The 144179-nt window shown below is 53.6% G+C and overlaps 2 protein-coding genes across 2 annotated transcripts in view; both read left to right on the top strand.

Moving 5' to 3' along the window:
* RRP1B (ribosomal RNA processing 1B) overlaps positions 1 to 3748 on the top strand; it is a 71969-nt gene extending 68221 nt beyond the window's left edge. Inside the window, exons 12-14 of the mRNA XM_068266435.1 lie at positions 2916 to 3080; positions 3226 to 3292; positions 3524 to 3748. Of these exons, the coding sequence (XP_068122536.1) occupies positions 2916 to 3080; positions 3226 to 3292; positions 3524 to 3666 (375 nt within the window). The 3' untranslated portion in view covers positions 3667 to 3748. The remainder of the gene's footprint in view (positions 1 to 2915; positions 3081 to 3225; positions 3293 to 3523) is intronic.
* Positions 3749 to 25376: 21628 nt separating this feature from the next.
* On the top strand, positions 25377 to 141246 carry PDXK (pyridoxal kinase). Its single transcript, XM_068271038.1, has 11 exons — positions 25377 to 25559; positions 47940 to 47994; positions 49956 to 50060; positions 55718 to 55801; positions 67088 to 67134; positions 75764 to 75849; positions 82320 to 82365; positions 87029 to 87140; positions 87678 to 87814; positions 103848 to 103914; positions 139251 to 141246. The coding sequence occupies exons 1-11, from the start codon at positions 25401 to 25403 to the stop codon at positions 139361 to 139363; spliced, it is 1011 nt and encodes a 336-aa protein (XP_068127139.1). The 5' UTR covers positions 25377 to 25400; the 3' UTR covers positions 139364 to 141246.
* Positions 141247 to 144179: the final 2933 nt, after the last annotated feature.

Here is a 144179-nt window from a genome sequence, read left to right as displayed (position 1 = left end):
TCTCTGTAAAATAACTAAGCATTTTACAATTACAAAAGTACCTAAAAGTAAATGAAAAAGTGCTGTCAGTATTACTCGGAGTATTTTCTAGTGGGCTGCTGGTTTAAAGGGTATTTTATGACAAGGTATGAAAATATCACCCAGGAGAAAACTCAGGAGAAAAAAGTGAATTGCATATGGGCCCTGCTGTCTAGTGCAGCTCCCTGGTGTCTAGGGCCCTCCCTTCCCTGTGCAGCTCCCTGGTGTCTAGGGCCCTCCCTTCCCTGTGCAGCTCTCTGGTGTCTAGTGCCCCCCTTCCCTGTGCAGCTCCCTGGTGTCTAGGGCCCTCCCTTCCCTGTGCAGCTCTCTGATGTCTAGGGCCCTCCCTTCCCTGTGCAGCTCCCTGGTGTCTAGGGCCCTCCCTTCCCTGTGCAGCTCCCTGGTGTCTAGGGCCCTCCCTTCCCTGTGCAGCTCTCTGGTGTCTAGTGCCCCCCTTCCCTGTGCAGCTCTCTGGTGTCTAGGGCCCTCCCTTCCCTGTGCAGCTCCCTGGTGTCTAGTGCACCCCCCTTCCCTGTGCAGTTCCCTGGTGTCTAGTGCTTCCCCCCTCCTTCCCTGTGCAGTTCCCTGGTGTCTAGTGCTCCCCCCTCCTTCCCTGTGCAGTTCCCTGGTGTCTAGTGCTCCCCCCCTCCTTCCCTGTGCAGTTCCCTGGTGTCTAGTGCTCCCCCCTCCTTCCCTGTGCAGTTCCCTGGTGTCTAGTGCTCCCCCCTCCTTCCCTGTGCAGTTCCCTGATGTCTAGTGCTCCCCCCCTCCTTCCCTGTGCAGTTCCCTGGTGTCTAGTGCTCCCCCCTCCTTCCCTGTGCAGTTCCCTGGTGTCTAGTGCTCCCCCCCCTCTCCTTCCCTGTGCAGTTCCCTGGTGTCTAGTGCTCCCCCCCCCTCCTTCCCTGTGCAGTTCTGTCTAGTGCACCGCAGGTGTGACAAGGAATGTCAGTGTACTGATGATGGGGACACGGCAGTGGTGACAAGGAGTGTCAGTGTACTGATGGGGACACTATAGGGGTGGCTAGTGTCTGTGTACTGATGGGGACACGGCAGGGGTGACAAGCAGTGTCAGAGTACTGATGGGGACACGGCAGGGGACACAGAGGACCACAGTTTCTCTGGCCATAGTGACAAGGAGTGTCAGTGTACTGATGATGGGGACACGGCAGGGGGGACAAGGATTCTCAGTGTATTGATGATGGGGACACGGCAGGGGTGACAAGCAGTGTCAGAGCACTAAAATAAAAAACAAGTGTCAGCGCCAAGGCAGAAGGCGACCGCAGCCGAGAAGGACAATGTCCAAAAGTCCACACAAGCAATGAATATATAAAGTCAGCGCAGGTCTATAGTAATACAGCTTTCATCATTTTTTGGTATACAGGATCTTCGAACAAAAGGGTAAAGAAGCAAGGCTTACCAGATTCCAACAACCCACATTATAAGGTTGTAAACGAGTTTGATAGGTGGTCCGCAGAACTTTCAAATAGTGTCGTTTCACCAGCGATGTTGCACACTACAGATTCCTCCGGAATATAGTAGATATCCTGAGATCGCAGAGACTCACCAAAGGGGAGTCCAGTAGGATAGTGACATGAAAGAGATGTACGGCACATCTAAGTGTAAACCGTCTTTATTACATAACAAGTAAAACAATTAAAAACAAGGATAAAGGAAAACTCACATACGGGGCCCGTGCACTGGGAACCCCGAAAAAGTAGCGCGCATAAAATGGTCAATAGAAGACCTCAAAATGGTGCCGCCTGTCGCCCTCCCGACCGGTTTCGCAAGATTGCGAAACCGGTCGGGAAGGCGACAGGCGGCACCATTTTATTTGAGGTCTTCTATTGACCATTTTATGTGCGCTACTTTTTCGGGGTTCCCAGTGCACGGGCCCCGTATGTGAGTTTTCCTTTATCCTTGTTTTTAATTGTTTTACTTGTTATGTAATAAAGACGGTTTACACTTAGATGTGCCGTACATCTCTTTCATGTCACTATCCTACTGGACTCCCCTTTGGTGAGTCTCTGCGATCTCAGGATATCTACTATATTCCGGAGGAATCTGTAGTGTGCAACATCGCTGGTGAAACGACACCATTTGAAAGTTCTGCGGACCATCTATCAAACTCGTTTACAACCTTATAATGTGGGTTGTTGGAATCTGGTAAGCCTTGCTTCTTTACCCTTTTGTTCGAAGATCCTGTATACCAAAAAATGATGAAAGCTGTATTACTATAGACCTGCGCTGACTTTATATATTCAGTGTCAGAGTACTGATGGGGACACGGCAGGGGTGACAAGGAGTGCCAGTGTACTGATGGGGACACAGCAGGGGTGACAAGGAGTGTCAGTGTACTGATGATGGGGACACGGCAGGGGGGACAAGGAGTGCCAGTGTACTGATGGGGACACAGCAGGGGTGACAAGGAGTGTCAGTGTACTGATGATGGGGACATGGCAGGGGTGACAAGGAGTGTCAGTGTACTGATGATGGGGACACGGCAGGGGTGACAAGGAGTGTCAGTGTACTGATGATGGGGACACGGCAGGGGTGACAAGGAGTGTCAGTGTACTGATGATGGGGACACGGCAGGGGTGACAAGGAGTGTCAGTGTACTGATGATGGGGACACGGCAGGGGTGACAAGGAGTGTCAGTGTACTGATGATGGGCACATGGCAGGGGACACAGAGGACCAGTTTCTGTGGCCATAGTGAGCTCTCTGGTGAAGCACATGGGATCCCCAACCAATCAGCTTCTCTTCTGTCAGTGATGTCACCAGAGAAAGGAGTCATCTGTGAAACGTGTGGGCTTCTCTCCTCTGTCCAAAGTATAAAGGGGAAGATACATTAACCACCGCCAGTGAGTCCTCTGATAATTCTTCCTCTTCTCCTTCCAGCAGGTGGCCAGTATTAAACCAGCACAAGTGACGCCAGCAGCTGCTCTTCCTCAGACCCCGTCGCTGAAGACAAGGAAGACCACCGCTCAGGACTTTGTCACATTCCAGAAGTCTGAGGCCCCCAAACCATTATACGTGAAAAGCTCAAAGACTAGAGGAAGGCAGGTAAAGCGGAGGGGGAGGAGCCCCAGGCCGGTGAGAAAATCTGCAGGGATGCTGGGTGCCAGTGGGGGTGGAGCATCTGATGGGTGGATCCAGTGTAGGGTGGAGCTCTGTATTGAGGTGACTTTACATTTTTTCCTCTTAACAGATTAACAAAAAGCTGAACGGCCAATCAAAGAAAGTGACTTTCAGCCTGAATAAGAACATGACGACAGGTAAGTGGGCAGAGCTGCACAGATTGCCCCGCCTTTGTAAAAACGTTTGTGTGACCTGGGGGGATAAGTGGGGGAGATGGGGTAATCGGGAGAACTGGGGGGATGCTGGGATAATGAGGGAGATGGGGTAATCGGGGGAGATGCTGGGATAATGAGGGAGATGGGGTAAGTGGGGGAGATGCTGGGATAATTGAGGGACGTTGATGAAATGTCGTTTGTAATGTTTTGCAGAGTTTAAGCGGACGGATCGGAGTCTCTTGGTCAGTCCAGCCGGTTCTTCCAGAATCCCCTTCAATCCAGAGCAGCAGCCGGCACATGGCGTCCTGAAATCACCGACCAGCAGTCCCAGACCGCGGGCATCAGACTTTTTCTAACGCTGCTGGACTCTTCATGTAGCGGGTGGGGAGGTTCCCATGTCTGATCTGTATGGACATCAATAAATGCTTTGTGTCTGGATTGTGCCGAGCATTTACTATAAGCTTCTCAATCTGTAACTAATTCTATTACCGGAACACCCCACAGCTGTGTCTGCCGGAACCACTGGGTCTTCAGATCTGTCTGTACCTGTCTCTGCCGGGACCGCGGAGCTGTCTCTGCCGGGACCACCGGGGACCCCGGAGCTGTCTCTGCTGGAACCACCAGGCCCCCCCAGAGCTGTCTCTGCCGGAACCACCAGGCCCCTCCAGAGCTGTCTCTGCCGGAACCACCAGGCCCCCCCAGAGCTGTCTCTGCCGGAACCACCAGGCCCCCCCAGAATTGTCCCTGCCAGAACCACCAAGCCTCCCAGAGCTGTCTCTACTGGAATCACTGGGGAACCCGGAGCTGTGTCTGCAGCTGCAAGGACTGCTGGGGTAGAGGTAGGGATGGTGGTGGGGCTCTGGACACGGTAGAGGTAGGGATGGTGGAGGCGGGGCACTGGACACGGTAGAGGTAGGGATGGTGGTGGGGCTCTGGACACGGTAGAGGTAGGGATGGTGGAGGCGGGGCTCTGGACACGGTAGAGGTAGGGATGGTGGAGGCGGGGCTCTGGACACGGTAGAGGTAGGGATGGTGGAGGCGGGGCTCTGGACACAGTATAGGTAGGGATGGTGGAGGTGGGGCTCTGGACACGGTAGAGGTAGGGATGGTGGAGGCAGGGTTCTGGGCACGGTAGAGGTAGGGATGGTGGAGGCGGGGCTCTGGACACGGTAGAGGTAGGGATGGAGGAGGCAGGGCTCTGGACACGGTAGAGGTAGGGATGGTGGAGGTGGGGCTCTGGACACGGTAGAGGTCAAGGACAAGGCATCAGCCTTAACGTTTCTACTACCAGAAGTGTAAGTAATTACAAAACTGAATCTGGAAAAGAACAGTGACCACCGGGCCTGTCGGGGAGTGAGTCTCTTAGCATTCTCTATGTACTCCAAGTTTTGTGATCTGTGTAAACTGTAATAACATGTTCTGCTCCCTCTAACCAATGTCGCCATTCCTCAAAGGCTAACTTGATGGCCAGGAGTTCTCGGTTGCCTATATCGTAGTTTCTCTCCGCTGGGGAAAACCTACGGGAGAAGTAGGCGCATGGATGAAGCTTACCCTGCAAACCGGAACGCTGAGACAGCACAGCCCCCACCCCCACCTCAGAGGCATCAACCTCTATTATGAACGGGAAGGTGACATCGACGTGTCTCAGAATAGGAGCAGAACAGAACAGTTTCTTTAGGGTATCAAAAGCCGTAAGAGCTTCCTCGGACCAGTGGTGAGTATCAGCCCCTTTCTTAGTGAGACTAGTGAGGGGCGCAACCACTGTAGAGTACCCCTTAATAAATCTCCTGTAGTAATTCGCAAAACCCAGGAATCTCTGGAGGGCCTTCAGACCTACAGGCTGTGGCCAGTCCAGTACAGCAGAGACTTTCCCAGGGTCCATAGAGAGGCCCGAGGTAGATATTACATACCCAAAAAAAGCAACAGAGTTTACCTCAAAAATCCACTTTTCCAGTTTGGCGTACAATTGATTCTGTCTTAGTCTTTCCAGCATATACTTGACATGTCTCCGATGTTCGGCAAGATTGGCTGAAAAGACTAGTATATCATCAAGATATACTAATGCAAATTTACCCAAAATTGGTCTGAACACCTCGTTAATTAGCTCCTGGAAGACGGCTGGGGCGTTGCATAACTCGAAGGGCATCACTAAGTACTCGTAATGCCCATCGGGTGTATTAAAGGCCGTCTTCCACTCGTCACCATCCCTGATACGCACCAGGTTGTATGCACCCCTTAAATCCAACTTCGAGAAAATTTTAGCGTTGGTGATCTGGGAAAACAAATCGTCAATCGGAGGCAATGGGTAATGATTTTTCACAGTGATATTATTTAGGCCCCGATAGTCTATGCAGGGACTGAGGCCTCCATCTTTATTCTTAACAAAAAAGAACCCAGCGCCCGCAGGTGACCGAGAGGGGCGGATATAACCCTTAGCTAAATTTTCTTTGATATACTCCTGCATTGCCAACTTCTCTGGCCCGGACAGGTTATAAAGGTGACCCCTAGGAGGCATACAACCAGATCTGAAATCAATTGGACAATCAAAGGGACCGTGAGGGGGTAGTCTGTCTGCTGATTTGGGACAGAAAACATCAGCATAATCTTTATAGTGCTCTGGCAATCCTTCCACCTGAATTCTGGTGTTACCCATGGTTACCTTTGCCAAACAATGATAACAGCGGGTAGACCAGCTCGTTAGCTCACCAGAGGCCCAATCAATCTGAGGGGCGTGAAGTCGTAACCATGGCAGACCAAGGACAATGGTGGAAGTTGCCATCCGTAACACAAAAAAACTGCAGACTCTCTATGTAAAACCCCTATAGTGACCCCCAACTCCGGGGTCTGAGACAGAGGGTATTTACTCTGCAGAGGAGAGTCATCCACCGCAGTAACTAACACCTTGTGACTTAATGGGACAACAGGAATTCCCAACTTTCTAGCAAAATCATAGTCAATAAAATTGGCAGCCGAGCCGGAGTCCAGGAAGGCCTCAGTAGAAACTGTCTGGTCCTCCCAGGAGATGGTGCATGGGAGGAGCAAGCGATCGTCTTTGAGAGGTAAATTCTGCGCACCTAGGGTGTTACCTCTGACCACTCCTAGGCGGCAGCGTTTCCCGACTTTTTGGGACAGTTCTGTGCTTTATGACCCTCCTCTGCACAGTATAAGCAGAGCTGCTCAGTCTTTCTACGAGTCTGCTCGACCCGGGACAATTTTGACCGACCAATCTGCATGGGTTCAGGGGGAGGTGACGTAGGTGGTGTGGAAGCATAGGAAACGTATCTCACACTACTCCTACCCCGACTTTGTCTCTGGTACCGTAGGCGACAGTCTACTCTGATTGCTAGAGAAATGGCTTCATCAATAGTTTTAGGTTCAGGATATGCTAAAATCAGATTAGACACTGCATCTGATAATCCTGACAAAAAACAATCCAACAATGCAAATGAGCCCCATCTAGCTGACACTGCCCACTTCCTGAACTCCGCTGCATAAGTTTCTACCAAATCTTTGCCTTGCCGCAACATCTTGAGCTTCCGCTCAGCGGTCGAGGCAAAGTCCGGATCATCGTAAATGATGGCCATAGCTTTGAAAAATTCCTTCACAGAGATCAGGGCCCCATCCCCTGGCGGAAGACCATATGCCCAGGTCTGGAATTTCCCAGTCAACAGTGTCTTAAAGGTAATTCTCTGGGCCACAGTACCTGAAGTATTAGGTCTCAACTCAAAGTAAGATAACACTCGATTTTTAAAGTTTCGAAAGTCAGATCTATAACCAGAAAACTTCTCAGGCACAGGCATACGTAAGTCTGTAACAAGAGGGGATCGCACTGTTAGTTAACAGTCGTCTGAAGGGCTTGTATAGACCCAGACAAAGCATTAATCTGGGTCTGATGACTATCCAGCACGCTGATGCAATTCTCCACCGAGGTGGTGAGTGTAAGCAGACTGTCAAGTGCGTCCATATAGTTTTGGTCTGCCGTTCTGTAACGATCGGTGTCAACACGCAGAGAGAATCTGATTATTGGTGGGCTGCAGACTCACCAATAATGCAGATATACACCGGATTATGAATGATCTGCAGAATCACTAATAATCTAGGTATGTCTAACCTCTGGACACCTGAGGAGTGAGTGTACAGTATAACAATAACAATTTGAGAGAGAACTGCCAGAAGAACTGGAGGCGGTAAGAAGGAAATTCACCCCTGGCTGTGGGTCAATTTCCTTAAGGCAAAGGATCCCTAGGAGGGGGACCTAGGCCTGGTTGCAGGAAGCCCTGCTGCTAATATGAACAGAGTTGCCCTATCTGGATGTGAGATCCTATCTCTCCACACCCTAGTGGCAGGATAAGGAAGTACAAGTATACAGTGCTAGTCTTGGGTGTGTGGTCCGTAGTTACAACACCCTGGAACTAGTCTAATACATAACATAGCTTTGAGAGAGTTCCCTAAGCTTGGGTGTGAGGTCCGTAGTCACAACACCCTGGAACTGGTCTAAAGCATAACTGTAACGATCGGTGTAACACAGAGAGGATCTGATTACCGGTGATCTGCAGTATCACCGAGAATGCAGATATATACCCGATTATTGATGATCTGCAGTATCACCGAGAATCAGATATATTCCTAACCTCTGGACACCTGAGTGATAAGAGTGTTTGGTGCAACAGTAATACTTCGAGAACTGCACCTGAGGAGCAGGTGCACGGCAGTAAAGGATACTGCTAGAGATCAGATTCCTTCCACAGGTCTGATGCTCCCCAAGGGGCGGAGCCAGGCTGAGAGTGGGAAGGACAGAGCGTGAGTGACACCAATGAGAGAGTGTCACTGACAGGTCTGTGAACTATCTCCTAACAGGAGAGATAGTTCTCGAGGTCGGCAAGCCAGGTCGTTAACACACGGACAGAGACAGGAGACAGATGCAGAAACCTGGGACTAGCAGAGTTTGGCAACAGGGTATCAGAATGACAAAGGTACAAAATCAGAGATCAGAAGAATGGTCAGGAAAGTAGAAGGTCATAACAAATAATCAACAATGTCTAAGCTTGAGTGTGAGCTCCAAGATTCTCACACTCCAGCAACTAGACTAGATAATGACAATGATACAGATGGTACAGAATTCCATTCCTAGACTAAGGTGTGAATTCCTTGGCCATCAACACCTTGGAAACTGGTCTAGATAACAATACAGATAATAACAGAATTCCTAGGCTAAGATGTGAGCTCCGTGATCATCAACACCTACGAAACTGTCTAATAAACACAGATACTGGCAAGGTCTGAGTGCTACCACGTAGTGATCGTAACGCCAGACACCAGATGAAAGACCAGCACCCAGTATATATACCTTAGCGCTCTCCAGCGCCACCCCTAAGTGCTGGACCAATGAAAGTACTTGGATTTGTCAGCTGACCCCCTTCTGACTGCCATAAAGTCCCTGCTTCTCTGCGCGCGCGTCCTCCTGAACCAGTGTGGACTATCAGTCCCAGCCACACCAGTCATGTCTTGCAATGTCTCTGCTGTGTTGGATGCGGAATCCGCTGCACCCCTGTCTGTGCGTGCGGCATTTTCTCCGCATTCCGCATTGCATGGAGGAACAGGCCCATGCGCCAACTTGCCGCACTGGACGCGGAAACCGCCGCCCCGCTGTTAGAGCATGCGGCGGTTTCTCCGCGCTCCGACTGCGCATCAGCTGTCAAATTGAACGCGGAGTCAGCCGCCACATTCTGAGTATTGGCGGCGGCTTTTCCGCGTTTTCTCACAGGAGGAGGAGTGGTACCCACATGGACTGCTGGCTTAAGCAGGGACACATGAAATGATCTTACGCCACGCATGCTGGCAGGGAGATCAATGGCATAAGTAACATTGTTGATCTTCCTGACCACAGAAAAAGGGCCCACAAACCTGGGACCTAACTTGGCCGAGGGTTGTTTCAGGGTTAAATGATGTGTGGAGACCCAAACCAGGTCTCATGGTCGGCACTTCCACTCCAAGGATCGTTTCTTGTCAGCTTGCCCTTTCTGATTTTGAAAAGCCTTTTCCAAATTGCTTTTCACGATCCCCCAAATGGCTTTGAACGATTTTTGCCAAGTCTCCACAGCTGGAAACGGAGTGGAGGCTACTGGCAATGGGGAAAACTTGGGCAACTTTCCTGTGACCACCTGAAACGGAGAGAACCCAGAGAAAGAGCTTTTCAAATTATTGTGTGCAAATTCTGCATATGGCAAGAACTTGACCCAATCAGTTTGCGCTTCTGCAACATAACACCTCAAAAACCGTTCCAATGACTGATTAACCCTCTCCGTCTGACCATTGGTCTGTGGGTGGTAGCCCGACGAAAATGACAGTTCCATGCCCATTTGATGGCAAAATGCCCTCCAAAACCTAGAGACAAATTGGACTCCCCGATCTGACACTGTTTTCCGGAATGCCATGAAGTCGGAAAACATGGACGATGAAAAGATCGACCAACTCCTGGGCCGAGGGGAGTCCTTTCAAGGGCACAAAATGGGCCATTTTACTGAAACGGTCGACTACCACCCAAATGACTGACATGCCTTCAGACCTAGGAAGCTCACCCACAAAATCCATGGACAGATGGGTCCATGGTTCACTCGGGGTGGGCAAAGGCTGCAACGTTCCCACCGGTGCCAGACAGGAGGGTTTGCTTTTTGCACACACTGCACACTCTCTGACATACTCCTTGCAGTCCGTTGCCAACGAAGGCCACCAAGCACATCTAGCAACAAAGTCTTGCGTTCTGGAGGCCCCTGGGTGCCCAGAATTCTTGTGTGAGTGAAACATCTGCAAAATCTGGAGACGAAAGGGCAGTGGCACAAACATAACCCCTTCAGGCTTTCCCTCAGGGACATCCTGTTGGAAGGGACCTAAAGTCTCCGTCCAGTCTTTCCAGGTTTCTGTGGCTCCCAGTACTACCCTCTGTGGAACAATGGTTTCAGGTTCTGAGGGCTGTGCTGTCTCCGGCTCAAAACATCTGGACAAGGCATCCGCCTTAATGTTTTTACTACCTGGAGTGTACGTAATTACAAATCTAAATCTCGAGAAAAACAGTGACCACCGAGCCTGACGGGGACTCAATCTCTTAGCCCCCTCAATGCACTCCAAATTTTTGTGATCAGTGTAGACTGTAATCGTATGTTCTGCTCCTTCTAACCAATGATGCCATTCTTCAAAGGCCAACTTAATGGCTAGAAGCTCCCTGTTGCCTATATCGTAGTTTTTCTCTGCTGGAGAAAACCTCCGAGAGAAATAGGCCCACGGGTGCAATCTTCCCTGCAACCCAGAGCGTTGAGACAGCACAGCCCCTACCCCAACTTCTGAGGCGTCAACCTCTACAATGAAAGGATAAGAGGTGTCTACGTGTCTCAATATGGGTGCAGAGCAAAACAGTTCTTTCAAAGTGGAGAAAGCGGCCAGAGCTTCAGGGGACCAATGGTTGGTATCTGCCCCCTTCTTCGTGAGACTGGTGAGGGGTGCTATGACTGTAGAGTACCCCTTTATGAACCTTCTATAGTAATTCGCAAACCCTAGAAATCTCTGAAGAGATTTGAGTCCTACTGGTTGAGGCCATTCCAAGACAGCAGAGACTTTGGCGGGATCCATAGAAAGGCCCGAGGTGGAAATTATGTATCCCAAAAAAGCGACAGATGTCACCTCAAAAATGCATTTCTCCAACTTAGCATAAAGCCTGTTTTGCCTGAGCTTGTGTAACACGAATCTGACATGATCCCTGTGCTCAGAGAGATTGTCTGAGAATATCAATATATCGTCCAGGTATATTAGGACAAATTTATCCAACACCTCCCGGAAAACCTCATTAATGAGTTCCTGGAAGACGGCCGGAGCGTTACACAACCCGAAGGGCATCACCAGATACTCGTAATGCCCGTCGGGTGTGTTAAAGGCCGTCTTCCATTCATCGCCCTCTCTGATCCGCACCAGATTGTATGCACCTCGCAAATCTAGTTTTGAAAAAATCTTAGCATTGGTGACTTGAGTGAATAAATCATCTATCAAAGGTAACGGATAACGATTTTTAACTGTGATTTTATTCAGTCCCCGGTAATCAATGCATGGCCGAAGGCCTCCTTCCTTTTTTTTAACAAAAAAAAACCCCACTCCAGCAGGCGACTGGGAAGGACGAATGAACCCCTTAGTTTTCACGGATGTACTCTTGCATGGCCACCTTTTCTGGCCCAGACAAATTGTAGAGATGACCTCTAGGGGGGCATACAACCTGATCCGAGATCAATCGGGCAATCAAAAGGGCGATGTGGAGGTAATTTATCGGCAGCTTTAGGACAAAACACGTCCGAAAACTCCGCATATTGTTCCGGAACCCCCTCCACATGAATCCTGGTCTGGCCTAAGGTAACCTTCACCAAACAATGACGAAAACAGTGGGCTGACCAGCTCGTTAGCTGACCGGTAGCCCAATTTATCTGAGGGGAGTGAAGGTGCAACCACGGCATGCCAAGGATGATTGTGGAGGTTGTCATACGTAATACAAAAAACTGCAACTTTTCTTTATGCAGCACCACTATAGTGACTTCCACCTCTGGTGTCTGAGACAGAGGACGGTTATGTTGCAGGGGGGAATCATCCACTGCCGTAACCTGTAGAAGTGGTTTTACCGGGGTGAGCGGAATACCTAACCTCTTAGCAAATTCGTAATCCATAAAATTAGCCGCTGAGCCTGAATCAATAAAGGCCTCAGAGGCTTCAGATCTATCCCCCATCTGATCATATAAGGAAGGAGTAACCGATTATCCTCTAGGGGTAAGTGCTGTACGCCTAGGGTATTACCCCAACTACTCCTATGCATTGGCGTTTCCCGACTTTTTAGGGCAATTTCGTACTCTATGACCCCCCTCTGCACAATAAAGACACAACTGTTCAGAAATCCTGCGTCTCCGCTCCATCTGAGACAGTTTTGACCGACCAATCTGCATTGGCTCAGGTGGAGGTGAAACGGGAGGAGGTGAAGTCACAGGAGGCGCAGCGTAAGACACTATCTTAACGTTGTTTCTACCTCGAGTCTGCCATTGATAACGTAATCTACGATCAATCTTGATTGCCGATGAAATAGCCTCATCGATTGTTTTGGGTTCGGGCTGACTTAACATGAGATCAGAGACTTCATCTGACAACCCTGATAAGAAACAGTCTAAGAGTGCATAGGTGCCCCATCTGGCTGAAACTGACCACCTCCTAAATTCGGCAGCATATTCCTCGACCGGACTCTTGCCTTGAGGCAACAACTTGAGCTTCCGCTCAGCAGTCGAGGCAATGTCTGGATCGTCGTAAATTACTGCCATAGCCTTAAAGAATTCATCCACAGAGGTTAGAGCTATATCCCCAGCGGGTAAATTGTATGCCCAGGTCTGGGAATCGCCTGATAGCAAAGTTTTAATGAACGTGACCCTTTGGGTCATGGTTCCTGAAGATCTAGATCTCAACTCAAAGTATGACAACACTCTATTCCTAAAATTCCGAAAGTCAGATCTGTGACCAGAAAACTTTTCAGGTACAGGCATGCGTATGTCTGTGCTAGGAGGGGATCGCACCTCGTCCACTGCCGTCTGAAGGGTTCGTAAAGAACCGGACAAAGCGTCAATCATAGCTTTGTGATTACCCAGCACTTGGTTGATAGAGTCCACCGAAGTGGAAAGTGCGCCCAGACGGTCAGTGTGTGCATCCATTTGCATTTTTGGATCTGGCGTTCTGTAACGATCGGTGTAACACAGACAGGATCTGATTACTGGTGATCTGCAGTATCACCGAGAATGCAGATATATACCCGATTATTGATGATCTGCAGTATCACCGAGAATCAGATATATTCCTAACCTCTGGACACCTGAGTGATAAGAGTGTTTGGTGCAACAGTAATACTTCGAGAACTGCACCTGAGGAGCAGGTACACGGCAGTAAAGGATACTGCTAGAGATCAGATTCCTTCCACAGGTCTGATGCTCCCCAAGGGGCGGAGCCAGGCTGAGAGTGGGAAGGACAGAGCGTGAGTGACACCAATGAGAGAGTGTCACTGACAGATCTGTGAACTATCTCGTAACAGGAGAGATAATTCTCGAGGTCGGCAAGCCAGGTCGTAAACACACGGACAGATACAGTACAGCGACAGGAGACAGATGCAGGATCCTAGGACTAGCAGAATTCAGCAACAAGGTATCAGAAATACGAAGGTACAGAATCAGAGATCAGAAGAATGGTCAGGAAGGCAGAGGGTCATAACAGATAATCAACAATGCTTAGGCTTGAGTGTGAGCTCCAAGATTCTCACACTCCAGGAACTAGACTAGATAATAACAATGATACAGATGGTACAGAATTCCTAGACTAAGGTGTGAGTTCCTTGGCCATCAACACCTTGGAAACTGGTCTAGATATAAATACAGATAATAACAAAATTCCTAGGCTAAGGTGTGAGCTCCGTGATCATCAACACCTATGAAACTGTCTAATAAACACAGATACTGACAAGGTCTGAGTGCTACCACATAGTGATTGCAACGCCAGACACCAAATGAATGACCAGCACCCAGTATATATACCTTAGCGCTCTCCAGCGCCACCCCTAAGTGCTGGACCAATGAAAGTACTTGGATTTGTCAGCTGACCGGCTTGGTCAGCTGACCCCCTTCTGACTGCCATAAAGTCCCTGCCTCTGCGCGCGCGCGTCCTCCTGAACCAGTGTGGACTATCAGTCCCAGCCACACCAGTCATGTCTTGCAATGTCTCTGCTGTGTTGGATGCGGAATCCGCCGCACCCCTGTCTGTGCGTGCAGCGTTTTCTCCGCATTGCATGGAGGAACAGGCCCATGCGCGCAACTTGCCGTACTGGACGCGGAAACCGCCGCCCCGCTGTTAGAGCATGTGGCAGTTTCTCCGCGCTCCGACTGCGCATCAGCTGTCAAATTGAACGCGGAGTCAGCCGCCACATTCTGAGTATTGGCGGCGGCTTTTCCGCGTTTTCTCACAATAACATAGAACTGACACAGTATCCTAGTCTTGGGTGTGAGGTCCGTAGTCACAACACCCCGGAACTGGTCTAAAGCGTAACATAGAACTGACACAGTATCCTAGTCTTGGGTGTGAGGTCCGTAGTCACAACACCCTGGAACTGGTCTAAAGCATAACATAGAACTGACACAGTATCCTAGTCTTGGGTGTGAGGTCCGTAGTCACAACACCCTGGAACTGGTCTAAAGCATAACATAGAATAACATAACATGAGAAGGTAATCTAGCTCAGTGTGGTTTCCCAGGTCCGTCCTGGTTCAACCACACTGTAGGATCTGACTGAGGTTGCAACAGCAGACAATGTGAGACTGAGGGACGAGTGGTTATATAGTACAGTGCTGGCCAGCACCGCCCAGTCCCTTCCAGCCAATCCGCATACTCCCTTGGATCAGCTGACTAGCGGAGTCAGCTGATCCCTCTGTGCTTCCCATAAAGCTTCTGTCTTGCTGCGTGCGCGTATTCCTCAGCCTGTGTGCACAGGAAGGTTGTATCACATCAGAGACATGTCGCCGCGCGTAAACCGCCGGACTGGACGCGGAAACAGCCGCCACGCCGTCAGAGCACGCGGCGGCCATTCCGCAATCCTTCACACAGATCAAAAATGTTTGCTGCAAAAGGGCAGCACGGATCTGTTTGCGTTCAGAATTTCCAGGATCACGGACCGCAGGTCCATTCTGCAAACAGGCCTGGGTGTGGATCTAGCCTAAGTTCATTTGATGTTCAGATCATTGATATTGAATTGATACAGAAATTCCTGGCACAATCTCCTGTGGACCCTGCCACAAAATGAACAGGTTCTGGCAGGAACGGTACCACCCCAACGTATGGGGACGATACCGTTCCATCGACTCCCCCCAGACCAACTCCCTCTACCACATACCCAGGAATAGATTCGCCACTGAAGGGGCACACATGATGCCCATGGCTGCTCCTCGGGTTTGAAAATAGTATTGATGATAAAAAAGAAAAAAAAATGGTCAAAATAAAATGTAAAAGTTCCAAAATGAATTGATTCTTCATTGCATCCTCTCTACTTCCCAAGGAGCACAGGCCATACCACTATGGCTGACTATCCAGCAGAGGGCACTCTCATACTGGGCACACATACAGAGCAGCAACACCAGCACTTACCACCAGGGGGGCGGGGCCATACCACTATGGCTGACTATCCAGCAGAGGGCACTCATACTGGGTGCACATACAGAGCAGCAACCCCAGCACTTACCACCATAAAGCCTCACTGAGCCAGGGGGGTGAGGCCATACCACTATGGCTGACTATCCAGCAGAGGGCGCTCTCATACTGGCTGCATATGCAGAGCAGCAACCCCAGCACTTACCACCATAAAGCCTCACTGAGCCAGGGGGGCGAGGCCATACCACTATGGCTGACTATCCAGCAGAGGGCACTCTCATACTGGGTGCACATACAGAGCAGCAGCCCCAGCACTTACCACAATAAAGCCTCACTGAGCCAGGGGGGCGAGGCTATACCACTATGGCTGACTATCCAGCAGAGGGCACTCTCATACTGGGTGCATATACAGAGCAGCAGTCCCAACACTTACCACCATAAAGCCTCACTGAGCCAGGGAGCCAAGGCCATACCACTATGGCTGACTATCCAGCAGAGGGCACTCTCATACTGGGCACATATACAGAGCAGCAACCCCAGCACTTACCACCATAAAGCCTCACTGAGCCAGGGGGGCGAGGCCATACCACTATGACTTACTATCCAGCAGAGGGCACTCTCATACTGGGCGCATATACAGAGCAGCAACCCCAGCACTTACCACCATAAAGCCTCACTGAGCCAGGGGGGCGAGGCCATACCACTATCGCTGACTATCCAGCAGAAGGCGCTCTCATACTGGGTGCACATACAGAGCACAAGCCCCCGCACTTACCACCATAAAGCCTCGCTGAGCCAGGGGGGCGAGGCCATACCACTATGGCTGACTATCCAGCAGAGGGCACTCTCATACTGGGCACACATACAGAGCAGAAGCCCCCGCACTTACCACCATAAAGCCTCACTGAGCCAGGGGGCCGAGGCCATACCACTATGGCTGACTATCCAGCAGAGGGCGCTCTCATACTGGGTGCACATACAGAGCAGTAGCCCCAGCACTTACCACCATAAAGCCTCACTGAGCCAGGGGGGCGAGGCCATACCACTATGGCTGACTATCCAGCAGAGGGCACTCTCATACTGGGTGCACATACAGAGCAGTAGCCCCAGCACTTACCACCATAAAGCCTCACTGAGCCAGGGGGGCGAGGCCATACCACTATGGCTGACTATCCAGCAGAGGGCGCTCTCATACTGGGCGCATATACAGAGCAGCAACCCCAGCACTTACCACCATAAAGCCTCACTGAGCCAGGGGAGCGAGGCCATACCACTATGGCTGACTATCCAGCAGAGGGCGCTCTCATACTGGGTACACATACAGAGCAGCAGCCCCAGCACTTACCACCATAAAGCCTCACTGAGCCAGGGGGGCGAGGCCATACCACTATGGCTGACTATCCAGCAGAGGGTGCTCTCATACAGGGCGCATATACAGAGCAGCAGCCCCAGCACTTACCACCATAAAGCCTCACTGAGCCAGGGGGGCGAGGCCATACCACTATGACTGACTATCCAGCAGAGGGCGCTCTCATACTGGGCGCATATACAGAGCAGCAGCCCCAGCACTTACCACCCTAAAGCCTCACTGAGCCAGGGGGGCGAGGCCATACCACTATGGCTGACTATCCAGCAGAGGGCGCTCTCATACTGGGCGCATATACGGAGCAGCAGCCCCAGCACTTACCACCATAAAGCCTCACTGAGCCAGAGGGACGAGGCCATACCACTATGGCTGACTATCCAGCAGAGGGCGCTCTCATACTGGGCACACATACAGAGCAGCAACCCCAGCACTTACCACCATAAAGCCTCACTGAGCCAGGGGGGCGAGGCCATACCACTATGGCTGACTATCCAGCAGAGGGCACTCTCATACTGGGTGCATATACAGAGCAGCAGCCCCAGCACTTACCACCATAAAGCCTCACTGAGCCAGGGGGGGTGAGGCCATACCACTATGGCTGACTATCCAGCAGAGGGCGCTCTCATACTGGGCACACATACAGAGCAGCAGCCCCAGCACTTACCACCATAAAGCCTCACTGAGCCAGGGGGGCGAGGCTATACCACTATGGCTGACTATCCAGCAGAGGCCACTCTCATACTGGGTGCACATACAGAGCAGCAGCCCCAGCACTTACCACCATAAAGCCTCACTGAGCCAGGGGAGCGAGGCCATACCACTATGGCTGACTATCCAGCAGAGGGCGCTCTCATACTGGGCAAATATACAGAGCAGCTGACCCGGCACTTACCACCATAAAGCCTCACTGAGCCATGGTGCCAAGGCAATACCACTATGGCTGACTATCCAGCAGAGGGCGCTCTCATACTGGGCACATATACAGAGCAGCAATCCCAGCACTTACCACCATAAAGCCTCACTGAGCCAGGGGGGCGAGGCCATACCACTATGGCTGACTATCCAGCAGAGGGCGCTCTCATACTGGGTGCATATACAGAGCAGCAGCCCCAGCACTTACCACCATAAAGCCTCACTGAGCCAGGTGGGCGAGGCCATACCACTATGGCTGACTATCCAGCAGAGGGCGCTCTCATACTGGGTGCACATACAGAGCAGCAGCCCCAGCACTTACCACCATAAAGCCTCACTGAGCCAGGGGGGTGAGGCTATACCACTATGGCTGACTATCCAGCAGAGGGCGCTCTCATACTGGGCGCATATACAGAGCAGCAGTCCCAGCACTTACTACCATAAAGCCTCACTGAGCCAGGGGGGCGAGGCCATACCACTATGGCTGACTATCCAGCAGAGGGCGCTCTCATACTGGGTGCATATACAGAGCAGCAACCCCAGAACTTACCACCATAAAGCCTCACTGAGCCAGGGGGGCGAGGCCATACCACTATGGCTGACTATCCAGCAGAGGGTGCTCTCATACTGGGCGCATATACAGAGCAGCAGCCCCAGCACTTACCACCATAAAGCCTCACTGAGCCAGGGGGGGCGAGGCCATACCACTATGACTGACTATCCAGCAGAGGATGCTCTCATACTGGGCACACATACAGAGCAGCAGCCCCAGCACTTACCACCATAAAGCCTCACTGAGCCAGGGGGGCGAGGCCATACCACTATGGCTGACTATCCAGCAGAGGGCGCTCTCATACTGGGCACACATACAGAGCAGCAGCCCCAGCACTTACCACCATATAGCCTCACTGAGCCAGGGGGGCGAGGCCATACCACTATGGCTGACTATCCAGCAGAGGGCGCTCTCATACTGGGCGCATATACAGAGCAGCAGCCCCGGCACTTACCACCATAAAACCTCACTGAGCCAGGATGGCGAGGCCATACCACTATAGCTGACTATCCAGCAGAGGGTGCTCTCATACTCAGCACACATACAGAGCAGCAGCCCCAGCACTTACCACCATAAAGCCTCACTGAGCCAGGGGGGCGAGGCCATACCACTATGGCTGACTATCCAGCAGAGGGCGCTCTGATACTGGGCGCATATACAGAGCAGCAGCCCCAGCACTTACCACCATAAAGCCTCACTGAGCCAGGGGGGCGAGGCCATACCACTATGGCTGACTATCCAGCAGAGGGCGCTCTCATACTGGGCACACATACAGAGCAGCAACCCCAGCACTTACCACCATAAAGCCTCACTAAGCCAGGGGGGCGAGGCCATACCACTATGGCTGACTATCCAGCAGAGGGCGCTCTCATACTGGGCGCATATACAGAGCAGCAACCCCAGCACTTACTACCATACAGCCTCACTGAGCCAGGGGGGCGGGGCCATACTACTATGGCTGACTATCCAGCAGAGGGCACTCTCATACTGGGCACACATACAGAGCAGCAGCCCCAGCACTTACCACCATAAAGCCTCACTGAGCCAGGGGGGCGAGGCCATACCACTATGGCTGACTATCCAGCAGAGGGCACTCTCATACTGGGCGCATATACAGAGCAGCAACCCCAGCACTTACTACCATACAGCCTCACTGAGCCAGGGGGGCGGGGCCATACTACTATGGCTGACTATCCAGCAGAGGGCACTCTCATACTGGGCACACATACAGAGCAGCAACACCAGCACTTACCACCAGGGGGGCGAGGCCATACCACTATGGCTGACTATCCAGCAGAGGGCACTCATACTGGGTGCACATACAGAGCAGCAACCCCAGCACTTACCACCATAAAGCCTCACTGAGCCAGAGGGGCGAGGTCATACCACTATGGCTGACTATCCAGCAGAGGGTGCTCTCATACTGGGCGCATATACAGAGCAGCAGCCCCAGCACTTACCACCATAAAGCCTCACTGAGCCAGGGGGGCGAGGCCATACCACTATGGCTGACTATCCAGCAGAGGGCGCTCTCATACTGGGCACACATACAGAGCAGCAACCCCAGCACTTACCACCATAAAGCCTCACTAAGCCAGGGGGGCGAGGCCATACCACTATGGCTGACTATCCAGCAGAGGGCGCTCTCATACTGGGCGCATATACAGAGCAGCAACCCCAGCACTTACTACCATACAGCCTCACTGAGCCAGGGGGGCGGGGCCATACTACTATGGCTGACTATCCAGCAGAGGGCACTCTCATACTGGGCACACATACAGAGCAGCAACACCAGCACTTACCACCAGGGGGGCGAGGCCATACCACTATGGCTGACTATCCAGCAGAGGGCACTCTCATACTGGGCACACATACAGAGCAGCAACACCAGCACTTACCACCAGGGGGGCGAGGCCATACCACTATGGCTGACTATCCAGCAGAGGGCACTCATACTGGGTGCACATACAGAGCAGCAACCCCAGCACTTACCACCATAAAGCCTCACTGAGCCAGGGGGGTGAGGCCATACCACTATGGCTGACTATCCAGCAGAGGGTGCTCTCATACTGGGTGCATATACAGAGCAGCAGCCCCAGCATTTACCACAATAAAGCCTCACTGAGCCAGGGGGGCGAGGCCATACCACTATGGCTGACTATCCAGCAGAGGGCGCTCTCATACTGGGCGCATATACAGAGCAGCAGCCCCAGCACTTACCACCATAAAGCCTCACTGAGCCAGGGGGGCGAGGCCATACCACTATGGCTGACTATCCAGCAGAGGGCACTCTCATACTGGGTGCATATACAGAGCAGCAGCCCCAGCATTTACCACAATAAAGCCTCACTGAGCCAGGGGGGCGAGGCCATACCACTATGGCTGACTATCCAATCACTACAGAGGGAGTACACAACGGCTCCATATCTGGAGAGGCTACACCACCACACAGACCCTGATCCTGTACCGCCTGAGGGCCCACAGTTTGGAGATAGAGACAGGGCGGCACAGACAGACATGGAAGCCCCGGGAGGAGAGACTGTGCAGACAATGTGACCAAGGGGTCCTGGAGGATGAGGCCCACTTCCTGCTACACTGCAGCAAATACGCACCTGTAAAGACCGCCCACTTCCAGAGACTCTCCGCCCACAGCCTGGAGATAGAGACAGGGCGCCACAGACAGACATGGAAGCCCTGGGAGGAGAGACTGTGCAGGCAATGTGACCAGGGGATCCTGGAGGATGAGGCCCACTTCCTGCTACACTGCAGCAAATACGCACCTGTGAGGACCGCCCACTTCCAGAGACTCTCCGCCCACAGCCTGGAGATAGAGACATGGCGGCACAGACAGACATGGAAGCCCCGGGAGGAGAGACTGTGCAGACAATGTGACCAGGGGGTCCTGGAGGATGAGGCCCACTTCCTGCTACACTGCAGCAAATATACACCTGTGAGAACCGCCCACTTCCAGAGACTCTCCGCCCACAGCCTGGAGATAGAGACAGGGCGCCACAGACAGACATGGAAGTCCCGGGAGGAGAGACTGTGCAGACAATGTGACCAGGGGATCCTGGAGGATGAGGCCCACTTCCTGCTACACTGCAGCAAATACGCACCTGTGAGGACCGCCCACTTCCAGAGACTCTCCGCCCACAGCCTGGAGATAGAGACATGGCGGCACAGACAGACATGGAAGTCCCGGGAGGAGAGACTGTGCAGACAATGCGACCAGGAGGTCTTGGAGGATGAGGCCCACTTCCTGCTACACTGCAGCAAATACGCACCTGTGAGGACCGCCCACTTCCAGAGACTCTCCGCCCACAGCCTGGAGATAGAGACAGGGCGCCACAGACATGGAAGCCCCGGGAGGAGAGACTGTGCAGACAATGTGACCAGGGGGTCCTGGAGGATGAGGCCCACTTCCTGCTACACTGCAGCAAATATACACCTGTGAGGACCGCCCACTTCCAGAGACTCTCCGCCCACAGCCTGGAGATAGAGACAGGGCGACACAGACAGACATGGAAGCCCCGGGAGGAGAGACTGTGCAGATCATGCGACCAGGGGGTCCTGGAGGATGAGGCCCACTTCCTGCTACACTGCAGCAAATATACACCTGTGAGGACCGCCCACTTCCAGAGACTCTCCGCCCACAGCCTGGAGATAGAGACAGGGCGCCACAGACAGACATGGAAGCCCCGGGAGGAGAGACTGTGCAGACAATGCGACCAGAGGGTCCTGGAGGATGAGGCTCACTTCCTGCTACACTGCAGCAAATATACACCTGTGAGGACCGCCCACTTCCAAAGACTCTCCGCCCACAGCCTGGAGATAGAGACAGGGTAGCACAGACAGACATGGAAGCCCCGGGAGGAGAGACTGTGCAGACAATGCGACCAGAGGGTCCTGGAGGATGAGGCTCACTTCCTGCTACACTGCAGCAAATATACACCTGTGAGGACCGCCCACTTCCAAAGACTCTCCGCCCACAGCCTGGAGATAGAGACAGGGTAGCACAGACAGACATGGAAGCCCCGGGAGGAGAGACTGTGCAGACAATGTGACCAGGGGGTCTTGGAGGATGAGGCCCACTTCCTGCTACACTGCAGCAAATACGCACCTGTGAGGACCACCCACTTCCAGAGACTCTCCGCCCACAGCCTGGAGATAGAGACAGGGCGACACAGACAGACATGGAAGCCCCGGGAGGAGAGACTGTGCAGGCAATGTGACCAGGAGGTCTTGGAGGATGAGGCCCACTTCCTGCTACACTGCAGCAAATACGCACCTGTGAGGACCACCCACTTCCAGAGACTCTCCGCCCACAGCCTGGAGATAGAGACAGGGCGACACAGACAGACATGGAAGCCCCGGGAGGAGAGACTGTGCAGGCAATGTGACGAGGAGGTCTTGGAGGATGAGGCCCACTTCCTGCTACACTGCAGCAAATACGCACCTGTGAGGACCGCCCACTTCCAGAGACTCCGCCCACATCCAGGATTTTACCTCCACAGATGAGGAGAGGAAACTCTACATCCTACTGGGGGAGGAGGAAACAACCGTGCAAATAGCTGCCCGATATGTCACAGCCTGCCACCAACTGAGAGGAACATGATACCACATGGACTGTATTCCCCCCCAATACCCCCCTATGGACTGTATATCCCAGTCCCCCATGCTGTCCCTTACACCCTCCACACACCTGTGGACTATATACCCCCCCATACTGCCCCTTACATCCTCCACACACACTCATTGTAGCTCTGCCCACATCCTGCACCTCCTTGCTCTGCCCAGACCCTGCTTCTGCAGTCTGACCACCCCGGCCATCCTCCTCACTGTGCTCTTCTCTGCCCACAGCCTGCCACCAACTGAGAGGAACATGATACCACATGGACTGTATTCTCCCCCCCCAATACCCCCCTGTGGACTGTATACCCCCCTATCCTCCCCCATGGGCTGCATATCCCTATACTGCCCCTTACATCCTCCCCCATGGGCTGCATATCCCTATACTGCCCCTTACATCCTCCCCCATGGGCTGCATATCCCTATACTGCCCCTTACATCCTCCCCCATGGGCTGCATATCCCATACTGCCCCTTACATCCTCCCCCATGGGCTGCATATCCCATACTGCCCCTTACATCCTCCCCCATGGGCTGCATATCCCATACTGCCCCTTACATCCTCCACACACCTATGGACTGTATACCCCCCTATACTGCCCCTTACATCCTCCCCCATGGGCTGCATATCCCTATACTGCCCCTTACATCCTCCACACACCTATGGACTGTATACCCCCCTATACTGCCCCTTACATCCTCCCCCATGGGCTGCATATCCCATACTGCCCCTTACATCCTCCCCCATGGGCTGCATATCCCTATACTGCCCCTTACATCCTCCACACACCTATGGACTGTATACCCCCCTATACTGCCCCTTACATCCTCCCCCATGGGCTGCATATCCCATACTGCCCCTTACATCCTCCCCCATGGGCTGCATATCCCTATACTGCCCCTTACATCCTCCACACACCTATGGACTGTATACCCCCCTATACTGCCCCTTACATCCTCCCCCATGGGCTGCATATCCCATACTGCCCCTTACATCCTCCCCCATGGGCTGCATATCCCTATACTGCCCCTTACATCCTCCCCCATGGGCTGCATATCCCTATACTGCCCGTTACATCCTCCACACACCTATGGACTGTATACCCCCCTATACTGCCCCTTACATCCTCCCCCATGGGCTGCATATCCCTATACTGCCCCTTACATCCTCCACACACCTATGGACTGTATACCCCCCTATACTGCCCCTTACATCCTCCCCCATGGGCTGCATATCCCTATACTGCCCCTTACATCCTCCCCCATGGGCTGCATATCCCTATACTGCCCCTTACATCCTCCCCCATGGGCTGCATATCCCATACTGCCCCTTACATCCTCCCCCATGGGCTGCATATCCCATACTGCCCCTTACATCCTCCCCCATGGGCTGCATATCCCATACTGCCCCTTACATCCTCCCCCATGGGCTGCATATCCCTATACTGCCCCTTACATCCTCCACACACCTATGGACTGTATACCCCCCTATACTGCCCCTTACATCCTCCCCCATGGGCTGCATATCCCTATACTGCCCCTTACATCCTCCACACACCTATGGACTGTATACCCCCCTATACTGCCCCTTACATCCTCCCCCATGGGCTGCATATCCCATACTGCCCCTTACACCCTCCCCCATGGGCTGCATATCCCTATACTGCCCCTTACATCCTCCACACACCTATGGACTGTATACCCCCCTATACTGCCCCTTACATCCTCCCCCATGGGCTGCATATCCCATACTGCCCCTTACACCCTCCCCCATGGGCTGCATATCCCTATACTGCCCCTTACATCCTCCACACACCTATGGACTGTATACCCCCCTATACTGCCCCTTACATCCTCCCCCATGGGCTGCATATCCCTATACTGCCCCTTACATCCTCCACACACCTATGGACTGTATACCCCCCTATACTGCCCCTTACATCCTCCCCCATGGGCTGCATATCCCATACTGCCCCTTACACCCTCCCCCATGGGCTGCATATCCCTATACTGCCCCTTACATCCTCCCCCATGGGCTGCATATCCCATACTGCCCCTTACACCCTCCCCCATGGGCTGCATATCCCTATACTGCCCCTTACATCCTCCCCCATGGGCTGCATATCCCTATACTGCCCCTTACATCCTCCCCCATGGGCTGCATATCCCTATACTGCCCCTTACACCCTCCACACCCCCTATAAAGCTGAACGTATTTGCTGCTACACCAGCTCTGTCACCTCTCCAGGCTTGGCACGGTCACTATGGAGACGGACACGCCCCTCACAGGGCGGGCTCTGCTAGTCCTCTCCTCTGATCACAGCAGGGTAGACACGCCCTCTCCCCACAAGCCCCGCCTTGCATCTACCCACACGTAGTTTGGCGAGTGACGCTTGTACACGCCCCCGGATGGGAGGGGCTGCCGGCTAGGCGTGAGATGACGCGGGGTGTCACGTGCGGCTGTGCATGGAGCTCCGCCCCCCCGGCTCGCGGCGTGATGGAGAGTCCCGAGGATGCCCTCTGCCGCGTGCTGTCCATCCAGAGTCACGTGGTGCGGGGCTATGTGGGCAACAAGGCGGCCGCCTTCCCCCTGCAGGTGCCCGGGAGGGGGCGGGGAAAGGGGGAGGGGCACTGACACTTAGGGGTGACAGGGGAGGTGACACTGATATTGGGGTGACAGGAGGGGGAGGGGTGACACTGATATTGGGGTGACTGCGGGAGAGGAATGAGTGACAGGAGAGGTGACACTGACATTGGGGTGACAGGAGGGGGAGGGGTGACACTGATATTGGGGTGACAGCAGGAGGGGAATGAGTGACAGGAGGGGTGACACTGATATTGGGGTGACAGCAGGAGGGGAATGAGTGACAGGAGAGGTGACACTGATATTGGGGTGACAGCGGGAGAGGAATGAGTGACAGGAGAGGTGACACTGATATTGGGGTGACAGCGGGAGAGGAATGAGTGACAGGAGAGGTGACACTGATATTGGGGTGACAGCAGGAGAGGAATGAGTGACAGGAGAGGTGACACTGATATTGGGGTGACAGCAGGAGAGGAATGAGTGACAGGAGAGGTGACACTGATATTGGGGTGACAGCAGGAGAGGACTGAGTGACAGGAGAGGTGACACTGATATTGGGGTGACAGCGGGAGAGGAATGAGTGACAGGAGAGGTGACACTGATATTGGGGTGACAGCGGGAGAGGAATGAGTGACAGGAGAGGTGACACTGACATTGGGGTGACAGGAGGGGGAGGGGTGACACTGATATTGGGGTGACAGCAGGAGGGGGAGGAGTGACAGGAGAGGTGACACTGATATTGGGGTGACAGCAGGAGAGGAATGAGTGACAGGAGAGGTGACACTGATATTGGGGTGACAGCAGGAGGGGGAGGAGTGACAGGAGAGGTGACACTGATATTGGGGTGACAGCGGGAGAGGAATGAGTGACAGGAGAGGTGACACTGATATTGGGGTGACAGCGGGAGAGGAATGAGTGACAGGAGAGGTGACACTGATATTGGGGTGACAGCGGGAGAGGAATGAGTGACAGGAGAGGTGACACTAATATTGGGGTGACAGCGGGAGAGGAATGAGTGACAGGAGAGGTGACACTGATATTGGGGTGACAGCGGGAGAGGAATGAGTGACAGGAGAGGTGACACTGATATTGGGGTGACAGCAGGAGGGGAATGAGTGACAGGAGAGGTGACACTGATATTGGGGTGACAGCAGGAGAGGAATGAGTGACAGGAGAGGTGACACTGATATTGGGGTGACAGCAGGAGGGGAATGAGTGACAGGAGAGGTGACACTGATATTGGGGTGACAGCGGGAGAGGAATGAGTGACAGGAGAGGTGACACTAATATTGGGGTGACAGCGGGAGAGGAATGAGTGACAGGAGAGGTGACACTGATATTGGGGTGACAGCGGGAGAGGAATGAGTGACAGGAGAGGTGACACTGCTATTGGGGGTGACAGCAGGAGAGGAATGAGTGACAGGAGAGGTGACACTGACATTGGGGTGACAGGAGGGGGAGGGGTGACACTGATATTGGGGTGACAGCAGGAGAGGAATGAGTGACAGGAGAGGTGACACTGATATTGGGGTGACAGCAGGAGGGGAATGAGTGACAGGAGAGGTGACACTGCTATTGGGGGTGACAGCAGGAGGGGAATGAGTGACAGGAGGGGTGACACTGATATTGGGGTGACAGCAGGAGGGGAATGAGTGACAGGAGGGGTGACACTGATATTGGGGTGACAGGAGGGGGAGGGGTGACACTGATATTGGGGTGACAGCAGGAGAGGAATGAGTGACAGGAGAGGTGACACTGATATTGGGGTGACAGCAGGAGAGGAATGAGTGACAGGAGAGGTGACACTGATATTGGGGTGACAGCAGGAGAGGAATGAGTGACAGGAGAGGTGACACTGATATTGGGGTGACAGCAGGAGAGGAATGAGTGACAGGAGAGGTGACACTGATATTGGGGTGACAGCAGGAGGGGGAGGAGTGACAGGAGAGGTGACACTGATATTGGGGTGACAGCAGGAGGGGAATGAGTGACAGGAGAGGTGACACTGATATTGGGGTGACAGCAGGAGAGGAATGAGTGACAGGAGAGGTGACACTGATATTGGGGTGACAGCAGGAGGGGAATGAGTGACAGGAGAGGTGACACTGATATTGGGGTGACAGCGGGAGGGGAATGAGTGACAGGAGAGGTGACACTGATATTGGGGTGACAGCGGGAGAGGAATGAGTGACAGGAGGGGTGACACTGATATTGGGGTGACAGCAGGAGGGGAATGAGTGACAGGAGGGGTGACACTGATATTGGGGTGACAGGAGGGGGAGGGGTGACACTGATATCGGGGTGACAGCAGGAGAGGAATGAGTGACAGGAGAGGTGACACTGATATTGGGGTGACAGCAGGAGAGGAATGAGTGACAGGAGAGGTGACACTGATATTGGGGGTGACAGCAGGAGGGGAATGAGTGACAGGAGGGGTGACACTGATATTGGGGTGACAGGAGGGGGAGGGGTGACACTGATATTGGGGTGACAGCAGGAGGGGAATGAGTGACAGGAGAGGTGACACTGATATTGGGGGTGACAGCAGGAGGGGAATGAGTGACAGGAGGGGTGACACTGATATTGGGGTGACAGGAGGGGGAGAGGTGACACTGATATTGGGGTGACAGCAGGAGATGAATGAGTGACAGGAGAGGTGACACTGATATTGGGGGTGACAGCAGGAGGGGAATGAGTGACAGGAGGGGTGACACTGATATTGGGGGTGACAGCAGGAGGGGAATGAGTGACAGGAGGGGTGACACTGATATTGGGGTGACAGGAGGGGGAGGGGTGACACTGATATTGGGGGTGACAGCAGGAGATGAATGAGTGACAGGAGCGGTGACACTGATATTGGGGGTGACAGCAGGAGGGGAATGAGTGACAGGAGGGGTGACACTGATATTGGGGTGACAGGAGGGGGAGAGGTGACACTGATATTGGGGTGACAGCAGGAGGGGAATGAGTGACAGGAGAGGTGACACTGATATTGGGGTGACAGCAGGAGAGGAATGAGTGACAGGAGAGGTGACACTGATATTGGGGTGACAGCAGGAGAGGAATGAGTGACAGGAGAGGTGACACTGATATTGGGGTGACAGCAGGAGAGAAATGAGTGACAGGAGAGGTGACACTGATATTGGGGTGACAGCAGGAGGGGAATGAGTGACAGGAGAGGTGACACTGATATTGGGGTGACAGCAGGAGAGGAATGAGTGACAGGAGAGGTGACACTGATATTGGGGTGACAGCAGGAGAGGAATGAGTGACAGGAGAGGTGACACTGATATTGGGGTGACAGCAGGAGAGGAATGAGTGACAGGAGAGGTGACACTGATATTGGGGTGACAGCAGGAGGGGAATGAGTGACAGGAGAAGTGACACTGATATTGGGGTGACAGCAGGAGAGGAATGAGTGACAGGTGAGGTGACACTGATATTGGGGTGACAGCAGGAGAGGAATGAGTGACAGGAGAGGTGACACTGATATTGGGGTGACAGCAGGAGAGGAATGAGTGACAGGAGAGGTGACACTGATATTGGGGTGACAGCAGGAGAGGAATGAGTGACAGGAGAGGTGACACTGATATTGGGGTGACAGCAGGAGGGGAATGAGTGACAGGAGAGGTGACACTGATATTGGGGTGACAGCAGGAGGGGAATGAGTGACAGGAGAGGTGACACTGATATTGGGGGTGACAGCAGGAGATGAATGAGTGACAGGAGAGGTGACACTGATATTGGGGTGACAGCAGGAGAGGAATGAGTGACAGGAGAGGTGACACTGATATTGGGGTGACAGCAGGAGATGAATGAGTGACAGGAGAGGTGACACTGATATTGGGGTGACAGCAGGAGAGGAATGAGTGACATGAGAGGTGACACTGATATTGGGGTGACAGCAGGAGGGGAATGAGTGACAGGAGAGGTGACACTGATATTGGGGTGACAGCAGGAGGGGAATGAGTGACAGGAGAGGTGACACTGATATTGGGGTGACAGCAGGAGGGGAATGAGTGACAGGAGAGGTGACACTGATATTGGGGTGACAGCAGGAGGGGAATGAGTGACAGGAGAGGTGACACTGATATTGGGGTGACAGCAGGAGGGGAATGAGTGACAGGAGAGGTGACACTGATATTGGGGTGACAGCAGGAGAGGAATGAGTGACAGGAGAGGTGACACTGATATTGGGGTGACAGCAGGAGGGGAATGAGTGACAGGAGAGGTGACACTGATATTGGGGTGACAGCAGGAGGGGAATGAGTGACAGGAGAGGTGACACTGATATTGGGGTGACAGCAGGAGAGGAATGAGTGACAGGAGAGGTGACACTGATATTGGGGTGACAGCAGGAGGGGAATGAGTGACAGGAGAGGTGACACTGATATTGGGGTGACAGCAGGAGGGGAATGAGTGACAGGAGAGGTGACACTGATATTGGGGTGACAGCAGGAGAGGAATGAGTGACAGGAGAGGTGACACTGATATTGGGGTGACAGCAGGAGAGGAATGAGTGACAGGAGAGGTGACACTGATATTGGGGTGACAGCAGGAGGGGAATGAGTGACAGGAGAGGTGACACTGATATTGGGGTGACAGCAGGAGGGGAATGAGTGACAGGAGAGGTGACACTGATATTGGGGTGACAGCGGGAGAGGAATGAGTGACAGGAGAGGTGACACTGATATTGGGGTGACAGCAGGAGAGGAATGAGTGACAGGAGAGGTGACACTGATATTGGGGTGACAGCAGGAGAGGAATGAGTGACAGGAGAGGTGACACTGATATTGGGGTGACAGCAGGAGAGGACTGAGTGACAGGAGAGGTGACACTGATATTGGGGTGACAGCGGGAGAGGACTGAGTGACAGGAGAGGTGACACTGATATTGGGGTGACAGCAGGAGAGGACTGAGTGACAGGAGAGGTGACACTGATATTGGGGTGACAGCGGGAGGGGAATGAGTGACAGGAGAGGTGACACTGATATTGGGGTGACAGCAGGAGAGGACTGAGTGACAGGAGAGGTGACACTGATATTGGGGTGACAGCAGGAGAGGAATGAGTGACAGGAGAGGTGACACTGATATTGGGGTGACAGCGGGAGAGGACTGAGTGACAGGAGAGGTGACACTGATATTGGGGTGACAGCAGGAGAGGACTGAGTGACAGGAGAGGTGACACTGATATTGGGGTGACAGCGGGAGAGGACTGAGTGACAGGAGAGGTGACACTGATATTGGGGTGACAGCAGGAGAGGACTGAGTGACAGGAGAGGTGACACTGATATTGGGGTGACAGCAGGAGAGGAATGAGTGACAGGAGAGGTGACACTGATATTGGGGTGACAGCAGGAGAGGAATGAGTGACAGGAGAGGTGACACTGATATTGGGGTGACAGCAGGAGGGGGAGGAGTGACAGGAGAGGTGACACTGATATTGGGGTGACAGCAGGAGAGGAATGAGTGACAGGAGAGGTGACACTGATATTGGGGTGACAGCGGGAGAGGAATGAGTGACAGGAGAGGTGACACTGATATTGGGGTGACAGCAGGAGAGGAATGAGTGACAGGAGAGGTGACACTGATATTGGGGTGACAGCGGGAGGGGAATGAGTGACAGGAGAGGTGACACTGATATTGGGGTGACAGCAGGAGAGGACTGAGTGACAGGAGAGGTGACACTGATATTGGGGTGACAGCGGGAGGGGAATGAGTGACAGGAGAGGTGACACTGATATTGGGGTGACAGCAGGAGAGGAATGAGTGACAGGAGAGGTGACACTGATATTGGGGTGTCAGGAGGAGGGGAATGAGTGACAGGAAAGGTGACACTGATATTGGGGTGACAGCAGGAGGGGAATGAGTGACAGGAGAGGTGACACTGATATTGGGGTGACAGCAGGAGAGGAATGAGTGACAGAGGAGGTGACACTGATATTGGGGTGACAGCAGGAGAGGAATGAGTGACAGGAGAGGTGACACTGATATTGGGGTGACAACAGGAGGGGAATGAGTGACAGGAGAGGTGACACTGATATTGGGGTGACAGCGGGAGGGGAATGAGTGACAGGAGAGGTGACACTGATATTAGGGTGACAGCGGGAGGGGAATGAGTGACAGGAGAGGTGACACTGATATTGGGGTGACAGCGGGAGGGGACTGAGTGACAGGAGAGGTGACACTGATATTGGGGTGACAGCAGGAGAGGACTGAGTGACAGGAGAAGTGACACTGATATTGGGGTGACAGCAGGAGGGGAATGAGTGACAGGAGAAGTGACACTGATATTGGGGTGACAGCAGGAGAGGAATGAGTGACAGGAGAGGTGACACTGATATTGGGGTGACAGCGGGAGAGGAATGAGTGACAGGAGAGGTGACACTGATATTGGGGTGACAGCAGGAGGGGAATGAGTGACAGGAGAGGTGACACTGATATTGGGGTGACAACAGGAGGGGAATGAGTGACAGGAGAGGTGACACTGATATTGGGGTGACAGCGGGAGGGGAATGAGTGACAGGAGAGGTGACACTGATATTAGGGTGACAGCGGGAGGGGAATGAGTGACAGGAGAGGTGACACTGATATTGGGGTGACAGCGGGAGGGGACTGAGTGACAGGAGAGGTGACACTGATATTGGGGTGACAGCAGGAGAGGAATGAGTGACAGGAGAGGTGACACTGATATTGGGGTGACAACAGGAGGGGAATGAGTGACAGGAGAGGTGACACTGATATTGGGGTGACAGCGGGAGGGGAATGAGTGACAGGAGAGGTGACACTGATATTAGGGTGACAGCGGGAGGGGAATGAGTGACAGGAGAGGTGACACTGATATTGGGGTGACAGCGGGAGGGGACTGAGTGACAGGAGAGGTGACACTGATATTGGGGTGACAGCAGGAGAGGACTGAGTGACAGGAGAAGTGACACTGATATTGGGGTGACAGCAGGAGGGGAATGAGTGACAGGAGAAGTGACACTGATATTGGGGTGACAGCAGGAGAGGAATGAGTGACAGGAGAGGTGACACTGATATTGGGGTGACAGCGGGAGAGGAATGAGTGACAGGAGAGGTGACACTGATATTGGGGTGACAGCAGGAGGGGAATGAGTGACAGGAGAGGTGACACTGATATTGGGGTGACAACAGGAGGGGAATGAGTGACAGGAGAGGTGACACTGATATTGGGGTGACAGCAGGAGGGGACTGAGTGACAGGAGAGGTGACACTGATATTGGGGTGACAACAGGAGGGGAATGAGTGACAGGAGAGGTGACACTGATATTGGGGTGACAGCGGGAGGGGAATGAGTGACAGGAGAGGTGACACTGATATTAGGGTGACAGCGGGAGGGGAATGAGTGACAGGAGAGGTGACACTGATATTGGGGTGACAGCGGGAGGGGACTGAGTGACAGGAGAGGTGACACTGATATTGGGGTGACAGCAGGAGAGGACTGAGTGACAGGAGAGGTGACACTGATATTGGGGTGACAACAGGAGGGGAATGAGTGACAGGAGAGGTGACACTGATATTGGGGTGACAGCGGGAGGGGAATGAGTGACAGGAGAGGTGACACTGATATTGGGGTGACAGCGGGAGGGGACTGAGTGACAGGAGAGGTGACACTGATATTGGGGTGACAGCAGGAGAGGACTGAGTGACAGGAGAGGTGACACTGATATTGGGGTGACAACAGGAGGGGAATGAGTGACAGGAGAGGTGACACTGATATTGGGGTGACAGCGGGAGGGGACTGAGTGACAGGAGAGGTGACACTGATATTGGGGTGACAGCAGGAGAGGACTGAGTGACAGGAGAGGTGACACTGATATTGGGGTGACAACAGGAGGGGAATGAGTGACAGGAGAGGTGACACTGATATTGGGGTGACAGCGGGAGGGGAATGAGTGACAGGAGAGGTGACACTGATATTAGGGTGACAGCAGGAGAGGACTGAGTGACAGGAGAGGTGACACTGATATTGGGGTGACAGCAGGAGAGGAATGAGTGACAGGAGAGGTGACACTGATATTGGGGTGACAGCGGGAGAGGAATGAGTGACAGGAGAGGTGACACAGATATTGGGGTGACAGGAGAGGTGACACTGATATTGGGGTGACAGCAGGAGGGGGAGGAGTGACAGGAGAGGTGACACTGATATTGGGGTGACAGCGGGAGGGGAATGAGTGACAGGAGAGGTGACACTGATATTGGGGTGACAGCGGGAGGGGAATGAGTGACAGGAGAGGTGACACTGATATTGGGGTGACAGCAGGAGAGGAATGAGTGACAGGAGAGGTGACACTGATATTGGGGTGACAGCAGGAGGGGAATGAGTGACAGGAGAGGTGACACTGATATTGGGGTGACAGCGGGAGGGGAATGAGTGACAGGAGAGGTGACACTGATATTGGGGTGACAGCAGGAGAGGAATGAGTGACAGGAGAGGTGACACTGATATTGGGGTGACAGCAGGAGAGGAATGAGTGACAGGAGAGGTGACACTGATATTGGGGTGACAGCAGGAGGGGAATGAGTGACAGGAGAGGTGACACTGATATTGGGGTGACAGCAGGAGGGGGAGGAGTGACAGGAGAGGTGACACTGATATTGGGGGTGACAGCAGGAGGGGAATGAGTGACAGGAGAGGTGACACTGATATTGGGGTGACAGCGGGAGGGGAATGAGTGACAGGAGAGGTGACACTGATATTGGGGTGACAGCGGGAGAGGAATGAGTGACAGGAGAGGTGACACTGATATTGGGGTGACAGCAGGAGGGGAATGAGTGACAGGAGAGGTGACACTGATATTGGGGTGACAGCAGGAGGGGGAGGAGTGACAGGAGAGGTGACACTGATATTGGGGTGACAGCAGGAGGGGAATGAGTGACAGGAGAGGTGACACTGATATTGGGGTGCCAGCAGGAGAGGAATGAGTGACAGGAGAGGTGACACTGATATTGGGGTGACAGCAGGAGAGGAATGAGTGACAGGAGAGGTGACACTGATATTGGGGTGACAGCAGGAGAGGAATGAGTGACAGGAGAGGTGACACTGATATTGGGGTGACAGCAGGAGGGGAATGAGTGACAGGAGAGGTGACACTGATATTGGGGTGACAGCGGGAGAGGAATGAGTGACAGGAGAGGTGACACTGATATTGGGGTGACAGCAGGAGAGGAATGAGTGACAGGAGAGGTGACACTGATATTGGGGTGACAGCAGGAGGGGAATGAGTGACAGGAGAGGTGACACTGATATTGGGGTGACAGCAGGAGAGGAATGAGTGACATGAGAGGTGACACTGATATTGGGGTGACAGCAGGAGAGGAATGAGTGACAGGAGAGGTGAGACTGATATTGGGGTGACAGCAGGAGAGGAATGAGTGACAGGAGAGGTGACACTGATATTGGGGTGACAGCAGGAGGGGAATGAGTGACAGGAGAGGTGACACTGATATTGGGGTGACAGCAGGAGGGGAATGAGTGACAGGAGAGGTGACACTGATATTGGGGTGACAGGAGAGGAATGAGTGACAGGAGAGGTGACACTGATATTGGGGTGACAGCAGGAGGGGAATGAGTGACAGGAGAGGTGACACTGATATTGGGGTGACAGGAGAGGAATGAGTGACAGGAGAGGTGACACTGATATTGGGGTGACAGCAGGAGAGGAATGAGTGACAGGAGAGGTGACACTGATATTGGGGTGACAGCAGGAGGGGAATGAGTGACAGGAGAGGTGACACTGATATTGGGGTGACAGCAGGAGAGGAATGAGTGACAAGAGAGGTGACACTGATATTGGGGTGACAGCAGGAGGGGAATGAGTGACAGGAGAGGTTACACTGATATTGGGGTGACAGCAGGAGAGGAATGAGTGACAGGAGAGGTGACACTGATATTGGGGTGACAGCAGAAGATGAATGAGTGACAGGAGAGGTGACACTGATATTGGGGTGACAGCAGGAGAGGAATGAGTGACAGGAGAGGTGACACTGATATTGGGGTGACAGCAGGAGAGGAATGAGTGACAGGAGAGGTGACACTGATATTGGGGTGACAGCAGGAGGGGGAGGAGTGACAGGAGAGGTGACACTGATATTGGGGTGACAGCGGGAGAGGAATGAGTGACAGGAGAGGTGACACTGATATTGGGGTGACAGCGGGAGAGAGATGAGTGACAGGAGAGGTGACACTGATATTGGGGTGACAGCAGGAGAGGAATGAGTGACAAGAGAGGTGACACTGATATTGGGGTGACAGCAGGAGGGGAATGAGTGACAGGAGAGGTGACACTGATATTGGGGTGACAGCGGGAGAGGAATGAGTGACAGGAGAGGTGACACTGATATTGGGGTGACAGCAGGAGGGGAATGAGTGACAGGAGAGGTGACACTGATATTGGGGTGACAGCAGGAGAGGAATGAGTGACAGGAGAGGTGACACTGATATTAGGGTGACAGCAGGAGGGGAATGAGTGACAGGGGAGGTGACACTGATATTGGGGTGACAGCAGGAGGGGGAGGAGTGACAGGAGAGGTGACACTGATATTGGGGTGACAGCGGGAGAGGAATGAGTGACAGGAGAGGTGACACTGATATTGGGGTGACAGCAGGAGGGGGAGGGGTGACAGGGGAGGTGACACTGATATTGGGGTGACAGCAGGAGGGGGAGGGGTGACAGGGGAGGTGACACTGATATTGGGGTGACAGCAGGAGAGGAATGAGTGACAGGAGAGGTGACACTGATATTGGGGTGACAGCGGGAGAGGAATGAGTGACAGGAGAGGTGACACTGATATTAGGGTGACAGCAGGAGAGGAATGAGTGACAGGAGAGGTGACACTGATATTGGGGTGACAGCAGGAGGGGAATGAGTGACAGGAGAGGTGACACTGATATTGGGGTGACAGCGGGAGAGGAATGAGTGACAGGAGAGGTGACACTGATATTGGGGTGACAGCAGGAGAGGAATGAGTGACAGGAGAGGTGACACTGATATTGGGGTGACAGCAGGAGGGGAATGAGTGACAGGAGAGGTGACATTGATATTGGGGTGACAGGAGAGGAATGAGTGACAGGAGAGGTGACACTGATATTGGGGTGACAGCAGGAGGGGAATGAGTGACAGGAGAGGTGACACTGATATTGGGGTGCCAGCAGGAGAGGAATGAGTGACAGGGGAGGTGACACTGATATTGGGGTGACAGCAGGAGAGGAATGAGTGACAAGAGAGGTGACACTGATATTGGGGTGACAGCAGGAGGGGAATGAGTGACAGGAGAGGTTACACTGATATTGGGGTGACAGCAGGAGAGGAATGAGTGACAGGAGAGGTGACACTGATATTGGGGTGACAGCAGGAGATGAATGAGTGACAGGAGAGGTGACACTGATATTGGGGTGACAGCAGGAGAGGAATGAGTGACAGGAGAGGTGACACTGATATTGGGGTGACAGCAGGAGAGGAATGAGTGACAGGAGAGGTGACACTGATATTGGGGTGACAGCAGGAGGGGGAGGAGTGACAGGAGAGGTGACACTGATATTGGGGTGACAGCGGGAGAGGAATGAGTGACAGGAGAGGTGACACTGATATTGGGGTGACAGCGGGAGAGAGATGAGTGACAGGAGAGGTGACACTGATATTGGGGTGACAGCAGGAGAGGAATGAGTGACAAGAGAGGTGACACTGATATTGGGGTGACAGCAGGAGAGGAATGAGTGACAAGAGAGGTGACACTGATATTGGGGTGCCAGCAGGAGAGGAATGAGTGACAGGAGAGGTGACACTGATATTGGGGTGACAGCAGGAGGGGAATGAGTGACAGGAGAGGTGACACTGATATTGGGGTGCCAGCAGGAGAGGAATGAGTGACAGGGGAGGTGACACTGATATTGGGGTGACAGCAGGAGAGGAATGAGTGACAAGAGAGGTGACACTGATATTGGGGTGACAGCAGGAGGGGAATGAGTGACAGGAGAGGTGACACTGATATTGGGGTGACAGCGGGAGAGGAATGAGTGACAGGAGAGGTGACACTGATATTGGGGTGACAGCAGGAGGGGAATGAGTGACAGGAGAGGTGACACTGATATTGGGGTGACAGCAGGAGAGGAATGAGTGACAGGAGAGGTGACACTGATATTAAGGTGACAGCAGGAGGGGAATGAGTGACTGGGGAGGTGACACTGATATTGGGGTGACAGCAGGAGGGGGAGGAGTGACAGGAGAGGTGACACTGATATTGGGGTGACAGCGGGAGAGGAATGAGTGACAGGAGAGGTGACACTGATATTGGGGTGACAGCAGGAGGGGGAGGGGTGACAGGGGAGGTGACACTGATATTGGGGTGACAGCAGGAGGGGGAGGGGTGACAGGGGAGGTGACACTGATATTGGGGTGACAGCAGGAGAGGAATGAGTGACAGGAGAGGTGACACTGATATTGGGGTGACAGCGGGAGAGGAATGAGTGACAGGAGAGGTGACACTGATATTGGGGTGACAGCGGGAGAGGAATGAGTGACAGGAGAGGTGACACTGATATTGGGGTGACAGCAGGAGAGGAATGAGTGACAGGAGAGGTGACACTGATATTGGGGTGACAGCAGGAGGGGAATGAGTGACAGGAGAGGTGACACTGATATTGGGGTGACAGCAGGAGGGGAATGAGTGACAGGAGAGGTGACACTGATATTGGGGTGACAGCAGGAGAGGAATGAGTGACAGGAGAGGTGACACTGATATTGGGGTGACAGCAGGAGGGGAATGAGTGACAGGAGAGGTGACACTGATATTGGGGTGACAGCAGGAGAGGAATGAGTGACAGGAGAGGTGACACTGCTATTGGGGTGACAACAGGAGGGGAATGAGTGACAGGAGAGGTGACACTGATATTGGGGTGACAGCAGGAGGGGAATGAGTGACAGGAGAGGTGACACTGATATTGGGGTGACAGCAGGAGAGGAATGAGTGACAGGAGAGGTGACACTGATATTGGGGTGACAGCAGGAGAGGAATGAGTGACAGGAGAGGTGACACTGATATTGGGGTGACAGCAGGAGAGGAATGAGTGACAGGAGAGGTGACACTGATATTGGGGTGACAGCAGGAGATGAATGAGTGACAGGAGAGGTGACACTGATATTGGGGTGACAGCGGGAGGGGAATGAGTGACAGGAGAGGTGACACTGATATTGGGGTGACAGCAGGAGGGGGAGGAGTGACAGGAGAGGTGACACTGATATTGGGGTGACAGCAGGAGGGGAATGAGTGACAGGAGAGGTGACACTGATATTGGGGTGACAGCGGGAGGGGAATGAGTGACAGGAGAGGTGACACTGATATTGGGGTGACAGCGGGAGAGGAATGAGTGACAGGAGAGGTGACACTGATATTGGGGTGACAGCAGGAGAGGAATGAGTGACAGGAGAGGTGACACTGATATTGGGGTGACAGCAGGAGGGGAATGAGTGACAGGAGAGGTGACACTGATATTGGGGTGACAGCAGGAGAGGAATGAGTGACAGGAGAGGTGACACTGATATTGGGGTGACAGCAGGAGGGGGAGGAGTGACAGGAGAGGTGACACTGATATTGGGGTGACAGCGGGAGAGGAATGAGTGACAGGAGAGGTGACACTGATATTTGGGTGACAGCGGGAGAGGAATGAGTGACAGGAGAGGTGACACTGATATTGGGGTGACAGCAGGAGAGGAATGAGTGACAGGAGAGGTGACACTGATATTGGGGTGACAGCAGGAGGGGAATGAGTGACAGGAGAGGTGACACTGATATTGGGGTGACAGCAGGAGGGGAATGAGTGACAGGAGAGGTGACACTGATATTGAGGTGACAGCAGGAGAGGAATGAGTGACAGGAGAGGTGACACTGATATTGGGGTGACAGCAGGAGAGGAATGAGTGACAGGAGAGGTGACACTGATATTGGGGTGACAGCAGGAGGGGGAGGAGTGACAGGAGAGGTGACACTGATATTGGGGTGACAGCGGGAGGGGAATGAGTGACAGGAGAGGTGACACTGATATTGGGGTGACAGCGGGAGAGGAATGAGTGACAGGAGAGGTGACACTGATATTGGGGTGACAGCAGTAGAGGAATGAGTGACAGGAGAGGTGACACTGATATTGGGGTGACAGCAGGAGATGAATGAGTGACAGGAGAGGTGACACTGATATTGGGGTGACAGCGGGAGGGGAATGAGTGACAGGAGAGGTGACACTGATATTGGGGTGACAGCAGGAGGGGGAGGAGTGACAGGAGAGGTGACACTGATATTGGGGTGACAGCAGGAGGGGAATGAGTGACAGGAGAGGTGACACTGATATTGGGGTGACAGCGGGAGGGGAATGAGTGACAGGAGAGGTGACACTGATATTGGGGTGACAGCGGGAGAGGAATGAGTGACAGGAGAGGTGACACTGATATTGGGGTGACAGCAGGAGAGGAATGAGTGACAGGAGAGGTGACACTGATATTGGGGTGACAGCAGGAGGGGAATGAGTGACAGGAGAGGTGACACTGATATTGGGGTGACAGCAGGAGAGGAATGAGTGACAGGAGAGGTGACACTGATATTGGGGTGACAGCAGGAGGGGGAGGAGTGACAGGAGAGGTGACACTGATATTGGGGTGACAGCGGGAGAGGAATGAGTGACAGGAGAGGTGACACTGATATTGGGGTGACAGCGGGAGAGGAATGAGTGACAGGAGAGGTGACACTGATATTGGGGTGACAGCAGGAGAGGAATGAGTGACAGGAGAGGTGACACTGATATTGGGGTGACAGCAGGAGGGGAATGAGTGACAGGAGAGGTGACACTGATATTGGGGTGACAGCAGGAGAGGAATGAGTGACAGGAGAGGTGACACTGATATTGGGGTGACAGCAGGAGAGGAATGAGTGACAGGAGAGGTGACACTGATATTGGGGTGACAGCAGGAGAGGAATGAGTGACAGGAGAGGTGACACTGATATTGGGGTGACAGCAGGAGGGGAATGAGTGACAGGAGAGGTGACACTGATATTGGGGTGACAGCAGGAGAGGAATGAGTGACAGGAGAGGTGACACTGATATTGGGGTGACAGCAGGAGAGGAATGAGTGACAGGAGAGGTGACACTGATATTGGGGTGACAGCAGGAGGGGGAGGAGTGACAGGAGAGGTGACACTGATATTGGGGTGACAGCGGGAGGGGAATGAGTGACAGGAGAGGTGACACTGATATTGGGGTGACAGCGGGAGAGGAATGAGTGACAGGAGAGGTGACACTGATATTGGGGTGACAGCAGGAGAGGAATGAGTGACAGGAGAGGTGACACTGATATTGGGGTGACAGCAGGAGGGGAATGAGTGACAGGAGAAGTGACACTGATATTGGGGTGACAGCAGGAGAGGAATGAGTGACAGGAGAGGTGACACTGATATTGGGGTGACAGCAGGAGGGGGAGGAGTGACAGGAGAGGTGACACTGATATTGGGGTGACAGCAGGAGAGGAATGAGTGACAGGAGAGGTGACACTGATATTGGGGTGACAGCAGGAGGGGAATGAGTGACAGGAGAGGTGACACTGATATTGGGGTGACAGCAGGAGAGGAATGAGTGACAGGAGAGGTGACACTGATATTGGGGTGACAGCAGGAGGGGAATGAGTGACAGGAGAGGTGACACTGATATTGGGGTGACAGCAGGAGGGGAATGAGTGACAGGAGAGGTGACACTGATATTGGGGTGACAGCAGGAGGGGAATGAGTGACAGGAGAGGTGACACTGATATTGGGGTGACAGCAGGAGGGGAATGAGTGACAGGAGAGGTGACACTGATATTGGGGTGACAGCAGGAGAGGAATGAGTGACAAGAGAGGTGACACTGATATTGGGGTGACAGCAGGAGGGGAATGAGTGACAGGAGAGGTGACACTGATATTGGGGTGACAGCGGGAGGGGAATGAGTGACAGGAGAGGTGACACTGATATTGGGGTGACAGCAGGAGGGGAATGAGTGACAGGAGAGGTGACACTGATATTGGGGTGACAGCGGGAGGGGAATGAGTGACAGGAGAGGTGACACTGATATTGGGGTGACAGCAGGAGAGGAATGAGTGACAGGAGGGGTGACACTGATATTGGGGTGACAGGAGAGGAATGAGTGACAGGAGAGGTGACACTGATATTGGGGTGACAGGAGAGGAATGAGTGACAGGAGAGGTGACACTGATATTGGGGTGACAGCAGGAGGGGAATGAGTGACAGGAGAGGTGACACTGATATTGGGGTGACAGCAGGAGGGGAATGAGTGACAGGAGAGGTGACACTGATATTGGGGTGACAGCAGGAGGGGAATGAGTGACAGGAGAGGTGACACTGATATTGGGGTGACAGCAGGAGAGGAATGAGTGACAAGAGAGGTGACACTGATATTGGGGTGACAGCAGGAGGGGAATGAGTGACAGGAGAGGTGACACTGATATTGGGGTGACAGCAGGAGAGGAATGAGTGACAGGAGAGGTGACACTGATATTGGGGTGACAGCAGGAGGGGGAGGAGTGACAGGAGAGGTGACACTGATATTGGGGTGACAGCGGAGAGGAATGAGTGACAGGAGAGGTGACACTGATATTGGGGTGACAGCGGGAGAGGAATGAGTGACAGGAGAGGTGACACTGATATTGGGGTGACAGCAGGAGAGGAATGAGTGACAGGAGAGGTGACACTGATATTGGGGTGACAGCAGGAGGGGAATGAGTGACAGGAGAGGTGACACTGATATTGGGGTGACAGCAGGAGGGGAATGAGTGACAGGAGAGGTGACACTGATATTGGGGTGACAGCAGGAGAGGAATGAGTGACAGGAGAGGTGACACTGATATTGGGGTGACAGCAGGAGAGGAATGAGTGACAGGAGAGGTGACACTGATATTGGGGTGACAGCAGGAGGGGGAGGAGTGACAGGAGAGGTGACACTGATATTGGGGTGACAGCGGGAGGGGAATGAGTGACAGGAGAGGTGACACTGATATTGGGGTGACAGCGGGAGAGGAATGAGTGACAGGAGAGGTGACACTGATATTGGGGTGACAGCAGGAGAGGAATGAGTGACAGGAGAGGTGACACTGATATTGGGGTGACAGCAGGAGATGAATGAGTGACAGGAGAGGTGACACTGATATTGGGGTGACAGCGGGAGGGGAATGAGTGACAGGAGAGGTGACACTGATATTGGGGTGACAGCAGGAGGGGGAGGAGTGACAGGAGAGGTGACACTGATATTGGGGTGACAGCAGGAGGGGAATGAGTGACAGGAGAGGTGACACTGATATTGGGGTGACAGCGGGAGGGGAATGAGTGACAGGAGAGGTGACACTGATATTGGGGTGACAGCGGGAGAGGAATGAGTGACAGGAGAGGTGACACTGATATTGGGGTGACAGCAGGAGAGGAATGAGTGACAGGAGAGGTGACACTGATATTGGGGTGACAGCAGGAGGGGAATGAGTGACAGGAGAGGTGACACTGATATTGGGGTGACAGCAGGAGAGGAATGAGTGACAGGAGAGGTGACACTGATATTGGGGTGACAGCAGGAGGGGGAGGAGTGACAGGAGAGGTGACACTGATATTGGGGTGACAGCGGGAGAGGAATGAGTGACAGGAGAGGTGACACTGATATTGGGGTGACAGCGGGAGAGGAATGAGTGACAGGAGAGGTGACACTGATATTGGGGTGACAGCAGGAGAGGAATGAGTGACAGGAGAGGTGACACTGATATTGGGGTGACAGCAGGAGGGGAATGAGTGACAGGAGAGGTGACACTGATATTGGGGTGACAGCAGGAGAGGAATGAGTGACAGGAGAGGTGACACTGATATTGGGGTGACAGCAGGAGAGGAATGAGTGACAGGAGAGGTGACACTGATATTGGGGTGACAGCAGGAGAGGAATGAGTGACAGGAGAGGTGACACTGATATTGGGGTGACAGCAGGAGGGGAATGAGTGACAGGAGAGGTGACACTGATATTGGGGTGACAGCAGGAGAGGAATGAGTGACAGGAGAGGTGACACTGATATTGGGGTGACAGCAGGAGAGGAATGAGTGACAGGAGAGGTGACACTGATATTGGGGTGACAGCAGGAGGGGGAGGAGTGACAGGAGAGGTGACACTGATATTGGGGTGACAGCGGGAGGGGAATGAGTGACAGGAGAGGTGACACTGATATTGGGGTGACAGCGGGAGAGGAATGAGTGACAGGAGAGGTGACACTGATATTGGGGTGACAGCAGGAGAGGAATGAGTGACAGGAGAGGTGACACTGATATTGGGGTGACAGCAGGAGGGGAATGAGTGACAGGAGAGGTGACACTGATATTGGGGTGACAGCAGGAGAGGAATGAGTGACAGGAGAGGTGACACTGATATTGGGGTGACAGCAGGAGGGGGAGGAGTGACAGGAGAGGTGACACTGATATTGGGGTGACAGCGGGAGAGGAATGAGTGACAGGAGAGGTGACACTGATATTGGGGTGACAGCGGGAGAGGAATGAGTGACAGGAGAGGTGACACTGATATTGGGGTGACAGCAGGAGAGGAATGAGTGACAGGAGAGGTGACACTGATATTGGGGTGACAGCAGGAGGGGAATGAGTGACAGGAGAGGTGACACTGATATTGGGGTGACAGCAGGAGAGGAATGAGTGACAGGAGAGGTGACACTGATATTGGGGTGACAGCAGGAGGGGAATGAGTGACAGGAGAGGTGACACTGATATTGGGGTGACAGCAGGAGGGGAATGAGTGACAGGAGAGGTGACACTGATATTGGGGTGACAGCAGGAGGGGAATGAGTGACAGGAGAGGTGACACTGATATTGGGGTGACAGCAGGAGGGGAATGAGTGACAGGAGAGGTGACACTGATATTGGGGTGACAGCAGGAGAGGAATGAGTGACAAGAGAGGTGACACTGATATTGGGGTGACAGCAGGAGGGGAATGAGTGACAGGAGAGGTGACACTGATATTGGGGTGACAGCGGGAGGGGAATGAGTGACAGGAGAGGTGACACTGATATTGGGGTGACAGCAGGAGGGGAATGAGTGACAGGAGAGGTGACACTGATATTGGGGTGACAGCGGGAGGGGAATGAGTGACAGGAGAGGTGACACTGATATTGGGGTGACAGCAGGAGAGGAATGAGTGACAGGAGGGGTGACACTGATATTGGGGTGACAGGAGAGGAATGAGTGACAGGAGAGGTGACACTGATATTGGGGTGACAGGAGAGGAATGAGTGACAGGAGAGGTGACACTGATATTGGGGTGACAGCGGGAGAGGAATGAGTGACAGGAGAGGTGACACTGATATTGGGGTGACAGCAGGAGAGGAATGAGTGACAGGAGAGGTGACACTGATATTGGGGTGACAGCAGGAGAGGAATGAGTGACAGGAGAGGTGACACTGATATTGGGGTGACAGCAGGAGAGGAATGAGTGACAAGAGAGGTGACACTGATATTGGGGTGACAGCAGGAGAGGAATGAGTGACAGGAGAGGTGACACTGATATTGGGGTGACAGCAGGAGAGGAATGAGTGACAGGAGAGGTGACACTGATATTGGGGTGACAGCAGGAGGGGAATGAGTGACTTGAGAGGTGACACTGATATTGGGGTGACAGCAGGAGAGGAATGAGTGACAAGAGAGGTGACACTGATATTGGGGTGACAGCAGGAGGGGAATGAGTGACAGGAGAGGTGACACTGATATTGGGGTGACAGGAGAGGAATGAGTGACAGGAGAGGTGACACTGATATTGGGGTGACAGCAGGAGGGGAATGAGTGACAGGAGAGGTGACACTGATATTGGGGTGACAGCAGGAGGGGAATGAGTGACAGGAGAGGTGACACTGATATTGGGGTGACAGCGGGAGGGGAATGAGTGACAGGGGAGGTGACACTGATATTGGGGTGACAGCAGGAGGGGAATGAGTGACAGGAGAGGTGACACTGATATTGGGGTGACAGCAGGAAGGGAATGAGTGACAGGAGAGGTGACACTGATATTGGGGTGACAGGAGAGGAATGAGTGACAGGAGAGGTGACACTGATATTGGGGTGACAGCAGGAGAGGAATGAGTGACAAGAGAGGTGACACTGATATTGGGGTGACAGCAGGAGGGGAATGAGTGACAGGAGAGGTGACACTGATATTGGGGTGACAGCGGGAGGGGAATGAGTGACAGGAGAGGTGACACTGATATTGGGGTGACAGCAGGAGGGGAATGAGTGACAGGAGAGGTGACATTGATATTGGGGTGACAGGAGAGGAATGAGTGACAGGAGAGGTGACACTGATATTGGGGTGACAGCAGGAGGGGAATGAGTGACAGGAGAGGTGACACTGCTATTGGGGTGACAACAGGAGGGGAATGAGTGACAGGAGAGGTGACACTGATATTGGGGTGACAGCAGGAGGGGAATGAGTGACAGGAGAGGTGACACTGATATTGGGGTGACAGCGGGAGGGGAATGAGTGACAGGAGAGGTGACACTGATATTGGGGTGACAGCAGGAGGGGAATGAGTGACAGGAGAGGTTACACTGATATTGGGGTGACAGCAGGAAGGGAATGAGTGACAGGAGAGGTGACACTGATATTGGGGTGACAGGAGAGGAATGAGTGACAGGAGAGGTGACACTGATATTGGGGTGACAGCAGGAGAGGAATGAGTGACAAGAGAGGTGACACTGATATTGGGGTGACAGCAGGAGGGGAATGAGTGACAGGAGAGGTGACACTGATATTGGGGTGACAGCGGGAGAGGTGACACTGATATTGGGGTGACAGCAGGAGGGGAATGAGTGACAGGAGAGGTGACACTGATATTGGGGTGACAGGAGAGGAATGAGTGACAGGAGAGGTGACACTGATATTGGGGTGACAGCAGGAGGGGAATGAGTGACAGGAGAGGTGACACTGCTATTGGGGTGACAACAGGAGGGGAATGAGTGACAGGAGAGGTGACACTGATATTGGGGTGACAGCAGGAGAGGAATGAGTGACAGGAGAGGTGACACTGATATTGGGGTGACAGCAGGAGAGGAATGAGTGACAGGAGAGGTGACACTGATATTGGGGTGACAGCAGGAGAGGAATGAGTGACAAGAGAGGTGACACTGATATTGGGGTGACAGCAGGAGAGGAATGAGTGACAGGAGAGGTGACACTGATATTGGGGTGACAGCAGGAGAGGAATGAGTGACAGGAGAGGTGACACTGATATTGGGATGACAGCAGGAGGGGAATGAGTGACAGGAGAGGTGACACTGATATTGGGGTGACAGCAGGAGAGGAATGAGTGACAAGAGAGGTGACACTGATATTGGGGTGACAGCAGGAGGGGAATGAGTGACAGGAGAGGTGACACTGATATTGGGGTGACAGGAGAGGAATGAGTGACAGGAGAGGTGACACTGATATTGGGGTGACAGCAGGAGGGGAATGAGTGACAGGAGAGGTGACACTGATATTGGGGTGACAGCAGGAGAGGAATGAGTGACAGGAGAGGTGACACTGATATTGGGGGTGACAGCAGGAGGGGAATGAGTGACAGGAGAGGTGACACTGCTATTGGGGTGACAACAGGAGGGGAATGAGTGACAGGAGAGGTGACACTGATATTGGGGTGACAGCAGGAGAGGAATGAGTGACAGGAGAGGTGACACTGATATTGGGGTGACAGCGGGAGAGGAATGAGTGACAGGAGAGGTGACACTGATATTGGGGTGACAGCGGGAGAGGAATGAGTGACAGGAGAGGTGACACTGATAGTGGGGTGACAGCAGGAGGGGAATGAGTGACAGGAGAGGTGACACTGATATTGGGGTGACAGCAGGAGAGGAATGAGTGACAGGAGAGGTGACACTGATATTGGGGTGACAGCAGGAGGGGAATGAGTGACAGGAGAGGTGACACTGATATTGGGGTGACAGCAGGAGAGGAATGAGTGACAAGAGAGGTGACACTGATATTGGGGTGACAGCAGGAGAGGAATGAGTGACAGGAGAGGTGACACTGATATTGGGGTGACAGCAGGAGAGGAATGAGTGACAGGAGAGGTGACACTGATATTGGGGTGACAGCAGGAGGGGAATGAGTGACAGGAGAGGTGACACTGATATTGGGGTGACAGCAGGAGGGGAATGAGTGACAGGAGAGGTGACACTGCTATTGGGGTGACAACAGGAGGGGAATGAGTGACAGGAGAGGTGACACTGATATTGGGGAGGAGTGACAATGACATAGTGGTGCCCATTGGATGGAATGGTGCAATAATTGTTCTTCTCTCTCCGGCAGCTTTTAGGATTTGAGGTGGACTCTCTGAATTCTGTCCAGTTCTCCAATCACACTGGTGAGCCCCAACACTGTGACACTGCATTGCCCCTCCCCTTACTCCAGTCCGTGCACTGCCCCTCCCCTTACTCCTGTCCGTGCACTGCCCCTCCCCTTACTCCTGTCCGTGCACCGCCCCTCCCCTTACTCCTGTCCGTGCATCGCCCCTCCCCTTACTCCTGACCATGCACTGCCCCTCCCCTTACTCCTGTCCATGCACCGCACCTCTCCTTACTCCTGTCCATGCACCACCCCTCCCCTTACTCCAGTCTGTGCATCGCCCCTCCCCTTACTCCTGTCCGTGCACCGCCCCTCCCCTTACTCCTGTCCATGCACTGACCCTCCCCTTACTCCTGTCCGTGCATCGCCCTTCCCCTTACTCCTTTCCGTGCACTGCCCCTCCCCTTACTCCAGTCTGTGCATCGCCCCTTCCCTTTACTCCTGTCCGCACACCGCCCCTCCCCTTACTCCTGTCCATACACTGCCCCTCCCCTTACTCCTGTCCGTACACCGCCCCTCCCCTTACTCCTGTCCGTGCACCGCCCCTCCCCTTACTCCTGTCCGTGCACCGCCCCTCCCCTTACTCCTGTCCGTGCACCGCCCCTCCCCTTACTCCTGTCCGTGCATCGCCCCTTCCCTTTACTCCTGTCCGTACACCGCCCCTCCCCTTACTCCTGTCCGTACACCGCCCCTCCCCTTACTCCTGTCCGTGCACCGCCCCTCCCCTTACTCCTGTCCGTGCACCGCCCCTCCCCTTACTCCTGTCCGTGCATCGCCCCTCCCCTTACTCCTGTCCGTGCACCGCCCCTCCTCTTACTCCTATCCATGCACTGACCCTCCCCTTACTCCTGTCCGTGCACCGCACCTCTCCTTACTCCTGTCCATACACCGCCCCTCCCCTTACTCCTGTCCGTGCATCGCCCTTCCCCTTACTCCTTTCCGTGCACTGCCCCTCCCCTTACTCCAGTCCGTGCATCGCCCCTCCCCTTACTCCTGTCCGTACACCGCCCCTCCCCTTACTCCTGTCCATACACCGCCCCTCCCCTTACTCCTGTCCGTGCACCGCCCCTCCCCTTACTCCTGTCCATGCACCGCCCCTCTCCTTACTCCTGTCCGTGCACCACCCCTCCCCTTACTTCTGCCCGTGCACCGCCCCTCCCCTTACTCCTGTCCGTGCACCACCCCTCCCCTTACTCCAGTCCGTGCACCACCCCTCCCCTTACTCCAGTCCGTACACCGCCCCTCCTCTTACTCCTGTCCGTGCACCGCCCCTCCCCTTACTCCTGTTCGTGCACCACCCCTCCCCTTACTCCTGTCCGTGTACCACTCCTCCCCTTACTCCTGCCCGTGCACCGCCCCTCCCCTTACTCCTGTCCGTGCACCGCCCCTCCCCTTACTCCTGTCCGTGCACCGCCCCTCCCCTTACTCCTGTCCGTGCACCACCCCTCCCCTTACTCCTGTCCGTGCACCACTCCTCCCCTTACTCCTGTCCGTACACCGCCCCTCCCCTTACTCCTGTCCGTACACCGCCCCTCCCCTTACTCCTTTCCGTGCACCACCCCTCTCCTTACTCCAGTCCGTAGACCGACCCTTTCCTTACTCCTGTCCGTGCACCGCCCCTCCCCTTACTCCTTTCCGTGCACCGCCCCTCTCCTTACTCCTCTCCGTGCACCTCCCCTTACTCCTGTCCGTACACCGCCCCTCCCCTTACTCCTTTCCGTGCACCGCCCCTCTCCTTACTCCTGTCTGTACACTGCCCCTCTCCTTACTCCAGTCCGTGCACCGCCCCTCCCATTACTCCTGTCCATGCACCGCCCCTCCTTTACTCCTGTCCGTGCACCACTCCTCCCCTTACTCCTGTCCGTACACCGCCCCTCCCCTTACTCCTTTCCGTGCACCGCCCCTCTCCTTACTCCTGTCTGTACACTGCCCCTCCCCTTACTCCTGCCAGGTTACTGACCCTCTCCTGTCCATTTCCAGGTTACACCCACTGGAAGGGGCAGGTGCTGAATGCGGAGGAGCTGCAGGAGGTGTACGAGGGGCTGAAGCTGAACGGAGTGACTCAGTATGACTATGTCCTGACAGGTGAGATGTGTGACACATGACCTTTCTGTGTGTATCAACCACATGAGGTACCCAGCTATACCCTGCAGTCCTCGCACACGCACGCATCGACGCGCACGCATGCACACATCGACACGCACGCATGCACACATCGACACGCACGCATGCACACATCGACACGCACGTACACAGGCACGCAAGTACAAACATCTACACGCGCACGCATGCACACATCGACCCACACATACACGCGCACGCATGCACACATCGACACGCACGCACACAAGCATGCACACATCGACACGCACGTACACACGCACACATCGACACGCACACACAGGCACGCATGCACGCACACATCGACACGCACGTACACACGCACGCATGCACACATCGACACGCACGTACACACAGGCACGCATACACGCACACACACAAGCATGCACACATCGACACGCACACACACATGCACACAAGCATGCACACATCAACACGCACGCATGCACACATCGACACGCACGTACGCACGCACACGCATGCACGCACACACACAAGCACATGCATGCACACATCGACACACACGCACACATGCATGGGTCTCTGTGGTGGTGAGGCATGAGGGAGGAGTGATAGGGGGTACCCAGTAATATTATGGAGGCCCAGATCCACCAGGAATAGACTTGTATGGTTCTCTGTGGTGGTGAGGCATGAGGGAGGAGTGATATGGGGTACTCAGTAATATTATGGAGGCCCAGATCCACCAGGAATGGACTTGTATGGTTCTCTGTGGTGGTGAGGCATGAGGGAGGAGTGATATGGGGTTCCTAGTAATATTATGGAGGCCCAGATCCACCAGGAATGGACTCTGTGGGAGGTGAGGCATGATGGAGGAGTGATATGTGGTACCCAGTAATATTATGGGGGCCCAGATCCACCAGGAATGGACTCTGTGGGAGGTGAGGCATGATGGAGGAGTGATATGTGGTACCCAGTAATATTATGGAGGCCCAGATCCACCAGGAATGGACTCTGTGGGAGGTGAGGCATGATGGAGGAGTGATATGTGGTACCCAGTAATATTATGGGGGCCCAGATCCACCAGGAATTGACTCTGTGGGAGGTGAGGCATGAGGGAGGAGTGATATGGGGTTCCCAGTAATATTATGGAGGCCCAGATCCACCAGGAATGGACTTGTATGGTTATCTGTGGTGGTGAGGCTTGAGGGAGGAGTGATATGGGGTACTCAGTAATATTATGGGGGCCCAGATCCACCAGGAATGGACTCTGTGGGAGGTGAGGCATGATGGAGGAGTGATATGTGGTACCCAGTAATATTATGGAGGCCCAGATCCACCAGGAATGGACTCTGTGGTGGTGAGGCATGAGGAAGGAGTGATATGGGGTACCCAGTAATATTATGGAGGCCCAGATCCACCAGGAATGGGCTAGTATGGTTCTCTGTGGTGGTGAGGCATGAGGGAGGAGTGATATGGGGTTCCCAGTAATATTATGGAGGCCCAGATCCACCAGGAATGGGCTTGTATGGTTCTCTGTGGTGGTGAGGCATGAGGGAGGAGTGATATGGGGTACCCAGTAATATTATGGAGGCCCAGATCCACCAGGAATGGGCTTGTATGGGTCTCTGTGGTGGTGAGGCATGATGGAGGAGTGACATGGGGTACCCAGTAATATTATGGAGGCCCAGATCCACCAGGAATGGACTCTGTGGGAGGTGAGGCATGAGGGAGGAGTGATATGGGGTTCCCAGTAATATTATGGAGGCCCAGATCCACCAGGAATGGACTCTGTGGGAGGTGAGGCATGAGGGAGGAGTGATATGGGGTTCCCAGTAATATTATGGAGGCCCAGATCCACCAGGAATGGACTCTGTGGGAGGTGAGGCATGAGGGAGGAGTGATATGGGGTTCCCAGTAATATTATGGAGGCCCAGATCCACCAGGAATGGACTCTGTGGGAGGTGAGGCATGAGGGAGGAGTGATATGGGGTTCCCAGTAATATTATGGAGGCCCAGATCCACCAGGAATGGACTCTGTGGGGGGTGAGGCATGCTATGTAGGATAACAAGAGTGTGCACACTTCTGTGGGAGATAGTCTGGAAGTACTTGGTGTGTATTGGACTGGCACCGCTCCAATCTGTACTGAACTCAGCTGCTCGTCTCATTCATCTCTTCCCGCTCTTCCTCTGCTGCTCCTCTCTGCCAAGCTCTTCACTGGCTGCCAATTACCCAGAGGATTCAGTTCCAACTCCTAACCCTAACCTACAAAGCTCTCCACAATCTCTCTCCCCGATACATCTCCTCACTAGTCTCCAGATACCAACCCAACCGCAATCTCAGATCTGCACATGATCTCCTGTTGTCCTGCTATAGAATTACCTCCTCACATTTACACCCTTTCATAGCACATTCGTCACTGTCCAACCTTTGAAATCTTTAAACGCTCCCTCAACACTCACTTTTTCCGACAAGCATATGCTCTAACTTAGGCCGTTCCCCTCCAACCTCTCAAGTTTTAATCCTTACTAGATAACCTTAACAGGCACTGTGCCTGTATGTATACTGCTTACTACCTCACCTCTTGTTTCCCCATTTATTCTTTTAGATTGTAAGCTTGCAAGGGCAGGGCTCTATCGCCCTTTGTGTCTTGGAATTGATGTATTTCATAGCTTGTACTGTTCTACATTTTATTCATCATGTTACATCTGTCATTGTAATCACCAGTATTGTATTTTGTAGGTGTGTCCACATTTGATGTATATCATATTATGTATCCCTTGTTTGTTTTATTACATTGTACAACTCCATGGAATATGGCAAATCAATAATAATAATAATACTGGGCTGTCCATGTGGGCTGGTTGGAACTGCTCTTTTGCCACTGTGGATTTACAGTATAAAAGACCTTCTGGTGGGCAGATCGACAATTTGTTTGGATTATGAATAGGTGGGCATGACATGATCCATGTTCTTCCAACATCTGGAGTTCTTTCCCTCCTCAGCAGCTGGTTCTTATAAGATGTGGCCACCACATGATCTATGTTCTTCCAACATCTGGAGTTCTTTCCCTCTTCTGCAGCTGGTTCTTATAAGATGTGGCCACCACATGATCTATGTTCTTCCAACATCTGGAGTTCTTTCCCTCCTCAGCAGCTGGTTCTTATAAGATGTGGCCACCACATGACCCATGTTCTTCCAACATCTGGAGTTCTTTCCCTCTTCTGCAGCTGGTTCTTATAAGATGTGGCCACCACATGATCTATGTTCTTCCAACATCTGGAGTTCTTTCCCTCTTCTGCAGCTGGTTCTTATAAGATGTGGCCACCACATGACCCATGTTCTTCCAACATCTGGAGTTCTTTCCCTCCTCAGCAGCTGGTTCTTATAAGATGTGGCCACCACTTGACCCATGTTCTTCCAACATCTGGAGTTCTTTCCCTCTTCTGCAGCTGGTTCTTATAAGATTTGGCCACCACATGACCCATGTTCTTCCAACATGTGGAGTTCTTTCCCTCCTCAGCAGCTGGTTCTTATAAGATGTGGCCACCACATGACCCATGTTCTTCCAACATGTGGAGTTCTTTCCCTCCTCAGCAGCTGGTTCTGATAAGATGTGGCCACCACATGATCTATGTTCTTCCAACATCTGGAGTTCTTTCCCTCTTCTGCAGCTGGTTCGTATATGCTGTGGCCACCACATGACCCATGTTCTTCCAACATCTGGAGTTCTTTCCCTCCTCAGCAGCTGTTTATTATAAGCTGTGGCCACCACATGACCCATGTTCTTCCAACATGTGGAGTTCTTTCCCTCTTCTGCAGCTGGTTCGTATATGCTGTGGCCACCACATGACCCATGTTCTTCCAACATCTGGAGTTCTTTCCCTCCTCAGCAGCTGTTTATTATAAGATGTGGCCACCACATGACCCATGTTCTTCCAACATGTGGAGTTCTTTCCCTCCTCGGCAGCTGGTTCTTATAAGATGTGGCCACCACATTACCCATGTTCTTCCAACATCTGGATTTCTTTCCCTCCTCAGCAGCTGTTTATTATAAGATGTGGCCACCACATGATCTATGTTCTTCCAACATCTGGAGTTCTTTCCCTCCTCAGTAGCTGGTTCTTATAAGATGTGGCCACCACATTACCCATGTTCTTCCAACATCTGGAGTTCTTTCCCTCCTCAGCAGCTGTTTATTATATGCTGTGGCCACCACATGATCCATGTTCTTCCAACATCTGGAGTTCTTTCCCTCCTCGGCAGCTGGTTCTTATAAGATGTGGCCACCACATTACCCATGTTCTTCCAACATCTGGATTTCTTTCCCTCCTCAGCAGCTGTTTATTATAAGATGTGGCCACCACATGATCCATGTTCTTCCAACATCTGGAGTTCTTTCCCTCCTCAGTAGCTGGTTCTTATAGCGTGTAGCCACCACATGATCCATGTTCTTCCAACATGTGGAGTTCTTTCCCTCTTCTGCAGCTGGTTCTTATAAGATGTGGCCACCACATGATCCATGTTCTTCCAACATCTGGAGTTCTTTCCCTCCTCAGCAGCTGGTTCTTATAAGATGTGGCCACCACATGATCCATGTTCTTCCAACATCTGGAGTTCTTCCCTCCTCAGCAGCTGTTTATTATAAGATGTGGGCACCACATGACACATGTTCTTCCAACATCTGGAGTTCTTTCCCTCCTCAGCAGCTGGTTCTTATAAGATGTGGCCACCACATGATCCATGTTCTTCCAACATCTGGAGTTCTTTCCCTCCTCAGCAGCTGTTTATTATAAGATGTGGCCACCACATGATCCATGTTCTTCCAACATCTGGAGTTCTTTCCCTCTTCTGCAGCTGGTTCTTATAAGCTGGGGCCACCACATGACCCATGTTCTTCCAACATCTGGAGTTCTTTCCCTCCTCAGCAGCTGGTTCTTATAAGATGTGGCCACCACATTACCCATGTTCTTCAAACATCTGGATTTCTTTCCCTCCTCAGCAGCTGTTTATTATAAGATGTGGCCACCACATGATCTATGTTCTTCCAACATCTGGAGTTCTTTCCCTCCTCAGTAGCTGGTTCTTATAAGATGTGGCCACCACATTACCCATGTTCTTCCAACATCTGGATTTCTTTCCCTCCTCAGCAGCTGTTTATTATAAGATGTGGCCACCACATGATCCATGTTCTTCCAACATCTGGAGTTCTTTCCCTCCTCAGTAGCTGGTTCTTATAGCGTGTAGCCACCACATGATCCATGTTCTTCCAACATGTGGAGTTCTTTCCCTCCTCGGCAGCTGGTTCTTATAAGATGTGGCCACCACATGATCCATGTTCTTCCAACATGTGAAGTTCTTTCCCTCCTCCTCAGCTGGTTCTTATAAGCGGTGGTATAAGAATTTTCATCTCCACTCTATCACAGTGACAGCAAGCACAACGTTTCAGTCTTCCAAACCTTTATCAAGTGCTCTTCAGCAGCTGGTTGATATAAGGGATGGCCACCACTTGATCCATGTTCTTCCAACATCTGAAGTACTTTGCCCCCTCAGCAGCTGGGTATTACCCGTGCAAGTTTTTGTTTGTATATTTTATAAGACATATAATGCAATATAATGTATTTATAATCCGCATTTTCACCTTCAGTTAAATCATTTCCAGGGTACACGCGGGACTCTTCATTCCTCACCCGGGTCGTGGATATTGTACAGGAACTGAAAAAGCAGAACCCACATCTCATATATGGTGAGACAGAGGAAGAAGCATTTGCCTTTACTATTCTGACTGTTCCTATTTTGTTTTTGTTTTTTTTGCTGCAAGTGTGTGTGAGGGTAGCAGTTACAGAGATTGGTAGGGGAGGTGTTGGTTGGGTTACACAGGGATGGGTAAGGGTTAGGGTTATCACACCAGATCTCCAGGTGAGATGCCCATGTGTCTCCAGTCACTGAGGATCATGGGAGATTTCCCATCACACCAGATCTCCAGTCTCCGGGAGAGAGGGCCATGTGTCTCCAGTCACTGAGGATCATGGGAGATTTCCTATCACACCAGATCTCCAGTCTCCGGGAGAGAGGGCCATGTGTGTCCAGTCACTGAGGATCATGGGAGATTTCCCATCACACCAGATCTCCAGTCTCCGGGAGAGAGGGCCATGTGTCTCCAGTCACTGAGGATCATGGAAGATTTCCCATCACACCAGATCTCCAGTCTCCGGGAGAGAGGGCCATGTGTCTCCAGTCACTGAGGATCATGGGAGATTTCCCATCACACCAGATCTCCAGTCTCCGGGAGAGAGGGCCATGTGTCTCCAGTCACTGAGGATCATGGGAGATTTCCTATCACACCAGATCTCCAGTCTCCGGGAGAGATGCCCATGTGTCTCCAGTCACTGAGGATCATGGGAGATTTCCCATCACACCAGATCTCCAGTTTCCGGGAGAGAGGGCCATGTGTCTCCAGTCACTGAGGATCATGGGAGATTTCCCATCACACCAGATCTCCAGTCTCCGGGAGAGAGGGCCATGTGTCTCCAGTCACTGAGGATCATGGGAGATTTCCTATCACACCAGATCTCCAGTCTCTGGGAGAGAGGGCCATGTGTCTCCAGTCACTGAGGATCATGGGAGATTTCCCATCACACCAGATCTCCAGTCCCTGGGAGAGAGGGCCATGTGTCTCCAGTCACTGAGGATCATGGGAGATTTCTCATCACACCAGATCTCCAGTCTCCAGGAGAGAGGCCCATGTGTCTCCAGTCACTGAGGATCGTGGGAGATTTCTCATCACACCAGATCTCCAGTCTCTGGGAGAGAGGCCCATGTGTCTCCAGTCACTGAGGATCATGGGAGATTTCCCATCACACCAGATCTCCAGAAGAGAGGCCCAGGTGTCTCCAGTCACTGAGGATCATGGGAGATTTCCTATCACACCAGATCTCCAGTCTCCGGGGGAGAGGCCCATGTGTCTCCAGTCGCAGAGGATCATGGGAGATTTCCCATCACACCAGATCTCCAGTCTCTGGGAGAGAGGGCCATGTGTCTCCAGTCACTGAGGATCATGGGAGATTTCCCATCACACCAGATCTCCAGTCCCTGGGAGAGAGGGCCATGTGTTTCCAGTCACTGAGGATCATGGGTGATCATCTGACATGGGGATTAACCATGTGATAACTGTATGGGGGAGGTGCTGAGGGGGTTCTATGTCTGAGGGGATTGGTCATGTGATCTTTGTATGGGGGAGGTGCTGAGCGGTCCTGTTCCCGAGGAGGGGATTGGCCATGTGATCTTTGTATGGGGGAGGTGCTGAGGGGGTCCCATGTCTGAGGAGGGGATTGGCCATGTGATCTTTGTATGGGGGAGGTGCTGAGCGGTCCTGTTCCTGGGAGAGAGGGCCATGTGTCTCCAGTCACTGAGGATCATGGGAGATATCCCATCACACCAGATCTCCAGTCTCCGGGGGAGAGGCCCATGTGTCTCCAGTCACTGAGGATCATGGGAGATTTCCCATCACACCAGATCTCCAGTCTCCGGGAGAGAGGGCCATGTGTCTCCAGTCACTGAGGATCATGGGAGATTTCCTATCACACCAGATCTCCAGTCTCCGGGAGAGAGGGCCATGTGTCTCCAGTCACTGAGGATCATGGGAGATTTCCCATCACACCAGATCTCCAGTCTCTGGGGGAGAGGCCCATGTGTCTCCAGTCACTGAGGATCATGGGAGATTTCTCATCACACCAGATCTCCAGTCTCCGGGAGAGAGGCCCATGTGTCTCCAGTCACTGAGGATCATGGGAGATTTCCCATCACACCAGATCTCCAGTCTCCGGGAGAGAGGCCCATGTGTCTCCAGTCACTGAGGATCATGGGAGATTTCTCATCACACCAGATCTCCAGTCTCCGGGAGAGAGGCCCATGTGTCTCCAGTCACTGAAGATCATAGGAGATTTCCCATTACACCAGATCTCCAGTCTCCGGGAGAGAGGCCCATGTGTCTCCAGTCACTGAGGATCATGGGAGATTTCCTATCACACCAAATCTCCAGTCTCCGGGAGAGAGGGCCATGTGTCTCCAGGCACTGAGGATCATGGGAGATTTCCTATCACACCAGATCTCCAGTCTCCGGGGGAGAGGCCCATGTGTCTCCAGTCACTGAGGATCATGGGAGATTTCCCATCACACCAGATCTCCAGTCTTCGGGTGAGAGGGCCATGTGTCTCCAGTCACTGAGGATCATGGGAGATTTCTCATCACACCAGATCTCCAGTCTTCGGGAGAGAAGCCCATGTGTCTCCAGTCACTGAGGATCATGAGAGATTTCCCATCACACCAGATCTCCAGTCTTCGGGAGAGAGGGCCATGTGTCTCCAGTAACTGAGGATCATGGGAGATTTCTCATCACACCAGATCTCCAGTCTTCGGGAGAGAGGGCCATGTGTCTCCAGTCACTGAGGATCATGGGAGATTTCTCATCACACCAGATCTCCAGTCTCCGGGAGAGAGGGCCATGTGTCTCCAGTCACTGAGGATCATGGGAGATTTCCCATCACACCAAATCTCCAGTCTCCGGAAGAGAGGCCCATGTGTCTCCAGTCACTGAGGATCATGGGAGATTTCCCATCACACCAGATCTCCAGTCCCTGGGAGAGAGGGCCATGTGTCTCCAGTCACTGAGGATCATGGGAGATTTCCCATCACACCAGATCTCCAGTCCCTGGGAGAGAGGGCCATGTGTGTCACGGTCAGTTACCTGTCCAGGACCGGCGGCTGGCACAAACGGATGCTGGCGGGTCTCCTGGTGTAGTTCGCCGGCGTGGAGATCTGGCGTTCTGCGCACCGCGGGCCGCGTTGCGCGGCGTAACCGTTGGTGGCGAAAGCTGCTGGCGTAGCGCTGTGCGCGCGCGCGCGTAGGAGGCTTGCCTTATGCATATTCTCTGCCTGATTGTGTTAGCGTGTGCGCGCGCGTGCGTGTGTGCGTGCGCATGCGCACGGCGTGACGCGCTGCGCATTGGCGCCAAACGGCCTATTTAAGTCTGGAGAGTGCCACTCTCCAGTGCTGTAGTATTGCAGCTAGTTTGTGAGTGTGTACTCCCGTGACCTGACCTAGAGTCTGCCTGTTTGTCTCCCGAATGCCGATCCTTGCTTGTCTGACTGCCCACTCTGTTGCCGACCTCCTGCTTGTACGACTGCCCGCTCTGTTAACGACTTCTGCCCGTCTGAGAAACCGTCCTGTTGCCGACCTCCTGCTTGAACGAGAATCTGATCTGTTGCTGAACTCTGCCTGTCCAAGAATCTGCTCAGCTCTCCAGTCACCAGCTGCCATCCATTTAACTGGGTTCCTGAGTCATTGCAGTACCCGACTCAGCCTGCGGGGGCGCTGCTTAACCAACCTGAACTCTGCTACGGTTCTGCAAGCGCTCCTGCCCCTTGGTTACTGTTGGCTCCTGTTCCAACCTCAGGGACCTCAGTTGGCAAGTCGCAGGAGTTGCTGTCCTCAGCATACCGGTCTCCATCCACAAAGGTACGTGACAAAATACTACAGCCACAACATGGAGACCGCTGAGGCAGCAAGCGTTCTGGGAACATTATGCAAACAGATATCTACATTAACTGAAGCAATTAAGGAACTTCAAGCTGGCCACATGCAACTGGAAGGACGAATCAATGCCTTAGCTGAAGCCAATATTACTGCCCCTGTAGCACCTGCCCCTGCTGCTGCACCGCCACCTCCAGCTCCTGTTCCAGCTGCTTCTGCTCCTGCCACTATTCCTGAACCTAGGGTTCCTGTTCCAGATCGGTTCTCAGGAGACCGTACCAAATTCCGGGCCTTTCAGCATTCCTGCCAGTTATATTTCGCTCTGCAACCCCGAACCTTTTCACTTGAGGAAACCAAAGTTGGATTCATCATTTCATTATTGCAAGGGGAACCACAGTCTTGGGCTCATCGTCTAATGGAACAAAAACACCAAAACCTAGCCTCTACTGAAACCTTCTTTACCGCTATGGCAGTCTTATATGACGACCCTCAGCGTGGGGATACAGCTGAAGCGTCACTCCGCAGTCTTCGCCAAGGCAGAAGGCCGGTAGAGGAATATACATCTGAATTCCGCCGGTGGGCATCAGATACTGATTGGAATGAATCAGCCCTTAAACACCAATATCGTCTAGGGCTATCAGAGACCCTCAAAAGATCCAAGCAATATTGGAATGGCCACCTCCCACAAACAAGAAAGCGATACAAAGATTTATTGGATTTGCGAACTTCTATCGCAGATTTATAAGAAACTTTTCTGCCATCATCCTACCAATTACCCAACTTACCCGTCAACAAACTCGTTTTTGTTGGAATCAACATGCTCAAAATGCTTTTGAGAAGTTAAAACAGCACTTTACAACTGCTCCTATTCTCAGACACCCGGATCCAAACTTATCCTTTATCCTTGAAGTGGACGCATCTGAATCAGCAGTAGGGGCGGTATTGTCTCAAAGACAGGGACTTAAGGCATTGCTTCACCCAGTAGCCTTCTTTTCAAGAAAACTATCAGAAGCGGAAAAGAATTATGATGTGGGTGATAGAGAATTGTTAGCTATTAAAGAGGCCTTAGAGGAATGGAGATATCTACTTGAAGGGGCAGTCCATCCTATCCTGATATACACTGATCACAGAAACCTGGAGTATCTTAAAACAGCAAAAAGATTAAATCCCAGGCAAGCGAGGTGGGCACTTTTTTTCTCAAGGTTCATATTCCACATTACGTATAGACCAGGATCAAAGAACGTCAAGCCAGATGCATTGTCCCGGATGTTTCCTGATGAGAATTCCCAAAATCTGCCTGACACCATCCTGTCCGATCAAAATTTTTTACTGTTACAATCAGAATTAGTGGATAAGATTCGCAGTGTTGCTCCTCCTTCAACTATGGAATCCTCACTTAGTCTTAAAGATGGTCTATGGATGCATGAAGATAAAGTATTTGTTCCTGAAGAATCTCGCCTTACAGTATTCAAAATGTGTCACGATCATAAGTTGGCAGGTCATTTCGGGGTTGCTAAAACACAGGAATTAGTGCAACGATACTTTTGGTGGCCAAATCTAAAAAAGGAGTGTAAAACCTATGTGAACTCTTGCTCAGTTTGCAATCGATCAAAAGGTTCTAATCTCAGGCCATGGGGTCTTCTGAATCCACTACCAGTTCCTCCTAGACCTTGGCATTCCATATCCATGGATTTTATTGTGGAATTACCTGTCTCGGAAGGATTTAATACAATTTTTGTGGTAGTCGATCGGCTGTCAAAAATGTCACACTTTACGGCCATGCGAGGAACACCTTCGGCTCAAGGGACAGCTAAGGTCTTCATTAAGGAAATTGTCCGTCTACATGGCTTACCAACCGACATCGTTTCTGATAGAGGTCCACAATTTACGTCCCGTTTCTGGAAGGCTCTTTGTAAATCCCTGGATATCCAACTTCAATTCTCATCTGCTTACCATCCACAATCAAACGGTCAAACAGAACGAACCAATCAAACCCTTGAACAATATCTGAGATGTTTTTCTGCTTTCTCACAAGATGACTGGTTTAATCTACTTCCATTGGCTGAATTTGCTTACAATAACACCATTCATTCATCAACACAACAGTCACCATTTTTTGCAAACTATGGGTTTCATCCCACTATTTTACCAGACCTGGTCTCTGAAACCTCCGTTCCTGCAGCTAATGAACTTATTAATGCGCTGTCCGAAAACAATAAGGTATTACAACAAGTCATGGTGCAAGCTCAGGAAGTTTTTAAGAAGAAAGCGGACTGTCATAGAAGGGGTGACTTGGACTTCAAAGTAGGGGACCCTGTCTGGTTGTCCACAGTGAACCTTAAACTCTCCTGCCCTTCCCGCAAGTTAGGACCAAAATATATTGGACCATTTCCTGTGAAAAGAAGAATTGGCAATGTCGCCTACGAGTTAAATCTTCCTGATAGTATGAGAATCCACCCTGTATTCCATGTTTCATTATTAAAACCTACAGTTGCTAATCCCTTTCCTGGGCGAAGTATTGAACCACCTCCTCCAGTTCTTATTGATGGAGAAGAAGAATTCGAGGTAGAGGCAATTCTAGATTCAAGAAGAAGGGGCAATCGGATACAGTATCTGGTCAAATGGAAGGGCTATGACCCAGAAGAGAATACCTGGGAACCAGTCTCTAATTTGCATGCTCCACGTTTGATCACGAACTTTCATAAAAGGTATCCTACCAAACCAGCTCCAGTGGGCATCCAGAGGCTGCCCCTTAGGGGGGGGCATTGTCACGGTCAGTTACCTGTCCAGGACCGGCGGCTGGCACAAAGGGATGCTGGCGGGTCTCCTGGTGTAGTTCGCCGGCGTGGAGATCTGGCGTTCTGCGCACCGCGGGCCGCGTTGCGCGGCGTAACCGTTGGTGGCGAAAGCTGCTGGCGTAGCGCTGTGCGCGCGCGCGCGTAGGAGGCTTGCCTTATGCATATTCTCTGCCTGATTGTGTTAGCGTGTGCGCGCGCGTGCGTGTGTGCGTGCGCATGCGCACGGCGTGACGCGCTGCGCATTGGCGCCAAACGGCCTATTTAGTGCTGTAGTATTGCAGCTAGTTTGTGAGTGTGTACTCCCGTGACCTGACCTAGAGTCTGCCTGTTTGTCTCCCGAATGCCGATCCTTGCTTGTCTGACTGCCCACTCTGTTGCCGACCTCCTGCTTGTACGACTGCCCGCTCTGTTAACGACTTCTGCCCGTCTGAGAAACCGTCCTGTTGCCGACCTCCTGCTTGAACGAGAATCTGATCTGTTGCTGAACTCTGCCTGTCCAAGAATCTGCTCAGCTCTCCAGTCACCAGCTGCCATCCATTTAACTGGGTTCCTGAGTCATTGCAGTACCCGACTCAGCCTGCGGGGGCGCTGCTTAACCAACCTGAACTCTGCTACGGTTCTGCAAGCGCTCCTGCCCCTTGGTTACTGTTGGCTCCTGTTCCAACCTCAGGGACCTCAGTTGGCAAGTCGCAGGAGTTGCTGTCCTCAGCATACCGGTCTCCATCCACAAAGGTACGTGACAATGTGTCTCCAGTCACTGAGGATCATGAGAGATTTTCCATCACACCAGATCTCCAGTCTCCGGGAGAGAGGCCATGTGTCTCCAGTCACTGAGGATCATGGGAGATTTCCCATCACACCAGATCTCCAGTCTCCGGGGGAGAGGCCCATGTGTCTCCAGTCACTGAGGATCATGGGAGATTTCCCATCACACCAGATCTCCAGTCTCCGGGAGAGAGGGCCATGTGTCTCCAGTCACTGAGGATCATGGGAGATTTCCTATCACACCAGATCTCCGGTCTCCGGGGGAGAGGCCCATGTGTCTCCAGTCACTGAGGATCATGGGAGATTTCCTATCACACCAAATCTCCAGTCTCCGGAAGAGAGGTCCATGTGTCTCCAGTCACTGAGGATCATGGGAGATTTCCTATCACAGCAGATCTCCAGGAGAGAGGGCCATGTGTCTCCAGTCACTGAGGATCATGGGAGATTTCCCATCACACCAGATCTCCAGTCTCTGGGATAGAGGGCCATGTGTCTCCAGTCACCGAGGATCATGGGAGATTTCCCATCACACCAGATCTCCAGTCCCTGGGAGAGAGGGCCATGTGTCTCCAGTCACTGAGGATCATGAGAGATTTCCCATCACACCAGATCTCCAGTCTCCGGGGGAGAGGCCCATGTGTCTCCAGTCACTGAGGATTATGGGAGATTTCTCATCACACCAGATCTCCAGTCTCCGGGAGAGAGGGCCATGTGTCTCCAGTCACTGAGGATCATGGGAGATTTCCCATCACACCAGATCTCCAGTCCCTGGGAGAGAGGGCCATGTGTCTCCAGTCACTGAGGATCATGAGAGATTTCCCATCACACCAGATCTCCAGTCTCCGGGGGAGAGGCCCATGTGTCTCCAGTCACTGAGGATCATGGGAGATTTCCTATCACACCAGATCTCCAGTCTCCGGGAGAGAGGGCCATGTGTCTCCAGTCACTGAGGATTATGGGAGATTTCTCATCACACCAGATCTCCAGTCTCCGGGGGAGAGGCCCATGTGTCTCCAGTCACTGAGGATCATGGGAGATTTCCCATCACACCAGATCTCCAGTCTCCGGGAGAGAGGGCCATGTGTCTCCAGTCACTGAGGATCATGGGAGATTTCCCATCACACCAGATCTCCAGTCTCCGGGAGAGAGGGCCATGTGTCTCCAGTCACTGAGGATCATGGGAGATTTCCTATCACACCAGATCTCCAGTCTCCGGGAGAGAGGCCCATGTGTCTCCAGTCACTGAGGATCATGGGAGATTTCCTATCACAGCAGATCTCCAGGAGAGAGGGCCATGTGTCTCCAGTCACTGAGGATCATGGGAGATTTCCTATCACACCAGATCTCCAGTGTCCGGGAGAGAGGCCCATGTGTCTCCAGTCACTGAGGATCATGGGAGATTTCCTATCACACTAGATCTCCAGTCTCCGGGAGAGAAGCCCATGTGTCTCCAGTCACTGAGGATCATGGGAGATTTCCCATCACACCAGATCTCCAGTCTACGGGAGAGAGGGCCATGTGTCTCCAGTCACTGAGGATCATGGGAGATTTCCCATCACACCAGATCTCCAGTCTCCGGGAGAGAGGGCCATGTGTCTCCAGTCACTGAGGATCATGGGAGATTTCCCATCACACCAGATCTCCAGTCCCTGGGAGAGAGGACCATGTGTCTCCAGTCACTGAGGATCATGGGAGATTTCCCATCACACCAGATCTCCAGTCCCTGGGAGAGAAGCCCATGTGTCTCCAGTCACTGAGGATCATGGGAGATTTCCCATCACACCAGATCTCCAGTCTCCGGGAGAGAGGGCCATGTGTCTCCAGTCACTGAGGATCATGGGAGATTTCCCATCACACCAGATCTCCAGTCTCCGGGAGAGAGGGCCATGTGTCTCCAGTCACTGAGGATCATGGGAGATTTCCCATCACACCAGATCTCCAGTCTCCGGGAGAGAGGACCATGTGTCTCCAGTCACTGAGGATCATGAGAGATTTCCCATCACACCAGATCTCCAGTCTCCGGGGGAGAGGCCCATGTGTCTCCAGTCACTGAGGATTATGGGAGATTTCTCATCACACCAGATCTCCAGTCTCCGGGAGAGAGGCCCATGTGTCTCCAGTCACTGAGGATCATGGGAGATTTCCTATCACACCAGATCTCCAGTCTCCGGGAGAGAGGGCCATGTGTCTCCAGTCACTGAGGATCATGGGAGATTTCCTATCACAGCAGATCTCCAGTCTCTGGGAGAGAGGTCCATGTGTCTCCAGTCACTGAGGATCATGGGAGATTTCTCATCACACCAGATCTCCAGTCTCCGGGAGAGAGGGCCATGTGTCTCCAGTCACTGAGGATCATGGGAGATTTCCCATCACACCAGATCTCCAGTCTCCGGGAGAGAGGGCCATGTGTCTCCAGTCACTGAGGATCATGGGAGATTTCCCATCACACCAGATCTCCAGTCTCCGGGAGAGAGGGCCATGTGTCTCCAGTCACTGAGGATCATGGGAGATTTCCTATCACACCAGATCTCCAGTCTCCGGGAGAGAGGCCCATGTGTCTCCAGTCACTGAGGATCATGGGAGATTTCCTATCACAGCAGATCTCCAGGAGAGAGGGCCATGTGTCTCCAGTCACTGAGGATCATGGGAGATTTCCTATCACACCAGATCTCCAGTGTCCGGGAGAGAGGCCCATGTGTCTCCAGTCACTGAGGATCATGGGAGATTTCCTATCACACTAGATCTCCAGTCTCCGGGAGAGAAGCCCATGTGTCTCCAGTCACTGAGGATCATGGGAGATTTCCCATCACACCAGATCTCCAGTCTCCGGGAGAGAGGGCCATGTGTCTCCAGTCACTGAGGATCATGGGAGATTTCCCATCAAACCAGATCTCCAGTCTCCGGGGGAGAGGCCCATGTGTCTCCAGTCACTGAGGATCATGGGAGATTTCCCATCACACCAGATCTCCAGTCCCTGGGAGAGAGGACCATGTGTCTCCAGTCACTGAGGATCATGGGAGATTTCCCATCACACCAGATCTCCAGTCCCTGGGAGAGAGGCCCATGTGTCTCCAGTCACTGAGGATCATGGGAGATTTCCCATCACACCAGATCTCCAGAAGAGAGGCCCAGGTGTCTCCAGTCACTGAGGATCATGGGAGATTTCCTATCACACCAGATCTCCAGTCTCCGGAGGAGAGGCCCATGTGTCTCCAGTCGCAGAGGATCATGGGAGATTTCCCATCACACCAGATCTCCAGTCTCTGGGAGAGAGGGCCATGTGTCTCCAGTCACTGAGGATCATGGGAGATTTCCCATCACACCAGATCTCCAGTGTCCGGGAGAGAGGCCCATGTGTCTCCAGTCACTGAGGATCATGGGAGATTTCCCATCACACCAGATCTCCAGTCTCCGGGAGAGAGGGCCATGTGTCTCCAGTCACTGAGGATCATGGGAGATTTCCCATCACACCAGATCTCCAGTCCCTGGGAGAGAGGGCCATGTGTCTCCAGTCACTGAGGATCATGGGTGATCATCTGACATGGGGATTAACCATGTGATAACTGTATGGGGGAGGTGCTGAGGGGGTTCTATGTCTGAGGGGATTGGTCATGTGATCTTTGTATGGGGGAGGTGCTGAGCGGTCCTGTTCCTGAGGAGGGGATTGGCCATGTGATCTTTGTATGGGGGAGGTGCTGAGGGGGTCCCATGTCTGAGGAGGGGATTGGCCATGTGATCTTTGTATGGGGGAGGTGCTGAGCGGTCCTGTTCCTGAGGAGGGGATTGGCCATGTGATCTTTGTATGGGGGAGGTGCTGTGACCTGCCCTGGGGGAACATGTACTCTGAATGTGCTCTATGATTGGCTACTGGAGGAGGGAGGCTTCTATCAGCTGTTATGTGGGAATGATCTGACTGTGGTGATTCTTTCTCCTGCAGTGTGTGATCCGGTGATGGGAGATAAGTGGAGTGGAGAGGGATCCATGGTATGACCTCATGTATTACCCATAATGCCTCTGTACTGAGTCCCTGTCTCCCTCCACTCTACACACTGCCTGACCACTCATTAACCACTGCACCTCCAGCTAACCACTGCACCACCATCTGCCAACTGTTCCTCCAGCTAACCACTGCACCACCATCTGCCAACTGTTCCTCCAGCTAACCACTGCACCTCCAGCTAAACACTGCACCTCCAGCTACCCACTGCACCTCCAGCTAACCACTTCACCACCATCTGCCAACTGTTCCTCCAGCTAACCACTGCACCACCATCTGCCCTCTGCACCTCCAGCTAACCACTGCACCTCCAGCTAACCACTGCACCTCCAGCTAACCACTGCACCTCCAGCTAACCACTTCACCACCATCTGCCAACTGTTCCTCCAGCTAACTACTGCACCACCATCTGCCCTCTGCACCTCCAGCTACCCACTGCACCTCCATCTAACCAATGCACCTCCAGCTAACCACTGCACCTCCAGCTAACCACTGCACCTCCAGCTAACCACTTCACCACCATCTGCCAACTGTTCCTCCAGCTAACTACTGCACCACCATCTGCCCTTTGCACCTCCAGCTACCCACTGCACCTCCAGCTACCCACTGCACCTCCAGCTAACCACTTCACCACCATCTGCCAACTGTTCCTCCAGCTAACTACTGCACCACCATCTGCCCACGGCACCTCCAGCTACCCACTGCACCTTGCACCTCCAGCTAACCACTTCACCACCATCTGCCCACTGCACCTCCAGCTAACCACTGCACCTCCAGCTAACCACTGCAACTCCAGCTACCCACTGCACCTCCAGCTAACCAATGCACCTCCAGCTAACCAATGCACCTCCAGCTAACCACTGCACCTCCAGCTAACCACTGCACCTCCAGCTAACCCCTTCACCACCATCTGCCAACTGTTCTTCCAGCTAACTACTGCACCACCATCTGCCCTCTGCACCTCCAGCTACCCACTGCACCTCCAGCTAACCACTTCACCACCATCTGCCAACTGTTCCTCCAGCTAACTACTGCACCACCATCTGCCCACTGCACCTCCAGCTACCCACTGCACCTTGCACCTACAGCTAACCACTTCACCACCATCTGCCCACTGCACCTCCAGCTAACCACTGCACCTCCAGCTAACCACTGCAACTCCAGCTACCCACTGCACCTCCAGCTACCCCTGCACCACCATCTGCCAACTGTTCCTCCAGCTAACTACTGCACCACCATCTGCCCTTCACCTCCAGCTACCCACTGCACCTCCAGCTACCCACTGCACCTCCAGCTACCCACTGCACCTCCAGCTAACCACTTCACCACCATCTGCCAACTGTTCCTCCAGCTAACTACTGCACCACCATCTGCCCACTGCACCTCCAGCTACCCACTGCACCTTGCACCTACAGCTAACCACTTCACCACCATCTGCCCACTGCACCTCCAGCTAACCACTGCACCTCCAGCTACCCACTGCACCTCCAGCTACCCCTGCACCACCATCTGCCAACTGTTCCTCCAGCTAACTACTGCACCACCATCTGCCCTTCACCTCCAGCTACCCACTGCACCTCCAGCTACCCACTGCACCTCCAGCTACCCACTGCACCTCCAGCTACCCACTGCACCTCCAGCTAACCACTGCACCTCCAGCTAACCCCTTCACCACCATCTGCCAACTGTTCTTCCAGCTAACTACTGCACCACCATCTGCCCTCTGCACCTCCAGCTACCCACTGCACCTCCAGCTAACCACTTCACCACCATCTGCCAACTGTTCCTCCAGCTAACTACTGCACCACCATCTGCCCACTGCACCTCCAGCTACCCACTGCACCTTGCACCTACAGCTAACCACTTCACCACCATCTGCCCACTGCACCTCCAGCTAACCACTGCACCTCCAGCTAACCACTGCAACTCCAGCTACCCACTGCACCTCCAGCTACCCCTGCACCACCATCTGCCAACTGTTCCTCCAGCTAACTACTGCACCACCATCTGCCCTTCACCTCCAGCTACCCACTGCACCTCCAGCTACCCACTGCACCTCCAGCTACCCACTGCACCTCCAGCTAACCACTTCACCACCATCTGCCAACTGTTCCTCCAGCTAACTACTGCACCACCATCTGCCCACTGCACCTCCAGCTACCCACTGCACCTTGCACCTACAGCTAACCACTTCACCACCATCTGCCCACTGCACCTCCAGCTAACCACTGCACCTCCAGCTACCCACTGCACCTCCAGCTACCCCTGCACCACCATCTGCCAACTGTTCCTCCAGCTAACTACTGCACCACCATCTGCCCTTCACCTCCAGCTACCCACTGCACCTCCAGCTACCCACTGCACCTCCAGCTACCCACTGCACCTCCAGCTACCCACTGCACCTCCAGCTAACCACTTCACCACCATCTGCCAACTGTTCCTCCAGCTAACCACTGCACCTCCAGCTAACCACTGCACCTCCAGCTAACCACTGCACCTCCAGCTAACCACTGCACCACCATCTGCGAACTGTTCCTCCAGCTAACTACTGCACCACCATCTGCCCACTGCACCACCATCTGCCCACTGCACCTCCAGCTACCCACTGCACCCCCAGCTAACCACTACACCTCCAGCTAACCACTTCGCCACCATCTGCCACCTGTTCCTCCAGCTAACTACTGCACCTCCAGCTAACCACTGCACCTCTAGCTACCCTCTGCACCTCCAGCTACCCTCTGTACCTCTAGCTACCCTCTGTACCTCTAGCTACCCTCTGTACCTCCAGCTACCCTCTGTACCTCCAGCTACCCACTGCATCTACAGCTAACCACTGCACCTCCAGCTAACCACTGCACTTCCAGCTAACCTCTGCACCTCCAGCTAACCTCTGCACCTCCAGCTAACCTCTGCACCTCCAGCTAACCACTGCACCTCCAGCTAACCACTGCACCTCCAGCTAACCACTGCACCTCCAGCTAACCACTGCACCTCCAGCTACCCACTGCATCTCCAGCTACCCACTGCACCACCATCTGCCCACAGTATCTCCAGCTAACTACTGAACCTCCATCTACCTACTGCACTTTCCATCTTACCACCTAACACTGCATCCCCCTTCACTGTCCCTCACCGACCTCTGCACCTTCATCTGCACTACTACCCTCACCCTGCTTCCCTTCCCACTCGCTGCTGTGTAATTACTGCTTTCCATTGCATACCTATACTGTATCCTGCTGCACTACCAGCACTGCACCACCCTAACCACTGAGCAATCCTTTCCCATCAGCCTCTGCACCAGAGGAGCTTACACTCTAATGTCCTCACCACAGTCACACACTATTATTATTATTATACATTTATATAGCTCTGACATATACCACAGCGCTGTACAGAGATCACTGATCCATTCCCATCAGTCTCTGCACCAGAGGAGCTTACACTCTAATGTCCTCACCAGTCACACACTATTATTATTATACATTTATATAGCTCTGACATATTCCACAGCACTGTACAGAGATCACTGATCCATTCCAATCAGTCTCTGCACCAGAGGAGCTTACACTCTAATGTCCTCACCACAGTCACACTATTATTATTATACATTTATATAGCTCTGACATATACCACAGCGCTGTACAGAGATCACTGATCCATTCCCATCAGTCTCTGCACCAGAGGAGCTTACACTCTAATGTCCTCACCACAGCCACACACTATTATTATTATACATTTATATAGCTCTGACATATTCCACAGTGCTGTACAGAGATCACTGATCCATTCCCATCAGTCTCTGCACCAGAGGAGCTTACACTCTAATGTCCTCACCAGTCACACACTATTATTATTATACATTTATATAGCTCTGACATATACCACAGCACTGTACAGAGATCACTGATCCATTCCCATCAGTCTCTGCCAGGGCTGTGGAGTCGGTCCAAAAATCCACCGACTCCGACTCCTCAGTTTAGGATTCCACCAACTCCGACTCCTCGACTCCGACTCCTCTAATTTGCATATTACAATTTTGTTGATTAAAAGTATGTAACGTGAACTTCGTCTCATAACTGCCAACGCTTAGGAATTTTACAAGACAACTGAAGTGAGAAGGATATGTAGACTACTATATTTATTCCCTTTAGACTAAAACTAGTTCTTGGTAAGAGTACTTGTAAAAGGTACAAACCGGAACAAAGAACATCTATCAGGCCCTAGGCAATGTGACTGTGGGTACATGTAAGAATGATGTGCAGGTACTCTGCAGGGGAATGAGGAGATTCTTCCTCTATTACACATTCTTCATGTACAATCTGAACATGGATCAGGCCCTATGCAATGTAACTGTGTGTACATGTAAGAGTGATGTGCAAGTACTCTGCAGGGGAATGAGGGGATTCTTCCTCTATTACACATTCTTCATGCACAATTTGAACATGGATCAGGCCCTAGGCAATGTAACTGTGGGTACATGTAAGAATGATGTGCAGGTACTCTGCAGGGGAATGAGGAGATTCTTCCTCTATTACACATTCTTCATGCGCAATCTGAACATGGATCAGGCCCTAGGCAATGTAACTGTGTGTACATGTAAGAGTGATGTGCAGGTACTCTGCAGGGGAATGAGGGGATTCTTCCTCTATTACACATTCTTCATGCACAATCTGAACATGGATCAGGCCCTAGGCAATGTAACTGTGTGTACATGTAAGAGTGATGTGCAGGTACTCTGCAGGAGAATAAGGAGATTCTTCCTCTATTACACATTCTTCATGTACAATCTGAACATGGATCAGGCCCTAGGCAATGTAAGTGTGGGTACATGTAAGAGTGATGTGCAGGTACTCTGCAGGGGAATGAGGGGATTCTTCCTCTATTACACATTCTTCATGCACAATCTGAACATGGATCAGGCCCTAGGCAATGTAAGTGTGGGTACATGTAAGAGTGATGTGCAGGTACTCTGCAGGGGAATGAGGGGATTCTTCCTCTATTACACATTCTTCATGCACAATCTGAACATGGATCAGGCCCTAGGCAATGTGACTGTGGGTACATGTAAGAGTGATGTGCAGGTACTCTGCAGGGGAATGAGGGGATTCTTCCTCTATTACACATTCTTCATGCACAATCTGAACATGGATCAGGCCCTAGGCAATGTAACTGTGGGTACATGTAAGAGTGATGTGCAGGTACTCTGCAGGGGAATGAGGGGATTCTTCCTCTATTACACATTCTTCATGCACAATCTGAACATGGATCAGGCCCTAGGCAATGTAAGTGTGGGTACATGTAAGAGTGATGTGCAGGTACTCTGCAGGGGAATGAGGAGATTCTTCCTCTATTACACATTCTTCATGCACAATCTGAACATGGATCAGGACCTAGGCAATGTGACTGTGGGTACATGTAAGAGTGATGTGCAGGTACTCTGCAGGGGAATGAGGAGATTCTTCCTCTATTACACATTCTTCATGCACAATCTGAACATGGATCAGGCCCTAGGCAATGTAACTGTGGGTACATGTAAGAGTGATGTGCAGGTACTCTGCAGGGGGATGAGGGGATTCTTCCTCTATTACACATTCTTCATGCACAATCTGAGCAAGGTTTATGGGTGACAGACAACACCTCTGTGTTCAATGTGCACAGCATTCTCAGTGGATTCTATGCAGCTCTGTGGGGAGTGCATATGTAGAGTATAGTACTACTGTGTAACAAAGTAAACCTGAGACAGATGAAATTAAAGTTTTATACATACCTGGAGCTTCCTCCAGCCGCCTTCAGGATAATCAGTCCCTCGTTGTCCTCCTCCACCACCTGGATCTTCTGCTATGAGTCCAGGTACTTGAGCCAGTCGGGCGTAGTGCGCATGCACACACTCCGCCGCCAGGAGCATACTACACCTGTGCAGCACTAATGCACAGTTGCAGAATGTTCCTGGCTGTGGGAGCAGCATGCGGCCGGACAGCGCTGACTGGCTGAATTACCAGGACTCATAGCAGAAGATCCGGGTGGTGGAGGACAGCGAGGGACTGATTGGCCTGAAGGGGGCTGGAGAAAGCCCCAGGTATGTATAAAACTTTACTTTTCATCCGTCTCAGGTACCCTTTAATTTGTAGTCACCAAACCAAATTTTAACAACATATCAAATTATTTGATTTCATCAGCAAAGGGAGTGCATACATTTGCATAAATCAGCATCAATGCAGAATTATTTCCATCTCATTGACCATCTCTATTAGTGACACAGCTACACATCAGGCTTTATTCTTACAGCATAGATGTTATTTAGTATATATGTTACGGCCAGAACCCGAAGTGTGGCCACTTCGCGTTCTGGCCAGCCACTTCGGGTTCTGGCCGGCCAATGTGCAAAGTGGCCGCAGCGCAGCGGCCAATGTTAGAAATGGAAAGTTTACATTTATTTTACAGCCGTCTCGCTGCGGCCAAATGTATTAAAAGTTGCTTAATTTAATTAAATATAGCCGGCGGCGATGTGATAGATGAAGCCGCCGGCTTTCGCACTGCCTCCTCCTCCTCTCCCTGCCTCCTATACGACATACGGAGCAGCCGGGCGGGGACACGCGTGTCCCCCGAGAGTCGTTCGTCGCGGCAGGGGAATCCTGCCGTTCCTGCAGAGCGGGCGCTGGCAGAAGCAATGTCTGCAGCCTCCCCGCTCTGCTTCCCCTGCCGCGACGAACGACTCTCCCGGCGGCTCCGTATTGTATGGAAGGCGGGGACAAGGAGAGAGGCGGGGGGGGGGGGGGGGGGTGAGAATCGGGGGGGGGGGGGGGGGGGGAGGCAGTGCGAAAGCCGGCGGCTTCATCTATCACATCGCCGCCGGCTATATTTAATTAAATTTAAGCAACTTTTAATACATTTGGCCGCAGCGAGACGGCCGTAAAATAAGTGTAGCTTTGCATTTCTAACATTGGCCGCTGCGCTGCGGCCACTTCGCAAATTGGCCGGCCAGAACCCGAAGTGGCCACACTTCGGGTTCTGGCCGTAACATATATAAGAGATTCCTGTGTACACATCATATATACAGTCACAATCAGATATGTATATCTGACCTTAAAAATACGGGGACTGCTTTATTGAAGCAGCACAAGTAACTAATTTTGATTGGTTTGTTTTATTTTTATGGACTAAGCACAGCTATTACTGTATATATACTGTATATATACATTATTTTTAATGACTATTACCTGAGAAATAGAAGATTTTATCATATTTTCTATTTTAATTACAGTTACAAATTCATTAGCAGTCGGAGTCGGAGTCGGTGCATTTTTTCCCGACTCCGACTCCAGGCACCCAAAATTGTCCGACTCCACGACTCCGACTCCACGACTCCGACTCAGACTCCACAGCCCTGGTGTCTGCACCAGAGGAGCTTACACTCTAATGTCCTCACCACAGTCACACACTATTATTATTATACATTTATATAGCTCTGACATATTCCACAGTGCTGTACAGAGATCACTGATCTATTCCCATCAGTCTCTGCACCAGAGGAGCTTACACTCTAATGTCCTCACCACAGTCACACTATTATTATTATACATTTATATAGCTCTGACATATTCCACAGTGCTGTACAGAGATCACTGATCCATTCCCATCAGTCTCTGCACCAGAGGAGCTTACACTCTAATGTCCCCACCACAGCCACACACTATTATTATTATACATTTATATAGCTCTGACATATTCCACAGTGCTGTACAGAGATCACTGATCTATTCCCATCAGTCTCTGCACCAGAGGAGCTTACACTCTAATGTCCTCACCACAGTCACACTATTATTATTATACATTTATATAGCTCTGACATATTCCACAGTGCTGTACAGAGATCACTGATCCATTCCCATCAGTCTCTGCACCAGAGGAGCTTACACTCTAATGTCCTCACCACAGTCACACACTATTATACAGCTCTGACATGTACCACAGCGCAGTACAGAGATCACTGATCCATTCCCATCAGTCTCTGCACCAGAGGAGCTTACACTCTAATGTCCTCACCACAGTCACACACTATTATACAGCTCTGACATATACCACAGCGCAGTACAGAGATCACTGATCCATTCCCATCAGTCTCTGCACCAGAGGAGCTTACACTCTAATGTCCTCACCACAGTCACACACTATTATTATACATTTATATAGCTCTGACATATACCACAGCACTGTACATAGATCACTGATCCATTCCCATCAGCCTCTGCACCAGAAGAGCTTACAATCTAATGTCCTCCCCACAGTCACACACTATTATTATACATTAATATAGCTCTGACATATACCACAGCGCTGTACAGAGATCACTGATCCATTCCCATCAGCCTCTGCACCAGAGGAGCTTACACTCTAATGTCCTCCCCACAGTCACACACTATTATTATTATACATTTATATAGCTCTGACATATACCACAGCGCTGTACAGAGATCACTGATCCATTCCCATCAGTCTCTGCACCAGAGGAGCTTACACTCTAATATCCTCATTGCTGTATTTGCTGCTCTGTCTTCTGCCCTGCTCACTCCCCCTCCCCCCAGTCACCAATGAACTGTTGGAGTCCTTGTTTTGCAGTATGTCCCGGAGGACTTGATGCCGGTCTACAAGAATTTGGTTGTTCCTGTCGCCAATATCATCACCCCAAATCAGTTTGAGGCGGAGTAAGTGTAATTCTATGATTGATCATCTTCATATATCATCTCTGGTCACATGACCCAGGCATATGGAGCTAGTGGCTTAACCTTGGCCATAGTTATGTGGTAGTGGACACTGGTCTCTGATCACATGACACAGACATAGGGGGCATTTGTTATCTCGAGGCTCAGTGTGGGACGTACCATCTGCTGTGAGATCAGGGCTCAGTGTGGGCCGTACCATCTGCTGTGAGATCAGGGCTCAGTGTGGGCCGTACCATCTGATGTGAGATCAGGGCTCAGAGGGGGCCATACCATCTGCTGTGAGATCAGGGATCAGAGGGGGCCGTACCATCTGCTGTGAGATCAGGGCTCAGTGTGGGCCGTACCATCTGATGTGAGATCAGGGCTCAGTGTGGGCCGTACCATCTGCTGTGAGATCAGGGCTCAGAGTGGGCCATACCATCTGCTGTGAGATCAGGGCTCAGTGGGGGCCGTACCATCTGCTGTGAGATCAGGGCTCAGAGGGGTCCGTACCATCTGCTGTGAGATCAGGGCTCAGAGGGGGCCGTACCATCTGATGTGAGATCAGGGCTCAGTGTGGGCCGTACCATCTGCTGTGAGATCAGGGATCAGAGGGGGCCGTACCATCTGCTGTGAGATCAGGGCTCAGTGGGGGCCGTACCATCTGCTGTGAGATCAGGGCTCAGTGTGGGCCGTACCATCTGCTGTGAGATCAGGGCTCAGTGGGGGCCGTACCATCTGCTGTGAGATCAGGGCTCAGTGTGGGCCGTACCATCTGCTGTGAGATCAGGGCTCAGAGGGGGCCATACCATCTGCTGTGAGATCAGGGCTCAGTGGGGGCCGTACCATCTGCTGTGAGATCAGGGCTTAGAGGGGGCCGTACCATCTGCTGTGAGATCAGGGCTCAGTGGGGGCCGTACCATCTGCTGTGAGATCAGGGCTCAGTGTGGGCCGTACTATCTGCTGTAAGATCAGGGATCAGAGGGGGCCGTACCATCTGCTGTGAGATCAGGGCTCAGCGGGGGCCGTACCATCTGCTGTGAGATCAGGGCTCAGTGGGGGCCGTACCATCTGCTGTGAGATCAGGGCTCAGAGGGGGCCGTATAATCTGCTGTGAGATCAGGGCTCAGTGTGGGCCGTACCATCTGCTGTGAGATCACGGCTCAGTGTGGGCCGTACCATCTGCTGTGAGATCAGGGCTCAGAGGGGGCCGTACCATCTGCTGTGAGATCAGGGCTCAGAGGGGGCCGTACCATCTGCTGTGAGATCAGGGCTCAGTGGGGGCCGTACCATCTGCTGTGAGATCAGGGCTCAGAGGGGGCCGTACCATCTGCTGTGAGATCAGGGCTCAGAGGGGGCCGTACCATCTGCTGTGAGATCAGGGCTCAGAGGGGGCCGTACCATCTGCTGTGAGATCAGGGCTCAGAGGGGGCCGTACCATATGCTGTGAGATCAGGGCTCAGAGGGGGCCGTACCATCTGCTGTGAGATCAGGGCTCAGAGGGGGCCGTACCATCTGCTTTGAGATCAGGGCTCAGAGGGGGCCGTACCATCTGCTGTGAGGTCAGGGATCAGTGAGGGCCGTAGCATCTGCTGTGAGATCAGGGCTCAGAGGGGGCCGTACCATCTGTTGTGTGATGAGGGCTCAGAGGGGACTGTACCATCTGCTGTGAGATCAGGGCTCAGCGGGGGCCGTACCATCTGCTGTGAGATCAGGGCTCAGTGTGGGCCGTACCATCTGCTGTGAGATCAGGGCTCAGTGTGGGCCGTACCATCTGTCACAGGGCCCCTAGTGGCCGGACCGCACAATGCCTCCCAATCTGTTTCAGCACACAGACCATGCAATCTGTGGTCACAATCGGTGCTCAGAAACCGCTTGGATTTTTTGGCAGCAGACCGACTAGAAGGGAGCCTGTGAGTTACGGTAATACAAATTGCACACTATTTTAGGGTATAACTGCCACCACCTCTGTTACCATGGGAAAGAGGAACCCACTGACTGACTGACTGACTCTAGACCTGCAAATAGAAGACGGTTAAACACACTCTATTTTTATCTAGCTATTAACATTAGTAGCGACTCTTCAGAAGCCAGGGTTCAGTTTGTGCGGCTGAATAGCAGGGTAGCTGAATAAATAAATGACGCTAGCGTTGTTTATTAAAAAATGCAACATAAATAATTAATATATACAGAAAATCGTTAAAATCAACAATTATAGAGACAAATAATAGCACAGTATGAAATAAAAAATGGAATAAAGTACTTAGGTTCATGGAAATCTGTCCTTTCTGGGAAAATCTGTGCACATGAAAAATGTCCTTTGTTTCAGTTCAGGAAAATGGCTGCCAGCCACATGGTCCTCTGGCTGGCCTGATCAGGTGATGGTACATGGGGAAGACTGCCCCTCCTTGTATGCATCCTGGTTTTATGGAAGCTAGTTTTGGGGTGGGACCAAGCCCGCCCCTCTGGTTGACAAACCAATCACAGTTCAAGTCCTTGGAGAGAGATTTAGGTTTAAACTTATAAAACGCTGTAATTCAGAACCGATAAATGCCACATTTGCGCTGATGACAGATTAATACACAGTGGATTCGGGGAATCATACAGAGACCAAGAATCCTGAGTCTAGCCCAAGTGGTTGCACAAAACTTAATAACTCTGCTTAGGAATGGGCTACGAACTCCCACGATCTCTTAAAACGTGCGCAATTTCAACTGCGCCTAAATGTGTTATTTTAGTAGAGATAGTCAGTGGCATTCTGCTGTAATCTTACCAAAAAATGACTGGCTATATTCGCTTTGGGCTGTCCATATGACAATACCCTGCTGTGTTGCTGCCGTTCTGTTTGTGTGACTGCAGTTTTTGAATAGGCCCCCTGCTGTGGCTTTCCTGCCTATTCCTGTGTATGCTGTCGGTCACAGGTAACTATGAGGAGGTAATTACCTGGTCAGAGTTGTGACAGGTACCTGTGAACTGTCTTCTTTTGATCAAGTAAATTAAACCAACATGTCTTCACTGGTCAGCAAACATATTTTAGAAGAAAAATTGTCTTTTTTTTTAAATCATCCTTTATTAAAGTCAAAGAACAAAATGTAAACAGAACAAGTTTACATCAGATATAACACTTTACAACAGCAGCAGGTATTACCTTCAGAGGTATTTGGTATACATACAATCAAACAACAAATGATCAACATAGACATACATTTGTCCAATCACAGGGCTAGTTTAACAGATTAAAGGGCAACTGTAGTGACTAAAGGGAGTAAAGAGAAGGTGATAGCAGTTTCAGGATTTTCTTTACCCATTCAAATGCCCAGAGTAAATAGTCTATCGATAATCAATGCCCGGTCAGGAAGACCAGGAGTATTTAGCCAGGGAGCCCATATTTGTTCAAATTTTTGGGGTGCACCTCTGTGTGCATATACCAATTTTTCGAACTTTAGATAAGAATTTACCTGTATAATCCAGGAGGCGGAGGAAGGAGGAGCTGGATCAATCCAAACAGATAGGATAAGCTTTCTAGCTTGAAATAACAGCCTATGAAGCATAGTTTGTGTTGGATCTGGGACCTTTAACCCCGACAGTAGCCCTAATAGACAGAACTGGAAGGTTCTCGGAACAGTAGCATTGATGAGAGTGTCAATTATATCTAAAATATCTTTCCAGTATCTATGAAGTTTGGGGCAATGCCACAGCATGTGAATAAGATCTCCGTGGTCTCTACTACAGCGGGCACAGATAGGGTCATCTCTAAAATGCATGCTATATAATCTTTTAGGGGTTAGGAGAGTTCTGTGGAGTATATTAAGTTGGGATAATTTATGTGTAGCATTGGTAGAAACCAATGGTACAGTGAAAAATTGTCATTTTGATCGCTGCAATGACTGCGCAAATCTTCCCGATTCACCTGCGTTTCTCACGGCTGTTTCGTGACACCATCTGATGTGAGATCAGGGCTCAGTGGGGGCCGTACCATCTGCTGTGAGATCAGGGCTCAGAGGGGGCCGTACCATCTGCTGTGAGATCAGGGCTCAGAGGGGGCCGTACCATCTGCTGTGAGATCAGGGCTCAGAGGGGGCCGTACCATCTGCTGTGAGATCAGGGCTCAGAGGGGGCCGTACCATCTGCTGTGAGATCAGGGCTCAGTGGGGGCCGTACCATCTGCTGTGAGATCAGGGCTCAGAGGGGGCCGTACCATCTGCTGTGAGATCAGGGCTCAGAGGGGGCCGTACCATCTGATGTGAGATCAGGGCTCAGTGGGGGTCGTACCATCTGATGTGAGATCAGGGCTCAGTGGGGGCCGTACCATCTGCTGTGAGATCAGGGCTCAGAGGGGGCCGTACCATCTGATGTGAGATCAGGGCTCAGAGGGGTCCGTACCATCTGCTGTGAGATCAGGACTCAGTGTGGGACGTACCATCTGCTGTGAGATCAGGGCTCAGAGGGGGCCGTACCAACTGCTGTGAGATCAGGGCTCAGAGGGGTCCGTACCATCTGCTGTGAGATCAGGGCTCAGTGGGGGCCGTACCATCTGCTGTGAGATCAGGACTCAGTGGGGGCCGTACCATCTGCTGTGAGATCAGGGCTCAGAGGGGGCCGTACCATCTGATGTGAGATCAGGGCTCAGTGGGGGCCGTACCATCTGCTGTGAGATCAGGGCTCAGTGGGGGCCGTACCATCTGATGTGAGATCAGGGCTCAGTGTGGGCCGTACCATCTGCTGTGAGATCAGGGCTCAGAGGGGGCCGTACCATCTGCTGTGAGATCAGGGCTCAGAGGGGTCCGTACCATCTGCTGTGAGATCAGGGCTCAGTGTGGGCCGTACCATCTGCTGTGAGATCAGGGCTCAGAGGGGGCCGTACCAACTGCTGTGAGATCAGGGCTCAGAGGGGTCCGTACCATCTGCTGTGAGATCAGGGCTCAGTGGGGGCCGTACCATCTGCTGTGAGATCAGGACTCAGTGGGGGCCGTACCATCTGCTGTGAGATGAGGACTCAGTGGGGGCTGTACCATCTGCTGTGAGATCAGGGCTCAGAGGGGGCCGTACCATCTGCTGTGAGATCAGGACTCAGTGTGGGACGTACCATCTGCTGTGAGATCAGGGCTCAGTGGGGGCCGTACCATCTGCTGTGAGATCAGGGATCAGAGGGGGCCGTACCATCTGCTGTGAGATCAGGACTAAGTGGGGGCTGTACCATCTGCTGTGAGATCAGGACTCAGTGGGGGCCGTACCATCTGCTGTGAGATCAGGGCTCAGAGGGGGCCGTACCATCTGCTGTGAGATCAGGACTCAGTGGGGGCCGTACCACCTGCTGTGAGATCAGGGCTCAGAGGGGGCCGTACCATCTGCTGTGAGATCAGGGCTCGGTGGGGGCCGTACCATCTGCTGTGAGATCACGGCTCAGTGTGGGCCGTACCATCTGCTGTGAGATCAGGGCTCAGTGTGGGACGTACCATCTGCTGTGAGATCACGGCTCAGTGGGGGCCGTACCATCTGCTGTGAGATCAGGGATCAGAGGGGGCCGTACCATCTGCTGTGAGATCAGGACTAAGTGGGGGCTGTACCATCTGCTGTGAGATCAGGACTCAGTGGGGGCCGTACCATCTGCTGTGAGATCAGGGCTCAGAGGGGGCCGTACCATCTGCTGTGAGATCAGGACTCAGTGGGGGCCGTACCATCTGCTGTGAGATCAGGGCTCAGAGGGGGCTGTACCATCTGCTGTGAGATCAGGGCTCGGTGGGGGCCGTACCATCTGCTGTGAGATCACGGCTCAGTGTGGGCCGTACCATCTGCTGTGAGATCAGGGCTCAGTGTGGGACGTACCATCTGCTGTGAGATCAGGGCTCAGTGGGGGCCGTACCATCTGCTGTGAGATCAGGGCTCAGTGGGGGCCGTACTATCTGCTGTGAGATCAGGGCTCAGAGGGGGCCGTACCATCTGCTGTGAGATCAGGGCTCGGTGGGGGCCGTACCATCTGCTGTGAGATCACGGCTCAGTGTGGGCCGTACCATCTGCTGTGAGATCAGGGCTCGGTGGGCGCCGTACCATCTGCTGTGAGATCAGGGCTCAGTGGGGGCCGTACCATCTGCTGTGAGATCAGGGCTCAGTGGGGGCCGTACCATCTGCTGTGAGATCAGGGCTCAGAGGGGGCCGTACCATCTGCTGTGAGATCAGGGATCAGAGGGGGCCGTACCATCTGCTGTGAGATCACGGCTCAGTGTGGGCCGTACCATCTGCTGTGAGATCAGGGCTCGGTGGGGGCCGTACCATCTGCTGTGAGATCAGGGCTCAGTGGGGGCCGTACCATCTGCTGTGAGATCAAGGCTCAGAGGGGGCTGTACCATCTGCTGTGAGATCAAGGCTCAGTGTTGGAATCGTAGTAAATGGTGACATCACTCTCGCCAGTCACCAGTAAGGTGAGGCAGGGAAGGTCATAGTCTTGTATTTTTATTGGCTGTCTTTTTACCCAGGCTGCTGACAGGACAGAAGATCTGCTCTCGGCAGGATGCCATCCAGGTGAGCCGTCTGTTGTTACCCCATCCTCTGTTGTGTGCGCAGCCTCTGTGGCCTCCTCTGTTGTGTGCGCAGCCTCTCTGGCCTCCTCTGTTGTGTGCCCAGCCTCTCTGGCCTACTCTGTTGTGTGCCCAGCCTCTCTGGCCTCCTCTGTTGTGTGCGCAGCCTCTCTGGCCTCCTCTGTTGTGTGCCCAGCCTCTCTGGTCTCCTCTGTTGTGTGAGCAGCCTCTGTGGCCTCCTCTGTTGTGTGCGCAGCCTCTCTGGCCTCCTCTGTTGTGTGCGCAGCCTCTCTGGCCTCCTCTGTTGTGTGCGCAGCCTCTCTGGTCTCCTCTGTTGTGTGCCCAGCCTCTCTGGCCTACTCTGTTGTGTGCCCAGCCTCTCTGGCCTCCTCTGTTGTGTGCGCAGCCTCTCTGGCCTCCTCTGTTGTGTGCCCAGCCTCTCTGGTCTCCTCTGTTGTGTGAGCAGCCTCTCTGGCCTCCTCTGTTGTGTGCGCAGCCTCTCTGGCCTACTCTGTTGTGTGCCCAGCCTCTCTGGCCTACTCTGTTGTGTGCCCAGCCTCTCTGGCCTCCTCTGTTGTGTGTGCAGCCTCTCTGGCCTCTTCTGTTGTGTGCGCAGCTTCTCTGGCCTCCTCTGTTGTGTGTGCAGCCTCTCTGGCCTCCTCTGTTGTGTGCACAGCCTCTCTGGTCTCCTCTGTTGTGTGCGCAGCTTCTCTGGCCTCCTCTGTTGTGTTCACAGCCTCTCTGGTCTCCTCTGTTGTGTGCGCATTTTCTCTGGCCTCCTCTGTTGTGTGTGCAGCTTCTCTGGCCTCCTCTGTTGTGTGCGCAGCTTCTCTGGCCTCCTCTGTTGTGTGCGCAGCCTCTCTGGCCTCCTCTGTTGTGTGCGCAGCCTCTCTGGCCTCCTCTGTTGTGTGCGCAGCCTCTCTGGCCTCCTCTGTTGTGTGCACAGCCTCTCTGGTCTCCTCTGTTGTGTGCGCAGCTTCTCTGGCCTCCTCTGTTGTGTGCACAGCCTCTCTGGTCTCCTCTGTTGTGTGCGCATTTTCTCTGGCCTCCTCTGTTGTGTGCGCAGCCTCTCTGACCTCCTCTGTTGTGTGCGCAGCCTCTCTGGCCTCCACTCTGTAACACCACCTCTCCACTCTTTAGTCTCAGCCATCAATATCCCCACCCTGCCCACTCTTACTGCCTCCTTGCCCCTCTGCTCTGACAGCACCCCTCTTAACACTTTATGTTGGTGACACAGTGTGTGCGCAGCCTCTCTGGCCTCCTCTGTTGTGTGCGCAGCTTCTCTGGCCTCCTCTGTTGTTTGCCCAGCCTCTCTGGTCTCCTCTGTTGTGTGCGCAGCTTCTTTGGCCTCCTTTGTGTTGTGCCCAGCCTCTCTGGCCTCCTCTGTTGTGTGCGCAGCTTCTCGGGCCTCCTCTGTTGCGTGCGCAGCTTCTCTGGCCTCCTCTGTTGTGTGCGCAGCCTCTCTGACCTCCTCTGTTTTTTGCCCACCCTCTCTGAGCTCCTCTGTTGTGTGCGCACTTTCTCTGGCCTCCTCTGTTGTGTGCCCAGCCTCTCTGGCCTCCTCTGTTGTGTGCGCAGCTTCTCTGGCCTCCTCTGTTGTGTGCGCAGCTTCTCTGGCCTCCTCTGTTGTGTGCGCAGCCTCTCTGGCCTACTCTGTTGTGTGCCCAGCCTCTCTGGCCTCCTCTGTTGTGTGCGCAGCTTCTCTGGCCGCCTCCTCTGTTGTGTGTGCAGCCTCTCTGGCCTCCTCTTTTGTGTGCGCAGCCTCTCTGGCCTCCTCTTTTGTGTGCGCAGCCCCTCTGGCCTCCTCTGTTATGTGCGCAGCTTCTCTGGCCTCCTCTGTTGTGTGCGCAGCTTCTCTGGCCGCCTCCTCTGTTGTGTGTGCAGCCTCTCTGGCCTCCTCTTTTGTGTGCGCAGCCTCTCTGGCCTCCTCTTTTGTGTGCGCAGCCCCTCTGGCCTCCTCTGTTGTGTGCGCAGCTTCTCTGGCCTCCTCTGTTGTGTGCGCAGCTTCTCTGGCCTCCTCTGTTGTGTGTGCAGCTTCTCTGGCCTCCTCTGTTGTGTGCGCAGCTTCTCTGGCCTCCTCTGTTGTGTGCGCAGCTTCTCTGGCCTCCTCTGTTGTGTGCGCAGCTTCTCTGGCCGCTCCTCTGTTGTGTGTGCAGCCTCTCTGGCCTCCTCTTTTGTGTGCGCAGCCTCTCTGGCCTCCTCTTTTGTGTGCGCAGCCCCTCTGGCCTCCTCTGTTATGTGCAAAGCCTCTCTGGTCTCCTCTGTTGTGTGCGCAGCTTCTCTGGCCTCCTCTGTTGTGTGCACAGCCTCTCTGGTCTCCTCTGTTGTGTGCGCAGCTTCTCTGGCCTCCTCTGTTTTGTGCGCAGCTTCTCTGGCCTCCTCTGTTGTGTGCCCAGCCTCTCTGGCCTACTCTGTTGTGTGCCCAGCCTCTCTGGCCTACTCTGTTGTGTGCCCAGCCTCTCTGGCCTCCTTTGTTGTGTGCCCAGCCTCTCTGGCCTACTCTGTTGTGTGCCCAGCCTCTCTGGCCTCCTCTGTTGTGTGCGCAGCCTCTCTGGCCTACTCTGTTGTGTGCCCAGCGAGAGGCTGGCCTCCTCTGTTGTGTGCGCAGCCTCTCTGGCCTCCTCTGTTGTGTGTGCATCCTCTCTGGCCTCCTCTGTTGTGTGCGCAGCTTCTCTGGCCTCCTCTGTTGTGTGCGCAGCTTCTCTGGCCTCCTCTGTTGTGTGTGCAGCTTCTCTGGCCTCCTCTGTTGTGTGCGCAGCTTCTCTGGCCTCCTCTGTTGTGTGCGCAGCTTCTCTGGCCTCCTCTGTTGTGTGCGCAGCTTCTCTGGCCGCCTCCTGTTGTGTGTGCAGCTTCTCTGGCCTCCTCTGTTGTGTGCGCAGCTTCTCTGGCCTCCTCTGTTGTGTGCGCAGCTTCTCTGGCCTCCTCTGTTGTGTGCGCAGCTTCTCTGGCCTCCTCTGTTATGTGGGCAGCCTCTCTGGCCTCCTCTGTTGTGTGTGCAGCCTCTCTGGCCTCCTCTGTTGTGTGCCCAGCCTCTCTGGCCTCCTCTGTTGTGTGCGCAGCTTCTCTGGCCTCCTCTGTTGTGTGCGCAGCTTCTCTGGCCTCCTCTGTTGTGTGCGCAGCTTCTCTGGCCGCCTCCTGTTGTGTGCGCAGCCTCTCTGGCCTCCTCTGTTGTGTGCACATTTTCTCTGGCTTCCTCTGTTGTGTGCGCATTTTCTCTGGCCTCCTCAGTTGTGTGCGCAGCTTCTCTGGCCTCCTCTGTTGTGTGCGCAGCTTCTCTGGCCTCCTCTGTTGTGTGCACAGCTTCTCTGGCCGCCTCCTCTGTTGTGTACGCAGCCTCTCTGGTCTCCTCTGTTGTGTGCATGCAGCTTCTCTGGCCTCCTCTGTTGTTTGCCCAGCCTCTCTGGTCTCCTCTGTTGTGTGCGCAGCTTCTCTGACCGCCTCTGTGTTGAGCCCAGCCTCTCTGGCCTCCTCTGTTGTGTGCGCAGCTTCTCGGGCCTCCTCTGTTGTGTGCGCAGCTTCTCTGGCCTCCTCTGTTGTGTGCGCAGCTTCTCTGGCCTCCTCTGTTGTGTGCCCAGCCTCTGTGGCCTCCTCTGTTGTGTGCGCAGCTTCTCTGGCCTCTTCTGTTATGTGCGCAGCTTCTCTGGCCTCCTCTGTTGTGTGCGCAGCTTCTCTGGCCTCCTCTGTTGTTTGCCCAGCCTCTCTGGTCTCCTCTGTTGTGTGCGCAGCTTCTCTGACCGCCTCTGTGTTGAGCCCAGCCTCTCTGGCCTCCTCTGTTGTGTGCGCAGCTTCTCGGGCCTCCTCTGTTGTGTGCGCAGCTTCTCTGGCCTCCTCTGTTGTGTGCGCAGCTTCTCGGACCTCCTCTGTTGTGTGCGCAGCTTCTCGGGCCTCCTCTGTTGTGTGCGCAGCTTCTCTGACCTCCTCTGTTGTGTGCCCAGCCTCTCTGACCTCCTCTGTTGTTCTGTTGTATGCGCAGCCTCTCTGGCCTCCTCTGTTGTGTGAGCAGCTTCTCTGGGCTCCTCTGTAGTGTGCCCAGCCTCTCTGGCCTCCTCTGTTGTGTGCTCAGCTTCTCTGGCCTCCTCTGTTGTGTGCGCAGCTTCTCTGGCCTTCTCTGTTGTGTGCCCAGCCTCTCTGGCCTCCTCTGTTGTGTGTGCAGCTTCTCTGGCCTCTTCTGTTGTGTGTGCAGCCTCTCTGGCCTCCTCTGTTGTGTGCGCAGCCTCTCTGGCCTCCTCTGTTGTGTGAGCAGCCTCTCTGGCCTCCTCTGTTGTGTGAGCAGCCTCTCTGGCCTCCTCTGTTGTGTGCGCAGCCTCTCTGGCCTCCTCTGTTGTGTGCGCAGCCTCTTTGGCCTCCTCTGTTGTGTACGCAGCTTCTCTGGCCTCCTCTGTTGTGTACGCAGCTTCTCTGGGCTCCTCTGTTGTGTGCGCAGCCTCTCTGGCCTCCTCTGTTGTGTGCGCAGCCTCTCTGGCCTCCTCTGTTGTGTGCGCAGCCTCTCTGACCTCCTCTGTTGTGTGCGCAGCCTCTTTGGCCTCCACTCTGTAACACCACCTCTCCACTCTTTAGTCTCAGCCATCAATATCCCCACCCTGCCCACTCTTACTGCCTCCTTGCCCCTCTGCTCTGACTCCACCCCTATTAACTCTTTATGTTGGTGACACTTTTGTTTTGCTCAGGTTATGGACATGTTGCACTGTCTGGGGCCAAGCACTGTAATGATCACCAGCTCGGACCTCCCAGCTTCTCGGGGGCCGGACTATCTCATCACACTGGGAAGTCAGAGACGAGGTAAGACCTGCATTGCTCCGCCCATGCTCAGTGTTAGGGGGATAGTAATGATGAGGCCTGCAATGTGAAGGATAGTACCATAATTGAGGAGTAGGGGGTGAGGAATGTCCTAGACACACCCAGCATTATTTTATTGCAGAGGGACTAGAGCGGAGGAAGGGGGAGGGGGGGGACTGAGGAGGAGGGGGGCTGGTAGATTGGGGAGGAGGAAGGGGCGAGGAGTGTCCCAGCCACACCCAGCATTATTCCATCGCAGAGAGAGGGGAGGAGGAAGGGGATGGGGGACTGAGGAGGAGGAGGAAGGGGGTGGGGGACTGAGGAGGGGGCATGGGGCAGGGGGACTGAGGAGGAAGGGGGCGGGGGACTAAGGAGGAGGAAGTGGGTGGGGGACTTGAGATGGGGGCGGGAGACTGGAGATATTAGGGCGGGGGGACTGGAGGAGTTGAGTAGGAAAGAATATTCAGTGGCAGTTAGTGAGTATAAGTATTGGTGCTGCAGATATCTATGCTCTGCTATTTGTCTGTTTTCTACTTGCAGTGGGTGTGGATGGAGAGATGCACACCCAGCGTATCTGCCTGGAGTTACCCCGGGTGGATGCTGTGTTTGTGGGCACCGGAGATCTCTTCGCTGCAATGCTGCTGGCCTGGACTCACCATCACCCCAATAACTTCAAGGTACCTTGTGCTGGGACAGCTCTGTGTGCTGTCACCATGTCCTTCTCCAGCGCTGTGTCTCCCATCCATCCTCCACAGCAGCCGCCCGCTCCCTGCCTGTCACTATGTCCTGCTCCAGTGCTGTGTCTCCCATCCATCCTCCACAGCAGCCGCCCACTCCCTGCCTGTCACTATGTCCTGCTCCAGCGCTGTCTCTCCCATCCATCCTCCACAGCAGCCTCCCGCTCCCTGCCTGTCACCATGTCCTGCTCCAGCGCTGCATCTCCCATCCATCCTCCACAGCAGCCTCCCGCTCCCTGCCTGTCACCATGTCCTGCTCCAGCACTGCATCTCCCATCCATCCTCCACAGCAGCCTCCCGCTCCCTGCCTGTCACCATGTCCTGCTCCAGTGCTGTGTCTCCCATCCATCCTCCACAGCAGCCGCCCGCTCCCTGCCTGTCACGATGTCCTGCTCCAGCACTGCATCTCCCAATCATCCTCCACAGCAGCCGCCCGCTCCCTGCCTGTCACGATGTCCTGCTCCAGCACTGCATCTCCCATCCATCCTCCACAGCAGCCTCCCGCTCCCTGACTGTCACTATGTCCTGCTCCAGTGCTGTGTCTCCCATCCATCCTCCACAGCAGCTGCCCGCTCCCTGCCTGTCACCATGTCCTGCTCCAGCGCTGTGTCTCCCATCCATCCTCCACAGCAGCCTCCCGCTCCCTGCCTGTCACCATGTCCTGCTCCAGCGCTGTGTCTCCCATCCATCCTCCACAGCAGCTGCCCACTCCCTGCCTGTCACAATGTCCTGCTCCAGCGCTGCATCTCCCATCCATCCTCCACAGCAGCTGCCCGCTCCCTGCCTGTCACAATGTCCTGCTCCAGCGCTGTGTCTCCCATCCATCCTCCACAGCAGCTGCCCGCTCCCTGCCTGTCACAATGTCCTGCTCCAGCGCTGTGTCTCCCATCCATCCTCCACAGCAGCTGCCCGCTCCCTGCCTGTCACAATGTCCTGCTCCAGCGCTGCATCTCCCATCCATCCTCCACAGCAGCTGCCCACTCCCTGCCTGTCACAATGTCCTGCACCAGCGCTGTCTCCCATCCATCCTCCACAGCAGCCGCCCACTCCCTGCCTGTCACAATGTCCTGCTCCAGAGCTGTGTCTCCCATCCATCCTCCACAGCAGCCGCCCACTCCCTGCCTGTCACAATGTCCTGCTCCAGCGCTGTGTCTCCCATCCATCCTCCACAGCAGGCTCCCGCTCCCTCCCTGTCAACATTTCCTGCTCCAGTGCTGTGTCTCCCGTCCATCCTCCACAGGAGCTGCACGCTCCCTGCCTTTCACGATGTCCTGCTCCAGCGCTGTGTCTCCCATCCATCCTCCACAGCAGCCACTCGCTCCCTGCCTGTCACAATGTCCTGCTCCAGCGCTGTGTCTCCCATCCATCCTCCACAGCAGCCGCCCGCTCCCTGCCTGTCACAATGTCCTGCTCCAGCGCTGTGTCTCCCATCCATCCTCCACAGCAGCTGCCCGCTCCCTGCCTGTCACCATGTCCTGCTCGAGCGCTGCGTCTCCCATCCATCCTCCACAGCAGCCGCCCGCTCCCTGCCTGTCACCATGTCCTGCTCCAGTGCTGTGTCTCCCATCCATCCTCCACAGCAGCCGCCCACTCCCTGCCTGTCACTATGTCCTGCTCCAGCGCTGTGTCTCCCATCCATCCTCCACAGCAGCCGCCCGCTCCCTGCCTGTCACCATGTCCTGCACCAGCGCTGTGTCTCCCATTCATCCTCCACAGCAGCTGCCCGCTCCCTGCCTGTCACCATGTCCTGCACCAGCGCTGTGTCTCCCATCCATCCTCCACAGCAGCCTTCCGCTCCCTGACTGTCACTATGTCCTGCTCCAGCGCTGTGTCTCCCATCCATCCTCCACAGCAGCCACCCGCTCCCTGCCTGTCACCATGTCCTGCTCCAGCGCTGTGTCTCCCATCCATCCTCCACAGCAGCCACACGCTCCCTGCCTGTCACTATGTCCTGCTCCAGCGCTGCATCTCCCATCCATCCTCCACAGCAGCTGCCTGTCACCATGTCCTGCTCCAGCGCTGCATCTCCCATCCATCCTCCACAGCAGCCGCCCGCTCCCTGCCTGTCACCATGTCCTGCTCCAGCGCTGCGTCTCCCATCCATCCACCACAGCAGCTGCCCGCTCCCTACCTGTCACCATGTCCTGCTCCAGCGCTGCGTCTCCCATCCATCCTCCACAGCAGCCTCCCGCTCCCTGCCTGTCACCATGTCCTGCTCCAGCGCTGCATCTCCCATCCATCCTCCACAGCAGCTGCCCACTCCCTGCCTGTCACCATGTCCTGCTCCAGCGCTGTCTCCCATCCATCCTCCACAGCAGCTGCCCGCTCCCTGCCTGTCACCATGTCCTGCTCCAGTGCTGTGTCTCCCATCCATCCTCCACAGCAGCTGCCCGCACCCTGCCTGTCACCATGTCCTGCTCCAGCGCTGTGTCTCCCATCCATCCTCCACAGCAGCCGCCCGTTCCCTGCCTGTCACTATGTCCTGCTCCAGCTCTGTGTTTTCCATCCATCCTCCACAGCAGCCGCCCGTTCCCTGCCTGTCACTATGTCCTGCTCCAGCGCTGTGTCTCCCATCCATCCTCCACAGCAGCTGCCCGCTCCCTGCCTGTCACCATGTCCTGCTCCAGCGCTGTGTCTCCCATCCATCCTCCACAGCAGCCGCCCGCTCCCTGCCTGACACCATGTCCTGCACCAGCATTGTGTCTCCCATCCATCCTCCACAGCAGCTGCCCGCTCCCTGCCTGTCACCATGTCCTGCTCCAGCGCTGCATCTCCCATCCATCCTCCACAGCAGCCGCCCGCTCCCTGCCTGTCACCATGTCCTGCTCCAGCGCTGTTTCTCCCATCCATCCTCCACAGCAGCTGCCCGCTCCCTGCCTTTCACCATGTCCTGCTCCAGTGCTGTGTCTCCCATCCATCCTCCACAGCAGCCGCCCGTTCCCTGCCTGTCACTATGTCCTGCTCCAGCGCTGTGTCTCCCATCCATCCTCCACAGCAGCTGCCCGCTCCCTGCCTGTCACGATGTCCTGCTCCAGCGCTGCATCTCCCATCCATCCTCCACAGCAGCCGCCCGTTCCCTGCCTGTCACGATGTCCTGCTCCAGTGCTGTGTCTCCCATCCATCCTCCACAGCAGCCACCCGCTCCCTGCCTGTCACTATGTCCTGCTCCAGCGCTGGGTCTCCCATCCATCCTCCACAGCAGCTGCCCGCTCCCTGCCTGTCACAATGTCCTGCTCCAGCGCTGGGTCTCCCATCCATCCTCCACAGCAGCTGTCCGCTCCCTGCCTGTCACGATGTCCTGCTCCAGTGCTGTGTCTCCCATCCATCCTCCACAGCAGCCACCCGCTCCCTACCTGTCACTATGTCCTGCTCCAGTGCTGTGTCTCCCATCCATCCTCCACAGCAGCTGCCCGCTCCCTGCCTGTCACAATGTCCTGCTCCAGCGCTGCATCTCCCATCCATCCTCCACAGCAGCTGCCCGCTCCCTGCCTGTCACAATGTCCTGCTCCAGCGCTGTGTCTCCCATCCATCCTCCACAGCAGCTGCCCGCTCCCTGCCTGTCACAATGTCCTGCTCCAGCGCTGTGTCTCCCATCCATCCTCCACAGCAGCTGCCCGCTCCCTGCCTGTCACAATGTCCTGCTCCAGCGCTGCATCTCCCATCCATCCTCCACAGCAGCCGCCCGCTCCCTGCCTGTCACAATGTCCTGCTCCAGCGCTGTGTCTCCCATCCATCCTCCACAGCAGCTGCCCGCTCCCTGCCTGTCACAATGTCCTGCTCCAGCGCTGTGTCTCCCATCCATCTTCCACAGCAGCTGCCCGCTCCCTGCCTGTCATCATGTCCTGCACCAGCGCTGTGTCTCCCATCCATCCTCCACAGCAGCCTCCCGCTCCCTGACTGTCACTATGTCCTGCTCCAGCGCTGTGTCTCCCATCCATCCTCCACAGCAGCCACCCGCTCCCTGCCTGTCACCATGTCCTGCTCCAGCGCTGTGTCTCCCATCCATCCTCCACAACAGCCACACGCTCCCTGCCTGTCACTATGTCCTGCTCCAGCGCTGTGTCTCCCATCCATCCTCCACAGCAGCCTCCCGCTCCCTGCCTGTCACCATGTCCTGCTCCAGCGCTGCAACTCCCATCCATCCTCCACAGCAGCTGCCCACTCCCTGCCTGTCACCATGTCCTGCTCCAGCGCTGTCTCCCATCCATCCTCCACAGCAGCTGCCCGCTCCCTGCCTGTCACCATGTCCTACTCCAGTGCTGTGTCTCCCATCCATCCTCCACAGCAGCCGCCCGCTCCCTGCCTGTCACTATGTCCTGTTCCAGCGCTGTGTCTCCCATCCATCCTCCACAGCAGCCGCCCGTTCCCTGCCTGTCACTATGTCCTGCTCCAGCGCTGTGTCTCCCATCCATCCTCCACAGCAGCCGCCCGTTCCCTGCCTGTCACTATGTCCTGCTCCAGCGCTGTGTCTCCCATCCATCCTCCACAGCAGCTGCCGGCTCCCTGCCTGTCACCATGTCCTACTCCAGCGCTGTGTCTCCCATCCATCCTCCACAGCAGCCACCCGCTCCCTGCCTGTCACCATGTCCTGCTCCAGCGCTGTGTCTCCCATCCATCCTCCACAACAGCCACACGCTCCCTGCCTGTCACTATGTCCTGCTCCAGCGCTGTGTCTCCCATCCATCCTCCACAGCAGCCTCCCGCTCCCTGCCTGTCACCATGTCCTGCTCCAGCGCTGCAACTCCCATCCATCCTCCACAGCAGCTGCCCACTCCCTGCCTGTCACCATGTCCTGCTCCAGCGCTGTCTCCCATCCATCCTTCACAGCAGCTGCCCGCTCCCTGCCTGTCACCATGTCCTGCTCCAGTGCTGTGTCTCCCATCCATCCTCCACAGTAGCCGCCCGCTCCCTGCCTGTCACTATGTCCTGTTCCAGCGCTGTGTCTCCCATCCATCCTCCACAGCAGCCGCCCGTTCCCTGCCTGTCACTATGTCCTGCTCCAGCGCTGTGTCTCCCATCCATCCTCCACAGCAGCCGCCCGTTCCCTGCCTGTCACTATGTCCTGCTCCAGCGCTGTGTCTCCCATCCATCCTCCACAGCAGCTGCCCGCTCCCTGCCTGTCACCATGTCCTACTCCAGCGCTGTGTCTCCCATCCATCCTCCACAGCAGCCGCCCGCTCCCTGCCTGTCACCATGTCCTGCACCAGCATTGTGTCTCCCATCCATCCTCCACAGCTGCCGCCCGCTCCCTGCCTGTCACCATGTCCTGCTCCAGCGCTGTCTCCCATCCATCCTCCACAGCAGCTGCCCGCTCCCTGCCTGTCACCATGTCCTGCTCCAGTGCTGTGTCTCTCATCCATCCTCCACAGCAGCCGCCCGCTCCCTGCCTGTCACTATGTCCTGTTCCAGCGCTGTGTCTCCCATCCATCCTCCACAGCAGCCGCCCGTTCCCTGCCTGTCACTATGTCCTGCTCCAGCGCTGTGTCTCCCATCCATCCTCCACAGCAGCCGCCCGTTCCCTGCCTGTCACTATGTCCTGCTCCAGCGCTGTGTCTCCCATCCATCCTCCACAGCAGCTGCCCGCTCCCTGCCTGTCACCATGTCCTACTCCAGCGCTGTGTCTCCCATCCATCCTCCACAGCAGCCACCCGCTCCCTGCCTGTCACCATGTCCTGCTCCAGCGCTGTGTCTCCCATCCATCCTCCACAACAGCCACACGCTCCCTGCCTGTCACTATGTCCTGCTCCAGCGCTGTGTCTCCCATCCATCCTCCACAGCAGCCTCCCGCTCCCTGCCTGTCACCATGTCCTGCTCCAGCGCTGCAACTCCCATCCATCCTCCACAGCAGCTGCCCACTCCCTGCCTGTCACCATGTCCTGCTCCAGCGCTGTCTCCCATCCATCCTCCACAGCAGCTGCCCGCTCCCTGCCTGTCACCATGTCCTGCTCCAGTGCTGTGTCTCCCATCCATCCTCCACAGTAGCCGCCCGCTCCCTGCCTGTCACTATGTCCTGTTCCAGCGCTGTGTCTCCCATCCATCCTCCACAGCAGCCGCCCGTTCCCTGCCTGTCACTATGTCCTGCTCCAGCGCTGTGTCTCCCATCCATCCTCCACAGCAGCCGCCCGTTCCCTGCCTGTCACTATGTCCTGCTCCAGCGCTTTGTCTCCCATCCATCCTCCACAGCAGCTGCCCGCTCCCTGCCTGTCACCATGTCCTACTCCAGCGCTGTGTCTCCCATCCATCCTCCACAGCAGCCGCCCGCTCCCTGCCTGTCACCATGTCCTGCACCAGCATTGTGTCTCCCATCCATCCTCCACAGCTGCCGCCCGCTCCCTGCCTGTTACCATGTCCTGCTCCAGCGCTGTGTCTCCCATCCATCCTCCACAGCAGCCGCCCGCTCCCTGCCTGTCACCATGTCCTGCTCCAGCGCTGTGTCTCCCATCCATCCTCCACAGCAGCTGCCCGCTCCCTGCCTGTCACATGTCCTTTTCCAGTGCTGTGTCTCCCATCCATCCTCCACAGCAGCTGCCCGCTCCCTGACTGTCACGATGTCCTGCTCCAGTGCTGTGTCTCCCATCCATCCTCCACAGCAGCCACCCGCTCCCTGCCTGTCACTATGTCCTGCTCCAGCGCTGCATCTCCCATCCATCCTCCACAGCAGCTGCCTGCTCCCTGCCTGTCACAATGTCCTGCTCCAGCGCTGTGTCTCCCATCCATCCTCCACAGCAGCTGCCCGCTCCCTGCCTGTCACAATGTCCTGCTCCAGTGCTGTGTCTCCCCTCCATCCTCCACAGCAGCCGCCCACTCCCTGCCTGTCACAATGTCCTGCTCCAGCGCTGTGTCTCCCATCCATCCTCCACAGCAGCTGCCCGCTCCCTGCCTGTCACAATGTCCTGCTCCAGTGCTGTGTCTCCCATCCATCCTCCACAGCAGCTGCCTGCTCCCTGCCTGTCACAATGTCCTGCTCCAGCGCTGTGTCTCCCATCCATCCTCCACAGCAGCTGCCCACTCCCTGCCTGTCACCATGTCCTGCTCCAGCGCTGTCTCCCATCCATCCTTCACAGCAGCTGCCCGCTCCCTGCCTGTCACCATGTCCTGCTCCAGTGCTGTGTCTCCCATCCATCCTCCACAGTAGCCGCCCGCTCCCTGCCTGTCACTATGTCCTGTTCCAGCGCTGTGTCTCCCATCCATCCTCCACAGCAGCCGCCCGGTCCCTGCCTGTCACTATGTCCTGCTCCAGCGCTGTGTCTCCCATCCATCCTCCACAGCAGCCGCCCGTTCCCTGCCTGTCACTATGTCCTGCTCCAGCGCTGTGTCTCCCATCCATCCTCCACAGCAGCTGCCCGCTCCCTGCCTGTCACCATGTCCTACTCCAGCGCTGTGTCTCCCATCCATCCTCCACAGCAGCCGCCCGCTCCCTGCCTGTCACCATGTCCTGCACCAGCATTGTGTCTCCCATCCATCCTCCACAGCTGCCGCCCGCTCCCTGCCTGTCACCATGTCCTGCTCCAGCGCTGTCTCCCATCCATCCTCCACAGCAGCTGCCCGCTCCCTGCCTGTCACCATGTCCTGCTCCAGTGCTGTGTCTCTCATCCATCCTCCACAGCAGCCGCCCGCTCCCTGCCTGTCACTATGTCCTGTTCCAGCGCTGTGTCTCCCATCCATCCTCCACAGCAGCCGCCCGTTCCCTGCCTGTCACTATGTCCTGCTCCAGCGCTGTGTCTCCCATCCATCCTCCACAGCAGCCGCCCGTTCCCTGCCTGTCACTATGTCCTGCTCCAGCGCTGTGTCTCCCATCCATCCTCCACAGCAGCTGCCCGCTCCCTGCCTGTCACCATGTCCTACTCCAGCGCTGTGTCTCCCATCCATCCTCCACAGCAGCCACCCGCTCCCTGCCTGTCACCATGTCCTGCTCCAGCGCTGTGTCTCCCATCCATCCTCCACAACAGCCACACGCTCCCTGCCTGTCACTATGTCCTGCTCCAGCGCTGTGTCTCCCATCCATCCTCCACAGCAGCCTCCCGCTCCCTGCCTGTCACCATGTCCTGCTCCAGCGCTGCAACTCCCATCCATCCTCCACAGCAGCTGCCCACTCCCTGCCTGTCACCATGTCCTGCTCCAGCGCTGTCTCCCATCCATCCTCCACAGCAGCTGCCCGCTCCCTGCCTGTCACCATGTCCTGCTCCAGTGCTGTGTCTCCCATCCATCCTCCACAGTAGCCGCCCGCTCCCTGCCTGTCACTATGTCCTGTTCCAGCGCTGTGTCTCCCATCCATCCTCCACAGCAGCCGCCCGTTCCCTGCCTGTCACTATGTCCTGCTCCAGCGCTGTGTCTCCCATCCATCCTCCACAGCAGCCGCCCGTTCCCTGCCTGTCACTATGTCCTGCTCCAGCGCTTTGTCTCCCATCCATCCTCCACAGCAGCTGCCCGCTCCCTGCCTGTCACCATGTCCTACTCCAGCGCTGTGTCTCCCATCCATCCTCCACAGCAGCCGCCCGCTCCCTGCCTGTCACCATGTCCTGCACCAGCATTGTGTCTCCCATCCATCCTCCACAGCTGCCGCCCGCTCCCTGCCTGTTACCATGTCCTGCTCCAGCGCTGTGTCTCCCATCCATCCTCCACAGCAGCCGCCCGCTCCCTGCCTGTCACCATGTCCTGCTCCAGCGCTGTGTCTCCCATCCATCCTCCACAGCAGCTGCCCGCTCCCTGCCTGTCACATGTCCTTTTCCAGTGCTGTGTCTCCCATCCATCCTCCACAGCAGCTGCCCGCTCCCTGACTGTCACGATGTCCTGCTCCAGTGCTGTGTCTCCCATCCATCCTCCACAGCAGCCACCCGCTCCCTGCCTGTCACTATGTCCTGCTCCAGCGCTGCATCTCCCATCCATCCTCCACAGCAGCTGCCTGCTCCCTGCCTGTCACAATGTCCTGCTCCAGCGCTGTGTCTCCCATCCATCCTCCACAGCAGCTGCCCGCTCCCTGCCTGTCACAATGTCCTGCTCCAGTGCTGTGTCTCCCCTCCATCCTCCACAGCAGCCGCCCACTCCCTGCCTGTCACAATGTCCTGCTCCAGCGCTGTGTCTCCCATCCATCCTCCACAGCAGCTGCCCGCTCCCTGCCTGTCACAATGTCCTGCTCCAGTGCTGTGTCTCCCATCCATCCTCCACAGCAGCTGCCTGCTCCCTGCCTGTCACAATGTCCTGCTCCAGCGCTGTGTCTCCCATCCATCCTCCACAGCAGCTGCCCGCTCCCTGCCTGTCACAATGTCCTGCTCCAGTGCTGTGTCTCCCGTCCATCCTCCACAGGAGCTGCACGCTCCCTGCCTTTCACGATGTCCTGCTCCAGCGCTGTGTCTCCCATCCATCCTCCACAGCAGCCACTCGCTCCCTGCCTGTCACCATGTCCTGCTCCAGCGCTGTGTCTCCCATCCATCCTCCACAGCAGCTGCCCGCTCCCTGCCTGTCACTATGTCCTGCTCCAGCGCTGTGTCTCCCATCCATCCTCCACAGCAGCTGCCCGCTCCCTGCCTGTCACCATGTCCTGCTCCAGCGCTGTGTCTCCCATCCATCCTCCATAGCAGCCGCCCGCTCCCTACCTGTCACCATGTCCTGCACCAGCATTGTGTCTCCCATCCATCCTCCACAGCAGCCGCCCGCTCCCTGCCTGTCACCATGTCCTGCTCCAGCGCTGCATCTCCCATCCATCCTTCACAGCCGCTGCCCGCTCCCTGCCTGTCACTATGTCCTGCTCCAGCGCTGCATCTCCCATCCATCCTCCACAGCAGCTGCCCGCTCCCTGCCTGTCACAATGTCCTGCTCCAGTGCTGTGTCTCCCATACTTCCTCCACAGCAGCTGCCCGCTCCCTGCCTGTCACAATGTCTTGCTCCAGCGCTGTGTCTCCCATCCATCCTCCACAGCAGCTGCCCGCTCCCTGCCTTTCACAATGTCCTGCTCCAGCGCTGCATCTCCCATCCATCCTCCACAGCAGCTGCCTGCTCCCTGCCTGTCACAATGTCCTGCTCCAGCGCTGTGTCTCCCATCCATCCTCCACAGCAGCTGCCCGCTCCCTGCCTGTCACAATGTCCTGCTCCAGTGCTGTGTCTCCCCTCCATCCTCCACAGCAGCCGCCCACTCCCTGCCTGTCACAATGTCCTGCTCCAGCGCTGTGTCTCCCAGCCATCCTCCACAGCAGGCTCCCGCTCCCTCCCTGTCACCATGTCCTGCTCCAGTGCTGTGTCTCCCATCCATCCTCCACAGCAGCTGCCCGCTCCCTGCCTGTCACAATGTCCTGCTCCATCGCTGCGTCTCCCATCCATCCTCCACAGCAGCCTCCCGCTCCCTGCCTGTCATTATGTCCTGCTCCAGCGCTGTGTCTCCCATCCATCTTCCACAGCAGCCACCCGCTCCCTGCCTGTCACTATGTCCTGCAGCAGCGCTGTGTCTCCCATCAATCCTCCACAGCAGCCACCCGCTCCCTGCCTGTCACCATGTCCTGCTCCAGCGCTGTGTCTCCCATCCATCCTCCACAGCAGCTGCCCGCTCCCTGCCTGTCACTATGTCCTGCTCCAGCGCTGCGTCTCCCATCCATCCTCCACAGCAGCCGCCCGCTCCCTGCCTGTCACAATGTCCTGCTCCAGCGCTGCGTCTCCCATCCATCCTCCACAGCAGCTGCCCACTCCCTGCCTGTCACTATGTCCTGCTCCAGCGCTGTGTCTCCCATCCATCCTCCACAGCAGACGCCCGCTCCCTGCCTGTCACCATGTCCTGCTCCAGCGCTGCGTCTCCCATCTATCCTCCACAGCAGCTGCCCGCTCCCTGCCTGTCACCATGTCCTGCTCCGCCGCTGCATCTCCCATCCATCCTCCACAGCAGCTGCCTGTCACTGTCCTGCACCAGCGCTGTGTCTCCCATCCATCCTCCACAGCAGCCTCCCACTCCCTGCCTTTCACCATGTCCTGCTCCGCCGCTGCATCTCCCATCCATCCTCTACAGCAGCTGCCCACTCCCTGCCTGTCACTATGTCCTGCTCCAGCGCTGTGTCTCCCATCCATCTTCCACAGCAGCCTCCCGCTCCCTGCCTGTCACTATGTCCTGCAGCAGCGCTGTGTCTCCCATCAATCCTCCACAGCAGCCACCCGCTCCCTGCCTGTCACCATGTCCTGCTCCAGCGCTGTGTCTCCCATCCATCCTCCACAGCAGCTGCCCGCTTCCTGCCTGTCACTATGTCCTGCTCCAGCGCTGTGTCTCCCATCCATCTTCCACAGCAGCCACCCGCTCCCTGCCTGTCACAATGTCCTGCACCAGTACTGTGTCTCCCATCCATCCTCCACAGCAGCTGCCCGCTCCCTGCCTGTCACGATGTCCTGCTCCAGCGCTGTTTCTCCCATCCATCCTCCACAGCAGCTGCCCGCTCCCTGCCTGTCACAATGTCCTGCTCCAGCGCTGCGTCTCCCATCCATCCTCCATAGCAGCTGCCCACTCCCTGCCTGTCAGCGCTGTGTCTCCCATCAATCCTCCACAGCAGCCACTCGCTCCCTGCCTTTCACTATGTCCTGCTCCAGCGCTGTGTCTCCCATCCATCCTCCACAGCAGCCACCCGCTCCCTGCCTGTCACCATGTCCTGCTCCAGCGCTGTGTCTCCCATCCATCCTCCGCAGCAGCTGCCCGCTCCCTGCCTGTCACTATGTCCTGCTCCAGCGCTGTGTCTCCCATCCATCCTCCACAGCAGACGCCCGCTCCCTGCCTGTCACAATGTCCTGCTCCAGCGCTGCGTCTCCCATCCATCCTCCACAGCAGCTGCCCGCTCCCTGCCTGTCACCATGTCCTGCTCCAGCGCTGCATCTCCCATCCATCCTCCACAGCAGCTGCCCGCTCCCTGCCTGTCACCATGTCCTGCTCCAGTGCTGTGTCTCCCATCCATCCTCCACAGCAGCCGCCCGTTCCCTGCCTGTCACTATGTCCTGCTCCAGCGCTGTGTCTCCCATCCATCCTCCACAGCAGCCTCCCGCTCCCTGCCTGTTACTATGTCCTGCTCCAGCGCTGCGTCTCCCATCCATCCTCCACAGCAGCCTCCCGCTCCCTGCCTGTCACTATGTCCTGCTCCAGCGCTGCGTCTCCCATCCATCCTCCACAGCAGCCTCCCGCTCCCTGCCTGTCACTATGTCCTGCTCCAGTGCTGTGTCTCCCATCCATCCTCCACAGCAGCCTCCCGCTCCCTGCCTGTCACAATGTCCTGCTCCAGCGCTGCGTCTCCCATCCATCCTCCACAGCAGCTGCCCGCTCCCTGCCTGTTACTATGTCCTGCTCCAGCGCTGTGTCTCCCATCCATCCTCCACAGCAGCCTCCCTCTCCCTGCCTGTTACTATGTCCTGCTCCAGCGCTGCATCTCCCATCCATCCTCCACAGCAGCCGCCCGCTCCCTGCCTGTCACCATGTCCTGCTCCAGCGCTGCATCTCCCATCCATCCTCCACAGCAGCTGCCCGCTCCCTGCCTGTCACCATGTCCTGCTCCAGTGCTGTGTCTCCCATCCATCCTCCACAGCAGCTGCCCGCTCCCTGCCTGTCACCATGTCCTGCTCCAGTGCTGTGTCTCCCATCCATCCTCCACAGCAGCCGCCCGTTCCCTGCCTGTCACTATGTCCTGCTCCAGCGCTGTGTCTCCCATCCATCCTCCACAGCAGCCACTCTCTCCCTGCCTGTCACAATGTCCTGCTCCAGCGCTGTGTCTCCCATCCATCCTCCACAGCAGACGCCCGCTCCCTGCCTGTCACCATGTCCTGCTCCAGCGCTGCGTCTCCCATCTATCCTCCACAGCAGCTGCCCGCTCCCTGCCTGTCACCATGTCCTGCTCCGCCGCTGCATCTCCCATCCATCCTCCACAGCAGCTGCCTGTCACTGTCCTGCACCAGCGCTGTGTCTCCCATCCATCCTCCACAGCAGCCTCCCACTCCCTGCCTTTCACCATGTCCTGCTCCGCCGCTGCATCTCCCATCCATCCTCTACAGCAGCTGCCCACTCCCTGCCTGTCACTATGTCCTGCTCCAGCGCTGTGTCTCCCATCCATCTTCCACAGCAGCCTCCCGCTCCCTGCCTGTCACTATGTCCTGCAGCAGCGCTGTGTCTCCCATCAATCCTCCACAGCAGCCACCCGCTCCCTGCCTGTCACCATGTCCTGCTCCAGCGCTGTGTCTCCCATCCATCCTCCACAGCAGCTGCCCGCTTCCTGCCTGTCACTATGTCCTGCTCCAGCGCTGTGTCTCCCATCCATCTTCCACAGCAGCCACCCGCTCCCTGCCTGTCACAATGTCCTGCACCAGTACTGTGTCTCCCATCCATCCTCCACAGCAGCTGCCCGCTCCCTGCCTGTCACGATGTCCTGCTCCAGCGCTGTTTCTCCCATCCATCCTCCACAGCAGCTGCCCGCTCCCTGCCTGTCACAATGTCCTGCTCCAGCGCTGCGTCTCCCATCCATCCTCCATAGCAGCTGCCCACTCCCTGCCTGTCAGCGCTGTGTCTCCCATCAATCCTCCACAGCAGCCACTCGCTCCCTGCCTTTCACTATGTCCTGCTCCAGCGCTGTGTCTCCCATCCATCCTCCACAGCAGCCACCCGCTCCCTGCCTGTCACCATGTCCTGCTCCAGCGCTGTGTCTCCCATCCATCCTCCGCAGCAGCTGCCCGCTCCCTGCCTGTCACTATGTCCTGCTCCAGCGCTGTGTCTCCCATCCATCCTCCACAGCAGACGCCCGCTCCCTGCCTGTCACAATGTCCTGCTCCAGCGCTGCGTCTCCCATCCATCCTCCACAGCAGCTGCCCGCTCCCTGCCTGTCACCATGTCCTGCTCCAGCGCTGCATCTCCCATCCATCCTCCACAGCAGCTGCCCGCTCCCTGCCTGTCACCATGTCCTGCTCCAGTGCTGTGTCTCCCATCCATCCTCCACAGCAGCCGCCCGTTCCCTGCCTGTCACTATGTCCTGCTCCAGCGCTGTGTCTCCCATCCATCCTCCACAGCAGCCTCCCGCTCCCTGCCTGTTACTATGTCCTGCTCCAGCGCTGCGTCTCCCATCCATCCTCCACAGCAGCCTCCCGCTCCCTGCCTGTCACTATGTCCTGCTCCAGCGCTGCGTCTCCCATCCATCCTCCACAGCAGCCTCCCGCTCCCTGCCTGTCACTATGTCCTGCTCCAGTGCTGTGTCTCCCATCCATCCTCCACAGCAGCCTCCCGCTCCCTGCCTGTCACAATGTCCTGCTCCAGCGCTGCGTCTCCCATCCATCCTCCACAGCAGCTGCCCGCTCCCTGCCTGTTACTATGTCCTGCTCCAGCACTGTGTCTCCCATCCATCCTCCACAGCAGCCTCCCTCTCCCTGCCTGTTACTATGTCCTGCTCCAGCGCTGCATCTCCCATCCATCCTCCACAGCAGCCGCCCGCTCCCTGCCTGTCACTATGTCCTGCTCCAGCGCTGTCTCTCCCATCCATCCTCCACAGCAGCTGCCCGCTCCCTGCCTGTCACCATGTCCTGCTCCAGCGCTGCATCTCCCATCCATCCTCCACAGCAGCTGCCCGCTCCCTGCCTGTCACCATGTCCTGCTCCAGTGCTGTGTCTCCCATCCATCCTCCACAGCAGCTGCCCGCTCCCTGCCTGTCACCATGTCCTGCTCCAGTGCTGTGTCTCCCATCCATCCTCCACAGCAGCCGCCCGTTCCCTGCCTGTCACTATGTCCTGCTCCAGCACTGTGTCTCCCATCCATCCTCCACAGCAGCCACTCTCTCCCTGCCTGTTACTATGTCCTGCTCCAGCGCTGTGTCTCCCATCCATCCTCCACAGCAGCCACTCTCTCCCTGCCTGTCACGATGTCCTGCTCCAGCGCTGTCTCTCCCATCCATCCTCCACAGCAGCTGCCCGCTCCCTGCCTGTCACCATGTCCTGCTCCAGCGCTGCATCTCCCATCCATCCTCCACAGCAGCTGCCCGCTCCCTGCCTGTCACCATGTCCTGCTCCAGTGCTGTGTCTCCCATCCATCCTCCACAGCAGCTGCCCGCTCCCTGCCTGTCACTATGTCCTGCTCCAGCGCTGTGTCTCCCATCCATCCTCCACAGCAGCCTCCCGCTCCCTGCCTGTTACTATGTCCTGCTCCAGCGCTGTGTCTCCCATCCATCCTCCACAGCAGCTGCCCGCTCCCTGCCTGTCACTATGTCCTGCTCCAGCGCTGTGTCTCCCATCCATCCTCCACAGCAGCTGCCCGTTCCCTGCCTGTCACCATGTCCTGCTCCAGCGCTGTGTCTCCCATCCATCCTCCACAGCAGCCACTCTCTCCCTGCCTGTTACTATGTCCTGCTCCAGCGCTGTGTCTCCCATCCATCCTCCACAGCAGCTGCCCGCTCCCTGCCTGTCACTATGTCCTGCTCCAGCGCTGTGTCTCCCATCCATCCTCCACAGCAGCTGCCCGCTCCCTGCCTGTCACCATGTCCTGCTCCAGCGCTGTGTCTCCCATCCATCCTCCACAGCAGCCACTCTCTCCCTGCCTGTCACTATGTCCTGCTCCAGCGCTGTGTCTCCCATCCATCCTCCACAGCAGCCTCCCGGTCCCTGCCTGTTACTATGTCCTGCTCCAGCGCTGTGTCTCCCATCCATCCTCCACAGCAGCCGCCCGCTCCCTGCCTGTCACCATGTCCTGCACCAGTACTGTATCTCCCATCCATCCTCCACAGCAGCCGCCCGTTCCCTGCCTGTCACTATGTCCTGCTCCAGCGCTGTGTCTCCCATCCATCCTCCACAGCAGCCGCCCGCTCCCTGCCTGTCACCATGTCCTGCACCAGTACTGTGTCTCCCATCCATCCTCCACAGCAGCCACTCTCTCCCTGCATGTATGCAGTACCCTCCCCCAGTCCTGTGTTGTGCAGTCACGTTACGTCCCCACCTGTCGGGCAGTCCAGTGTGGTGCATTGTGGGTAACGCAGTGTATTTCTGTTTGCAGCTGGCTTGTGAGAAGACTGTGTCCGCCATGCACCATGTCCTACAGAGAACCATCACTAGTGCCCGCGGTGAGTGCGCTGGGAGGGGCTTTACTGGTGGGACTGGGCGGGGCCTATTTGGGGGGCTCTGATAGGCTGGTCAGCATTGTGTGCTAAAGCAGGGAGTGGAGCCTTACAGATCGACCAGCTGATCGCACGCTTCTCGTGGGGGCGGGGCTTCCACGTCACATGGTAAAGCACGAGAGACGGTGAGATCTCGGTCTCTTCATATGCAGCATCCAGAGTGTCCGGGGACAGAACATGAGAGCGCACTGAGTATTTCCTGCCACTAGAATAATTCATTAGAGATTGTTAAATTGGGATTTGTGGTTGCTAGGGGTAACCACCTTTTTTTTCTTCCTAGCGTCCCTCAGGAGGGCCACACGAGAGATTTCATGCCCCTCCCCCAATGGAAACACAAGCCCAAAATATTTAAATAGTCCCTCCCCTTCCTTTACCTTCAGTTCTGTGTTTCCTGCACCACCAAGTCCATTGCAGCCACGGTTTGTTGTTTTATTAGTATGGTCCGGTGCATACCTCCCAACATTTTGAGATGAGAAAGAGGGACACTTAAGCCACACCCATGCCACACCCCTATTCACGATCACGACACGCCCCTAGCCACGCATACCATAAACATTTAATAAGAAAAATATGTTGTTTTATAATTCAAACCACACTGGTCCTTTCTATCCTGGTTCATTTTCCTTCATAGTAACATTCTAAAATTAGTAATATGTCAATTTAAAGGATGGGAATAAAGTTTAGAGTCAATCAAACACATTTTTTAGTAGAGAAATGTATATATATTTTTTTTTAGAAAAAGGGACAAAGTCCTGAAAGAGGGACAAATGAGGAGGAAAGAGGGACAGGAGGACACTGCTCCCAAAAAGGGACTGTTGGGAGCTATGCGGTGGTTCTGGCGGGACCCGGGCTCCCCTGGCGGCAGCAGGAAGAGGTCCTCCGCAGAATGAGAGCGATGTGTGGCCCATATCCACGCGCCAGGTGATGACCTCACAGGAAGTTCCTGTTAGATGGTTTGCAGCTGGTCTCTTCCTCCTCGTGTTTTAGGCGTCCCTTCGGACATCGGCGGTGTTTGCGCTCTGCGTGCAGCAGGTCATTGTTTTGCATTATGCGGAGTAGACAGAGCTGTTTTTAATTAGTTTATTGGGTGCAGCTGGAGGCGGAGGAGGTGGAGACTTGAACATTTTTTTATATATGAAACTGGTCTGGGCTGGGAGTTCCTCACACTCTATGGTGCTTGGTGGATTATGGAGCAGTGTGGGGTCCTAGTGGATAGCTCTCAGGAATCTGGCGCCCACAGCACTCCTCTGACGTCAGTTCAGGTAACTTATACGGCACAGCTTCTAGTTGTGCTATTCTTTGTTTGAATTGTCAGTTTTTCACTGACTATTCTTTACTTCTGGTGTTTTACAGAGTATAAACTCGTCCAAAAACAAGCCTAATGGGAATGTTTTGGAGGAGTCTGAATTACCAAAGACGGATAGTTCTAAGAAAAATGGAATTAAGGGATCAAATCAATCTAGCGCCCCAAAATCCGCTAAGAGAACTGATAAATCTAGAAGATGTGATGTTTGTGAAATTATCTTTCGCTTACAAAGATAGGATTTGTCAGAAATGTGTTGCTCCTGTGGATCCTAATACATCTGTGGTCAAGGATTTGGTGGAAGTGTTGAAACATGAACTGTGTAACGTATTTAAAGCTTTTCGTACTGCTATGTCAGATGTTCCCCTAAAAAGGTGCCCATACACTCGTCAGATTGGCAGCAGATAGATAAGAAATGCATCTGATGATCTATCTGATGCGTTTTTAGAACATTTTTAACCAGGATAGAATTCCAAAAGATTTCAGTTTGAAATCTATTGAAATTCGATCTGATGGCATTTTTTTGCCATCAGATTTCCATTAAGGCCAATGCAAACTGATAAGCAATCTCTTCAGATCGACCTAAATTTTCCACCCTGCAAGTTCGATGGAAATCCATCGAAATTGATCGAAATCGGCCGTCGATCGGTCGATTGGCCAACCGATTTGCAATCGATTGATCGATCGATCGGGATCGATCGGTCGGCCAGAAAATCGGCTGAGTGTATGGGCTGCTTTAGTCGCAAGGTCTGGTGGGAGGTTCTAGTGAAATGCATGCTCTCCCGGAGGCTGAGAGTCCAGAAGAAGGGGAAGACATTTCTGGGCATGAATCCTTTGAGAAAGGATGATACAATTAAGGATGAGGAGCCTTCTACTTCTAAGGCTCATACATATCTTTTTTTCTGCAGAAGATACTCCGGAATTGCTTAGGGCAATATATGAAAATGAGGGTATTCAAATTTCAGAGCCGGTACTTTCAGACCTTCATAGATCTTATCTCGGACTGAAAGTACAGCCATGTAGGTCTTTTCCAGTTCATTCTTCACTGAAGGAAATTGTCTCTGAACAATGGAAAGATCCAGAGCGTAAACCTTTTATACCAAACTCTTTTAAGCGACGTTTCTCATTCGCAGAGTCCGACGAAGCGGGCTAAGTTTTCCAAAATCGACGCGGCTATTTCCCAGTACTCTAAAGATGCGGATCTTTCATTTGAAGACGCAGGTCTATTGAAAGATCCCATGGATAAGAAATTGAAAGTTTTGATTAAAAGAGCTTGGGAAGCTACTACATTTTGTTTCAAAGCTGAAATGTCTTCTATTTGTGTAGCCCGTAATCTTATGTCCTGGGTTGAGGCTGTAGAAGAAGATCTTGTTAAAGGGGTTCCTCATGAACATATTCTTCAGGCCATTCCTTTAACCCTTGAAGCTGTGGCTTTTTTAGCTGATGTAGCAGCTGAAGCACTTTGTTACTCAGCTAAAGCCGCAGCTGTGGAGAACGCTACCAGAAGATCTATTTGGTTAAAAACCTGGGAAGGTGACATAACGTCTAAGCAAAGATTATGTGCTATGCCCTTTGAGGGTGGCCTCCTTTTTGGCAAAGAGCTGGAGTCTGTTTTAACCAGATCTGCTGAAAAGGGTAAAAAATTGCCAGATAAAAAGAAAAAAGCTATTCCTAAAAGGCTTTTTCGTTCCAAATCGAATTATTTTTTTTTGCCAGAGGAAGAGTCGTCCAATCCGCAGTTAGAGGTAGATGGGCCTTTTCAAGAGGCAGAGGTAGGGGATCTTCAGTGGCAAATACACAGCCGGCATGTGTCACATAATAGCACTCTCACTTCACACACCCATGCACAAAGTCCATTTAGCTCCCGGGAGCAATGAAACTCATTGTAATCCAGAGGACAAGAATGGTATGCTGGGCAGTGTAGTCCAGTTACTATGCTCTTCCAAGAATTGTACTGAGAACTTACAGTTGCAACACAATGTCCCGCATCCACTTAGCTGTTAAGACACACAGATAGCAGCAACAAAGTTCTCATCAGCAGGTATAAGCGGCTAAAGCGTCAGCAAAGCGGGTGTAACAACCAAAAAACAGCGTGGCCATGGAGGGCTCTCACCACCTCCTGCCAGTAAAGCTCGGGGCCCGAGAGGGCTCTACCACCTCCTGCCAGTAAAGCTCGGGGCCCGAGAGGGCTCTACCACCTCCTGCCAGTAAAGCTCGGTGCCCGAGAGGGCTCTCACCACCTCCTGCCAGTAAAGCTCGGGGCCCGAGAGGGCTCTCACCACCTCCTGCCAGTAAAGCTCGGGGCCATGGAGGGCTCTCACCACCTCCTGCCAGTAAAGCTCGGTGCCCGAGAGGGCTCTACCACCTCCTGCCAGTAAAGCTCGGGGCCTGAGAGGGCTCTACCACCTCCTGCCAGTAAAGCTCGGTGCCCGAGAGGGCTCTACCACCTCCTGCCAGTAAAGCTCGGGGCCTGAGAGGGCTCTACCACCTCCTGCCAGTAAAGCTCGGTGCCCGAGAGGGCTCTCACCACCTCCTGCCAGTAAAGCTCGGGGCCCGAGAGGGCTCTACCACCTCCTGCCAGTAAAGCTCGGGGCCTGAGAGGGCTCTACCACCTCCTGCCAGTAAAGCTCGGGGCCCAAGAGGGCTCTCACCACCTCCTGCCAGTAAAGCTCGGTGCCCGAGAGGGCTCTACCACCTCCTGCCAGTAAAGCTCGGTGCCCGAGAGGGCTCTCACCACCTCCTGCCAGTAAAGCTCGGTGCCCGAGAGGGCTCTCACCACCTCCTGCCAGTAAAGCTCGGTGCCCGAGAGGGCTCTCACCACCTCCTGCCAGTAAAGCTCGGTGCCCGAGAGGGCTCTACCACCTCCTGCCAGTAAAGCTCGGTGCCCGAGAGGGCTCTACCACCTCCATGGGGCTTCCACCTTCTTGCAGTCACTCAACCGCCATGTTGACATCGCCAGGTTACCGCTGAAGGTTTTAGTATCCACTCGCCGCTGCCGCTAGCATACAATTACGAGCGGTTTCCGGACTCTGCGCAGCGGTGACGTCACCACGCTGCCCTCTAGCCGTAGCTAGTATCGCCCGCCCATCCGGGCTTCTTCAGACGGTCACGTGAGCGGCACCGTCATATTCCTTTTAAAGAGTAACTGTCAGGCTGCAGAAGCTAATTTAAACCTCTATTCTCCTGTGTTAAACAGTTTAGAAGGAAGCTCAAAAGCCATTAGTGAAGATAAACATTTCAGTTACCTTTGATGTGTGCTTATCTTAATGTCTGTTATAGACCCATAAAGACGCAAGCCGCAGCTAAACTGCAAAGCATTCTGGGGCTCTCCCCTCGGCTGCTAATGAGACGGTACAGCAGCTTGTGTAATCAGTCCAGAGCGTAGCACAGATAAATCTCCGGGCAGACTACACTGCAGGAGTCAGCTATTGTTCCTAGCCACATGGCTCATTAATATTCACTGCACACCGTGTTGTTCAAGAACCAGCTTATCTGTGATCAGAAGCAGGCAGGACATGACGACACATTTGGCTTCACAAACATGGAGCCTGCCATGAGCTGTCAGGAGCATCTATCTCTGCATATACTATATACAAATTCTGTGAAATCCAAACGTGGACAGTGAAATGCATATGTAATGTAAGTACAGCCAATCTTTAGCTACTGATATATGTGTTTATTTTCTCTGAGACCCTATACCTAACAGCTCCTCTTGCAGTCACTCAACCGCCATGTTGACATCGCCAGGTTACCGCTGAAGGTTTTAGTATCCACTCGCCGCTGCCGCTAGCATACAATTACGAGCGGTTTCCGGACTCTGCGCAGCGGTGACGTCACCACGCTGCCCTCTAGCCGTAGCTAGTATCGCCCGCCCATCCGGGCTTCGTCAGACGGTCACGTGAGCGGCACCGTCATATTCCTTTTAAGTCTCTTCATACGTCCACAATTCAGGTAGCTCCTCCCAGCCAACAATGATAGGTTCCTTTAGCACTCCTACTTGTCCCATCAAGGGAACGATATTCATGACCACAAGGGACACATTCAAGATGAGTCCTGTCATTAGTATCATTGCCCAGCAACTCCACCGCTTGTCCTTCAGGCTCATCATAGGTATTATATGGCTCTGTCTGCATTTCTTACAGGCGCCTTACACAATCGATTCAAAACAGAGATCTCATGTTTCACTGAACCGAAAAAGGGGCACTCAATAATGACAGCTGGCTGAAGAGACATTATTTAACAAATTCCCATTAAGGCAATATCTTCTACAGGCTACAGGCATCTTCTGGGCTTCAAATCCACATACAGACTTATCAGCAATCATACCATACATGCGCTCACGATGGTAAAAAGGTGGCAAATCTGAGTTTAGCCCATTAGGGATAACTGTACCTAGCCTAAAAATCCAACGTGATTCCATCAGGCATAATCTTCTATCAAGGTCTCCTCCTCTAGTGCTGCTCATGTGACCGTCTGACGAAGCCCGGATGGGCGGGCGATACTAGTTACGGCTAGAGGGCAGCGTGGTGACGTCACCGCTGCGCAGAGTCTGGATACTGCTCGGAATTGTATGCCAGCGGGGAGCGGCGAGTGGATACTGTGACAAATAAACGTTTATTCGTCCTAATGAAGTAGTTAGAGCCTTATAAAATATTCCCTGTAACCACTATTAAAAAGAGACAGCAGATAGGAAAAAGGCTTGGTTTATAAAAAGACCAGGGAAGCCGGGGGTTAACACGGTTCCCCTCTTCCTGGTCAAATGCTAGCAAATGTTTCCTTACTTGTAGCTTTCACACTACATAAAAGAGGCCAGAAGCAGCTCATTCAGCCCTGGTCCCTTATCAGGTCCTGGAAGGACATAGTCCCCCTGCTGTGTGACGATGCCATCAATCTAGTTTCTGCCTGACATAAATGGTAAAGCCCAAGCTTCTGGGAGAATGGTGTCTGCCATTTTCACACCTCCACCCAGAGCAGCAGAAGGGACAGATCTTCTCAAGGTTCACTGGAAGTAGCTGACCTACTGTGACCCAGGAATCCCCAATATCCATATTTCCTTCACATTTTCTTCATAATTCATGGCATAGGAAGTTCCCAGGCCCCTGAAAAGTGCCCAAGTTCTGAGGTTCAACTTGGTGCCGGTGCTGAGAGAGTTTGGGCAAGCTAAATGCTTCTGAACCCAGACTACTAAAGGAAGTAGTACAAAACTGTGTTATGAGTCATATCTGGTCCTCGTGTTTAGTACCAAATGATTCCTAAAATTACGCTGATTATGAATATGCATTCGGGTTCTTGATGTGACCTACGGGCACGGAGAGAGCGGGCAAAACATGAATTAGGCCAAAATCTCTCCCTGCCTAAGGGGGCATTGCCTTATTCAAATTGCACAAGGCTGGACTTGTGATGTACGTGTGATGATCCCTCCCATCTACAGTGAGGTTAAAACTCCAATGACACAAAGGACCGTATTATGATAGCGATGGGGTCTCTTCGCCCTATCAAATCGGAGAGTGGTGGCAGTGAAATTACCTGATTTCCAGCGCGAAATCGATATTTTTATTTTACCGATTGTACATACAATTGGGATTGTACATGTATGGGCACCTCCAACCAATCTTAACCGTTTACTACGCACACAGTGAATTTGCCTCCAGCAGTCTCTAGTGCATGAGACCTGCATGGCAACAGTGGCCTAGTAATACGGGATTGGTGAGTGATTGTCACATTACATATTCTTGGCAGCTGCGCGATCAATCTTTATTGTCAGTCTGTTCACCATACTTCCTGCGTATGCTAACGGGAGCAGATTAGACGGGATTGGCACGCTCTGTCGCATTAACCTCCTTCCTCTGACGATCCAGCAACCGGTCTCGTTGTCCGTCTGCACCCGTACTTCCTGCGTACGCTAACGGGAGCAGATTGGACGGGATCGCGGGGTTGGATTGTCACAGATACTAAAACCTTCAGCGGTATCCTGGCGATGTCAACATGCCGGTTGAGTGACTGCAAGACGGTGGAAGCCCCCTGGAGGTGGTAAAGCCCTCTCGGGCCCCGAGCTTTACTGGCAGGAGGTGGTGAGAGCCCTCTCGGGCACCGAGCTTTACTGGCAGGAGGTGGTGAGAGCCCTCTCGGGCCCCGAGCTTTACTGGCAGGAGGTGGTAAAGCCCTCTCGGGCACCGAGCTTTACTGGCAGGAGGTGGTGAGAGCCCTCTTGGACCCCGAGCTTTACTGGCAGGAGGTGGTGAGAGCCCTCCATGGCCACGCTGTTTTTTGGTTGTTTCACCCGCTTTGCTGACGCTTTAGCCGCTTATACCTGCTGATGAGAACTTTGTTGCTGCTAACAGCTAAGTGGATGTGGGACATTGTGTTGCAACTGTAAGTTCTCAGTACAATTCTTGGAAGAGCATAGTAACTGGACTACACTGCCCAGCAAACCATTCTTGTCCTCTGGATTACAATGAGTTTAATTGCTCCCGGGAGCTAAATGGACTTTGTGCATGGGTGTGTGAAGTGAGAGTGCAATTGTGTGACACATGCCGGCTGTGTATTTGGCTCAGTGTTTACACCACAAGCTGCCCTTTTCAGTGGGGTTTTTGAGGGGATTTTGTATGTAGTTAACAATAAAGTGATTGCAATTTGTAGACCACAGTGGATCGGTTTGTAGTTTGTTGGATAAATTTACCATTGTGAGGCTCCCGTTGTCGGGGTATGTGCAATCTGGAGTATAAATAAGCCAAGCGCGTGGTATTATTTACTTTGATCTTCAGGGCCAGTTAGGCCAGGAAATCCCAAACCTGCCGAGGAGAAGTGACAACCAAGGTCCGGTAGGGGGCAGACTTCAGAATTTTGTGGACCAATGGTCTCTGATTCCAAAAAACAAATTTATTCTGAATCTGATCGAAGAAGGTTATCGATTGAAGTTTCTATCCCTGCCTCCAAAGTCGAGATTAGTCACGAACTTACCCTCAGACAAAAAGCTACTTTTTCATGGGAAGCCATCGCAAAGTTGATTGCTCAACGAGTGGTGTGCAGAGTTCCTCCGGGTCAGGAAAACAGGATTTTATCCCCATGTTTTTATGGTCCACAAGGCACCAGGAGGACACAGACTAATTTTAAATCTCAAAAAGTTGAATCGTTTCATAATAGAAAAGGAATTGGGATGCTTATCTGCATCTGCCCATTCATGTGAATCATCAAAAGTATCTGAGATTTGTCATCAGGGAACTTCTGTAGCACATGACCAATTCAAGGCACTTCTCTTTAGCTTAACATCAGCCCCACGGATTTTCACAATAGTGGCAGAGATGGTAGAGTATATGTGTATGTGAGCCCAAAATGGTGGGGGGGGGGGAGGGGGGGGAGGAGGAGGAGAGGGGGGGGGGCCCCAGGCTGAAACTTCTTTGGTGGGCCCTTGGTGTCCCAGTCCGACCCTGGTGGCAGAGATGGTAGAGTATATGCATCTGAAAAGGATAAAAGTGATTCCATATCTGGACGATTTCCTTATTATGAATGTGGACAAGAATCAGTTGGAGGAAAATTGCTCTCAGTGCATCCACATAATGGAGTCATTAGGATAATACAATAATATTTCTATAGCGCTTTTCTCCCATAGGACTCAAAGCGCTTAGGCTCTCTCAGATTCAGTCATTGGTAGTAGGATGGAGAGTGAACAGAGAAATCACAGCTAATTCCATCGAGAAAATTGAAATTTTTAGGTTATCTGATAAATCCGGAGATGGAAACCATTTCTCTTACTCAGGAGAAAATGTTGAAATGAAAGGTTGCGGCAGATCAGGTACAGATGGCAGGCACGCTATCAGTCAGAAGGATGAAATCAGTACTGGGTTTAATGACGTCAGCAATACTAGCTGTAGATTGGACTCGGTTTCATTCCAGGACTCTCCAGTGGCATGTTTTGAGAAATTGGGACAAGTTGTGAGATTCGATAGGCCAGTCTATTGCGGTGAGCAGAGAAGTGAAGATGTCTCTAGATTGGTGGAAGAATTTAAACCATTTTTTCATGGGACGAAGATGGAGACAGGACAACCCAATAAAAATGATGACAGATGCCAGTGCCTGGGGTTGGGGTGCTGATTGTGCACATCTGTAAGCTCAGGGACAGTGGTCCAGGCAAATAAAAAAAAAATCGTCAGACTACAGGGAGTTGCTAGCCATAAAATTTGCGTTGATAAACTTTCAGGACAGTATGTCACAAAGGGAAGTACTTCTGTTTTCAGACAATATGGTGACAGTGTCGTATCTGAACAAACGGGGGGGGGGGGGGGGCACAATGTCAGATTCTCTGATGAACCTGGCCCAAGAGATACTTCTCTGGTCAGAGGAACACTTGGGATCTATGGTGGCAGTCCATATAAAAGGACAATTGAATGTATGGGCAGATGTCTTGTGTCGCCAATTGATTGTGGAAAGCGAATGGGAACTCAATCAGGAAGTCTTCCAACTTGTTCGCAACACCTCAGAATGCGAAAATTCAGGATTTTTGTTCTCTCCAAGCAGGAACTCATCCAGATCGTCTAGATGCCTTTTCGATCTTCTGGGAGAAGGGACTGATGTACGCATTTCCCCATTCAAGCTAATCCAAAAAGTCTTATGCAAGATTGTAAAAGAAAAAGCTCAGGTAATTCTAGTGGTGCCTTGGTGGCCGAAGAGGAGTTGGTTTCCTCAACTAAAAGATATGTCGGTAGAAGTACCATTCATTCTTCCTATTCAGCAAGATCTTCTGATTCAAGGGCAAGCTCGACATCCCAAGCCAGAATGGTTACAGCTGTCAGCCTGGATCCTGAGAGGGAATTATTGAGAAAAAAGGGTATTTCTGATAAACTAATAAATACCTTACTGAGAAGTAAAAAAACGATTACGAGAAGAATTTATTTCAGAATTTGGAAAACGTTTGAAGCTTGGAGAAAAAACACAAGTAGAGGGAACTCTCTCTATCCAATATTTTTGAGTTTCTTCAAAAAGGTGTGGACTTGGGTCTTGCCCCTGGCACTCTTAAGGTTCAGGTAGCAGCGTTATCAGTTTTTCTTGGTAAAAGATTGGCCAAAGACCCCTTAATTGTGAGATTTATGAAAGTCATTAAATCAGATAAATTTGCACCTTTGGTATTGCAGTCCTTGACGAAATTTCCGTTTGAACCCTTGGACTAAATATCCTTGAATCTTTTGACCTTTAAAGGGAACCAGAGATGAATGTTTCACACAAAATAAACATATCAGTCGATAGCTTGTAAAGAATAAATGCTCTACCTGATAATTTCGCCACTCTGGTGTTCCTTTTTTAGTGTTTTTTTTTTTTTAATCCATTATTGCTCCAGGAAAAATCCAATATGGCCTCCGGCTCAAACTCTTCTGCTTCCGGGTTATGAGCTGTTCTGGATGTGCTGTCTATGTTTTATGAGACTATAGACAAGCAGGGCTGCTGCAGCCTTTCATCTGTGTGCTTTCAACTTTATTATTCTGGTATGCTGTGTGGCTGCCTGTAGGAAGTGTCTCTCATAGGAATGAAACTGCATACAGTAGATAATAATGATGACTGGCTGCACAGTGCACACAGATCACACAACCACACTTGTCTGCTGTTTCAAAGCTTCTTTCTCAGCAGCAGCAGCCCCTCCCATGTCATCAGAGCTCTGAGTATGCAAAGCAGGAAAGCTGAGCCAGTAGGTGGCAGGCTTGGGCTTGAAAAGACTCCACAGAAGAGTGACTCAGCTATAATGATTCCAGGTCAAACCTAGACTGAATGCTCAGTCTGGGATTCTTATCAGAGCTGATAACAGGCAGACTGAGCAGAGAAGAATGAAACTAAAAGCAGGGTAGTTGTTTACTGTCATGTTCCCACTGATAAATGTAGTAAAATACACAAGGTTGCTTCATCTCTGGTTCTCTTTAAAGGGACTCTGAGCAGTGCCAGAAATTAAAAGATTACACTTACCTGGGGCTTTTTCCAGCCCACCGTAGGCAGTGAGGTCCCCCGGCATCCTCCTGGCTCCTCTCCGTATGCCTCTGCCGGCCCCCGTTACCGGCGACACCCGGGCCGGCTCTTCCTGGTTCCTGACACTCATTGTCATCACGCCTGCCGCTTCACGTCATCATGCCGGCTGCCGTGACAGGTCTACACATGCGCGATTTTCCAGTCGATTTACTGTCCGATCTATTTTCTTATCAATTTCCATTCACTTCTATGATAAATTGGTCAGAAAAACAATTGAAAATAAGATCAGACATGTCGGAAATTATCTATCGAACCATCTATCTGCTGAAAAAGTTATGGTGTATTCCTAGCATAAAGTACTTTTGTCCCATAGGACTCAAAGCACATAGATCAGGATATGGTTGTGTGGTGGACTGTTACAGAGAAAAAAGTCAGGTGTTCGTAAATACCAGACTAAACAGGTGACTTTTCCGTTTGGACTTAAACGCTTCCAGGGATGGAGATGTCCTGATTGGGTGTGGCAGGATATTCCAAACTGTAGGGGCAGCATGGCAGAAGGCTCTGGCTCCAAAGGTTTTTAGTTGAACTCTGGGTGAGGCCAGGTTATTTGATCCTGTTGATCTGAGGTTGCTGGAGGTATGACGCAGTTGCAACAAATCCTTCAGGTATCCGGAGCCTAAGTTGTGTTGGGGTTTGAATGTTAGCATGCCAATTCTGAAACGGATTCTCCATTTTATGGGTAGCCAGTATAATGAGCAGAGGATTGGTGTTATGTGGCAATAGTGGGGTTGGTAACAGTCTGGCGGCAGCATTCTGTACTAGCTGCAGGCAGTGTAGGTCTTTATTTGGAAGGATTGGTGTTCTGTGGCAATGGCGGGTTGGTAACAGTCTTGTGGCAGCATTCTGTACTAGCTGCAGGCGGTGTAGGTCTTTATTTGGAAGGATTGGTGTTATGTGGCAATGGCTGGGTTGGTAACAGTCTGGCAGCAGCATTCTGTATTAGCTGCAGGCAGTGTAGGTCTTTATTTGGAAGGATTGGTGTTATGTGGCAATGACGGGGTTGGTAACAGTCTTGTGGCAGCATTCTGTACTAGCTGCAGGTGGTGCAGGTCTTTATTTGGAAGGATTGGTGTTATGTGGCAATGACGGGGTTGGTAACAGTCTTGCGGCAGCATTCTGTACTAGCTGCAGACGGTGTAGGTCTTTATTTGCAAGGATTGGTGTTCTGTGGCAATGCCGGGGTTGGTAACAGTCTTGTGGCAGCATTCTGTACTAGCTGCAGGCGGTGTAGGTCTTTATTTGGAAGGATTGGTGTTATGTGGCAATGGCAGGGTTGGTAACAGTCTGGCAGCAGCATTCTGTATTAGCTGCAGGCAGTGTAGGTCTTTATTTGGAAGGATTGGTGTTATGTGGCAATGACGGGGTTGGTAACAGTCTTGCGGCAGCATTCTGTACTAGCTGCAGACGGTGTAGGTCTTTATTTGCAAGGATTGGTGTTCTGTGGCAATGCCGGGGTTGGTAACAGTCTTGTGGCAGCATTCTGTACTAGCTGCAGGCGGTGTAGGTCTTTATTTGGAAGGATTGGTGTTATGTGGCAATGGCAGGGTTGGTAACAGTCTGGCAGCAGCATTCTGTATTAGCTGCAGGCAGTGTAGGTCTTTATTTGGAAGGATTGGTGTTATGTGGCAATGGCGGGTTGGTAACAGTCTGGCAGCAGCATTCTGTATTAGCTGCAGGCAGTGTAGGTCTTTATTTGGAAGGATTGGTGTTATGTGGCAATGGTGGGGTTGGTAACAGTCTTGTGGCAGCATTCTGTACTAGCTGCAGGCAGTGTAGGTCTTTATTTGCAAGGATTGGTGTTATGTGGCAATGCCGGGGTTGGTAACAGTCTTGTGGCAGCATTCTGTACTAGCTGCAGGCGGTGTAGGTCTTTATTTGGAAGGATTGGTGTTATGTGGCAATGGCGGGTTGGTAACAGTCTGGCAGCAGCATTCTGTATTAGCTGCAGGCAGTGTAGGTCTTTATTTGGAAGGATTGGTGCTATGTGGCAATGGCGGGGTTGGTAACAGTCTTGTGGCAGCATTCTGTACTATCTGCAGGCGGTGGAGGTCTTTATTTGGAAGGATTGGTGTTCTGTGGCAATGGCGGGTTGGTAACAGTCTTGTGGCAGCATTCTGTACTAGCTGCAGGCGGTGTAGGTCTTTATTTGGAAGGATTGGTGTTATGTGGCAATGACGGGGTTGGTAACAGTCTTGTGACAGCATTCTGTACTAGCTGCAGGTGGTGCAGGTCTTTATTTGGAAGGATTGGTGTTATGTGGCAATGACGGGGTTGGTAACAGTCTTGCGGCAGCATTCTGTTCTAGCTGCAGACGGTGTAGGTCTTTATTTGCAAGGATTGGTGTTCTGTGGCAATGGCGGGGTTGGTAACAGTCTTGTGGCAGCATTCTGTACTAGCTGCAGGCGGTGTAGGTCTTTATTTGGAAGGATTGGTGTTATGTGACAATGGCAGTGTTGGTAACAGTCTTGCGGCAACATTCTGTACTAGCTGCAGGCAGTGTAGGTATTTATTTGGAAGGATTGTTATGTTGCAATGGCGGGTTGGTAACAGTCTTGCGGCAGCATTCTGTACTAGCTGCAGGCTGTAGGTCTTTATTTGGAAGGATTGGTGTTCTGTGGCAATGGCGGGGTTAGTAACAGTCTTGTGGCAGCATTCTGTACTAGCTGCAGGACGGTGTAGGTCTTTATTTGGAAGGATTGGTGTTATGTGACAATGGCAGGGTTGCTATCTGTCTTGCGGCAGCATTCTGTACTAGCTGCAGGCTGTAGGTCTTTATTTGGAAGGATTGGTGTTATGTGGCAATGGCGGGGTTGGTAACAGTCTTGCGGCAGCATTCTGTACTAGCTGCAGGCGGTGTAGGTCTTTATTTGGGAGGGTTGGTGTTATGTGGCAATGGCGGGGTTGGTAACAGTCTTGCGGCGGCATTCTGTACTAGCTGCAGGCAGTGTAGGTCTTTATTTGGAAGGATTGGTGTTATGTGGCAATGGCGGGTTGGTAACAGTCTTGCGGCAGCATTCTGTACTAGCTGCAGGCGGTGTAGGTCTTTATTTGGAAGGATTGGTGTTATGTGGCAATGGTGGTGTTGGCTTGGTAACAGTCTTGCAGCAGCATTCTGTAATAACTGCAGGCAGTACAGGTCTTTATTTGGAAGGATTGGTGTTCTGTAGCAATGGCAGGGTTGGCTTGGTAACAGTCTTGCGGCAGCATTCTGTACTAGCTGCAGGCGGTGTAGGTCTTTATTTGGAAGGATTGGTGTTACGTGGCAATGCCGGGGTTGGTAACAGTCCTGCACCAGCATTCTGTACTAGCTGCAGGCGGTGTAGGTCTTTATTTGGAAGGATTGGTGTTATGTGGCAATGGCGGGATTGGTAACAGTCTTGCGGCAGCATTATGTACTAGCTGCAGGCGATGTAGGTCTTTGTTTGGAAGGATTGGTGTTATGTGGCAATGGCGGGATTGGTAACAGGCTTGCGGCAGCATTCTGTACTAGCTGCAGGCGGTGTAGGTCTTTATTTGGAAGGATTGGTGTTATGGCGCAATGGCGGGGTTGGTAACAGTCTTGCTGCAGCATTCTGTACTAGCTGCAGGCAGTGTAGGTCTTTATTTGGAAGGATTGGTGTTATGTGGCAATGGTGGGGTTGGTAGCAGTCTTGTGGCAGCATTCTGTACTAGCTGCAGGCGGTGTAGGTCTTTATTTGGAAGGATTGGTGTTATGTGGCAATGGCGGGTTGGTAACAGTCTTGTGGCAGCATTCTGTACTAGCTGCAGGCAGTGCAGGTCTTTATTTGGAAGGATTGGTGTTATGTGGCAATGGTGGATTGGTAACAGTCTTGCGGTAGCATTCTGTACTAGCTGCAGGCAGTGTAGGTCTTTATTTGGAAGGATTGGTGTTATGTGGCAATGGCGGAGTTGGTAACAGTCTTGCGGCAGCATTCTGTACTAGCTGCAGGCGGTGTAGGTCTCTATTTGGAAGGATTGGTGTTCTGTGGCAATGGCAGGGTTAGTAACAGTCTTGGGGCAGCATTCTATACTAGCTGCAGGCGGTGTAGGTCTTTATTTGGAAGGATTGGTGTTATGTGGCAATGGCAGGGTTGGCTTGGTAACAGTCTTGCGGCAGCATTCTGTACTAGCTGCAGGCGGTGTAGGTCTTTATTTGGAAGGATTGGTGTTACGTGGCAATGCCGGGGTTGGTAACAGTCCTGCACCAGCATTCTGTACTAGCTGCAGGCGGTGTAGGTCTTTGTTTGGAAGGATTGGTGTTATGTGGCAATGGCGGGATTGGTAACAGTCTTGAGGCAGCATTCTGTACTAGCTGCAGGCGATGTAGGTCTTTGTTTGGAAGGATTGGTGTTATGTGGCAATGGCGGGATTGGTAACAGGCTTGCGGCAGCATTCTGTACTAGCTGCAGGCGGTGTAGGTCTTTATTTGGAAGGATTGGTGTTATGGCGCAATGGCGGGGTTGGTAACAGTCTTGTGGCAGCATTCTGTACCAGCTGCAGGCGGTGTATTGGAAGGATTGGTGTTATGTGGCAATGGCGGGTTGGTAACAGTCTTGTGGCAGCATTCTGTACTAGCTGCAGGCAGTGCAGGTCTTTATTTGGAAGGATTGGTGTTATGTGGCAATGGCGGGTTGGTAACAGTCTTGTGGCAGCATTCTGTACTAGCTACAGGCGGTGTAGGTCTTTATTTGGAAGGATTGGTGTTATGTGGCAATGGCGGGGTCGGTAACAGTCTTGCGGCAGCATTCTGTACTAGCTGCAGGCGGTGTAGGTCTCTATTTGGAAGGATTGGTGTTCTGTGGCAATGGCAGGGTTACTAACAGTCTTGGGGCAGCATTCTATACTAGCTGCAGGCGGTGTAGGTCTTTATTTGGAAGGATTGGTGTTATGTGGCAATGGCAGGGTTGGTAACAGGCTTGCGGCAGCATTCCGTACTAGCTGCAGGTGGTGTAGGTCTTTATTTGGAAGGATTGGTGTTATGGCGCAATGGCGGGGTTGGTAACAGTCTTGCGGCAGCATTCTGTACTAGCTGCAGGCGGTGTAGGTCTTTATTTGGAAGGATTGGTGTTCTGCGGCATTGGTGGGTTTGGCAACAGTCTTGCGGCAGCATTCTGTACTAGCTGCAGGTGGTGTAGGTCTTTATTTGGAAGGATTGGTGTTGTGGCAATGGCGGGTTGGTAACAGGCTTGCGGCAGCATTCTGTATTAGCTGCAGGTGGGGTAGGTCTTTATTTGGAAGGATTGGTGTTATGTGGCAATGGCGGGTTGGCAACAGTCTTGCGGCAGCATTCTGTACTAGCTGCAGGCGGTGTAGGTCTTTATTTGGAAGGATTGGTGTTATATGGCAATGGTGGGGTTGGTAACAGGCTTGCGGCAGCATTCTGTATTAGCTGCAGGTGGGGTAGGTCTTTATTTGGAAGGATTGGTGTTATGTGGCAATGGCGGGTTGGTAACAGTCTTGTGGCAGCATTCTGTACTAGCTACAGGCGGTGTAGGTCTTTATTTGGAAGGATTGGTGTTATGTGGCAATGGTGGGGTTGGTAACAGGCTTGCGGCAGCATTCTGTACTAGCTGCAGGTGGGGTAGGTCTTTATTTGGAAGGATTGGTGTTATGTGGCAATGCCGGGGTTGGCTTGGTAACAGTCTTGCGGCAGCATTCTGTACTAGCTGCAGGTGGTGCAGGTCTTTATTTGGAAGGATTGGTGTTATGTGGCAATGGCGGGTTGGTAACAGTCTTGTGGCAGCATTCTGTACTAGCTGCAGGCGGTATAGGTGTTTATTTGAAAGGATTGGTGTTATATGGCAATGGTGGGGTTGGTAACAGGCTTGCGGCAGCATTCTGTACTAACTGCAGGTGGTGTAGGTCTTTATTTGGAAGGATTGGTGTTATGTGGCAATGCCGGGTTGGTAACAGTCTTGTGGCAGCATTCTATACTAGCTGCAGGCGGTGTATGTCTTTATTTGGAAGGATAGGTGTTATGTGGCAATGGTGGGTTTGTAACAGTCTTGTGGCAGCATTCTGTACTAGCTGCAGGCGGTGTAGGTCTTTATTTGGAAGGATTGGTGTTATGTGGCAATGGTGGGGTTGGTAACAGTCTTGTGGCAGCATTCTGTACTAGCTGCAAGCGGTGTAGGTCTTTATTTGGAAGGATTGGTGTTATGTGGCAATGGCGGGTTGGTAACAGTCTTGTGGCACCATTCTGTACTAGCTGCAGGCAGTGTAGGTCTTTATTTGGAAGGATTGGTGTTATGTAACGATTGTGGAACTTTCTCCGTGATCAGCGCACAACGCGTGCGCTGATACGGCGGAAATCCTCCACAAGCGTATAATTGCAGGCACCCAGCAAAAGGTGCTACGCACCCGTAGAGGGAAATTCCTGTCGGCAGATGGCGCTGGGGAGTGTAGAGGAACCAATCCTCTGTACCTCCACAAATGCCAGACAGGAATTGTACGAAGCGCAGAACGCAATCGCAAGAGAAGCGATTGCGAATGAGAACGAGCAAAGGGACAGGTTTGTATGTGTGTGCGCCAATCTAGTCGCCACCCCGCGACCGCGCACACACAACAGCAGATACGAAACAGAAACACAACCGCAAGAACGGCGATTGCCAGAAGTGACACAAGGCAGATCAGAACAGAATACGAGGATAGCAAAGGCACAGCAAATCATACAATGAGAAAGACAAGGAAAACAACAAACGCTAGCTGAACGCGTACCCCGTACTCATTCGCAACAGTGCACGCGTTCGTGCGCGGTCCCCACGTGATAAGCACAACAGGGACAAGCACGCCTAACTAACCAACGACAAACAAACGTAAAACAGAGGACGCGAGCGCTTGCTCAACGGTTACCTCACCGAGCCTCCAGCAAGCGCTCGTAGCAGACAAGACAGACACACGAAAACAGGAACAAGCGAGAGACGAGATCCAAAGCACTAGCGAAAAGAGACTAGTGCGATCCAGAGAGGCAGAACAGAAGGATCCACAGCACTAGCGCGAAGCGAGTGCGATCCAGGGACAGAGTAACAGAACAGAAGGATCCACAGCACTAGCGCAGGATGCTAGTGCGATCCAGAGAGGCAGAACAGAAGGATCCACAGCACTAGCGAACGGCGAGTGCGATCCAGGTAGACAGAACAGAAGGATCCACAGCACTAGCGCAAAGAGACTAGTGCAATCCAGAGAGGCAGAACAGAAGGATCCACAGCACTAGCGAACGGCGAGTGCGATCCAGGAAGACAAAACAGATGAGATAGCTGGTAGCAACCGCTGCACCAGCTATGCTCCAAGAACAGAGATCAGAACGATTTCCTATCGACCACCGTTGGGACAGGACAATCGCAACAGACAAACAAAACAGATAAACAATCCTAACTGCACTAGGGAACCTGCCTAGTGCAGTCCCAGGAATTACTCTAAGCTGATCTTCAAACAAAGAGCATGGCTGACACTCTCCAGAGTGTTTCACAGGAAGACTCCTTATCAACAGCCAAGCATTGTGGGAAACACATAGTACTTATAGTACACGCCTCCAATGAATGTGGCCAGGCAATTTGCATGACAACGTATGCAAATCCCTCAGCAAGCACAAGCTGCAAAACTGACAGAAGCTCTTCTTTCCAGAGTCCTGCAGCATGCAAACCTAAACAATGGTCAAAAAGCTGCTTGCCTACACAGGCAGCTGAGCAAATCATCACATGTTATGTGGCAATGGCGGGGTTGGTAACAGTCTTGTGGCAGCATTCTGTACTAGCTGCAGGCGGTGTAGGTCTTTATTTGGAAGGATTGGTGTTATGTGGCAATGGTGGGGTTGGTAACAGTCTTGTGGCAGCATTCTGTACTAGCTGCAGGCAGTGTAGGTCTATATTTGGAAGGATTGGTGTTATGTGGCAATGGTGGGGTTGGTAACAGTCTTGTGGCAGCATTCTGTACTAGCTGCAGGCGGTGTAGGTCTTTATTTGGAAGGATTGGTGTTATGTGGCAATGGCGGGTTGGTAACAGTCTTGTGGCAGCATTCTGTACTAGCTGCAGACGGTGTAGGTCTTTATTTGGAAGGATTGGTGTTATGTGGCAATGGTGGGGTTGGTAACAGTCTTGTGGCAGCATTCTGTACTAGCTGCAGGCAGTGTAGGTCTATATTTGGAAGGATTGGTGTTATGTGGCAATGGTGGGGTTGGTAACAGTCTTGTGGCAGCATTCTGTACTAGCTGCAGGCGGTGGAGGTCTTTATTTGGAAGGATTGGTGTTATGTGGCAATGGCGGGTTGGTAACAGTCTTGTGGCAGCATTCTGTACTAGCTGCAGGCGGTGTAGGTCTTTATTTGGAAGGATTGGTGTTATGTGGCAATGGTGGGGTTGGTAACAGTCTTGTGGCAGCATTCTGTACTAGCTGCAGGCAGTGTAGGTCTATATTTGGAAGGATTGGTGTTCTGTGGCAATGGCAGGGTTAGTAACAGTCTTGGGGCAGCATTCTATACTAGCTGCAGGCGGTGTAGGTCTTTATTTGGAAGGATTGGTGTTATGTGGCAATGGCAGGGTTGGTAACAGGCTTGCGGCAGCATTCCGTACTAGCTGCAGGTGGTGTAGGTCTTTATTTGGAAGGATTGGTGTTATGGCGCAATGGCGGGGTTGGTAACAGTCTTGCGGCAGCATTCTGTACTAGCTGCAGGCGGTGTAGGTCTTTATTTGGAAGGATTGGTGTTCTGCGGCATTGGTGGGTTTGGCAACAGTCTTGTGGCAGCATTCTGTACTAGCTGCAGGCGGTGTAGGTCTTTATTTGGAAGGATTGGTGTTATATGGCAATGGTGGGGTTGGTAACAGGCTTGCGGCAGCATTCTGTATTAGCTGCAGGTGGGGTAGGTCTTTATTTGGAAGGATTGGTGTTATGTGGCAATGGCGGGTTGGTAACAGTCTTGTGGCAGCATTCTGTACTAGCTACAGGCGGTGTAGGTCTTTATTTGGAAGGATTGGTGTTATGTGGCAATGGTGGGGTTGGTAACAGGCTTGCGGCAGCATTCTGTACTAGCTGCAGGTGGGGTAGGTCTTTATTTGGAAGGATTGGTGTTATGTGGCAATGCCGGGGTTGGCTTGGTAACAGTCTTGCGGCAGCATTCTGTACTAGCTGCAGGTGGTGCAGGTCTTTATTTGGAAGGATTGGTGTTATGTGGCAATGGCGGGTTGGTAACAGTCTTGTGGCAGCATTCTGTACTAGCTGCAGGCGGTATAGGTGTTTATTTGAAAGGATTGGTGTTATATGGCAATGGTGGGGTTGGTAACAGGCTTGCGGCAGCATTCTGTACTAACTGCAGGTGGTGTAGGTCTTTATTTGGAAGGATTGGTGTTATGTGGCAATGCCGGGTTGGTAACAGTCTTGTGGCAGCATTCTATACTAGCTGCAGGCGGTGTATGTCTTTATTTGGAAGGATAGGTGTTATGTGGCAATGGTGGGTTTGTAACAGTCTTGTGGCAGCATTCTATACTAGCTGCAGGCGGTGTAGGTCTTTATTTGGAAGTATTGGTGTTATGTGGCAATGGTGGGGTTGGTAACTGTCTTGCGGCGGCATTCTGTACTAGCTGCAGGCAGTGTAGGTCTTTATTTGGAAGGATTGGTGTTATGTGGCAATGGCAGGGTTGGTAACAGTCTTGTGGCAGCATTCTGTACTAGCTGCAGGCGGTGTAGGTCTTTATTTGGAAGGATTGGTGTTATGTGGCAATGGTGGGGTTGGTAACAGTCTTGTGGCAGCATTCTGTACTAGCTGCAAGCGGTGTAGGTCTTTATTTGGAAGGAGTGGTGTTATGTGGCAATGGCGGGTTGGTAACAGTCTTGTGGCAGCATTCTGTACTAGCTGCAAGCGGTGTAGGTCTTTATTTGGAAGGATTGGTGTTATGTAACGATTGTGTAACTTTCTCCGTGATCAGCGCACAACGCGTGCGCTGATACGGCGGAAATCCTCCACAAGCGTACATTTGCAGGAACCCAGCAAAAGGTGCTACGCACCCGTAGAGGGAAATTCCTGTCGGCAGATGGCGCTGGGGAGTGTAGAGGAACCAATCCTCTGTACCTCCACAAATGCCAGACAGGAATTGTACGAAGCGCAGAACGCAATCGCAAGAGAAGCGATTTCGAATGAGAACGAGCAAAGGGACAGGTTTGTATGTGTGTGCGCCAATCTAGTCGCCACCCCGCGACCGCGCACACACAACAGCAGATACGAAACAGAAACACAACCGCAAGAACGGCGATTGCCAGAAGTGACACAAGGCAGATCAGAACAGAATACGAGGATAGCAAAGGCACAGCAAATCATACAATGAGAAAGACAAGGAAAACAACAAACGCTAGCTGAACGCGTACCCCGTACTCATTCGCAACAGTGCACGCGTTCGTGCGCGGTCCCCACGTGATAAGCACAACAGGGACAAGCACGCCTAACTAACCAACGACAAACAAACGTAAAACAGAGGACGCGAGCGCTTGCTCAACGGTTACCTCACCGAGCCTCCAGCAAGCGCTCGTAGCAGACAAGACAGACACACGAAAACAGGAACAAGCGAGAGACAGGATCCACAGCACTAGCGAAAGTGGCTAGCGTGATCCAGGAAGACAGAACAGAAGGATCCACAGTACTAGCGCAGGATGCTAGTGCGATCCAGGTACAGAGTAGCAGAACAGAAGGATCCACAGCACTAGCGCGAAGCGAGTGCGATCCAGGAACAGAGTAACAGAACAGAAGGATCCACAGCACTAGCGCAGGATGCTAGTGCGATCCAGAGAGGCAGAACAGAAGGATCCACAGCACTAGCGAACGGCGAGTGCGATCCAGGTAGACAGAACAGAAGGATCCACAGCACTAGCGCAAAGAGACTAGTGCAATCCAGAGAGGCAGAACAGAAGGATCCACAGCACTAGCGAACGGCGAGTGCGATCCAGGAAGACAAAACAGATGAGATAGCTGGTAGCAACCGCTGCACCAGCTATGCTCCAAGAACAGAGATCAGAACGATTTCCTATCGACCACCGTTGGGACAGGACAATCGCAACAGACAAACAAAACAGATAAACAATCCTAACTGCACTAGGGAACCTGCCTAGTGCAGTCCCAGGAATTACTCTAAGCTGATCTTCAAACAAAGAGCATGGCTGACACTCTCCAGAGTGTTTCACAGGAAGACTCCTTATGAACAGCCAAGCATTGTGGGAAACACATAGTACTTATAGTACACGCCTCCAATGAATGTGGCCAGGCAATTTGCATGACAACGTATGCAAATTCCTCAGCAAGCACAAGCTGCAAAACTGACAGAAGCTCTTCTTTCCAGAGTCCTGCAGCATGCAAACCTAAACAATGGTCAAAAAGCTGCTTGCCTACACAGGCAGCTGAGCAAATCATCACATGTTATGTGGCAATGGCGGGGTTGGTAACAGTCTTGTGGCAGCATTCTGTACTAGCTGCAGGCGGTGTAGGTCTTTATTTGGAAGGATTGGTGTTATGTGGCAATGGTGGGGTTGGTAACAGTCTGGCAGCAGCATTCTGTACTAGCTGCAGGCGGTGTAGGTCTTTATTTGGAAGGATTGGTGTTATGTGGCAATGGCGGGGTTGGTAACAGTCTTGTGGCAGCATTCTGTACTAGCTGCAGGCGGTGTAGGTCTTTATTTGGAAGGATTGGTGTTATGTGGCAATGGTGGGGTTGGTAACAGTCTTGTGGCAGCATTCTGTACTAGCTGCAGGCAGTGTAGGTCTATATTTGGAAGGATTGGTGTTATGTGGCAATGGTGGGGTTGGTAACAGTCTTGTGGCAGCATTCTGTACTAGCTGCAGGCGGTGGAGGTCTTTATTTGGAAGGATTGGTGTTATGTGGCAATGGCGGGTTGGTAACAGTCTTGTGGCAGCATTCTGTACTTGCTGCAGGCGGTGTAGGTCTTTATTTGGAAGGATTGGTGTTATGTGGCAATGGCGGGGTTGGTAACAGTCTTGTGGCAGCATTCTGTACTAGCTGCAGGCAGTGTAGGTCTTTATTTGGAAGGATTGGTGTTATGTGGCAATGGCGGGTTGGTAACAGTCTTGTGGCAGCATTCTGTACTAGCTGCAGGCGGTGTAGGTCTTTATTTGCAAGGATTGGTGTTATGTGGCAATGGTGGGGTTGGTAACAGTCTTGTGGCAGCATTCTGTACTAGCTGCAGGCGGTGTAGGTCTTTATTTGGAAGGATTGGTGTTATGTGGCAATGGCGGGTTGGTAACAGTCTTGTGGCAGCATTCTGTACTAGCTGCAGGCGGTGTAGGTCTTTATTTGCAAGGATTGGTGTTATGTGGCAATGGTGGGGTTGGTAACAGTCTTGTGGCAGCATTCTGTACTAGCTGCAGGCAGTGTAGGTCTATATTTGGAAGGATTGGTGTTATGTGGCAATGGTGGGGTTGGTAACAGTCTTGTGGCAGCATTCTGTACTAGCTGCAGGCGGTGCAGGTATTTAGTTGGAAGGATTGGTGTTATGTGGCAATGGCGGGGTTGGTAACAGTCTGGCGGCGGCATTCTGTACTAGCTGCAGGCGGGGTAGGTCTTTATTTGCAAGGCCTGCATAGAGGGCATTGCAATAGTCCAGCCGTCATGAAGGGTTGAAAAATCCTCTGAAGGAATGAGGTGCTTAATCCTTGCAATACTCCTTAGGAGAAAAAAGGAATGTTTCACCACAGCTGAAATTTGGTTCCTGAAGATGAATTTTCCATCAATCAGTACAGCCAAGCTGTACACAGTGTTGGAGCTAGTGAGGTCCCTACCCCCAGTGGTGCTGGCTGTGTCTGGGGCTGCTTTGCTGTTGAGCGCTGGTCTCCGATGACAAGAACCTCAGTTTGTCAGCATTTAGTTGAAGCCAGTTTACATTCATCCACTCCTGAAGCTCCGCTAAGCATGTGTTTATTTTTGGGATGGGGTGTGTCATGTCGGGGTTGAATGGCATACAGCTGGGTGTCATCAGCATAGCAGTGGTATGTCAGGCCGTGCTTTTGGATTAGCATGCAGTGATGCTCACCGGATGAAATCCGAATAGGTGTTGTTCGGTTTTTATCCAGATAATTGGGGTCAGAAAGGGGCGGATCTCTGATACCCAGGTAGCAGGTCTGAGAAGTATGGCAGGAGATAAGGGCATGGATGAGCAGCTTGGTAGTGTACGCGGTCAGGAAGGGGCGAATCTCTGATACCCAGGCAGCAGGTCTGAGAGGGAGGGCAGGAGATGAGGGCGTGGATGAGCAGCTTGGTAGGGTCCGCGGTCAGGAAGGGGCGGATCTCTGATACCCAGGCAGCGGGCCTTAGAAGTATGGCAGGAGATAAGGGCATGGATGAGCAGCTTGGTAGTGTACGCGGTCAGGAAGGGGCGAATCTCTGATACCCAGGCAGCAGGTCTGAGAGGGAGGGCAGGAGATGAGGGCGTGGATGAGCAGCTTGGTAGGGTCCGCGGTCAGAAAGGGGCGGATCTCTGATACCCAGGTAGCGGGCCTAAGAGGTAGGGCAGGAGATGAGGGCGTGGATGAGCAGCTTGGTAGAGTCTGCGGTCAGGAAGGGGCGGATCTCTAATGCCCAGGCAGCAGGTCTGAAAGGGAGGGCAGGAGATGAGGGCGTGGATGAGCAGCTTGGTAGAGTCTGCGGTCAGAAAGGGGCGGATCTCTGATACCCAGGTAGTGGGCCTGAGAGGTAGGGCAGGAGATGAGGGCGTGGATGAGCAGCTTGGTAGAGTCTGCGGTCACGAAGAGGTGGATTTCTGACGCCTAGGCATCAGGTCTGAGAGGGAGGGCAGGAGACCGGCAGCAGGTCTGAGAGGGAGGGCAGGAGATGAGGGCGTGGGTGAGCAGCTTGGTAGGGTCCGCGGTCAGGAAGGGGCGGATCTCTGATACCCAGGTAGCGGGCCTAAGAGGTAGGATAGGAGATGAGGGCGTGGGTGAGCAGCTTGGTAGTGTACGCGGTCAGGAAGGGGCGGATCTCTGATACCCAGGCAGCAGGTCTGAGAGGGAGGGCAGGAGATGAGGGCGTGGATGAGCAGCTTGGTAGGGTCCGCAGTCAGGAAGGGGCGGATCTGTGATACCCAGGCAGCGGGCCTGAGAAGTATGGCTGGAGATAAGGGCATGGATGAGCAGCTTGGTAGTGTCCGCGGTCAGGAGGGGGTGGATCTCTGACGCCCAGGTAGCAGGCCTGAGAGGTAGGGCAGGAGATGAGGGCGTGGATGAGCAGCTTGGTAGTGTACGCAGTCAGGAAGGGGCGGATCTCTAATTCCCAGGCAGCAGGCCTGAGAGGTAGGGCAGGAGATGAGGGCGTGGATGAGCAGCTTGGTAGAGTCCGCGGTCAGGAAGGGGTGGATCTCTGACGCCCAGGCAGCTGGTCTGAGAGGGAGGGCAGGAGATGAGGGCGTGGATGAGCAGCTTGGTAGAGTCTGCGGTCAGGAAGGGGCGGATCTCTGATACCCAGGTAGCGGGCCTAAGAGGGAGGGCAGGAGATGAGGGCGTGGATGAGCAGCTTGGTAGAGTCTGCGGTCAGGAAGGGGCGGATCTCTGATGCCCAGGCAGCAGGCCTGAGAGGTAGGGCAGGAGATGAGGGCGTGGATGAGCAGCTTGGTATGGTCCGCGGTCAGGAAGGGGTGGATCTCTGATGCCCAGGCAGCAGGTCTGAGAGGGAGGGCAGGAGATGAGGGCGTGGATGAGCAGCTTGGTAGAGTCTGTGGTAAGGAAGGGGCGGATCTCTGATGCCCAGGCAGCAGGTCTGAGAGGGAGGGCAGGAGATGAGGGCGTGGATGAGCAGCTTGGTAGGGTCCGCGGTCAGGAAGGGGCGGATCTCTGATACCCAGGCAGCGGGCCTTAGAAGTATGGCAGGAGATAAGGGCATGGATGAGCAGCTTGGTAGAGTCTGCGGTCAGGAAGGGGCGGATCTCTGATACCCAGGTAGCGGGCCTAAGAGGGAGGGCAGGAGATGAGGGCGTGGATGAGCAGCTTGGTAGAGTCTGCGGTCAGGAAGGGGCGGATCTCTGATGCCCAGGCAGCAGGCCTGAGAGGTAGGGCAGGAGATGAGGGCGTGGATGAGCAGCTTGGTAGGGTCCGCGGTCAGGAAGGGGTGGATCTCTGATGCCCAGGCAGCAGGTCTGAGAGGGAGGGCAGGAGATGAGGGCGTGGATGAGCAGCTTGGTAGAGTCTGTGGTAAGGAAGGGGCGGATCTCTGATGCCCAGGCAGCAGGTCTGAGAGGGAGGGCAGGAGATGAGGGCGTGGATGAGCAGCTTGGTAGGGTCCGCGGTCAGGAAGGGGCGGATCTCTGATACCCAGGCAGCGGGCCTTAGAAGTATGGCAGGAGATAAGGGCATGGATAAGCAGCTTGGTAGTGTACGCGGTCAGGAAGGGGCGAATCTCTGATACCCAGGCAGCAGGTCTGAGAGGGAGGGCAGGAGATGAGGGCGTGGATGAGCAGCTTGGTAGGGTCCGCGGTCAGAAAGGGGCGGATCTCTGATACCCAGGTAGCGGGCCTAAGAGGTAGGGCAGGAGATGAGGGCGTGGATGAGCAGCTTGGTAGAGTCTGCGGTCAGGAAGGGGCGGATCTCTAATGCCCAGGCAGCAGGTCTGAAAGGGAGGGCAGGAGATGAGGGCGTGGATGAGCAGCTTGGTAGAGTCTGCGGTCAGAAAGGGGCGGATCTCTGATACCCAGGTAGTGGGCAGGAGATGAGGGCGTGGATAAGCAGCTTGGTAGAGTCTGCGGTCAGGAAGAGGCGGATTTCTGACGCCTAGGCATCAGGTCTGAGAGGGAGGGCAGGAGCCAGGCAGCAGGTCTGAGAGGGAGGGCAGGAGATGAGGGCGTGGGTGAGCAGCTTGGTAGGGTCCGCGGTCAGGAAGGGGCGAATCTCTGATACCCAGGTAGCGGGCCTAAGAGGTAGGACAGGAGATGAGGGCGTGGGTGAGCAGCTTGGTAGTGTACGCGGTCAGGAAGGGGCGGATCTCTGATACCCAGGCAGCAGGTCTGAGAGGGAGGGCAGGAGATGAGGGCGTGGATGAGCAGCTTGGTAGGGTCTGCGGTCAGGAAGGGGCGGATCTCTGATGCCCAGGCAGCAGGTCTGAGAGGGAGGGCAGGAGATGAGGGCGTGGATGAGCAGCTTGGTAGGGTCCGCGGTCAGGAAGGGGCGGATCTCTGATACCCAGGCAGCGGGCCTTAGAAGTATGGCTGGAGATAAGGGCATGGATGAGCAGCTTGGTAGTGTCCGCGGTCAGGAGGGGGTGGATCTCTGATTCCCAGGCAACAGGCCTGAGAGGTAGGGCAGGAGATGAGGGCGTGGATGAGCAGCTTGGTAGTGTACGCGGTCAGGAAGGGGCGGATCTCTGATTCCCAGGCAACAGGCCTGAGAGGTAGGGCAGGAGATGAGGGCGTGGATGAGCAGCTTGGTAGAGTCCGCGGTCAGGAAGGGGTGGATCTCTGACGCCCAGGCAGCTGGTCTGAGAGGGAGGGCAGGAGATGAGGGCGTGGATGAGCAGCTTGGTAGAGTCTTCGGTCAGGAAGGGGCGGATCTCTGATACCCAGGTAGCGGGCCTAAGAGGGAGGGCAGGAGATGAGGGTGTGGATGAGCAGCTTGGTAGAGTCTGCGGTCAGGAAGGGGCGGATCTCTGATGCCCAGGCAGCAGGCCTGAGAGGTAGGGCAGGAGATGAGGGCGTGGATGAGCAGCTTGATAGAGTCTGTGGTCAGGAAGGGGCGGATCTCTGATGCCCAGGCAGCAGGCCTGAGAGGTAGGGCAGGAGATGAGGGCATGGATGAGCAGCTTAATAGAGTCTGCGGTCAGGAAGGGGCGGATCTCTGATGCCCAGGCAGCAGGTCTGAGAGGGAGGGCAGGAGATGAGGGCGTGGATGAGAAGCTTGGTAGTGTACGCGGTCAGGAAGGGGCGGATCTCTGATACCCAGGTAGCGGGCCTGAGAGGTAGGGCAGGAGATGAGGGCGTGGATGAGCAGCTTGGTAGCGTACGCGGTCAGGAAGGGACGAATCTCTGATACCCAGGCAGCAGGTCTGAGAGGGAGGGCAGGAGATGAGGGCGTGGATGAGCAGTTTGGTAGGGTCCGCGGTCAGAAAGGGGCGGATCTCTGATACCCAGGTAGCGGGCCTAAGAGGTAGGGCAGGAGATGAGGGCGTGGATAAGCAGCTTGGTAGAGTCTGCGGTCAGAAAGGGGCGGATCTCTGATACCCAGGTAGCGGGCCTGAGAGGTAGGGCAGGAGATGAGGGCGTGGATGAGCAGCTTGGTAGAGTCTGCGGTCAGGAAGAGGCGGATTTCTGACGCCTAGGCAGCAGGTCTGAGAGGGAGGGCAGGAGACAGGCAGCAGGTCTGAGAGGGAGGGCAGGAGATGAGGGCGTGGTTGAGCAGCTTGGTAGAGTCCGCGGTCAGGAAGGGGCGGATCTCTGATACCCAGGTAGCGGGCCTAAGAGGTAGGGCAGGAGATGAGGGTGTGGATGGGAAACTTGGTAGAGTCTGCGGTCAGGAAGGGGCGGATCTCTGATGCCCAGGCAGCAGGTCTGAGAGGGAGGGCAGGAGATGAGGGCGTGGATGAGCAGCTTGGTAGGGTCCGCGGTCAGGAAGGGGCGGATCTCTGATACCCAGGCAGCGGGCCTTAGAAGTATGGCTGGAGATAAGTGCATGGATGAGCAGCTTGGTAGTGTCCGCGGTCAGGAGGGGGTGGTTCTCTGACGCCCAGGTAGCAGACCTGAAAGGTAGGGCAGGAGATGAGGGCGTGGATGAGCAGCTTGGTACTGTACACGGTCAGGAAGGGGCGGATCTCTGATGCCCAGGCAGCTGGTCTGAGAGGGAGGGCAGGAGATGAGGGCGTGGATGAGCAGCTTGGTAGAGTCTGCGGTCAGGAAGGGGCGGATCTCTGATACCCAGGTAGCGGGCCTAAGAGGGAGGGCAGGAGATGAGGGCGTGGATGAGCAGCTTGGTAGAGTCTGCGGTCAGGAATGGGTGGATCTCTGATGCCCAGGCACCAGGCCTGAGAGGTAGGGCAGGAGATGAGGGCGTGGATGAGCAGCTTGGTAGTGTACGCGGTCAGGAAGGGGCGAATCTCTGATACCCAGGCAGCAGGTCTGAGAGGGAGGGCAGGAGATGAGGGCGTGGATGAGCAGCTTGGTAGTGTACGCGGTCAGGAAGGGGCGGATCTCTGATGCCCAGGCAGCGGGCCTGAGAGGTAGGGCAGGAGATGAGGGCGTGGATGAGCAGCTTGGTAGTGTAAGCGGTCAGGAAGGGGCGAATCTCTGATACCCAGGCAGCAGGTCTGAGAGGGAGGGCAGGAGATGAGGGCGTGGATGAGCAGCTTGGTAGGGTAGGTGGTCAGGAAGGGGCGGATCTCTGATACCCAGGTAGCGGGCCTAAGAGGTAGGGCAGGAGATGAGGGCGTGGATGAGCAGCTTGGTAGAGTCTGCGGTCAGGAAGGGGCGGATCTCTGATGCCCAGGCAGCAGGTCTGAAAGGGAGGGCAGGAGATGAGGGCGTGGATGAGCAGCTTGGTAGAGTCTGCGGTCAGAAAGGGGCGGATCTCTGATACCCATGTAGCGGGCCTGAGAGGTAGGGCAGGAGATGAGGGCGTGGATGAGCAGCTTGGTAGTGTACGCGGTCAGGAAGGGGCGGATCTCTGATGCCCAGGCAGCAGGCCTGAGAGGTAGGGCAGGAGATGAGGGCGTGGATGAGCAGCTTGGTAGAGTCCGCGGTCAGGAAGGGGTGGATCTCTGACGCCCAGGCAGCTGGTCTGAGAGGGAGGGCAGGAGATGAGGGCGTGGATGAGCAGCTTGGTAGAGTCTGCGGTCAGGAAGGGGCGGATCTCTGATACCCAGGTAGCGGGCCTGAGAGGTAGGGCAGTAGATGAGGGCGTGGATGAGCAGCTTGGTAGAGTCTGCGGTCAGGAAGGGGCGGATCTCTGATTCCCAGGCAGCAGGTCTGAGAGGGAGGGCAGGCGATGAGGTGTGGATGAGCAGCTTGATAGAGTCTGCGATCAGGAAGGGGCGGATCTCTGATTCCCAGGCAGCGGGCCTTAGAAGTATGGCAGGAGATAGGGGCATGGATGAGCAGCTTGGTAGAGTCCGCGGTCAGGAGGGGGTGGATCTCTGACGCCCAGGTAGCAGGCCTGAGAGGTAGGGCAGGAGATGAGGGCATGGATGAGCAGCTTGGCAGTGTCCGCGATCAGGAAGGGGCGGATTTCTGACGCCCAGGCAGCAGGTCTGAGAGGGAGGGCAGGAGGCAGGCAGCTGGTCTGAGAGGGAGGGCAGGAGATAAGGGCATGGATGAGCAGCTTGGTAGAGTCCGCGGTCAGGAGGGGGTGGATCTCTGACACCCAGGCAGCAGGCCTGAGAGGTAGGGCAGGAGATGAGGGCGTGGATGAGCAGCTTGGTAGTGTACGCGGTCAGGAAGGGACGAATCTCTGATACCCAGGCAGCAGGTCTGAGAGGGAGGGCAGGAGATGAGGGCGTGGATGAGCAGCTTGGTAGGGTCCGCGGTCAGAAAGGGGCGGATCTCTGATACCCAGGTAGCGGGCCTAAGAGGTAGGGCAGGAGATGAGGGCGTGGATAAGCAGCTTGGTAGAGTCTGCGGTCAGAAAGGGGCGGATCTCTGATACCCAGGTAGCGGGCCTGAGAGGTAGGGCAGGAGATGAGGGCGTGGATGAGCAGCTTGGTAGAGTCTGCGGTCAGGAAGAGGCGGATTTCTGACGCCTAGGCAGCAGGTCTGAGAGGGAGGGCAGGAGACAGGCAGCAGGTCTGAGAGGGAGGGCAGGAGATGAGGGCGTGGATGAGCAGCTTGGTAGGGTCCTCGGTCAGGAAGGGGCGGATCTCTGATAACCAGGTAGCTGGCCTAAGAGGTAGGGCAGGAGATGAGGGTGTGGATGGGAAACTTGGTAGAGTCTGCGGTCAGGAAGGGGCGGATCTCTGATGCCCAGGCAGCAGGTCTGAGAGGGAGGGCAGGAGATGAGGGCGTGGATGAGCAGCTTGGTAGGGTCCGCGGTCAGGAAGGGGCGGATCTCTGATACCCAGGCAGCGGGCCTTAGAAGTATGGCTGGAGATAAGTGCATGGATGAGCAGCTTGGTAGTGTCCGCGGTCAGGAGGGGGTGGTTCTCTGACGCCCAGGTAGCAGACCTGAAAGGTAGGGCAGGAGATGAGGGCGTGGATGAGCAGCCTGGTACTGTACACGGTCAGGAAGGGGCGGATCTCTGATGCCCAGGCAGCTGGTCTGAGAGGGAGGGCAGGAGATGAGGGCGTGGATGAGCAGCTTGGTAGAGTCTGCGGTCAGGAAGGGGCGGATCTCTGATACCCAGGTAGCGGGCCTAAGAGGGAGGGCAGGAGATGAGGGCGTGGATGAGCAGCTTGGTAGAGTCTGCGGTCAGGAAGGGGTGGATCTCTGATGCCCAGGCACCAGGCCTGAGAGGTAGGGCAGGAGATGAGGGCGTGGATGAGCAGCTTGGTAGTGTACGCGGTCAGGAAGGGGCGAATCTCTGATACCCAGGCAGCAGGTCTGAGAGGGAGGGCAGGAGATGAGGGCGTGGATGAGCAGCTTGGTAGTGTACGCGGTCAGGAAGGGGCGGATCTCTGATGCCCAGGCAGCGGGCCTGAGAGGTAGGGCAGGAGATGAGGGCGTGGATGAGCAGCTTGGTAGTGTAAGCGGTCAAGAAGGGGCGAATCTCTGATACCCAGGCAGCAGGTCTGAGAGGGAGGGCAGGAGATGAGGGCGTGGATGAGCAGCTTGGTAGGGTCGGCGGTCAGGAAGGGGCGGATCTCTGATACCCAGGTAGCGGGCCTAAGAGGTAGGGCAGGAGATGAGGGCGTGGATGAGCAGCTTGGTAGAGTCTGCGGTCAGGAAGGGGCGGATCTCTGATGCCCAGGCAGCAGGTCTGAAAGGGAGGGCAGGAGATGAGGGCGTGGATGAGCAGCTTGGTAGAGTCTGCGGTCAGAAAGGGGCGGATCTCTGATACCCATGTAGCGGGCCTGAGAGGTAGGGCAGGAGATGAGGGCGTGGATGAGCAGCTTGGTAGTGTGCGCGGTCAGGAAGGGGCGGATCTCTGACGCCCAGGCAGCTGGTCTGAGAGGGAGAGCAGGAGATGAGGGCGTGGATGAGCAGCTTGGTAGAGTCTGCGGTCAGGAAGGGGCGGATCTCTGATACCCAGGTAGCGGGCCTGAGAGGTAGGGCAGTAGATGAGGGCGTGGATGAGCAGCTTGGTAGAGTCTGCGGTCAGGAAGGGGCGGATCTCTGATACCCAGGTAGCGGGCCTGAGAGGTAGGGCAGTAGATGAGGGCGTGGATGAGCAGCTTGGTAGAGTCTGCGGTCAGGAAGGGGTGGATCTCTGATTCCCAGGCAGCAGGTCTGAGAGGGAGGGCAGGCGATGAGGTGTGGATGAGCAGCTTGATAGTCTGCGATCAGGAAGGGGCGGATCTCTGATTCCCAGGCAGCGGGCCTTAGAAGTATGGCAGGAGATAAGGGCATGGATGAGCAGCTTGGTAGAGTCCGCGGTCAGGAGGGGGTGGATTTCTGACGCCCAGGTAGCAGGCCTGAGAGGTAGGGCAGGAGATGAGGGCATGGATGAGCAGCTTGGCAGTGTCCGCGATCAGGAAGGGGCGGATTTCTGACGCCCAGGCAGCAGGTCTGAGAGGGAGGGCAGGAGGCAGGCAGCTGGTCTGAGAGGGAGGGCAGGAGATAAGGGCGTGGATGAGAAGCTTGGTAATGTACGCGGTCAGGAAGGGGTGGATCTCTGATGCCCAGACAGCGGGCCTGAGAGGTAGGGCAGGAGATGAGGGCATGGGTGAGCAGCTTGGTAGTGTACGCGGTCAGGAATGGGCGGATCTCTGATGCCCAGGCAGCAGGCCTGAGAGGTAGGGCAGGAGATGAGGGCGTGGATGAGCAGCTTGGTAGAGTCTGCGGTCAGGAAGGGGGAGATCTCTGACGCCCAGGCAGCAGGCCTGAGAGGTAGGGCAGGAGATGAGGGCGTGGATGAGCAGCTTGGTAGTGTACGCGGTCAGGAAGGGGCGGATCTCTGATGCCCGGGCAGCAGGCCTGAGAAGTAGGGCAGGAGATGAGGGCGTGGATGAGCACCTTGGTAGTGTAAGCGGTCAGGAAGGGGCGGATCTCTGATGCCCTGGCAGCAGGCCTGAGAGGTAGGGCATGAGATGAGGGCGTGGATGAGCAGCTTGGTAGTGTCCGCGGTCAGGAAGGGGCGGATCTCTGACGCCCAGGCAGCGGGCCTGAGAGGTAGGGCAGGAGAGGAGGGCATGGGTGAGCAGCTTGGTAGAGTCCGTGGTCAGGAAGGGGCGGATCTCTGACGCCCAGGCAGCGGGCCTTAGAAGTATGCCAGGAGATAAGGGCATGGATGAGCAGCTTGGTAGAGTCCGCGGTCAGGAGGGGGTGGATCTCTGACACCGAGGCAGCAGGCCTGAGAGGTAGGGCAGGAGATGAGGGCGTGGATGAGCAGCTTGGTAGGGTCCGCGGTCAGGAAGGGGTGGATCTCTGACACCCAGGCAGCAGGCCTGAGAGGTAGGGCAGGAGATGAGGGCGTGGATGAGCAGCTTGATAGTGTTCGCGATCGGGAAGGGGCGGATCTCTGACGCCCAGGCAGTGGGCCTGAGAGGTAGGGCAGGAGATGAGGGCATGAGTGAGCAGCTTGGTAGAGTCCGCGGTCAGGAAGGGGCGGATCTCTGACGCCCAGGCAGTGGGCCTGAGAATTAGGGCAGGAGATGAGGGCATGGATGAGCAGCTTGATAGTGTTCGCGATCGGGAAGGGGCGGATCTCTGACGCCCAGGCAGCGGGCCTGAGAGGGAGGGCAGAAGATGAGGGCATGGGTGAGCAGCTTGGTAGTGTACGCGGTCAGGAAGGGGCGGATCTCTGACGCCCAGGCAGCGGGCCTGAGAGGTAGGGCAGGAGATGAGGGCATGGATGAGCAGCTTGGTAGTGTACGCGGTCAGGAAGGGGCGGATCTCTGACGCCCAGGCAGCGGGCCTGAGAGGTAGGGCAGGAGATGAGGGCATGGATGAGCAGCTTGGTAGTGTACGCGGTCAGGAAGGGGCGGATCTATGACGCGCAGGCAGCAGGCCTGAGAGGGAGGGCAGATGATCATGCTGTTGATCGTGCTGTGAATATACCCAAGAGGGGTGGGAAAATCAGGAGCTCATTTGTATCCAAGTTAAGCTTCAGTAACCTTTCTGACATCCAGGAGGAGATGGGCAAGAGGCAGGAGGAGACCTTATCCATGGTGGAGGGGGAGAGATCAGGGTGTGGAGATAGATCTGGGTATCATCGACATATAGGTGGTATTTTAAGCTCAGGGACGAGATGACTTTGCCGATGGAGGAGGTGTAGAATGGAGGAAACCCACACAGACACAGGGAGAACATACAAACTCTATTTTGAACATAGTTGTGAGATTTCTGTTAGAAGAAATTCCTCTCGTTAAGGCCGCCTAGCTTAGAAAGCACAAAGGAATGAACACATTGCACGCAGATCAGCTGGTGTACACCGGAAGACAAGGTATCACAATAACCTGCACACACCACACACAGATCAGCTGGTGTACACCGGAAGACAAGGTAACACAATAACCTGCACACATCACACACAGATCAGCTGGTGTACACCGGAAGACAAGGTAACACAATAACCTGCACACACCACACACAGATCAGCTGGTGTACACCGGAAGACAAGGTAACACAATAACCTGCACACATCACACACAGATCAGCTGGTGTACACCGGAAGACAAGGTAACACAATAACCTGCACACACCACACACAGATCAGCTGGTGTACACCGGAAGACAAGGTAACACAATAACCTGCACACATCACACACAGATCAGTTGATGTACACCGGAAGACAAGGTAACACAATAACTTGCACAGAAGCCTTTCTACAAGTCAGTTGTGGGAAGAACAAAGCAAAGTGTTGTAAAGAATCTACCCCAAGTGTTGGTAAAGCTCTGACTGTGTTTTTCTCTTTGCAGCTCTGGCCGGCCCAGGGGTGAAGCCCACCTACCCGCAGCTGGAGCTGAGAATGGTGCAGAGCAAGAAGGACATTGAGAACCCCGAGGTGGTAGTAACGGGCACTGCACTATAGAGGGCACTGTGGTGATAACCTTGGGACCAAACTAGAGACTTCACACCAAACCAACTGAGTGACCCTAAGATCCACAACAGACTCCGCCTCCTCTATCAGAGATGGACCCCTCCCACAGCAGGAACTGACATTTGGGGTCCCTTTCTTTATGAGGGGGGGGGCTGTGCCACTTGTGTGCCAAACACTCACCAGCAGAATTCACAGTATGGGCCAGGGCTTACTATATCACAGCAGACTTGTGTGCCTCTGGCTGGGGAATGGTCAGGGGGTAATCCAGTTGTTTTTTGCACCTAGTGGGTGATGATCAGGGTGTTATTCAGGTCTAGAGCGCCCCTGGCTGGGGGTGTTCTGGGTTCAACCTGGGGAGTGTTCATCCTTGACTGGGGGGTGTTCAGGGTATAAATTTGTAGGATGTAAGCTGGGTATAGTTTGCCTTTGGTGGGGGTGTTTATGGTTTAACCCAGGTGTACAGCATCTTTGTGGGGATGTTTAGGGTGTGAGCTGGGTGTAGTGCACTTCTGGGGGAGGTGTAACCTGAGTGTAGAGCCCCGCCCATGAGAATCTTAGGTTACAACCCTCTAGGAGTTCACTACCTCCACAGTAAGCAATTGGTATGTGATCTTAACAGCACACAAATTAATAATTAGATGTGATTCCTGGACTCCGGAGGCCTCTGTGGCCGGGGCTGTCATGAGGCCGGGCTCCTTGTGGCCCCTGTGGTGTCGCCATGTCTGTTCTGTCTGGTCCTCTGTCTGTCTTGTGCTCCAGTGTTGGATGTGACCTCAAGTTCCATAAACTCCATCCCGACGGCCGAGTCCATCAGTTCTGCACCCCACCATCACCCACAGTGTTATTCAGGGAGGAGCTCATAACTCCAGCTGGAAGCCCACCCCGGTATCTTCTGCACTATACTCCGTGTCCAGAGAGATCCAGATCCCTCCGGTGTCTCCTCTCCATCCGTTCATCAATCATCATAGCCTCAGTTACCATGATGTGCACAGTTAATTCCCCTACCCCATACCGCCCATCTCCATAATACAGTATACCAGGTGTGGTGACCCCTCCCCTTACCCCATACCACCCATCCCATCTCCATAATACAGTATACCAGGTGTGGTGACCCCTCCCCTTAACACATACTGCCCATCCCATCTCCTTCATACAGTATACCAGGTGTGGTGACCCCTCCCCCACCTCATACTGCCCTTGGGGAGGCCTGTCCTCTGATGTTGGGGGCCCTGTCCCTATCCCATCTTTTATCAGCAGGCCAGCCACCATGTTTGTCATGTCACATGTGTTGTCTGTCCCTCCCCACCGCCTTAGGTGTCTGCTCCTCCCCACCGCCTTAGATGTCTGCTCCTCCCCCACCACCTGACGTGTTTGTCCCTCCCCAACCACCTGAGGTTTCTGCCCCTCCCCAACCACCTGAGGTGTCTGCCCCTCCCCTACCGCCTGACGTGTCTGCCCCTCCCCCACCACCTGACGTGTCTGCTCAATGTGCCTTGACCCTTGTCCCCGGGTGTAGTCTGTGAAATGATCTGTGTTGTTTGGACTTTGCCTCAGAGTATTTCCTGTTTTTCTGAATGTCTGAGTGTCCTGCGCTGTGTCCGGCCGCAGCCGATGGACAGACCGCATTGTGTGGCGTAAAGGGACTGGCTGTCGCCTCGTGTCACTCTCTTCCATTTTCTACATATCACCTCAGCGACACGATGGCCACGCCTCCTCTCCATCTTCTACATATCATCTCAGCGACATGATGGCCACGCCTCCTCTGCGGCAAACACAAAGCACTGTATGTCTGTATAGATTGAGAGATATAATTGTAAATGAAACTAACGATTAAAGAGAAACCAATATATCAATAAAGATGATTATATACAAAAGAGTTGTTAAAGGGTGTCCTGAATGTCTTATTAACTGTCCAGCGCTGCGTAATATGTTGGCGATACATAAATCCAGTGAATAATAACCCGGAACATTTACACGCGTCAGAATTCCAACACAAATGAGTTCAGTAAAGATGCAGCCAGCAGAGAGTATAGAGCTCATTTCTGATGTATATAGCTCCGACACCTTCTGTTGCGCTGTATATATTGAAGAGACGAGTGATGCAAGTAAACTAAGGTAATAATGATAGACCGTCGTCGTATTTCACACTGGAGGTATCGGCATGGGCTGGTCATAGGAAAGGAGCACACGGTCACGTAGAATACACTAGGGAAGGGAGAGGGTACAAGATACAGGATCATGTGATTTGGGCTGGTTAGGTAGGTCCAGTAATACAAGTACGAGGCTGTCATAGGAAAGGAGCACACGATCATGTAGAATACACTAGGGAAGGGAGAGGGTACAAGATACATGATCATGTGATTTGGGCTGGTTAGGTAGGCCCAGTAATACAAGTACGAGGCTGTCATAGGAAAGGAGCACACGATCATGTAGAATACACTAGGGAAGGGAGAGGGTACAAGATACATGATCGTGTGATTTGGGCTGGTTAAGTAGGCCCAGTAATACAAGTACAAGGCTGTCATAGGAAAGGAGCACACGATCATGTAGAATACACTAGGGAAGGGAGAGGGTACAAGATACATGATCATGTGATTTGGGCTGGTTAGGTAGGTCCAGTAATACAAGTATGAGGCTGTCATAGGAAAGGAGCACACGATCATGTAGAATACACTAGGGAAGGGAGAGGGTACAAGATACATGATCATGTGATTTGGGCTGGTTAGGTAGGTCCAGTAATACAAGTACGAGGCTGTCATAGGAAAGGAACACATGATCATGTAGAATACACTAGGGAAGGGAGAGGGTACAAGATACAGGATCATGTGATTTGGGCTGGTTAGGTAGGTCCAGTAATACAAGTATGAGGCTGTCATAGGAAAGGAGCACACGATCATGTAGAATACACTAGGGAAGGGAGAGGGTACAAGATACATGATCATGTGATTTGGGCTGGTTAGGTAGGTCCAGTAATACAAGTACGAGGCTGTCATAGGAAAGGAACACATGATCATGTAGAATACACTAGGGAAGGGAGAGGGTACAAGATACAGGATCATGTGATTTGGGCTGGTTAGGTAGGTCCAGTAATACAAGTATGAGGCTGTCATAGGAAAGGAGCACACGATCATGTAGAATACACTAGGGAAGGGAGAGGGTACAAGATACATGATCATGTGATTTGGGCTGGTTAGGTAGGTCCAGTAATACAAGTACGAGGCTGTCATAGGAAAGGAACACATGATCATGTAGAATACACTAGGGAAGGGAGAGGGTACAAGATACAGGATCATGTGATTTGGGCTGGTTAGGTAGGTCCAGTAATACAAGTATGAGGCTGTCATAGGAAAGGAGCACACGATCATGTAGAATACACTAGGGAAGGGAGAGGGTACAAGATACATGGTCATGTGATTTGGGCTGGTTAGGTAGGTTCAGTAATACAAGTACGAGGCTGTCATAGGACAGGAGCACACAATCATGTAGAATACACTAGGGAAGGGAGAGGGTACAAGATACATGATCATGTGATTTGGGCTGGTTAGGTAGGTTCAGTAATACAAGTACGAGGCTGTCATAGGAAAGGAGCACACGATCATGTAGAATACACTAGGGAAGGGAGAGGGTACAAGATACATGATCGTGTGATTTGGGCTGGTTAGGTAGGCCCAGTAATACAAGTACAAGGCTGTCATAGGAAAGGAGCACACGATCATGTAGAATACACTAGGGAAGGGAGAGGGTACAAGATACATGATCATGTGATTTGGGCTGGTTAGGTAGGTCCAGTAATACAAGTATGAGGCTGTCATAGGAAAGGAGCACACGATCATGTAGAATACACTAGGGAAGGGAGAGGGTACAAGATACATGATCATGTGATTTGGGCTGGTTAGGTAGGTCCAGTAATACAAGTACGAGGCTGTCATAGGAAAGGAACACATGATCATGTAGAATACACTAGGGAAGGGAGAGGGTACAAGATACAGGATCATGTGATTTGGGCTGGTTAGGTAGGTCCAGTAATACAAGTATGAGGCTGTCATAGGAAAGGAGCACACGATCATGTAGAATACACTAGGGAAGGGAGAGGGTACAAGATACATGGTCATGTGATTTGGGCTGGTTAGGTAGGTCCAGTAATACAAGTACGAGGCTGGTCATAGGAAAGGAGCACACGATCATGTAGAATACACTAGGGAAGGGAGAGGGTACAAGATACAGGATCATGTGATTTGGGCTGGTTAGGTAGGTCCAGTAATACAAGTACAGGCTGTATAGGAGAGGAGCACACAATCATGTAGAATACACCAGGGAAGGGAGAGGGTACAAGATGCATGATCATGTAATTTGGGCTGGTTAGGTAGGCCCAGTAATACAAGTACAGTCTGTCATAGGAAAGGAGCACACGGTCACGTAGAATACACTAGGGAAGGGAGAGGGTACAAGATACATGATCATGTGATTTGGGCTGGTTAGGTAGGTCCAGTAATACAAGTATGAGGCTGTCATAGGAAAGGAGCACACGATCATGTAGAATACACTAGGGAAGGGAGAGGGTACAAGATACATGGTCATGTGATTTGGGCTGGTTAGGTAGGTCCAGTAATACAAGTACGAGGCTGGTCATAGGAAAGGAGCACACGATCATGTAGAATACACTAGGGAAGGGAGAGGGTACAAGATACAGGATCATGTGATTTGGGCTGGTTAGGTAGGTCCAGTAATACAAGTACAGGCTGTATAGGAGAGGAGCACACAATCATGTAGAATACACCAGGGAAGGGAGAGGGTACAAGATGCATGA

This window comes from Hyperolius riggenbachi, chromosome 2 (assembly GCF_040937935.1).
Source record: "Hyperolius riggenbachi isolate aHypRig1 chromosome 2, aHypRig1.pri, whole genome shotgun sequence".
Taxonomy (NCBI): domain Eukaryota; kingdom Metazoa; phylum Chordata; class Amphibia; order Anura; family Hyperoliidae; genus Hyperolius; species Hyperolius riggenbachi.
This window is presented reverse-complemented; position numbering and strand designations above follow the sequence as displayed.

Bases quoted from the DNA above. Each gene is read 5' to 3' on its own strand.
- PDXK (XM_068271038.1), top strand. From the start codon at position 25,401: ATGACGCGGGGTGTCACGTGCGGCTGTGCATGGAGCTCCGCCCCCCCG. The intron at 50,061-55,717 runs GTGAGATGTGTG...AATCATTTCCAG, and splicing joins GTATGACTATGTCCTGACAG to GGTACACGCGGGACTCTTCA. The intron at 82,366-87,028 runs GTGAGCCGTCTG...TGTTTTGCTCAG, and splicing joins CTCGGCAGGATGCCATCCAG to GTTATGGACATGTTGCACTG.